Source organism: Macaca fascicularis, chromosome 2 (genome assembly GCF_037993035.2).
Source record: "Macaca fascicularis isolate 582-1 chromosome 2, T2T-MFA8v1.1".
NCBI lineage: Eukaryota > Metazoa > Chordata > Mammalia > Primates > Cercopithecidae > Macaca > Macaca fascicularis.
In genome coordinates, this window is record NC_088376.1 from 154,738,642 (window position 1) to 154,880,799 (window position 142,158).

At 48.8% G+C, this 142,158-nt stretch overlaps 1 protein-coding gene, 2 long non-coding RNA genes and 1 pseudogene across 4 annotated transcripts; 3 read left to right on the forward strand and 1 right to left on the reverse strand.

The window, feature by feature from the left end:
• Positions 1-10,106: 10,106 nt before the first annotated feature.
• On the forward strand, positions 10,107-74,321 carry RPN1 (ribophorin I). 2 transcript variants are annotated; one of them, XM_074033172.1, is made up of 10 exons: positions 10,107-10,163; positions 52,812-52,876; positions 54,063-54,369; positions 61,070-61,279; positions 63,453-63,645; positions 67,093-67,192; positions 67,913-68,051; positions 68,270-68,389; positions 71,597-71,842; positions 73,701-74,321. In XM_074033172.1, the coding sequence occupies exons 3-10, from the start codon at positions 54,253-54,255 to the stop codon at positions 73,881-73,883; spliced, it is 1,308 nt and encodes a 435-aa protein (XP_073889273.1). In that variant the 5' UTR covers positions 10,107-10,163; positions 52,812-52,876; positions 54,063-54,252; the 3' UTR covers positions 73,884-74,321. The 2 variants fall into 2 exon arrangements, with proteins under 2 accessions (XP_073889273.1, XP_005571821.1); XM_005571764.5 differs by lacking the exon at positions 10,107-10,163 and adding an exon at positions 47,706-47,987.
• On the reverse strand, positions 16,756-17,683 carry LOC102144279 (elongation factor 1-delta-like; annotated as a pseudogene).
• Positions 74,322-101,438: 27,117 nt separating the features above from the next.
• On the forward strand, positions 101,439-104,608 carry LOC135969384 (uncharacterized). The gene is made up of 2 exons (XR_010584613.2): positions 101,439-101,655; positions 102,955-104,608. It is a non-coding gene; the product is annotated as an uncharacterized lncRNA (long non-coding RNA).
• Positions 104,609-117,913: 13,305 nt separating this feature from the next.
• LOC141409713 (uncharacterized) lies at positions 117,914-119,761 on the forward strand. The gene is made up of 2 exons (XR_012431571.1): positions 117,914-118,048; positions 119,565-119,761. It is a non-coding gene; the product is annotated as an uncharacterized lncRNA (long non-coding RNA).
• The last annotated feature ends 22,397 nt before the right edge of the window (positions 119,762-142,158 follow it).

Here is a 142,158-nt window from a genome sequence, read left to right on the forward strand (position 1 = left end):
ACAGACCACAACACCTGGCTATTTTTTTTTCAGTAGAGACAGAGTTTCACTATGTTGGCCAGGCTGGTCTCGAACTCCTGACCTCAGGTGATCCACCGGCCTCGGTCTCCCAAAGTGTTGGGATTACAGGTGTGAACCACCACGCCCAGCCAGCTCTTACTTTTATGTCTTTGAGAGTATATTGTGTAGCACAAACGCCCTGTAAACCACATCTTTCTCTACTGTCACATGACAACAATCATCTGGCTGGGCGCGGTGGCTCAAGCCTGTAATCCCAGCACTTTGGGAGGCTGAGACGGGCGGATCACGAGGTCAGAAGATCGAGACCATCCTGGCTAACACGATGAAACACCGTCTCTACTAAAAAAATACAAAAAGCTAGCCGGGCGAGGTGGCGGGCGCCTGTAGTCCCAGCTACTCGGGAGGCTGAGGCAGGAGAATGGCGGGAACCCGGCAGGCGGAGCTTGCAGTGAGCTGAGATCCGGCCACTGCACTCCAGCCTGGGTGACAGAGCGAGACTCCGTCTCAAAAAAAACAAAACAAAAAAAAAAAAAAAAAAAAAAATCATCAAGACTTCTGTGAGCAAATGTGTGGGGGAGTTTTCCCCACACACCAAGCAGTGGACACGAGGTAGGTGTCCTCTAATTCAGTTCTGACACTATCTGATAGTGTGAGATCTCACAGGTTAATTGCTCATTCTCCAAGACCACCTTCTCCCCCAACACCAGTGGCAAGTCCAGACCTCCAGAACCTTTTTTTTTTTTTTTTTTGAGATGGAGTCTCGCTCTGTCACCCAGGCTGGAGTGCAGTGGCATGAGCTTGGCTCACTGCAAGCTCCGCCTCCCGGGTTCACGCCATTCTCCTGCCTCAGCCTCCCAAGTAGCTGAGATTACAGGCGCCTGCCACCATGCCTGGCTAATTTTTGTATTTTTAGTAGAGATGGGGTTTCGCCATGTTGACCAGGCTGGTCTTGATCTCCTGACCTTGTGATCCACCCGCCTCAGCCTCCCAAAGTGCTGGGATTACAGGCATGAGCCACCGTGCCCGGCCTCTCTTGGATTTTTATGGAAGCTTCTCGCCATCAGCATTCCTTCCTCCTACAGAGTATAAGATGGGATCTTCTCATGGGAGGGTCTGACGACCCACAATCAGAGAGGTGGGGAATACTGGAGAACATTAAAGTGGAAGGAGGGCAGGGCAGGAGGTCAGAGGCCTGCTGTGAGGCCTAACATACCCAGCATTGTAACAAAAGACTGTAGCAAAGGCTATAGAGTATGGGCCAGGAACCGTGGACCAGTGTATATCAAAACATCACATATGTAGATTTTATAACTTATTAGAATGGTCTTTAAGAAACCTAAATCCAGATATGTCACTCTCTGCTCAGAAGTCTGAAGTTTCTCATCTTCTAAAAAATCACTATCCAGGCCAGGCGCAGTGGCTCATGCCTGTAATTCCAGTGATTTAGGAGGCTGAGGTGGGAAGACTGCGTGAGCCCAGGAGTTGGAGACCAGCCTGGGCAACATAGTATGATGTCATCTCTAAAAAAAATTAAAACTAAATTTAAAAAAATCACTATCTTGGCCAGGCCCAGTGGCTCATGCCTGTAATCCCAGCACTCTGGGAGGCCGAGTGGGGCAGATTGCTTAAGCTGAGTTTGAGACCAGCCTGGGCAACATGGTGAAACCCCATCTCTTACTAAAAATACAGGCCGGGCGCGGTGGCTCATGCCTGTAATCCCAGCACTTTGGGAGGCCGAGGCGGGCGGATCACAAGGTCAGGAGTTCGAGACCAGCCTGGCCAACATGGTGAAACTGTATCTACTAAAAAATACAAAAATTAGCTCGGTGTGGTGGTGTGCACCTCTAGTCCCAGCTACTTGGGAGGCTGAGGCAGAAGAATCATTTGAACTCGGGAGGCGGAGGCTGCAGTGAGCCGAGATCGTGCCATGGCATTCCAGCCTGGGTGACAGAGCGAGAATCTGTCTCAAACAACAACAATAAAAGAGAATTATCTGGGTATGGTGGCACACGACTTCCTAGGCTCAAGCAATCCTTCCACCACAGCCTCCTGAGTAGCTGGGACTACATGCATGCACCACTGCACCCAGCTAATTTTTTTTCTCTTGTTTTTTGAGACGGCTCGCTGTGTCCCCAGGCTGGAGTGCAGTGGCGCTATCTTGGCTCACTGCTACCTCCACCTCCTGGGCTCCCCTGCCTCAGGCTACCAAGTAGCTGGGACTATAGGTGCGCACCACCACGCCCAGCTAATTTTTGTATTTTGTTGTTGTTGTTGTTGAGACAGAGTCTCGCTCTGTCGCCTAGACTGGAGTGCAGTAGCACAATCTCTGCTCACTGCAAGCTCTGCCTCCCGGGTTCACGCCCTTCTCCTGCCTCAGTCTCCTGAGTAGCTGGGACTACAGGTGCCCACCACCATGCCCGGCTAATTTTTTTTTTTTTTTGTATTTTTAGTAGAGACAGCGTTTCACCGTGTTAGCCAGGATGGTCTTGATCTCCTGACCTCGTGATTCGCCCATCTCGGCCTCCCAAGTGCTGGGATTACAGGCGTGAGCCACCGTGCCTGGCCTAACTTTTGTATTTTTAGGAGAGACGGGGTTTCGCCATGTTGGCCAGGATGGCCTCAATCTCTTGACCTCGTGATCCGCCCGCCTCAGCCTCCCAAAGTGCAAGGATTACAGGCTTGAGCCACCATGCCCAGCAATTTTTTTTCTTTGTAAAAAAATATGATAGAGATGGGGTCTCACTCTGTTTCCCAGGCTAAAGTGCAGTGATGCAATCATAGCTTACTGCAGGCTCAAACTCCTGGTCTCAAGGATCCACCTGGCTCAGCCAGTAGCAGGGTAGCAGGGACCACAGGTATGTGCCACCATGCCTGGATTTTTTTTTTTTCTTTTTTTTGGTAGAGATGCATCTTGCCATGTTGTCCAGGCAGGTCTCTAACTCCTGGACTCAAAAAAATCCTCCCACCTCCCAAAGTTCTGGGATTACAGGTGTGAGCCACCATAGCTGCTAAGGCAAAGGTTTTGACCTCTCTTACTGTAGTAAGACCTTCAATTTATATCTGAATATATGAATGCATAGAATAAAGCCTTACATGCTGGCCAGTGGACCAGTAACTTCTTGGTTATACTTTTAAAAATGAGGCAGATGTGGCCGGGCACGGTGCCTCACGCCTGTAATCCCAGCACTTTGGGAGGCCGAGGCAGGCAGATCCCCTGAGGTTGGGAATTCAAGATCAGCCTGATCAATTTGGAGAAACCCCAGTCCCTACTAAAATACAAAATCAGCCAGGTGTGGTGGCACATGCCTGTAATCCCAGCTACTCGGGAGGCTGAGGCAGGAGAATCGCTTGAACCTAGGAGGCAGAGATTGCAGTGAGCTGAGATCTCACCATTGCACTCCAGCCTGGGCAACAAGAGTGAAACTCCGGGGCCAGGCGTGGTGGCTCACGCCTGTAATCCCAGCACTGTGGGAGGCTGAGGCAGGAGGATCATGAGGTCAAAAGTTCAAGACCAGCCTGACCACGATGGTGAAACCCCCTGTCTCTACTAAAAGTACAAAAATTAGCCAGGCATAGTGGTGGGTGCCTGGAAGCCCAGCTACTTAGTAGGGTGAGGCAGAGAACTGCTTGAACCCGGGAGGTGGAGGCTGCAGTGAGCTGAGATCACACCACTGCACTCCAGCCTGGGCAACAGAGCAAGACTCCATCTCAAAAAAAAAAAAAAAAAAAGAGGGGCATGCCTTTTTTCTTCTCTTCCAGTTTCGCACTGGCTGGGATTGGATGTGGTGGTAACCAAATTTTAGACTATTTAGGTGATGGCAACTCCTTAGAGGTTACAAAGCAAAAGACAGATGGAACCTGGGTGCCCCATGATTTCTCAGAACAGAGCTGTCAAGAAAGCTTGCGGCAGTGTGCGGTGGGTCACGCCTGTAATACCAGCACTTTGGAAGGCCGAGGCAGGCAAATCACCCGCAGTTAGGAAACATGAATAATGTTGCTTAATGAAGTTTTACTGTATGCTCACCTATCTACTCTACAATTTGTTCTTCTAACAGAACCCTGATTTGTTCAGGACAACAATGTGCCCAGATAAAGAACTTCATTTCTCAGTGTTCCTTGGAAGGAGAAGTGGCCAAGTAATACAATATGGTTCTAAGTAATGAAGTGTAGGTGGAAGTTGCTGGGTGGGGCTTCCTGAAAAGTTCATAAAAACCAGGGCTGACTGAGCTGGCAAATATGGTTTGCTATTTTTTCTTCCCTTCTACCCTGTCTGAAATGCGGATGTGATAGAGGAGGTAGCAGCCATTAATGACCCTGAGGTGACAAAAATGAGGATGATATCCACAGGGTAAGGATGACTGAGCAAAAGTACAGAAGTAACATTGGCCCAATGGCTCCATGATGTGATTTTACCACTCTGGACTTCTCGATCATGAGAAAATTGAACTGTATGCTTGGCTAAGGCATTTTATGTTGAATTTTAATTTTTTAAATTTTCATTTATTTGCTTTTTTGAGACAGTCTTGCTCTGTCGCCCAGGCTGGAGTGCAGTGTTGTGATCTCGGCTCACTGCAACCTCCACCTCCTGGGTTCACGCCATTCTCCTGCCTCAGCTTCCCAAGTAACTGGCACTACAGGCGCCCGCCATGGCACCCAGCTAATTTTTTGTATTTTTAGTAGAGACGGGGTTTCTTTTTTTTCTTTTTTTTTTTTTTTGAGACGGAGTCATGCTCTGTCGCCCAGGCTGGAGTGCAGTGGCCGGATCTCAGCTCACTGCAAGCTCCGCCTCCCGGATTTACGCCATTCTCCTGCCTCAGCCTCCCAAATAGCTGGGACTACAGGCGCCCGCCACTTTGCCCGGCTAGGTTTTTGTATTTTTTAGTAGAGACGGGGTTTCACCGTGTTAGCCAGGATGGTCTCGATCTCCTGACCTCGTGATCCGCCCGTCTCAGCCTCCCAAAGTGCTGGAATTACAGGCGTGAGCCACCGTGCCCGGTCTTATGTTGAATTTTCTATCAAAAGACAGAAGGGCTGACCGAGTGCAGTGGCTCGTGCATATAATCCAAGCACTCCGGGAGGCCGAAGTGGGCCCAGGAGTTTGAGACCAGCCTAGCCAACATGGCGAAACCCCAACTCTACCAAAAATACAAAATTGGCTGGGTGTAGGGGGACATGCCTGTAGTCCCAGCTACTTGAGAGGCTGAGACTAGGGAGGGTGGCTTGAGCCCAGGAGGCCAAGGCTGCAGTGAGCCATGATTGTTCCACTGTACTCCAGCCTAGGTGACAGAGCAAGACCTTGTCTTAAAAAAAAAATGCAGTAGCCACTTCACATTAAAGTATGAAGATGAGCCTCAGAAACAGTGGTTTATAGGCAACTGTGAAATGAAACAGTGCAGGTGGCTGTTGGCAAAGAGGCATCTCTGCAATAGCCTGCAGACCATATCCGCCTCCTGTGGAGGCCTTGCCTTTTCCCCAACAGAGACAGGAAGCCTGAGGCCCGAGGCTCTGAGGCCCATGGACCTGCCATCCCTTCAACTTCTCACTGTAGGCTTCCTGTGTTAACTGTCACCCTGCAGCAACCCACTCCTGCCTCTTTTTTTTTTTTTTTTTTTTGAGACGGAGTCTCGCTCTGCCACCCAGGCTGGAGTGCAGTGGCGCGATCTCAGCTCACTGCAAGCTCCACCTCCTGGGTTCACGCCATTCTCCTGCCTCAGCCTCCCGGGTAGCTGGGACTACAGGCACCCGCCACCTCGCCCGGCTAGTTTTTGTATTTTTTTTTAGTAGAGACGGGGTTTCACCGTGTTAGCCAGGATGGTCTCGATCTCCTGACCTCATGATCCGCCCGTTTCGGCCTCCCAAAGTGCTGGGATTACAGGCTTGAGCCACCGCGCCCGGCCTATACTCCTGCCTCTTGACCAGGGAAACTCTTCTGCCTGAGAGCAGTATTAATTAGTTCTTTACCTCTGAGGTTGAGATATTACAGAATTAAACACCACTTATTGAGTGCCTACTGTATACCTTGCACAAAGTGCTTTACATATATTATTTATAATTATTCTCACAGTGACCCTATAAAACAGGTTTTGTGATTCTCACCTTAGTTATATGGAGACTGAAACCAAGAAAGGTTAAGTATGACCAGGTGCGGTGGCTTACACCTGTAATCCCAGCACTCTGGGAGGCCAAGGCAGGTGGATCACCTGAGGTCAGGAGCTGAAGACCAGCCTGGCTAACATGGTGAAACTTCATCTCTACTAAACATACAAAAATCAGCTGGGCGTGGTGGCACACACCTGTAATCCCAGCTATTCGGGAGGCTGAGGCAGGAGAATTGCTCCAACCCAGGAGGCAGTTGAGCCAAGGTTGCAGTGAGCCAAGATTGAGCCACTGCACTCCAGCCTGGGCAACAGAGTGAGACTCCGTCTCATTTAAAAAAAAAAAAAGTTAATTAACTTACTGTAGGTTCCACAATAAGAATCTAAATTCTTTCCACGTGGCCTCTAAAATTATGAAAATAGTAAGAGCTCTACACAACTAGCATACTTTCAAGTCCCCATAAAGTCTCAGAGGCAAAAATGTACTTTATCAAGCAACTGAGGGATTCCCCAAAACAATTATAGCTAATATTTACTGAACATTTAGTACAGGTAAGTAACTTGGCTAAACTCTTATTAGCATATTTAATGCCTTCAACAACCCACAGTGCTATGTGTAATTATCCCATGTAAGAATGTCCTCCTGGCCGGGTGCGGTGGCTCAAGCCTGTAATCCCAGCACTTTGGGAGGCCGAGACGGGTGGATCACGAGGTCAGGAGATCGAGACCATCCTGGATAACACGGTGAAACCCCGTCTCTACTAAGAAATACAAAAAAAAAAAACTAGCCGGGTGAGGTGGCGGGCGCCTGTAGTCCCAGCTACTCGGGAGGCTGAGGCCGGAGAATGGCGTGAACCCGGGAGGCGGAGCTTGCAGTGAGCTGAGATCCGGCCACTGCACTCCAGCCTGGGCTACAGAGCGAGACTCTGTCTCAAAAAAAAAAAAAAAAAAAAAAAAGAATGCCCTCTTGGCCTGGCGCAGTGGCTCACACCTGTAATCCCAGCACTTTGGGAGGCTGAGGAGGGCAGATCACCTGAGGTCAGGAATTCCAGACCAGCCTGGCCAACATGGCAAAACCCCGTCTCCACTAAAAATACAAAAATGAAGCTGGTGCGGTGGTTCACGCCTGTAATCTAGTACTTTGGGAAGCTGAGGCAGGCAGATCACCTGAGGTCAGGAGTTCGAGACCAGCCTGACCAACACGGAGAAACTCCTGTCTCTACTAAAAATACAAAATTAGCCAGCCGTGGTGGAGCATGCCTGTAATCCCAGCTACTCGGGAAGGTGTGGCAAGAGAATCGCTTGAACCTGGGAGGTGGAGGTTGTGGTGAGCCAAGATCGTGACATTGCACCCCAGTCTGAGCAACAAGAGCGAAACTCCATCTAAAAAAGAAAAAATTAGCTGGGCGTGGCAGGCGGATCACGAGGTCGGGAGTTCGAGACCAGGCTGGCCAATATGATGAGACCCCGTCTCTATTAAAAATACAAAAATTTAGGCCGGGCGCGGTGGCTCAAGCCTGTAATCCCAGCACTTTGGGAGGCCAAGACGGATGGATCACGAGGTCAGGAGATCGAGACCATCCTGGATAACACGGTGAAACCCCATCTCTACTAAGAAATACAAAAAACTAGCCGGGCGAGGTGGCGGGCGCCTGTAGTCCCAGCTATTCAGGAGGCTGAGGCCGGAGAATGGCGTGAACCCGGGAGGCGGAGCTTGCAGTGAGCTGAGATCCGGCCACTGCACTCCAGCCTGGGCTACAGAGCGAGACTCCATCTCAAAAAAAAAAAAAAACAAAAACAAAAATTTGCTGGGCATGGTGGCGCGCACCTGTAGTCCTAGCTACTAGGGAGGCTGAGGCAGAAGAATCGCTTGAATCTGGGAGGTGGAGGTTGCAGGGAGCCATGATCATGCCACTACACTCCAGCCTGGGCAACGGCGAGATTCCATCTCAAAAAAAAAAAAAAAGAAAGAAAGAAAGAAAGAAATTAGCTGGGTGTGGTGGCACGCACCTGTAATCCCAGATACTCGGGAGACTGAGGCAGGAGAATCACTTGAAGCCAGGAGACGGAGGCTGCAGTGAGCCAAGATCACACCACTGCACCCCAGCCTGGGCAACAAGAGTGAAGCTCTGTTTCACGAAAAAAAAAAAAAAAAAAAAAAAAAAAAGGGCCGGGCGCGGTGGCTCAAGCCTGTAATCCCAGCATTTTGGGAGGCCGAGACGGGCGGATCACTAGGTCAGGAGATCGAGACCATCCTGGCTAACATGGTGAAACCCCGTCTCTACTAAAAATACAAAAAACTAGCCGAGCGAGGTGGCGGGCGCCTGTAGTCCCAGCTGCTCGGGAGGCTGAGGCAGGAGAATGGCGGGAACTCGGGAGGCGGAGCTTGCAGTGAGCTGAGATCCGGCCACTGCACTCCAGCCTGGGTGACAAAGCGAGACTCCGTCTCAAAAAAAAAAGAAAAAAAAAAAAAAGAATACCCTCTTCTCCAGTGCCTGGCACACTAGTAAAGGGTCAGTATGGTTGTTGCTTTAGGATGGAGGACTAAAACTTCTTTCAAGTTCAAATAGGTGATTTCCAAAATCAATGCCAATTCTGAAACTGCTACTACTTATTTTTCAGGCAGTGAAAACCCCTTTCTGGATGATTCTAAGGCAGAACTTGGCTCACACTCTCAATGTTGCCACTGATATTAACCCGAAAAGCCTAAGATACAACAAAATCAGAAGCCACTGAGTCTATGTATGCTCATAGTAGAAAGGCATTCATTCGTTCTATCAGCAAACAGGTCGAGTGCCTCCTGCTTCCAGGTCAAATTTTCTGACCCTCCTCCAACAAAAACTAGCTTTCAAGAGGGCTCAGGCTGTCACAGGGATTGACATTCTTTGCAGTAAGTACTATAGTATCGACCCTGAAATTTTTATCCTTGCAAGTTGAGTTTCATGAATGTTTATCAAATGTCTTGGTTCTAGGTGAAAAGTGTCTATTTTTTTTCTATGTGCTAGTCTGCCCTTATGATACCCTTATAAAAGAACTTGTCTTTAAGTCATAATTTAAATGTTTACCAAAAATTTAAAATTAACACCTGTCCATAGTACAATACTCAGAAGACTCAATGGTCTCAGATGAAAACTGTCTCCCCCCATCCCCGTTCCCTCTCTCTCCATTCCCTTCCTTAGGCTGGGTGATCGCTATTACGATTACCACTATACTATGCTTACACATTCATATCTTCATTTATGTGGGTCTTCTTGTTTAAAAACACAAAGGCATGTCTATACACATTTTCCTGGGCTTTGCTTTATTTCACTTATCTCAGAGCTGGTACATAAATTGCAGCTTTGCTCTTTTTAACGGTGGCAGGCCATTCCTCTGAAAGATGGCCTCTAATTTATTTCACCAGCCCCTGGTTTTGCGGCTCAGGATAGGAAAAAGGAAGTCTGAGTGAGTCACATTGATGTTACTAGGAATTCCCACGCTGCCCATCTCCCGAAGTGTTAGGCGGTAACGTCGCCTCATCGCGCTTCAATGGATTGTCGCGAAGTTGCAACTCGGCCCCAAGGCGACCCGCACTTCCACCCGCACACAAAGGCGGGTCGCAGCCCCGCAGGCGGGGACAGGGCCAGCAAGGGGCGTGGACCCTCGGTGCCACCGCCTCTGGCAGCCCCGCGTGTGGGAGCCTCGGGTCGGGCCGCCATCTTGTGCTACGGCCACCGCCCCCGCCAGGAGACACCTGGCAACTCCGCCCGGCCATCTTTTACGATAAACCTTCGCTGCAACCGCTGCGTCACATCACTGCGTCTCCGAGGGACAGGAAAGCCTCTCCGCGTTTGGTGAAGCTTTAGGGGAAGCAGTCATCCTGTCGTCTAGTACGGCAAAATCCTCCATTGCCGTAGCCGTTCGGCTGACGTGACGAGGGAGGCGCAGGCCAACACGGCGACTCCGCGCCCTCTGGCGGCAGTGCCGGAGCAGCGGCGCTGTCTTTGACCTATTGGTGATTCGGCTTCCGGGACCGCTCGGCGGGTGTGAAAGCAGACCTGGGGCGAGGTGGGGTCGCTTCCTAGGACTGGGTCTGAGCTTGCGCAGTGAGCGATGTGGGGGGTCCTGGCCTGGCGTGGGTGCGTGGACGGGTGGGGCTGCTGGATTTGGTGCTGGAAAGCTGGGGAAATAAGCATGCATTTAAGAAGGGTGGGCTGGGTTCGCTGCCTAAAGCCGGTAATTCCAGCACTTTAGGAGGCCGAGGCAGGCAGATCACGAGGTCAGGGGTTCGAGACTAGCCTGGCCAACATGGCGAAACCCCGTCTCTAGTAAAAATACAAAAATTAGCCAGCGTGGTGGCATATGTAATCCCAGCTACATGGGAGGCTGAGGCAAGAGAATTGCTTGAACCCAGGAGGCAGAGGTTGCAGTGAGCCGAGATTGTGCCACTGCACTCCAGCCTGTGCGACAACGCGACATTCCGCCCCCTGCCCAAAAAAAAAAAAGCCAGGCTCGGTGACTTACTCCCGTAATCCCAGTACTTTGGGAGGCCGAGGCAAGGCGGATCACCTGAGGTCGGGAGTTTGAGAACAGCTTCACCAACGTGGAGAACCCCCACCCCATCTCTACTAAAAATACAAAATTAGCCGGGCATGGTGGCGCATGCCTGTAATCCCAGCTACTCAGGAGGCTGAGGCAGGAGAATTGCTTGAACCCAGGAGGTGGAGGTTGCAGTGAGCCGAGATCGCGCCATTGCACTCCAGCCTGGGCAACAAGAGTGAAACTTTGTCTCTCTCTCTCTCTGACACACACACACACACACACACACACGCCTCCTGTGGTCTCACTTGGTCCTTTTTGTGACAGTGCCATTGTTACCGTTTACAGGGGAGGAATGGAAGCTCACCGTTGAGCCTCTCACTTGCCCACTTTGCCAAACCCTGGTACGGATGGGATTAGAGCCCCTTGTCTTTCGTGAAATGAGACAAAAACGCTTACTCTGGGGGATTGTTGGAAGGATTAAAATGAGTATTCAAATTACAATGCTGGATTCTTAATAGTGTCCTCTGTTAATAATAATAATAATAATATAGTAGCAACAGTCACGTAGTCTTTACAGTCACAGGCGCGTATGTGTAGATGGGTTCTCTGTATTAGTCAGGCTGGTCTCCAACTCCTGGCCTCAGGCTATCCTCGCATCTCTTCTTCCCTTAGTGCTGGGATTACAGATGTGAACCACTGCACCCGCCTGCAGTTTTTACTGCAACTCTGTGAGGTGGTTGGTACTAGCATTCCCTTTTGACAAATAAGGACACTGAGGAAAGCAGAAGTAACTTGGTTTGGCTGAGGTCACAGAACAGCTGTAGCAATTCCTGGGTGATGTGGAGTGGAAGGCTCTGGCCTTAACTGCTACACATTGTCTTTGGTAACAAGGCCCTGCCTGAAGTATATTCCGGCTTCTAGAGGTTGCAAGGAAATGGACCACTCGTCAGTTCTTGCAGCCTCCTTATAATCTACAGTGGGACGTCGCAAAGGAAGGCCTAGTAGGAAAACAAAGAGAAGAGGGTTGGAAGAAGAGAAGGATTGGGACTCAGAAGTTATGAGGGAATGGACTAGAAAGGATAGAAACAAAGCTCTTGGCCAGGTGCAGTGGCTCACACCTGTAATCCCAGCAGTTTGAGAGGGCGAGATGGGTGAATCAACTGAGGTCAGAAGTTCTAGGCCAGCCTGGCCAAAATGGCGAAACCCCATCTCTACTAAAAATACAAAAAAAAAAAAAAAAAAAGAGAGAGAGAGAGAGAAAAAATGGGCAGGGAGCAGTGGCTCACGCCTGTAATCCCAGCATTTTGGGAGGCTGAGGTGGGCAGATCACCTGAGGTCAGGAGTTTGAGACCAGCCTGGCCAACATGGAGAAACCCCATCTCTACTAAAAATACAAAATTAGCCGGACATGGTGGTGCATGCCCGTAATCCCAGCTACTTGGGAGGCTGCGTCAGGAGAATCACCTGAACCCAGGAGGCAGAGGTCGCAATGAGCTGAGATTGCGCCGTTGCACTCTAGCCTGGACAACAAAAGTGAAAGTCCATCTTAAAAAAAAAAAAAATTATTTGTACTTAGTGGCACACTCCTGTAATCCCAGTTACTCAGGAGGCTGAGACAGGAGAATCGCTTGAACTTGGGGGGTGGGGTTGCAGTGAGCTGAGATTGTGCTACCGCACTCCAGCCTGGGTGACAGAGTCAGACTCTGTGTCAAAAAACAAAACAAAACAGAACAAAACTTAACCAGGGATTCACTGTGTTGCCCAGGCTGGTCTTGAACTCCTGACCTCAGGTGATTGGCCCGCCTCAGCCTCCCAAAGTGCTGGGATTACTGGCGTGAGCCAACGCGCCAGGCTCAATGGAAAACATTTTTCTAAAAAGAAGTGTTCTTATTTTATAAAGAAAAATAATTTTTGTGTAATTCAAAGTTTATTTAAAGATTATTTATGAAATGAAGTAAAAGAAATGAGTAAATAAGGGACATATAAAGTATGAATCAAAAAGTATTTGAGTCAAGTATCAATCAGTTTGGAAGTTTATTTTGCCAAGGTTAAGGACACACCTGGGAGACAGGTCTGTGTATTTCTCCAAAGATGAGTTTGGATTCCAAGTCTGGCATACTTTAAGTGTTATATCAGGAGCGTCTAACAACAAAGCCTGATATTTCAATAAGTGTCCTCCTGTCATCCACTGGTGTCCTTTAGCTTCTAAGGACTCCTTGTACTTGATGTGGGGTTAAAACCTCCAGATATTGTCCTAAAGCCAGTTTATTGGCTTCATCTACTAAAAGAGCAGTTGCTGCAACTGTCCTGAAGCATAAGAAAGTTGTGTGAGGAAACCAAAGTCCCTGAAGAACACCTTAGAGGATAGGTAAAATGCCCTCTGTGGGCTTGTCCATCTACCCTGTGACCATACAGTTTTGGGGTGACAGAGGCCCATTATAATGGGCCAAAACAGAATAAGCAGCCCAGAAGGAAGTTTGACCTGCCACAGTCAAGGGTTACCTGAGGCTCCTCCAGAGATATGGGTAGTTGTCAGATGGGAGCTGTGGCGGAAGGTCTTGGCCCTGTCACTCTTGGGCTTGCCTGGCTATTTCGTGGTTCTTTTTCTTTTTCTTTTTCTTTTTTTTGAGCCAGATTCTCACTCTGTTGCCCAGGCTGGAGTGCAGTGGCGTGATCTCAGCTCACTGCAACCTCCGCCTCCTGGGTTCAAGTGATTCTACTGCCTCGGCCCCTGGAGTAGCTGGGATTACAGATGCGTGCCACCACGCTGGGCTAATTTTTGTGTTTTTAGTAGAGACGGGGTTTTGCCATGTTGGCCAGGCTGGTCTCGAACTCTTGACCTCAGGTGATCCACCCACCTTGGCCTCCCAAAGTGGTGGGATTGCAGGCATGAGCCACCATGACTGGCCTTGCCTGGCTATTTCAGCCATCACTGGTTCGAGTGCGGATGGCTCCATCTGGTGCACTGGGCAGTCCCTCTTCCAATGGCCAGTTTTCTTACGATGTGCACACTGATTCATGCCCAAGGCACGGTGACTGGAACACCCAGCTTTGGGCTTCCTGCCTTTCCACTTCCCTTGTTCAGTTCAAGAGCAAGGAGGGCAACCCCATATGGGAGGTGAGCTTAAGCCTGCAGCCAAGAGCTGCACCTTGTGGGAGGTCCTTCTTGCTCTTTCTGCTTCCTCTGCTTTGTCCCTATTATTAAAAACTAAAAATGCCGTATCCAAAGCTGTTCCATAGGAGTTTGGGGACCCATAACTGCTTTTTGTAGTTTCCTACGGGTATCAGGGGCAGACTGGGTTATAAAATGTACTCCCAAAAGGGTTTGTCCTTCCCTTGAGGCAGGATCAGTGTTACTGTAGTTTCTGATAGCCTCAACGAAACACTCTTGAAACAAAACTGGATTCTCATCTTTACCCTGAGAAACTTCCTTAACCTTTTCAGAGTTAACAGGCTTTTTCATCCCTTCCAACAAACAAGTGACCATATGATCTCTCCTCCCCAAGTCCTCACTGCCCCTTTGATAGTTCCACTCTGGGTCTTGATCTGGAACTGCTATACCTCCTGCCTGATATATATAATGGTTTGGGTTGTGAGCCAATACCTCGTCTGCATGGGTCCTAGCTGTCCCCAAAATGTGTTCTTTCTCTTCCACTGTACAAAGCAGAGACAACAAGACATGCAGATCCTGCCAAGTTAAACTATAGGTTGGAGTTAATTTCTCCAACTCATCTATGAATTTTCCTGGATCTTCAGAGAAAAGACCAAACTTCTCTTTATATAGAGCCACATTAGGCAGAAAAGGGAACATGTACTCTCACAGTGCCTTCTTCCCCATTTGCCACCTCTTTAAGTGGACAAAGGTTTCCTGTTGGAGGTTGATAGGAGGCTCCACTATGAGTGGTACTTGCTGGGCTAAGTTCCTCAGGGAGTGGTGGGTACAGAGTGGGACTAGACGGGTAAGAAGGAGGGAATGAAGGGTTCTCAGTACAGCTTTCGGGTGGACTAGAAAGAGAAATGACCAATGCATTGAACCTTCATAGCTGACAGAAGGAAGTTCTGCTCCACCCAGAAATGCCTGCTGTCCTTCGTGGTCACCAGAAATATGTTACAGGACAGGAGTCCCCATCCAGGCCCCAAGAGAGGGTTCTTGGATCTTGTGAAAGAAAGAATTCAGGGCGAGTCCGTAGTGCAAAGTAAAAGCAAGTTTATTAAGAAAGTAGTGAGCCCAGTGGCCGTGGCTCACACCTGTAATCCCAGCACTTTGGGAGGCTAAGGTGGGTAGATCACATGAGGTTGGGAGTTTGAGACCAGCCTGACCAACATGGAGAAACCCCGTCTCTACTAAAAATAAAAAATTAGCCGGGCATGGTGGTGCATGCCTGCAATCCCAGCTACTAGGGAGGCTGAAGCAGGAGAATCGCTTGAACCCAGGAAGTGGAGGTTGTGGTGAGCTGAGATCGTGCCATTGCACTCCAGCCTGGGCAACAGGAGTGAAACTGTGCCTTAAATTAAAAAAAAAGGAGTCACTCTGGTTCGAACGCCTCTGACACTATCACTAAGTAAAGGAGAATTTATAATAAAGGAAAATTTACATCCTGTCTTTAAAGTGGCAAAGGAAGGAGGAGGATAGAAAGACCTTTTTTCTTTGTCCTGCTCTAGGCCAAGAGGGAAGGCAAAGAGCTCCCCTACATGTTCCTTATCTTTAATTCAAAATCCTTTATGTTTCGGGGAAAAATATTCTAGCTTCCTTCAATGACCATGCTAATAATGTCTATTTTGTAGCCTTTTTCTGATAAATTCAACTTCTGTCACTCTCCCAGGCAATTTCCTCCTCGTTTGTTTTCTTCCAGTGGATCATGAATACATTCCTGTTTCTTTGTATACCTTGTATTTCCTCAGAAATTGGACATTTTGGATAATATGTTGTAGGAATTCTGGGTCTTGACCTGCCTCCCCTTTAGGGTTTAATTATTTGCTTTTGTATTTGTTTAGTGACTTACTGGATTTTTTTTTTTTTTTGTCTGAGACAGAGTCTTGCTTTGTCCCCCAGGCTGGAGTGCAGTTATGCAATCTCAGTTTACTGCAACGTCCGCCTCCTGGTTTCTCCTGCCTCAGGCTCCCAAGTTGCTGGGATTACAGGCGCCTGCCATTACACCTGGCTAATTTTTGTAGTTTTAATGTAGCAGGACTAGCTGCAGACAAAACCTCTCAGACACTGAGTTGTAGAAGGAAGGGCTTTATTCAGCTGGGAGCATCGGCAAGCTACTGTCTTAAAATCCGAGCTCCTGGAGTGCACAATTTCTGTCCCTTTCAAGGGCTCACAACACTAAAGATTTCACATGAAAGGATTGTGATTGATTTGAGTGAGCAGCAGTACGTGACGGGGGCTGCATGCGCCGGTGGTCAGAGTGAAACAGAACAGAGCAGGGAATTTCACAGTGTTCTTTTATACAATGCTGGGAATCTATGGATAACATTGGTTTCAACCCAGTCATGAGTTGGTTTTTAACTACTAGGTTTAGGCCAGGTTTTGGGTCTGGCACCAGGCTGCCTATCTTTGGTTTCACTTCCTTGTTTTTTCTTAAAACAGGTACTGAGTATCAAACAGTATAAAACAATATGAGAGGATCTCTCTCTTCCCCATTTCCCCCCTTTGAGACTCTCACTTTTTGTTAGTGGGAGTTCTCACTCTTATTTTTGCTACTTGTGTCTTTTTGTGCAATAGATTGATAGTGATTCATATAGTACACTTGCGCTGAAGCATTTTGGTAAACTAAGGTAGCGATGAAGCTTTTTTTTTAAAATCATTTGAAGAAGTACAGGTAGCAAACAAGGGAACAGTAAGCAGGTTCTTATTACTATTATAACTTTTATTATAAGAGTTTTGAATCCTCCTGGTGCTGGGAACTAATTTTTAAACATGGCTTCAGGGTGGAATTCGTGCTACACTTGTACGGGCACATGCATCAGTTTTGCCATATTTTTAACTCTGTCTTTAACTACTTGCCTTTGATTATCTATGTGTAGACAGTAATTAGTAAGGTTAAATTTCTTATAGATCTCTCTTTCAGCTGCTAGCAAGTAGTCGAGAGCCAATCTATTTTGATAGATAGCATTTCTTTTTTTTTTTTTTTTTTGCCGGTCTCAGTCTTTAATCGTGGCAGGGCCTCAGGCATGCGCGCGCACACACTCAGGCTTCAGATCTTGTTGAAAGCTGCGATATCGACACTCTGCACGTGCTTCTCAAACTTGGTGATCTCCTCCTCCAGCAAGTCTGTCCCCACCTTGTCGTCCTCCACCACACACTGAATCTGTAGCTTCCGGATACCGTAGCCCACGGGCACCAGCTTGGAGGCCCCCCAGACCAGCCCGTCCAGCTGGATAGATCGCACACAGGCCTCCAGCTGGGCCATGTCCGTCTCATTGTCCCAAGGCTTGACATCCAGCAGGATGGAGGACTTGGCCACCAGTGCAGGCTTCTTGGCCTTCTTCTCCGTGTACTGCTGCAGCCGCTCCTCCCGCAGCTGTGCCGCCTCCTTGTCCTCCTCCTCATTGTCGCTGCCAAACAGGTCAATGTCATCATCCTCGTCATCCTCTGCTGGTGTGGCTGGCTTCTTGGCCAGGGGCTCCACTTGGCGCATGGGAGACACGTGCTGGGTCGGCGGGGGCCGTGGCCCGGTGGCCAGGCGAGCTCTTCTCCAGCACGTTCAGCCGGGCCTCCAGCTTGGAGATGGCCTGCTGCAGCTCCTGTACCACGCCACGCAGGCTCTGGTTCTCTACTTCCAAACTGGCGATCCGGACGACAAGCTCGCTGTGGTCTCCGCTGGGGCCGCTGGAGGCCCCAGGGCCTGAGGTCTGGCGGGAGGCGCCGGCCACAGGCCCGTTCATCTGCTCGTAGAATCTCCTTTCTGCATCGTCATATTTGAACTTGTCAAACCAGATCTTCTCATGTACTAGGAAGTTTGTAGCCATTTTTACGCCAGCCAAGGACGCGGCGACCAGGGAGGAGGAATCGGCGGACACGGGATGCCTGAGGAAAGGGCGATAGATAGCATTTCTTATCTGAGTTTCTTGCCGGGCCAGAATAGTCAAGGCTTGACCAGTTTTATTAGTGATGATTTTTAAACCAGTTTGTAACCATATGATTTGGTTGAGCATGTAAATGGGGGTCCAGTATCCCCATGAGCCATCTTATGTCTAAGTGGCAGGCCTATAGTACTGTATAATTTTTTAGGAGGTCATTTATCATCTTTTTAATTACCTATGGCTATGCTTCGTTTTCCACAGGAAGCATAGACTGGGAAGCCCAGGAGTTTGCCTGTTTTTTACGGGCAGTAGGAATAAAGATGGTTTAATAGTGCCAATAACATAACTACCTGTGCACTGGTCAGGCAGCTTAGCGTAGGCTCTATGTCTACATATCCAGTATAACCTGGTGGGGGCAGTCCAGTCCCAGTGGAATTCTGGGCCCAGACAGTCTGCAACCTTGGAAATTTACTGAATGGATCTCTTTCTGTGTAATTGGAACTCCACCATGTAACTGTTTTCTTTGGTACCATTGTACAGTTTTTGCCCCAGATAACTAAGTCATCTTACAGAATGAGTGAATTTTTTCCTTTTTCTAGCTATGCGATATTGTCCAATAATTGAGAGTTTTAGAACCTGGAGATGATTAGGGTGATTCTTTTGGGCCAGGAATTAATCAGGAACTGGGTTTGTAGGCACTAATTCTCGGGCTTCTTATGGCCATTGATCTCTGATTATAGTTTCTCCACAAACATAACATGAAGTGACATTTAGAGACTGGGCTACATGCTCGGCTAATTGCAAAAACAAATTTCTGGTTTTTCCTGGAGTCTCTGGTACTGGCACATTTAGTTTATCATAGAAAGTCTGAAATACTGGTTCCGGAGAGAGTTTATGAACCTCCTCTTTTACTAAGATGTTTGTTCTAGGACCTAGTCCTTTCCTATTGATGCCCAGAGATACGTGTTCTCCTTTTTTTACCTTGGATTTAAGGGATTTGTAATTGTTAATTTTAAGGGGTTGCAGCTTCCACTCGTACAGGAGGGGCTGTCTTCCCCTTTTTGGAGCTAAACAGGATCTTTTTCATCCTTTTTCTAAGTAGTCTACATGACACAAGACCAGTAATTACACACATTTGTACATTAGCTTAATTCATGGCAGATATACTTATTTCCTGCTGTGTAAACTTTTGTTTTTTTATTTAAAGAACTGCATTTTATTCTATGCTGATTGCTATTGATAGTGCTACAAGCATTATATTTTAGGGTTATGTGCTTGGAGACCCTTCTTTCTTTTGTCCTAGCTATTACTTTACTTGTGTCGCCTAGAAAAGGACCAGTCCTTGATTTTATTTTAAAAACTTTGATCATGGGCAGCTTAAAATGGGTCATAACACGCATCAGGTTGCTTATTTCCTGGGCTACGTACCTTGGATAGAATAGCATTATACAAACATGTTTCTTTTAGAGTCCTGGTACACTTATAATAACCATAAAAATAATAGGACTGTAGCAATCTTTTGTCCTACCTCAGTGACCTGATATATACACTGGGAACAGCCCTCAGTCTGAGGAAGGTCAGTTGAAGTACTTAGTGTACAAGTCCAAATTTTAAGGAAAATGAGTCCTGCAATGAGTTCCTCACGTTTCAGCCATGCGTGGACCAGTCAGCTTCCGGGTGTGACTGGCTCAGGGCTTGTCGTCTTCTTCAGAGGCACTTTGCAGGGGCTGGCGAAGCTGCTCCCATCCACGTACAGCGCTCAGTCTACTGATGTTTAAGGATGGTCTTGGAGGTTGGGCCCACTAGAATAAACTGAATCCAATACTTTTACACAGTTATGTTTAACTGGGCTCTCTGATACCAGGAGCAAGGTGGTGGGGTTTAGGGTGTTGCAAACTTCAGTGGTTATGTGGGGATTTTCACGGAGCAAGCTTTGGTATCCAGTTAGTCTAGCATTCATTAGCTAATGGTGTCCTTTGGTATTTATTAAAATTACCACAGCATGGGGGGACTTTATGTTTAGGTTTTGCCTAAGAGTTAGCTTATCTACTTCTTGTGCTAATAGGGCTGTTGCTGCCAGGGCTCTTGGACATGAGGGCCAGCCTTTGGAAACCCTGTCTAGTTGTTGTGAGAGATAGGTCACTGGCCTTGGCCAGGGACCTACAGTCTGGGTTAGAACTCCAACTGCTATTTTTTCGCTTTCTGACACATAGAGTGTAAAGAGTTTTGTCAGGTCAGGTAGCCTCAGGGCTGGGGCAGACATGAGTTTTTCTTTTTAACTCATGAAAAGCTTGTTGCTGTTGGTTGTAATAGATGTAGTTTAATCTACATTTTTATTGACTGTCATCTACCAAAATATTGACTTAAATCCTGTAACTATTTGATTTCAAGCTTTAAATTGATCTGGTATTCCTTGCAGGGCTCCAATTGCATCTAAATAGATGTGAGAGTTGAAAGACCTATAAGGGGCTTCTCTCGCTTTACGATGTCTTATTATTTTATTTTATTTTTTCCTGTGGTTGATGAAATGCCAGGGTGAAAGGGATAGCCAAATGGACTAAAGCACAAGTGCCACTGTAGTTATTCGGCAGAGTGCCAAGTAAAGGTCCACCGCAATACCACCACACATCCTCTCGGGGATGAACAAGGGCTGACTGATTGAAAAGCTCTTGAAAATTCTTAAGCTCACTTCATCCCTTCAGGTCTCCAAGGAATGCTAAGTTTCCTCTCTGCTGTGAGAGACACAAAATGAACTTAGTGTTGGGAGATGGAAGCTGGATGGCCCTCGGGGGCTGACCCGCAGGGACTTTGGGATATAGCAGAGAGAGCCTGGCATGACTTATTACTCCAGGCTGTAGAATCCTAGAAAAAAGCTACCATGCAGCCTACGCCTGGTTAACTGGAGGACCACCTTAGTGGAAGGGGGACAATCAGGGCCTCTGGCCTGCCATGGGCACAAACATAACAATTGCTTTTGTTTAACATGCAGATGGAATATTTGATCCATTTTAACCAGGCATTTGCATCTGGTATGCTTTTTTTTTTTTTTTTTAAGATGGAGTCTCGCTCTGTCCCCCTGGCTGGAGTGCAGTGGCGCGATCTCGGCTCACTGCAAGCTCCGCCTCCTGGGTTCCCGCCATTCTCCTGCCTCAGCCTCCCGAGTAGCTGGGACTACAGGCACCTGCAACCGCGCCCAGCTAATTTTTTGTATTTTTAGTAGAGATGGGGTTTCACTGTGGTCTTGATCTCCTGACCTTGTGATCCGCCTGCCTCGGCCTCCCAAAGTACTGGGATTACAGGTGTGAGCCACCGCGCCCAGCCTGGTATGCTGTCTTAATTGCCAAAGTTTGTTTTAAGTTCTTAACTTCTATGATCCTCTAGTAAAATAAATGTTTCCTTTAGCACCTATCTTTATTAGTTTTTAGACCAAAGAAAGCTAAACACCATTTTATATTTAATAATGCTTCTTGTATGATTTTTTTTACCAGATAAGCTAAATTTTACCTTTATATTGGTGTGTTATTAATGTTAAACTTAATTTTAATAAAACCTTGTAGACATATTTATCCAATTTTTCATGTTTGACTATAAGATTTTATAGACTCTTTTTAACCTTTTATAATTTTTATTAAAGAGCAGGTTGATGCTTTAAGAAAAATCTGCTGCATTTTTTTTTTGTTTTTGTTTTTGTTTTTTTGTTTTGTTTTGATTTTTGTTTTTGAGATGGAGTCTCGCTCTGTCGCCCAGGCTGGAGTGCAGTGGCCGGATCTCAGCTCACTGCAAGCTCCGCCTCCCGGGTCTACGCCATTCTCCTGCCTCAGCCTCCCGAGTAGTTGGGATTACAGGTGCCCGCCACCTCGCCTGGCTAGTTTTTTGTATTTTTTTTAGTAGAGACGGGGTTTCACCGTGTTAGCCAGGCTGGTCTCGATCTCCTGACCTCGTGATCCGCCCGTCTCGGCCTCCCAAAGTGCTGGGATTACAGGCTTGAGCCACCACGCCCGGCCCTGCATTTTTACTTTACTGTCCAGTTCACAGAAAAACTGGATGATACCTTTTTAACTTTAGCAAATATGTTTACACAGAGAATTTTCTTTACAATTAACGTTTTAAAACTTGCTTAAACTTTCAAAACAATAATTTTTTTAACCTTTTTATGTAGGTAAAAATCCACATTCTTATGCCTCCTTATAATCTTTTTACCAAAGGTATATTTCACTTTTCTTATACACCTTGCACATAAACTGTTCCTTCAATAGTACTCAGGAGGCCTTATTACTTTTAAATTATACATTTTTTGCATAAAATTTTTTTATAACTTTTTTTTCTTTCATGACTTTCACAGACAAGTTTTCGACATGTCTTAACTTTCTGACTTATACAAACATGTTTTTCTTTAAACAACCAGTTAATTTATTTCAGGGCAAGAATTTACCATATAACATTCTTTTTATATAAATTCTGCCTCCCCACTTTTTTTCGGTTCTTGAATTTTTTTTTTTGAGATGGAGTCTCACTCTGTCACCCAGGCTGGAGTGCAGTGGTGTGATCTTGGCTGACTGCAAGCTCCGCCTCCCGGGTTTGCGCCATTCTCCTGCCTCAGCCTCCCGAGTAGCTGGGACTATAGGCGCTCGCCACCTTGCCCAGCTATTTTTTTGTATTTTTAGTAGAGACGGGGTTTCACCGTGTTAGCCAGGATGGTCTCGATCTCCTGACCTCATGATCCGCCCGTCTCGGCCTCCCAAAGTGCTGGGATTACAGGCTTGAGCCACCGCACCCGGCCCACAATGTTCTTTTATACAATGCTGGGAATCTATGGATAACATCGGTTTCTAAGTCATGAGTTGATTTTTAACTACTAGATTTAGGCCAGGTTTTGGGCCTGGCGCCGGGCTGCCTGTCTTTGGTTTCACTTCCTTGTTTTTTCTTAAAACAAGTACTGAATATAAAACAATATGAGAGGGTCTCTCTTTTCCCTCATTAGTAGAGACAGGGTTTCACCATGTTGGCCAGGCTGGTCTCAAACTGACCTCAGGTGATCCACCCGCCTCGGTCTCCCAAAGTGCTGGGATTACAGGCGTGAGCACCACGCCTGGCTGATTTACTGGATTATTTAAGTGAAGCCTGTCTTTTTTTTTTTTTTTTTTTTTTTGAGACAGGGTCTCGCTCTGTCACCCAGGCTGGAGTGCAGTGGTGCTATCTCAGCTCACTGCAAGCTCCACCTCCCAGGTTCATGCCATTCTCCTGCCTCAGCCTCCCAAGTAGCTGGGACTACAGGCGTCCGCCACCTCGCCCGGCTAGTTTTTTGTATTTTTTAGTAGAGACGGGGTTTCACCGGGTTAGCCAGGATGGTCTCGATCTCCTGACCTTGTGATCCACCCGTCTCGGCCTCCCAAAGTGCTGGGATTACAGGCTTGAGCCACCGCGCCCGGCCTGCCTGTCTTTCCTCTCGAAGTGTAAATCTCCCTTCCCTTCCCTTCCCTTCCCTTCCCTTCCCTTCCCTTCCCTCCCCTCCCCTCCCCTCCCCTTCCCTCCCCTTCCCTTCCCTCCCCTCCCCTCCCCTCCCCTCCCCTTCCGTTCCCTCCTTTCTTTTTTGCTTGCTTGCCTTCCTTTCTTTCTTTCTCTCTCTCTCTTTTTCTTTCTTTCTTTCTTTTTCTTTTTTTTCTTTCTTTCTTTCTCCTTCCTTCCTTCCTTCCTTCCTTCCTTCCTTCCTTCCTTCCTTCCTTCCTTCCTTCCTTCCTTTCCTTTCCTTTCCTTTCTTTCTTTCCTTTCTTTCTTTTCTTCTCTTTTTCTTTTTTGACAGTCTTGCTCTGTCGCCCAGGCTATAGTGTAATGGTGTGATGTCGGTTCACTGCAATCTCTGACTCCTGGGTTCAAGCAATTCTCATGCCTCAGCCTCCTGAGTAGCTGGAATTATAGGCGACCGCCACCATGTCCACTAATTTTTGTATTTTTGGTAGAGACAGGGTTTTGCCATGTTGGCCAGGCTGGTCTCAAACTCCTGACCTCAAGTTGTAGCAGGACGGGCCGCAGACAAAACCTCACAGACACCAAGTTGTAGAAGGAAGGGCTTTATTCAGCTGGGAGCATCGGCAAGCTACCGTCTCAAAATCTGAGCTTCCCGAGTGCACAATTTCTGTCCTTTTTAAGTGCTCATAACACTAAAGATATCACATGAAAGGGTCATGATTGATTTGAACAAGCAAGGGGTACATGACAGGGGCTGCATGCACCGGTGGTCAGAGAGAAACAGAACAGGGCCAGGAGTTTCACAATGTTCTTCTATACAATGTTAGGAACATTGGTTTCTAAGTCATGAGTTGATTTTTGACTACTGGGTTTAGGCCAGGCAGATCCGGGCCTGGTTCCGGGCCTGGTGCTCGGCTGCCTGTCTTTGGTTTTGCTTCATTGTTCTTCTTCTTCTTATTATTATTTTCTAAGAACAGGTACTGAGGATAAAACAATATAAAACAATGTGAGAGGGTCTTTCTTTTTCCTCATTTCTCCTCTTTGAGACTTTCACTCATTTTGTTAGTGGGAGCCCTCACTCTCATTTTCATTATTTATGTTTTCTTGTGCAATAGATTGATAGTGACTTACGTAGTGTGCTTGTGCTGAAGCATTTTGGTGAACTAAAGTAGCGACAAATCTTTTTATCATCTGGAGAAGTACAGGTATCAGACAAGGGAGCAGTAAGCAGGTTCTTATTATTATTATTACTCCTATTATAAGAGTTTTAAATCATCTTATTGCAGGGAACTAATTTCTAAACATGGCTCTTGGATTAAGTCCGTGCCACACTTGCATGGGTACATGTGCCAGTTGTGTTATATCTTGATCACCTATGTGTAGACAACAATTAGTAAGGTTGAATTTTCTACAAACTCTTCCTTCAGCTGCTAGCAAGTAGTCAAGAGCTAGTCTATTTTGATAGATAGCATTTCTTTTTTTTTTTTTTGAGAGGGAGTCTCGCTCTGTCACCCGGGCTGGAGTGCAGTGGCGCGATCTCGGCTCACTGCAAGCTCCGCCTCCCGCGTTCCCGCCATTCTCCTGCCTCAGCCTCCCGAGTAGCTGGGACTACAGGCGCCCGCCACCTCGCCCGACTAATTTTTTTGTATTTTTTTAGTAGAGATGGGGTTTCACCATGTTAGCCAGGATGGTCTCGATCTCCTGACCTCGTGATCCACCCGTCTCGGCCTCCCAAAGTGCTGGGATTACAGGCTTGAGCCACCGCGCCCGGCCTGATAGATAGCATTTCTCATCAGAGTTTCTCGCCGGGCAAGAACAGTCAGGGCTTGACCAGTTTTATTAGTAGTAATTTCTAAAACAGCTTGCAACCGTATGATTCGGTTGAGCATGTAGATGGGGGTCCCATATCCTCATGAGCCATCTTGTGCCTAAGTGGCGGGTCTATAGTATTGTATGATTCTTTCTGGGGGCCATTCATCATCTTTCTAATCACCTATGGCTATGCTTCATTTTTCGCAGGAAGCATAAAATGGGAAGCCTAGAAATTCACTTGTTTTTATGGCAGTAAGAAGAAAGATGGCTTAACGGTGCCAATTACACAGCTACCTGTCCACTGAGCAGGCAGCTTAGCATAAGCTCTGTGTCCACATATCCAATATAACCTGGTGGGGGCCGTCCAGTCCTGGTGGAATTCTGGGTGGGCCTAAACAGTCTGCAACTTTCGAAATTTACTGAATGGATTTCTTTCTGTGTAATTGGAACTCTACCATGTAACTGTTTTTGCGGTACCATTATACAGCTTTTGCCTAAGACAACTAAGCTGCCTTACAGGATGAGTGAATCCTTTTCCTTCTCTAACTATGCAATACTGTCTAATAATTGAGGTTTTTAGAAGTTAAAAGTTGTCAGGGTGGTTGTTTTGGGCTGGGAACTTGTCAGGAACTGGGTCTGTAGGAACTAATTCTCAGGCTTCCTATGGCCAGTGCTCTTCTGTTATGGTTCCTCCACAAACATAACATGAAGTGACTTTTAGAGACTGGGCTACATGATCAGCTAATTGCAAAAACAAATTTTTAGTTTTTCCTGGAATCTCAGGTACTGGCACATTTAGTTCATCATAGAAAGTCTGAAATACTGGTCTGGGGAGCGTCTTTGAGCATCTCTTTCTATTAGGAGGCTTACGCTAGGATCTAGTCCTTTTCTATCAATGCCTAATGTTACATATTTTCCTTTATTCTATTTTGGGTCTGTGGGGTTTGTGATTACCAATTCTGAAGGGTTGCAGCTCCTACTCATGCAAGAGGGACTGGCTTCTCTTTTTTGGAGCCAAACAGGATCTTTTTCATCTTCTTTCCAGGTAGCCTAAATGACACAAGACCAATACTGACATATGTCACATGAATAGGATTCTTGACAGATATACTTATTTTCTGCTGTGTAACTTTTTTCTTAATCTAGAGAACTGCATCCTATCCTATGCCGCTTACTATTAATAGTGGCACAGGCATCAAATTTTAAGGTTACATTTTTGGGACCCCCCTTTCTTCTGTTTTAGCTATTACTTTACTTGTGTCTTTTAGGAAAGGACCAGTCTTTAGTCTTATTTCAAAGACTGTGATCTTTGATGGAAGGTTCAGAGGAGTCATAGCTGGTCATCGGGCTGGTCACTTCCTGGATCACATACCTTGTACTGGGTGTTATTATACAGACAGGTTCCTTTTGGAGTTTTTAGGCATTCATAATAGCTATAAAATAAAAAGATTGTCTTAACTTGTCCTACCTCAGTGACCTGATGTATACACTGAAGGCAGTCCTCTGTGTGGGAAGAAGCAGTGGAAGCTTTTACTACACAAGTCCATGTTATAAGGAAAATAAGTCCTACGATGATTTTCCTCATGCTTCGGCCATACATAGACCAGTCAGCTTCCGGGTGTGACTGGAGCAGGGCTTGTCGTTTTTCTCAGGGTTGTCCAGGCTTTGCAGGGATTATCCAGGCTTGGTTTGGCCTCCTAGGTCTCAGCAGCTGCAGGCTTCACGTGGCTATGGTGAATCCAGGCTGGGATTCCTCCCACCTTTACCGCTGTGGGACTGGTCAGGATAATGGTCTGAAGTCCCCTCCACTGTGGCCACAATGAAGCCACGTTCCAGTCCTTGATCCACACACGGTCACCTGGATCAAAAGGGTGAACTGGGGAGAAGAAGCTAACTGGGTACCTCTTATTAAGTTGAGATAGTCTGGGCAATTTTCTCTAAGGCCCGTAGCTGCCGCTGTAATTCAATGTCACCTAACTCTTGGGGAGTACCTGGAAGTCTTCACAGTATAGGAGGAGGCCTATGATACAGAATTTCATAGGGGGAGTATCCTGTTTTCTTAGAGGGGGTACACTTAATTTTAAACAATACTATAGGAAAGGCTTGCACCTATTTAAATCTTGTTTCCTGGCATACTTTCTTTAGACTATTTTTGATAGTTCAATTCATTCACTCCACCTTTCCGAAATTCTGAGGTCGATAAGCGGCATGTAACTTTCATGTGATTCTTAATACTTTTGCTGTCTTCTGTGCCGAGTCAGCCACAAATGCCGGCCTATTATCTGAGCTAACTCGTAGGGGCAGTCTAAACCTAGGGATGAGATCTTGAAGAAGCACACGGGTTACTTCACGAGCTTTTTCAGTTCGTGTTGGATAAGCCTCCACCCACCTAGAGTAAGTACACACTAGAACCAGTAAATACTTGTTACCTCCGCATTTAGGCATCTCTGTGAAGTCCACCTGAAGATCTTCAAAGGAGCTGCTCCATAGGCTTGTATGCCAGGAGGCACAGAGGGTCCTTGCTTTGCATTGTGCTGTTGACAGGTAACGCATCTCGCTGCGCTACTGTTTTAGCAAGTAGCTAACAGCTTTTCGAGTGATTCTTGGCCTAAATGGGTAGTTTCATGTACAGCCAGCACGACTGTGGCTCCTAGCAGCTGTGGCACAACTATTCTTCCATCTGATAACTTTATCTATCTTTCCTTTATTGTTTGTCCTCCCTCTGTTTGAAGAAAATCTTTTTCCTCTTTAGAATAAGTTGGCACCAGATCAAGCGTTTGAGGGAGTAGTGGGGCTGTGACTGATGCCCGGTAGGGAATGGATGCTGCTTTTCGTGCCTCGGTGTCCGCTCGGGAGTTTCCTTGGCTACCGAGGTGGAAACTCGCTGGTGTCCCCAGCAATGCATGACTGCCACCCTTTGTGGTTTCTACACTGCTTCTAATAATTGTAGAATTTCTTGTTGATATTTTATGTCTTTTCCTTCAGAATTTAACAGGTCTTTTTCTTTATACAATGTTCTATGTACTTGAAGGATTAGAAAGGCATATCGATGGCCGGGCGCGGTGGCTCAAGCCTGTAATCCCAGCACTTTGGGAGGCCGAGATGGGCGGATCACGAGGTCAGGAGATCGAGAGACGATCCCGGCTAACATGGTGAAACCCCGTCTCTACTAAAAAATACAAAAAAATAGCCGGGCGAGGTGGCGGGCGCCTGTAGTCCCAGCTACTCGGGAGGCTGAGGCAGGAGAATGGCGTAAACCCGGGAGGCGGAGCTTGCAGTGAGCTGAGATCCGGCCACTGCACTCCAGCCTGGGTGACAGAGCAAGACTCTGTCTCAAAAAAAAAAAAAAAAAAAAAAAAAAAAAGAAAGGCATATCGATAATCAGTATAGATGTTTACAGTATTACCTTCACTGAGTTCCAGAGCCCGAGTTAGAGCAATGAGTTCTGCTTTTTGGGCCGAAGTGCCCTGGGGCAATGGCTTAGGTTCAACAACATCATCTAAAGTTACTACCGCATATCCTGCACACCTTTCCCCTTGCGAGTTGATGAAGCTGCTCCTGTCCACGTATAACTCCTAATCTACCGATGCCCATGGCTGGTCCCGAAGATCTGGTCGGCTAGAATAGACAGAGTCTAACACCTCTACACAGTTATGTTCAACAGGGCTGTCAGATACTGGGAGCAAGGTGGCAGGGTTTAAAGGGTTACAGACTTCAGTGGTTATGCGGGGGTTTTCACATAACAAGCCTTGGTATTTAGTTAATCTGACATTTGTTAGCCAATGGTGTCCTTTGGTATTCATCAGAGTTACCACCGCATGGGAGGCTTTTATATTTAAATTCTGTCCAAGGGTTAGCTTATCTTCTTCTTGTGCTGAGAAGGCCGTTGCCGCCAAGGCTCTCAGACATGGAGGCCAGCCTTTAGAAACTCTATCTAGTTGTTTTGAGAGGTAGGCCACTGGTCTTGGCCAGAGCCTTACAGTTTGAGTTAAAACTCCTACTGCCATTTTTTCCTTTTCTGACACATAGAGTGTGAAAGGCTTTGTCAAATCTGGTAACCTTAAAGCTGGGGCCAACATAAGTTTTTCTTTTAACTTATAAAAGGCTTGCTGTTGTAGAGTCCCCTATTCAAAGGGCTCTTTGTCGCCCCCTTTTGTAACCCTGTGAAATGGTTTGGCTAGCACCACAAAGTTTGGAATCCATAATCTGCAAAACTTCACACCTAGAAAAAAATTCTCTTACTTGCTTCCTGGTTTTAGGTTCCGGTAGGCTGCAGATGACCTGCTTTCTTTCTGACCTTAGGCTGTGCTCCCCTTTTCGAATAGTGAATCCTAGGTAACGTACCTGCTGTCTGCAGATCTGAGCTTTCTTCTTGGACACTTTATACTCACAGTCCTCCAGGTGCCGAAGCAGGGCATCCATCCTTTTTGCACACTCGACTGCCGTGGAGTGTCCTAGCAGAAGGTCGTCTACATACTGGAGCAGGATGCAGCCTAGGTCTTTAGCAGGAAACTTCTGGAGGGCTCCAGCCAAGGCCTCCTTGAAGATGATGGGGGAATTTTTGAACCCCTGGGGAAGCCGAGTCCAAGTGCACTGAGTGGTGACACCTGACCTCGGATCTTCTCACTGAAAGGCAAACAGCTTTTGACTCTCAGGAGCTAGCCTGATGCTAAAGAAGGCATCTTTCAAGTCCAGGCAAGTAAACCAGCCGTCCTCAGCTGGCAACAATCCTAACAACATGTAAGGGTTAGGAACTATTGGGTGCAGAGTCACTGTAGCTTGGTTTACCAAGCGTAAGTCTTGTACAAGTTGATAGTCTTTGGTCGCTGGTTTAGGGACAGGTAGAAGGAGGGTGTTCCATGGAGACTGGCAAGGAACTATAATTCCAAAGACTTTTAAGCTTTTAAGATGAGTCTGTATTCTTTTAAGGGCTTCCCTGGGAACTGGATACTGCTTTTGTCTGATTGGCTGGGCCCCAGGCTTAACTTCTCTGTGTATGGGGGCTTGATTGATTGCCAGCCCTGGAGGATTGTCTTCCGCCTATACTCGGGGCCATTGCTTAGCTAGAGCCGGTGTTACTTCCTGACCTGGCTCAGTTAGGAAAAGTCTCCACTCTTCTTCCCAGGGGACTGTAAGGGCCATGATGACTCCCGTTTCAGGTAACTCTAGCTGTAAAGAGCCTTGTGTTGTAAAGGAAATAGTGGCTGTCAGCTTGCTAAGCAAGTCTCTTCCTAACAAAGGCAAAGGGCAGTCAGAAATATACAGAAATTGATGAGTCACTTTATGTCCTCCTACCGAGCAGGTCCACGGTAGGCAGAAAGCCTGCTTGGTGGAGACTCTTGTTGCTCTAATTATATCAATGGTCTTTTTAGATAAGGGGGCCACTGGAGTGGTTACTACCGAGTGTTCAGCTCTGGTATCGACCAAAAACTTGATGTCCTTGCCCCCTATTATTATCCTGACCATGGGCTCTTTGGGAGCATTTGAGCCCGGTCCTCTTCAGTCTAGCAGCCTTTCAGCTAGATTGAACAAAGTTCCTTCATCTTTCTTTGAGGTCTTTTGTTCTGCATCACTCTGTTTTTCTCTTAGTTGGGGACATTCGCCTTTCTAATGATGTCCTATTTCTTTACAATAGGTACATTGGTCATGTTGCAGACGTGAGTGATTGGACTGAGCATTCTTTCCGGAACCCCCTTTTCCTTCCCTTTCTGGGGGATTCTTTTAATTGCCGCAGCCAGCAAATCTTTTAATTCTTTTAATTGCCGCAGCCAGCAAATCAGCGTTTTGCCTGGCCTGGCGTTCGCCCTCCTTACGGCTTTCTCGGCGGCTTGTTGCATCTTTATTTACAAATACTTGATTAGCTATTTCCAGTAACTGCGAGGTATTCATTCCTGCAAACCTAGCCTGTTTTTGCAATTTTCTCCAGATATCTTCTGCGCTCTGACTAACTAAAGCCATATTAATCATACTCTGATTTTCAGGACTATCCAGATCAAAAGGAGTGTACATACGATAAGCTTCACACAGTCTTTCATAGAACTGGGCTGGGCTTTCTTCCTTTCCTTGGATGACTTCAGAAACATTATTTACATTGGTAACCTTTTGAGCCTCTTTTTTAAACTTTTCAATTAATGCCTCTCAGTACCATCTTAGCCTCTCCATATCTGGTCCTTCATTTGGGTCCTATTGAGGGTCCGTTCGTGGCAGCTGAATTTTTATATATTCCCGGGGATTTTGATAATCGGCTGGGATGTGCTCCTCTAGCCTTTAGCTGCCACCTGCAGCACCCTTCGCCTTTCATCTGTGTTAAAGAGGTACATGAGTAGCTGGTGGCAATCAGCCTAAGTGGCATTATGAGTCTGGATAATTGTTTGGAGCAAGTCAATTAGAGCTTGAGGCTATTCAGTGCAAGATGGAGTGTTATTTTTCCAATTGAGGAGGTCAGCAGAGGTGAAAGGGTGATACACAAAGGCACGCCTTTCCACCATGTGTCCGTCCTTATCTACCCTAGTATATCACTGCTCTCTTAGGGGCATTTGGATTCCAGTCTTGGGCCGTAAGCGGGCTGCCAAGGGAGGAGTTTTTCCTGCAGCTTCACTTTCTTTCTTGTCTACTCTGGGTGGTCTAGGGGCTTCAGGCTCAGGAGAAGGGGGCCTCCCTGCTTGATAAGGGGTGGGGGGTACTGTTGGTGCCATCTCCTGCCATGAGTCCTTGGGCTCTGGGTCAGATAGAACTTTAGGTGCCGGCTTCCCTTGTCTGGTGGAGCGAGAACTTTCCTTAACTAACTGTCCTTTTGCTACTAGTACTTCTGCTGCCTGTCCCCTTCACCGCTGTGGGGGATCTAAAACTAGCTGTAACCAGGAATCTGTATATGAAATTGATCTGGGTGTCCGGGCTTGCCTGTTACTTTGTGCCATACCTTTGAAACTACAGACCTGTCTAAGCTTCCTTCTGATGGCCAACCTACATCTAATGCTGGCCAGTCTATTTCACATAAAGTTCTAAGTTTTCCTGGAGTCATAGTGACTCCATAGTCTCTATTAAGTCTTTTCTTGAAATTTTTTAGCATAGTTCCTAAGGGGGTGGGCTTACTTTGCGCCTGACCTATGTTTTCCTAAGACAAAATACCACGCTTTCACCACACACACTCACTACAAAAACAAAGAACGGGTAAAGAGGGCACACACACACTTTTATCATTTATACTAAACTAAAATCAGAATACCACAAAATCCAAAATCCAAGTACCAAGAACTTTAAGCCAAGTCAAAACCAAAACCAAAGTATCCAGCAATTCAAGTCAAGTCAAAACCAGAACAAAAGTGCCAATACAGGCACACCATGGGTGATCAGGCCACACTTCCACTCAGATGGAGTGGGCAAGTTCTAAAGACTAGTCTTACCGAGTCAAGTCAAAACCAGAACAAAAGTGCCAATACAGGCACACCGTGGGTGAGCAGGCCACGCTTCCACTCAGATGGAGTGGGGCAAGTTCTAAAGACTAGTCTTACCAAGTTTCAGATTTCCAGACTTCAAGTGCCAGTTCCTTCCCTGTGTTCAGCCACTGGGTTAATCCTCCGCCCGGGCCTGCTACGCGCTGCTCTGGTGAGGCGTTCCACCCGGGCAATTGCCTACCCTGGAGCGCTCTTTGGATCGCATCACTCAGGCTGGCCGGAGTACCCGGCAGGGGGACTTAAGCCGCCTAAGCGGCCGCCTTGGCCATCCGTCAATTACCTCGCTTCCCGGTCAGGGAACCAAGAAATGTAGCAGGATGGGCCGCAGACAAAACCTCTCAGACACTGAGTTGTAGAAGGAAGGGCTTTATTCAGCTGGGAGCATCGGCAAGCTACCGTCTCAAAATCCGAGCTTCCCGAGTGCACAATTTCTGTCCCTTTTAAGGGCTCACAACACTAAAGATTTCACATGAAAGGGTCGTGATTGATTTGAGCAAGCAAGGGGTACATGACAGGGGCTGCATGCACCAGTGGTCAGAGAGAAACAGAACAGGGCCAGGAGTTTCACAATGTTCTTCTATACAATGTTAGGAACATTGGTTTCTAAGTCATGAGTTGATTTTTAACTACTGGGTTTAGGCCAGGCAGATCTGGGCCTGGTTCCGGGCCTGGCACTGGGCTGCCTATCTTTGGTTTTACTTCATTGTTCTTCTTCTTCTTTTTTTTTCTTCTAAGAACAGGTACTGAGGATAAAACAATATAAAACAATGTGAGAGGGTCTTTCTCTTTCCTCAAAGTGATGCACCTGCCTTGGCCTCTCAAAGTGCTGGTGAGAAAGGAGACCACCTCTCATATTGTCTTATGCCCAATTTCTGCCTCCAAAAAAAGAAGAAGTAAAAACTAAAAGGCAGAAATGAAATCCACATGCAGACAGCCAGGTGCCACACCCTGGGCCTGGTAGTTAAAGATCGACCCCTGACCTAATCGGTTATTTGCATATGAAAAGCACTGTGAAGATCCCTGTCCTATTGTTCTAATTACCGTTGTATGCAACCCCCAGTGAGGTACCGCTGCTTGCTCAATCGATCACTACCCTCTCACGTGGACCCCCTTAGAGTTGTGAGCCCTTAAAAGGGACAGGAATTGCTCACTCGGGAGCTCGGCTCTTGAGACAGGAGTCTTGCTGATGCTCCCGGCCGAATAAAGCCCTTCCTTCTTTAACTCGGTGTCTGAGGGGTTTTGTCTGCGGCTCTTCCTGCTACACTGGGATTGCAGGCGTGAGCCACCATGCTTGGCCAATCCTCCCTTTTTCTTTTTTTTTTTTTTGAGACAGAGTCTCGCTGTGTCACCCAGGCTGGAGTGTAGTGGTCAGATCTCAGCTCACTGTAAGCTCCGCCTCCCGGGTTTACGCCATTCTCCTGCCTCAGCCTCCCAAGTAGCTGGGACTACAGGCGCCCGCCACCTCGCCCGGCTAGTTTTTTTGTATTTTTTAGTAGAGACGGGGTTTCACTGTGTTAGCCAGGATGGTCTCGATCTCCTGACCTCGCGATCCGCCTGTCTCGGCCTCCCAAAGTGCTGGGATTACAGGCTTGAACCACCGCTCCCGGCCTAATCCTCCCTTTTTCTTAAGGAGGTGCAGCTGTGGGTAAATCCATAGTTGTCTTGAGATGACAGTTGCCTTGAGAGAGGTATTGTCCTGTCTTTCCCTGACAACACCCTGCAGTTTAATTTAATTAAATTAAGCAGCTGACTGCTCAAGAGTTTTCAACAAGGCCAGGCGCGGTGACTCACGCCTGTAATCCCAGCACTTTGGGAGGCCAAGGCAGGCGGATCATGAGGTCAAGAGATGGAGACCAGCCTGGCCCAACATGGCAAAACCCTCTCTCTACTAAAAATACAAAAATTAGCCAGGCGTGGTTGCGGGCACCTGTAGTCCCAGCTACTCGGGAGGCTGAGGCAGGAGAATCACTTGAACCCAGGAGGCGGAGGTTGCGGTGAGCAACCTGCATTCCAGCCTGGTGACAGAGCAAGACTCTGTCTCAAAAAAAAAAAAAAAGAGTTTTCAACAATGCCGGGGGCAGGGTGGGGGGGTGCATAAATTGCTCTTCAAAGTAATCCAATCAAATGTGCTCCTTTGAAGGAATAGTTTCTGATCTCAGTGTTTTGCATTTGTGCTAACCCTAGGAGGCCTCTTCGCACCTGTCTTAGTCACCATTCCCTCTTATAAACTAGCGGTCTTCCGGTTCTGCCTTCCACTTTAATTTTCATTGTTTGCACTCTATTGAGAGCACCCATGATCTTGCAAATGGGAGGAGATTAGAAGCTACCTATTTTACTGCCTGCTTCTCTTCCCAGGCAAAATCTCGGAGAACAGGGTAAAGACAATGGCAAGTTCTTGCTGAGTGACACCTGGACTCTAAGACCTAATCTCTCAGTGGGTGGGGAAGTATGGGAGGAGCCAAATATCTCTCCACTGGCCTCTCTTGAAATGCAAAGTGCTGGGACAAGGGTGACCAGGGCTCCAGTCTCCTCAGTGCACTATGCCTAAGGTAGCACCTTCATCCTGCAAGTTGGGACTGAATAGCAGAAGAGAAACTCCTACTCTCAGCTGTGCTTGCCTACTATCTTAGATTAAACAACAGGTAGCTGGGGGTAGGATGAGAAACGCTGACCTTTCCCTCATCCCGAAGATAGAGCCTTCTTTTTTATTTTTATTTTTTAATTTTGAGACGGAGTCTTACTCTGTCACCCAGGCTGGAGTGCAGTGGCACGATCTCGGCTCACTGCAACCTCCACCTTCCGGGTTCAAGCGATTCTTCTGCCTCAGCCTCCCGAGTAGCTGGGACTACAGGTGCGCACAACCATGCCCGGCTAATTTTTGTGTTTTTAGAGATGGGGTTTCACCATATTGCCCAGGCTGGTCTCAAGCTCCTGACCTCGTGATCTGCCCGCCTTGGCCTCCCAAAGTGTTGGGATTACAGGCGTGAGCCACCACACCTGGCCAGATAAAGCCTTCTGACTAGGAGCTGCAGGGAGAGGGAGCGCTGTCTGGCAGCAGCAATCTGAGGCAGATTCTCTGCCTTGTTGATCTGATAGGGAGGAGAGTGGTGGCAGTTTTGGTTCACATACCTGAGACGCTTGCTTTTCCTGCAGAATATTCGTAGATTTTGTTGAATATGTTTCTGCATTTTCCTGAGGCCCTTATGACCATTTCTAGAGTTTTTGTTTGTTTTTGAGACAGGCTCTGCAGCCTTGACCTCCCAGGCTCAGGCAATCCTCTTGCCTCAGCCTCTTGAGTAGCTGGGACCACAGGTGCATGCTACCATGCCCAGTTATTTTTTAAATTATCTGTAGAGACAGGGTCTCCCTATATTGTCCTGGCTGGTCTCAAACTCCTCAGCTCAAGCAATTCTTCCACCTAAGCCTCCCAAAGTGGTGGGATTACAGGTATGAGCCACTGTGACCAGCCCATTTCTACAGGTTTTAAATAGTTGGGTCTTTAGAGTTTTCACAAATCTCACTGGAGAATGGGTCATGGAGCTCCTCATGCTTTCATGCTGGAATTTGGTATTCTATTCGTCTGCTTTTTTTTTTTTTTTTTTTTTGAGATGGAGTCTCACTCTGTTGCCCAGACTAGAGTGTAGTGGTACAATCTCAGCTCACTACAGTCTCTGCCTCCCAGGTTCAAGCGATTCTCTTGCTTCAGTCTCCCAAGTAGCTGGAATTACAGGCATGTGCCACCATCCCCGGCTAATTTTTTGTATTTGTAGTAGAAATGGGGTTTCACCATGTTGCCCAGTCTGTTCTTCAATTCCTGACCTCAGGTGATCTACCTGCCTTGGCCTCCCAAAGTGCTGGGATTACAGGTGTGAGCCAACGCCTAGCATGTCATAGTCTTTTTCTTAAAGTTCTGAAAACATGCATTTTTACCCTTTCTGCCAGTATTCTTAATGGCAGCATTACATCCAGCATTAAGCCCCCCAGCCACCTGGATGGATTCCTCCTCTTGACCAAGGGCATTCAAAAATAAACCTGAAACATTATTTCAGACCATCATGGGAATGGGTGGTGGGACAGGCAGCATTATACCTTCCTCCTGTTGAAATTCAGGCACAGCTGACCAGCATTAACATTAAAACAGAGACTTTGAGACGGAGAGAGCAGACTCTGTAGCAATAAGATACCAACATGACAGATTGCAGTTGCAAAATAAATACAAATATTTTATCCCAAAATATATTGCTTTGACATATTTTGAAATGGGCCTGCAAAACTATCTCTTTAAGTCTGATAAAACTGTCTCTTTAAGTCTGATAAAAACATTTATAATCTATTCTCTTTGAAGCCTGCATAATAGAACCTCAATTTCATCTGCACAATAAGAACCCCTTATTTTAACCCCAGACACTCCCTTCTATTGATTCCAAGGCTTTAGATAAACTCTCAACCAATAACCAATCAGAAAATCTTTGAATCCACCGATAACCTGGAAGCGCCCCCTCCTGTTTTGAGTCGTCCCAGCTTTCCAGATGGAACCAATGTACATCTTTTTTTTTTTTTTTGAGACGGAGTCTCGCCCTGTTGCCCAGGCTGAAGTGCAATGGTGCGCTCTTGGCTCACTGCAACCTCCGCCTCCTGGGTTCAAATGATTCTCCTGCCTCAGCCTCCCAAGTAGCTGGGATTACAAGTGCCCACCACGACGCTCAGCTAATTTTTGTATTCTTAGTAGAGACAGGGTTTCACCGTGTTGGCCAGGCTGGTCTCGAACTCCTGACCTCGTGATCCACCAGCCGCAACCTCCCAAAGTGTTGGGATTACAGGCATGAGCCACCACGCCTGGCGGAACCAATGTACATCTTACATATATTGACTGATGTCTAAAATGTGTAAAACTGAGCTGTAGCCCTACCACCTTGGGCACAGGATCTCCTGTGACAGTGTCACAGGCCATGGCCAATCACATTTGACTCATATTTCAAATATTTTACAAAGTTTCGCACTTTTTGTTGACTTGGAGGAAATGATTTTTTTTTTTTTTTTTTTGAGACAGAGTCTCGCTCTGTTGCCCAGGCTGGAGTGCGGTGGCCAGATCACAGCTCACTGCAAGCTCCGTGTCCCGGGTTTACGCCATTGTCCTGCCTCAGCCTCCCAAGTAGCTGGGACTACAGGCGCCGGCCACCTCGCCCGGCTAGTTTTTTGTATTTTTTAGTAGAGACGGGGTTTCACCGTGTTAGCCAGGATGGTCTCGATCTCCTGACCTTGTGATCCGCCCGTCTCGGCCTCCCAAAGTGCTGGGATTACAGGCTTGAGCCACCGCGCCTGGCCCGGAAATGATTTTTTAGAGGTCCTTACTTTCCCATTCCTACTGATATTGTCTTACCCATATAATATTTACAGAAATCTTTACCTTTCTTTTCATCTAGGATGTTTTCACTTTTTGGTATTATAGGCAACGCTTCTGCGAATATTTTTGTCTATGTAGCTGGGGGTACATGTGCTCACATTTCTCTAGGGTCTATGTTTAGGAATGACATTGGTAGGCCATTGGGTTTGTATATCTTTAGCAGACTATTCCAAACTGTTCCTGAGTGATGATACCTATTTATTTCAGGGAATGAGAGTCCCTTTGATCAGCACCCTCAGCAACAGTTGGTATTGCGAAACTAAAATGTTTGCCCATTGTGCAGAGATATTAACTTGTAAAAGGTTTGGCCAGGTGCGGTGGCTCACGCCTCTAATCCTGAAATTTTGGGAAGCTGGGGCAGATAGATCACCCGAGGTCAGGAGTTTGAGACCAGCCTGGCCAACATGGAGAAACCCCGTCTCTACTAAAAATACAAAAATTAGCCGGGTGTGGTGGCAGGGGCCTGTATTCCCAGCTACTTGGGAGGCTGAGGCAGAAGAATTGCTTGAACTTGGGAGGTGGAGGCTGCTGTGAGCCGAGATCACACCACTGCACTCCAGGCTGGAAGATAGAGTGAGACTCTGCCTCCAAAAAAAAAGAAAAAGAAAAAGAAAAAGTTTTGCTAGCTGATGAGCATATACTGGTATCTTATTATGGTTTTAATATGCATTTCCCTAATTATTATTATTATTACTTTTGAGATAGTCTTGCTTTGTCGCCCAGGTTGGAGTGCAGTGGCACCATCTCAGCTTACCACAACCTCTGCCTCCTGGGTTCAAGCAATTCTCGTGCCTCAGCCTCCCGAGTAGCTGGGATTACAGGCTCATGCCACCACACCTGGCTAATTTTTGTATTTTTTGTAGAGACAGGGTTTTAACCATGTTGGCCAGGCTGGTCTCAAACTCCTGACCTCGGGTGATCTACCTGCCTCAGCCTCCCAAGGTGTTGGAATTACAGACGTGAACCATCGCGCCTGGCATGCATTTCCCTAATTACTAATGACATTATATGTACTGTAACCCTGCTGGCCATTTGTATACACTTCTTTTTTTATTTTTTTTATTTTTTGAGATGGAGTCTCACTCTGTCACCCAGGCTGGGGTGCAGTGGCGCAATCTTGGCTCACTGCAACATTGGCCACCCGGGTTCAAGCAATTCTCTGCCTCAGCATCCCAAGTAGCTGGGATTACAGGTGCCTGCCACTATGCCCGGCTAATTTTTTTTGTATTTTGGCCGGGTTGATCTTGAACTCCTGACCTTGTGATCCACCCGCCTCGGCCTCCTGGAGTGCTGGGATTACAGGCATGAGCCACCGCACCCCGCTGTATATTCTTCTTTTGGAAGTACAGCATCAATTCTTCTGCTCATTTTTCTATTATGTTATCTTTTTCTTAATAAGTTGTCTTTTTGTGTATATTTTGGGCATGAGTCTTCTGTCTGTTAGATGTATTTCAATTATCTTCTCCCACTCTGAAGCTTTATTTCTACTCTGTTAATGGTATCTTTTTCTCTAATTTTGAATTTCTGATATATAGGAGTTGAAAAAATAATAGAATTCTTGTCTGATCTAGGAGTGTCTGCACAGCTGCCAATTTGCATCTGGCATCCTTCACACAGCATTCCCTTATGTGAACATCTTACAGAATAATAAAGAATTGGGTGGGCATCCTTTTTTTTTTTTTTTTTTTTGAGATGGAGTTGCCACCTCTTCCTACCGGGTTCAAGCGATTCCCCTGCCTCAGCCTCCCGAGTAGCTGGGATTACAGGCACGCGCTGCCACCCCCGGCTAATTTTGAATTTTTTTTTTTTTTTTGAGACGGAGTCTCGCTCTGTCGCCCAGGCTGGAGTGCAGTGGCCGGATCTCAGCTCACTGCAAGCTCCGCCTCCCGGGTTCATGCCATTCTCCTGCCTCAGCCTCCCAAGTAGCTGGGACAACAGGCGCCCGCCACTGCGCCCGTCTAGTTTTTTGTATTTTTTAGTAGAGATGGGGTTTCACTGTGTTAGCCAGGATGGTCTCGATCTCCTGACCTCGTGATCCGCCCGTCTCGGCCTCCCAAAGTGCTGGGATTACAGGCTTGAGCCACCGCGCCCGGCCTAATTTTGTATTTTTAGTAGAGACAAGCTTTCTCCATGTTGGTCAGGCTGGTCTGTAACTCCCGACCTCAGGTGATCCGCCTGCCTTGGGCCTCCCAAAATGTTGGGATTAGAGGCATAAGCGACAGCAACTGGCCCCCTTGGTTTTTTTTTTTTTTTTTTTTTTTTTTTTTAGATGGAATCTTGCTCTTGTTGCCCAGGCTGGAATACAATGGCAACTAATGCCTTACGTTATCAGTGTCTGTGAAGGAGAAAGCAGGGAGAAGCAACAGGGAACTGATGGGCTTGAGAATAGCAGAACCCCAAAACACACAACCAGGATTCCCTAGAGAGCACGGCCAATGTGAGGAGTGGCTGAAACTCGGAGCACTCGTGCCCTGCCTAATGGTGAGTGAAATGGGCCTATAGAAGGTCACGAGTCTGCAGCAGTCTGGCCCCTGAGAGCAGAACTCCCCTTCTGCCCTACAATGAGGAGAAACTGCTCAACACAATCAAAATTGAGCATGATAGGGACAATGGAGCTCAAAAACCGAGCAGGGGGAAGTTCAGAAAGCAAGCCACATGTTTTCGCAGTATACTACGTGAAAACAGCAGAGATCTGGGAAGGTACAAAGGCCATCCTAAACCATCCCTCCTTCCGAAAGATCACATTAAAAATGATCAACAGACAGTGGTTCATGCCTGTAATCTCAGCACTTTGGGAGGCAGAGGCGGGCAGATCACCTGAGGTCAGGAGTTCAAGACCAGCCTGACCAACATGGTGAAACCCCGTCTCTACAATAATACAAACATTAGCTGGGCATGGTGGCATATGGCTGTAATCCCAGCTACTTGGGAGGCTGAGGTAGGAGAATTGCTGGAACCCGTGAAGCAGAGGTTGCAGTGAGCCAAGACCATGCCATTGCACTCCAGCCTGGGCAACAAGAGCGAAGCTCCGTCTCAAAAAAAAAAAAAAGGATCAACAGAAAAGAGTAAGGGTGTCCCTCACTGTTAGAATAAGTTATATAAGAAAAATGGGATGAAAACGAGAACATCTTTATAAGAAAATGAAAACATGCCAGCAAGATGCCCATAAAAACGAACCAGGAGACTGTTCCTGCTATTCCAAAACAAGCTAAAGTATTAAGAAAATGACACAAGTCATGCAAGACAACATAAACAATAATTAGAAAAATTCAGAAAAAAGATAGAAATCAGGAAGAAATTTAGAAATAAAAGAAGCATTTTAGGAATTAAGGCTAAGCTAGATGGATTAGAGTGAATAACAACAAACAATAATGCTTTAAGATAAATAGAAGGTAAAACGAAGAAAAGCAACTTTAATTATTTTTCAGAGACAGGGTCTTGCTTTGTCACCCAGGCTAGAGGGCAGTAGCACAATCAGGTCTCTGCAGCCAGGAACCCAACTTCCAGGGCTCCTGTTACTCCTGCTTCAGCCTCCTGAGTAGCTGAGACTACAGGTGAGAGTCAGATCATTTTTCACTTAAAAAAATTTTTTTGTAGAGACTTGTTTTCACCATACTGCCCAGGCTGGTCTCAAACTCCTGAGCTCAAGCAATCCTCCTGATTCAGCCTCCTAGAAAATTTTTTTTTTTATCCTTTTGAGATGGAGTCTCGCTGTGTCGCCAGGCCAGAGTACAGTGGCGCGATCTCGGCAAACTGCAACCTCTGCCTCCTGGGTTCAAGCGATTCTCCTGCCTCAGCCTCCGGAGTAGCTGGGATTACAGGCATGTGGCACCACGTCCAGCTAATTTTTGTACTTTTAGTAGAGATGGGGTTTCACCATGTTGGCCAGGATGGTCTCGAGCTCCTGACCTCGTGATCTGCTTGCCTCGGCCTCCCAAACTGCTGGGATTACAGGCGTGAGCCACCACGCCCAGCCCAGAAAAGTTTTAAATGAAAAAATGGGCCTGGCACAGTGGCTTACACCTATAATCCCAGCACTTTGGGCGGCTAAGGTGAGTGGATCACTTGAGGTCAGGAATTCAAAACCAGCCTGACCAATGTAGTAAAACCCCATCTCTACTAAAAATACAAAAATTAGCCAGGCATGTTGGAGGGTGCCTTTAGTCTTAGCTACTCAGGAGGCTGAGGCAGGAGAATTGCTTGAACCTGGGAGGCAAATGTTGCAGTGAGCCGAGATCATACCACTGTACTCTAGCCTGGGCAATAAAGCAAGGCTCTGTCTTACTAAAAAAATAAAAATAAATAAAAAAGAGGGCAGGCTTAGTGGCTCGCTCCTGTAATTCCAGCATTTTGGGAGGCTGCAGCGGGTGGATCACCTGAGATCAGGAGTTCAAGACCAGCCTAGCCAATATGGTGAAACCCTGTCTCTACTAAAAATACAAAAATAGCCGGGCGTGGTGGTGAGCACCTGTAATCCCAGGTACTTGGCAGGCTGAGGCAGGAGAATCCCTTGAACCCGGGAGGCAGAGGTTGCAGTGAGTAGGGATCACGCCACTGCACTCCAGCCTGGCGACAGAGCGAGACTCCATCTAAAAAAAATAAAAAAATAAAGAAAGAAAGAAAAGAGAAGGGGCTGGGTGCTGTGGCTCACCCCTGTAATTCCAGCACTTTGGGAGGCTGAGGCAGGTGGATCACGAGGTCAGTAGTTCGAGACCAGCCTGGCCAACATGGTAAAACCCCGTCTCTACTAAAAATACAAAAATTAGCTGGGTGTGGTGGCATGTGCCTGTAATCTCAGTTACTCAGGATGCTGAGGCAGGGGAATCGCTTCAACCTGGGAGGTGGAGGTTGCAGTGAACTGAGATCTCGCCACTGCACTCCAGCCTAGGCGACAGAGTGAGACATGGTGTCAAAAAAAAAAAAAAAAAAAAAAAAAAGATTCAAGACAAAGTCCAAAATATTGAAGATGGGCAAAACCCAACAGTAAAATAAGAGGAATCCCCAAAAAAGACGATTTTCAAAAAGGTTTGAAACTACAAGCTGAAAGAACATAATGCATGCCCAGAACTATCACTGCTAAGATATATTCTAATAAAACGTTAAGACTTTAGGCCGGGTGAGGTGGCTCACACCTTTAATCCCAGCACTTTGGGAGGCTGAGGCCGGTGGATCACCTGAGGTCAGGAATTCGAGACCAGCTTGGCCAACATGGTGAAACTCCATCTCTACTAAAAATACAAAAATTAGCTGGGTGTGGTGGCGCATGCCTATAATCCCAGCTGCTCAGGAGGCTGAGGCAGAACTGCTTGAACCCAGGAGGTGGATGTTGCAGTGAGCCAAGATTGCAACTCTGCACTCCAGCCTGGGCAACAGAGCGAGATGCCATCTCAAAAAAACAAAACAAAAAAAACACACAAGGCCGGGCGCGGTGGCTCACGCCTGTAATCCCAGCACTTTGGGAGGCCGAGGCGGGCGGATCACAAGGTCAGGAGATCGAGACCACGGTGAAACCCCGTCTCTACTAAAAATACAAAAAATTAGCCGGGCGCGGTGGCGGGCGCCTGTAGTCCCAGCTACTCAGGAGGCTGAGGCAGGAGAATGGCGTAAACCCAGGAGGCGGAGCTTGCAGTGAGCCGAGATCGCGCCACTGCACTCCAGCCTGGGCGACAGAGCGAGACTCCGTCTCAAAAAACAAAAACAAAAACAAACAAACAAAAAAACCACACACAAAAAAAGTTATTTACAGAAATTTGTGGCTTGCCTGCACGTGGTAATTTGCAGACTCCTGCTCTGTAGGGAAGGAACATGACCTCCTGCTTCCCTACTTCTCTTCTCATTAGATGGTGCTCTGATTTGCATGTTTTTGTACCCTCCAAAAATTCATATTGGAATTTATTCCCTAATGCCACAGAATTGGAAGGAGTGACCTTTGGGAGATGATTGAGTAATGAGGGCTTTGCCTTTGTGAATTGCGTTAAGTTCCCTTATAAAATGGCTTGATGGGAGGGAGTTCACTGCTTTTTTGCCCTTCTGCCATATGAACACCCAGCATTCCTTTCCCTGGAAGATGCAGCATCCAGCCACCCTCTTTTTTTTTTTTTTTTTTTTTTTGAGACAGAGTCTTGCTCTGTCGCCCAGGCTGGAGTGCAGTGGTGCAAGCTCAGCTCACTGCAACCTCTGCCTCCCGGGTTCCAGCGATTTCCTGCCTCAGCCTCCCGAGTACTGGGATTACAGTCACCTACCACCACACCCTGCTAATTTTTTGTATTTTTAGTAGAGACAGGGTTTCACTATGTTGGCCAGGCTGGTCTCGAACTCCTGACCTCAAGTAATCCACCAGTCTTGGCCTCCCAAAGTGCTGGGATTACAGGCGTGAGCCCAAGCCACCCTCTTAAAAGCAGAGAGCAGCCCTCACCAGACAGCCAGTCCTGCTGGTGTCTTTTTTTTTTTTTTTTTTGAGACAGAGTTTCGCTCTGTCACCCAGGCTGGAGTGCAGTGGCACAATCTCGGCTCACTACAACCTCTGCCTCCAGGGTTCAGGCGTTTCTCTTGCCTCAGCCTCCTGAGTAGCTGGGATTAGAGATGTACACCACTATGCCCAGCTAATTTTTTGTATTTTTAGTAGAGACTGGGTTTCACCATATTATTCAGGATGGTCTCGATTTCTTGACCTTGTGATCCACCTGCCTCAGCCTCCCAAGGTGCTGGGATTACAGGCGTGAGCCACTGTACCTGGCCGAGTTTTGACTAATACAGATAATAACAGGAATTTGGAGTGTGAAGGAACTGTTCTGAACATTCTTCCATGTGCATTTGGTGGGCTCAGTGTTTTTGTTTCCTGTGATATCTGGTTAGTTCTATCTTTCCAAAATTAGAGAATAAGGAGGTTTCGCTAATCTGCTGATGTGCAGTGTGGTACTTCTCATGTTTACTTGACTATGTGGAAACACTTTTCTACAACTTTTTATTGAGACTTGCAACACCCCAGTCACTCTGGAAGTCATCAATGGGGAAGAAATGGATGGAGCCTCGGTGTTCTCCTTTCCCACAAAGAAAATCAGGTGCACATACAACCTATGAAGAGACATAGAGATAAGAAGGATTAATACTTGAAGAGTCAGTTATTTTGTAGAATTTTCTTCAATTTTGGTTTGTCTGATTTTATCTATTTTTTTTAAAATTATTACTATTTTTTGAGATGGAGTCTTGCTCTGTCACCCAGGCTAGAGTGCAGTGGCATGATCTTGGCTCACTGCAACCTTGCCACCACACCTGGCTAATTTTTTGTATTTTTAGTAGACACGGGGTTTCACCATGTTGGCCGGGCTGGTCTCGAACTCCTGACCTCAGGTGATCTGCCTGCCACAGCCTCCCAAAGTTTTGGGATTACAGGTGTGAGCCACTGCACCCGACCTCCTCCTTCTTCTTTTTTTTTTTTTTGAGACAAAGTCTCACTTTGTCATCCAGGGTGGAGTGCAGTGTCATGATCACAGCTCACTGTAGCTACGACCTCCCAGGCCCAAGTGATCCTCCCACTTCAGCCTCTTGAGTAGCTGGGACTACAGGTGCATGCCACCACACTAGGCTAACTTAAAATATTTTTTGTAAAGATGGAATGTCGCTATGTTGTCTAGACTGGTCTCAAACTCCTGGGGTCAAGCAATCCTCTTGCCTCGGCCTTCCAAAGTGCTGTGGTTACAAGCATGAGCCACCATGCCCAGCCTTGTTGGTTTTGTTTTTTTGGTTTTTGAGACAGGGTCTTGCTCTGTCACCCAGGCTGGAGTGACACGAACATGGCTTACTGAAGCCAAGATCTGTTGCGCTCAAGTGATCCTCCTGCTTCAGCCTCTCAAGTAGTTGAGACTACAGGTGTTGGAGGCATGTGAACCACAACAACTCCATCCTGAATAGGAGCTGGGTAAAATGAGGCTGAAACCTATGAGCTGCATTCCCATACAGTTAAGGCATACTAAGTCACAGCATAAGATAGGAGGTTGGCACAAAATACTGGTCATAAAGACCTTGCTGATAAAACAGGTTGTAGTAAAGGAATTGGCCAAAACCCACCAAAACCAAAATGGCAATGAGTCCTCACTACTACACTCCCACCAGCGCTATGACAGTTTACAAATGCCATGGCAACGTCATGAAGTTACGCTATATGGTCTAAAAAGGGGAGGCATGAGTAATCCACCCCTTGTTCAGCATATCATCAAGAAATAACCATAAAGATGGGCAACCAGCAGTCCTTGGGTTGTTCTGTCTATGGAGTAGCCATTCTTTTATGCTTTTACTTTCTTAATAAACTTGCTGGCTGGGGGCGGTGGCTCTTGCCTGTAATCCCAGCACTTTGGGAGGCTGAGGCAGGTGGATCACGAGGTCAGGAGTTCAAGACCAGCCTGGCCAAGATGTTTAAACCCCATCTCTACTAAAAATACAAAAATTAGCCAGGTGTGGTGGTGGGCGCCAGTAATCCCAGCTACTGGGGAGGCTAAGGCAGAGAATTGCTTGAACCAGGGAGGCACAGGTTGCCGTGAGCCAAGATTGCGCCACTGCACTCCACCCTGGGCAACACAGTGAGACTCCATCTCAAAAAAAAAAAAAAAAGAATAAATAAAATAAAAAATAGTAAACTTGCTTTCACTTTGCATTGCAGACTCACCCTGAATTCTTTCTTGTGTGAGATCCAGGAACCCTCTCTTGGGGTCAGGATCCAGACCTGGGATTGGTGGTATGAGCCACTGTGCCTGGCCTTGTCTATATTTATGACTAGATTGAAGTGATGGATTTTCTGTAATTTTGTGGCAATACCACAGAAGTGATGTGCCTTTCTCAAAGGATCCTATCAGTAGATACCTAATGTTACTATATTTTACACGTGGTGATGTTAACTTTGATCACGTGTTTAAAGTGGTGCCTGCCAGGATTCTCCACTGTAGACTATTTTTTCCTTTGTAATTACTAAACATTTTATTTTTATTTTATTTCTTTTTGAGAGGGAGTCTCGCTTAGTCGCCTAGGCTGCAGTGCAGTGGTATGATCTTGGCTCACTGCAACTTCCGCCTCCCGGGTTCAAACGATTCTCGTGCCTCAGCCTCCAGAGTAGCTGGGATTACAGGCGTGCGCCACCACGCCCGTCTAATTTTTTTTTTTTTTTTTTTTTTGAGACGGAGTCTTACCTGTCACCTAGGCTGGAGTGCAATGGCGCTATCTTGGCTCACTGCAACCTACGCCTCCGGGGTTCAAGCGATTCTCCTGCCTCAGCCTCCCGAGTAGCTGGGATTACAGGCGCCCGCCACCACGCCCGGCTAATTTTTTGTATCTTCAGTATAGATGGGGTTTCACCATGTTGGCCAGGCTGGTCTTCAACTCATGACCTCAGGTGATCCGCCCGCCTTGGCCTCCTAAAGTACAGGAATTACAGGCGTGAGCCATAGTGCCCGGCCTAATTACTAAACATTTTAGTAGAGATGTTTTGAAACTTTGCATATGTTTCGGCTTCAAGTTCTGCCTACTAATTTTAGCATCCATCGGTGGATGAAGAAGGCCGACTTTTACTTTCTCAGTCTGAGCAAAATTTCACTGCTTTAAGGAGCAAAACGAGCAGAATTATTGGACAGGAAGAATGGTAGGAGAGAGTAGAGACCTAGGCAAGTGCCGCTCCTGTAAAAATTAGGTAAGTGAAATCTAATAATAATAAGTGCACTCGCACTACAAACAGTAGGATAGCCCGGGCAGCTCTGAGAGGGGTTTGCAATCAGGCGCCGGGTCGACTTCCCGGTTGCCCTGGAGACAGGGTCCTTCCTTGTTGGGCGCCTCCATCTTGTGTCACCAGCCCTTGCCCAATGAGCGGCTGCTCAGTGGCGGGAGGGCGGGCTACCGCGGCTGGGCTCTGCCCGCCTTGGCCCTCTGCTCTTCTCGGTCATGGAGGCGCCAGTCGCCCGCTTGTTTCTGCTCCTGTTGCTCGGGTCCTGGACCCCGGCGCCAGGCAGTGCCTCCTCCGAGGCACCGCCGCTGATCAACGAGGACGTGAAGCGCACAGTGGACCTAAGCAGCCACCTGGCTAAGGTGACGGCCGAGGTGGTCCTGGCGCACCTGGGCGGCAGCTCTACGTCCCGAGCTACCTCTTTCCTTCTGGCTTTGGAGCCTGAGCTCGAGGCTCGGCTGGCGCACCTGGGCGTGCAGGTGAGTGTGGGCGACCCCTCGCCGCCGCTCCCGGGGCCCTTCCCGCCTCCCTTCCTGCCGGTCCCCCGACTCCGCCCGCGCCCCTCTAGGCCTCAGGAAATGCGGAGACCTGGGCGGCGGGCGAGGCGCAGGGGTCGGTGGGATTGCCTCGGGGCCCCGGCGCCTCCGCGGCCGGTGCACGCGCACCCTCATGCCTGGGCCACGTCAGCACTGGCCTGCCCCCGCGCGGGTCGCTGCTCGCGTGGGCAGCTGCTGGGATTCGCAGCGGACCCGCCTCGGAGCTTGCCCTTGCGGGGGCCGTTCTCAGCACCGCTCGGGCGACCTCTGGCCGATAGAACGCATCTCCCTTCCGTAAGGCGAGCGCGGCAGCCGCTCGGCCCGGTGCCAGCGGGCGCCGGACTTCATTTCCCACGGCCTGACGCCGTGGCCCAAGTGGAGGACAAATAAATGAATTAAAATGAATTTCATTCTCTTAATTCAGTATCTGGTCCGTTGTAGGTGCTTCTTTCTAGACAGAGAACCATCAGAAATGTAACAGGTTTGGCATCTTTTTTTTTTTTTTTTTTTTTTTTGAGACGGAGTCTCGCTCTGTCGCCCAGGCTGGAGTGCAGTGGCCGGATCTCAGCTCACTGCAAGCTCCGCCCCCCGGGTTCACGCCATTCTCCTGCCTCAGCCTCCCGAGTAGCTGGGACTATAGACGCCCGCCACCTCGCCCGGCTAGTTTTTTGTATTTTTTAGTAGAGACGGGGTTTCACCGTGTTAGCCAGGATGGTCTCGATCTCCTGACCTCGTGATCCGCCCGTCTCGGCCTCCCAAAGTGCTGGGATTACAGGCGTGAGCCACCGCGCCCGGCCAATGTGACGCATTTCTTAAGGTTGCTAATGAACACTTTCTAAATGTTAAAATTCTTCTTAAAGTTAATTTTGAAATTCCTGCACGTAATATAAGTTTTCTTATGCCGTACAGAAAAGGAAAGTCCAGTTTTCTCCCGTCCCCCTACTGCTTCTCATTCTTAACCTCGGCAATAAATGGCTGTGTTTGGCTTAAGTGTTTCCAGGTATTTCAGTGATCACCAAAGAAAATGTTGGGTTTGGGAGTAGAGAGAATATACTTACACAGAGGTTTGTTTTTTATTACTATTGTTGTTAAACAATTTCATTAAATGATTACCTAATTATTTGTTGAGAGAATAGTCATTACAGTGTCACATTTCCCTCTAAGCAAACTTCATTCTCTGACTGAATATGGAGCTATAAAGCTGGGTTTATAGAGATTACGTTTCTGAAATGACTCCTATTTTCTTTCATGCCTTGTCCGTGATGAAATAAAGTTTTACTCAAAGGCTTGTGGAAAGATAGATCAAAACTTCATGTAAATTTGCCTTGCCACCTTTGAATGTCTTGAATGTTAAATCCTATTCTTTATAGAAGCCAGTTGTGATTTAATGAGCTTGTTACAGTATAAGTGAACCACAGCAGGAGCTCGGCTATCCTGCCATCATGCCTGCGAGCTAGGTTAATGTGCTTATTTTATGTTGTTTTTATTTTTTCTCCCAACTTTATTGAGGTATAATTGGTATACAAAAAACTGCCTATTGTTAATATATTCAAAATACATATACACTGGTGTTACCATTACCACAATCCGGGTAATAAACATATCTATCACCTCCAGAAGTTTCCTTTTGTTCTTTGTTTTTGTGGTAAGATACTTTCTTACTGGGACTCTACTTTGTGTCAGATATTATGGTGGGTATTTTAAATATATTTTAATTTAGCCCTCATAGCAACCATTTAAGGGATAAGTCCTCATATAGCAGGCAAGGAGGCTGTAGTCTGGCAGATTAAGTTATTTAGCCCCCTACATGTGGTCTTACAGTGCAGAGTAAGTCAGGGCTCCAACTTATTCCATAATTTGTGTATTCTCACACTGTATAATGTTGCCTCTTCTGGCTTTGATGGCTGTGAGGTAGGGTTGTATTGGGTATAAGACCTGCAGTCACATCAACAGATTTATTTAAAATCATTTTAAATTTTGTAGTCCAAGACACTAGTTAAATGGATATATGTGCTATTTTGTACTCTTATCCCAGTGGGAAACAACTGGATGATGAACTTAACAAGGAGGTGCATATTTTCCAACAGTTGTGTTGGAAACTGATGAGGTTGTTGAAATGTTTTTCAGTGGGTTCTTTTCTTTCTTTCTTCTTTTTTTTGTTTTGAGACGGAGTTTCACTCTTGTTGCCCAAGCTGGAGTGCAATGGCCCTATCTTGGCTCACTGCAACCTCTGCCTCCTGGGTTCAAGCGATTCTCCTGTCTCAGCCTCTGGAGTAACTGGCCCATGCCACCATGCCCGGCTAATTTTTGTTATTTTTTTTTTTTTTTGAGATGGAGTCTCGCTCTGTCGCCAGGCTGGAGTGCAGTGGTGCGGTCTCAGCTCAGTGCAACCTCTGCCTCCCGGGTTCAAGTGATTCTCCTGCCTCAGCCTCCTGAGTAGCTGGGACTAAAGACGCGTGCCACCATGGCCAGATAATTTTTGTGTTTTTTTCATAGAGACAAGGTTTCACCATGTTGGCCAGGATGGTTTTGATCTCTTGACTTCGTGATCCGCCTGACTTGGCCTCCCAAAGTGCTGGGATTACAGGGGTGAGCCACTGCACTTGGCCTGGCTGGTTCCCATTGTGATAAGATTCTAGTCAAAGTCATGAAACTTGTTGTTTGTGTTAGACTGTACAGCTTTATTGAGGATGATTGTATGATTGTTTTAGACTTTTTGATATAATATTTTAAAAGTTCACCATTACAGCTTTTTGTATCCTACTGGGAATCACTACTTAAGTCCTAAAAGATAGCCTAATTTTTGTTTTTTTCAGTTGAGGGTGGGTTGGCAGAGAGATCAGTGGGGTATGTATACACTTCTCCCTTGCAGCCTGCTCCAGAGCCTTATGATTGGAGATAACTCCTCTTTCTCAGAAAACCCCTGCAGCCTGCTGGAGTGAACGTCCTTTTCCTGGTTACATAGCTTGTTGCTGTGAGGTACCCCAAACAGTGGTCATTGGCTCCTCCCCAAGGGATTTTTGCCAGTGTTAACTTTTTTTTTTTTTTTTTTGAGAGGGAGTCTCACTCTGTCGCCCAGGCTGGAGTGAGTGCAGTGGCACGATCTCGGCTCACTGCAACCTCTGCCTTCCAGATTCAAGTGATTCTCCTGCTTTAGCCTCCCAAGTAGCTGGGCTTACAGGTGCCCGCCACCACGCCTGGCTAATTTTTGTATTTTTAGTAGAGATGGGGTTTCACCATGTTGGCCAGGATGGTCTCGATCTCCTGATCTCACGTGATCTGCCTGCCTCGGCCTCTCAAAATGTGAATCACCGCGCCCGACCAAATTTTTTTTTTTTTTTTGAGATGGAGTTTCACTCTTGTTGCCCAGGCTGGAGTACAGTGGCATGGTCACAGCTCACTGCAACCTCCGCCTCCTGGGTTCAAGCAATTCTCCTGCCTCAGCCTCCTAAGTAACTGGGATTACAGGCGCCCACCACCACGTCCAGCTAATTTGTATTTTTAGTAGAGACGAAGTTTCACCATGTTGGCCAGGTTGGTCTCGAACTCCTGACCTCAGGTGATCCACCCCCCCTCTGCCTCCCAAAGTGCTGGGATTACAGGCGTGAGCCACTGTGCCTGGCCAGTTTTAACTCTTATATTAGTGAAAAAACAGTTTTAAGCTGGGCATTGTATCTCATGCCTGTAATCTGTGGGAGGATTGCTTGAGCCCAAGAATTCAAAACCAGTCTGGGCAATATAGGGAGACCCTGTCTGTACAAAAATAAAAATCCCTGAGACTTTTTTTTTTTTTGAGACGGAGTCTTGCACTGTCGCCTGGGCTGGAGTGCAATGGCATGATTTCAGCTCACTGCAGCCTCTGCCTCCCAGGTTCACGAAATTCTCCTGCCTCAGCCTCCCGAGTAGCTGGGATTACAGGCACACACCACCATACCCAGCTAATTTTTTGTATTTTTAGTAGAGACGGGGTTTCACTATATTGGCCAGGCTGGTCTTGAACTCCTGACCTGGTGATCCACCCGCCTTGGCCTCCCAAAGTGCTGGGATTACAGGCGTGAGCCACCACGCCCGGCCCCGAGACTTTTCTGTTACATCACTAAATACATTTCTTTGAGTATGCTTATTTGAATATAAATGAGGAAGAAAAGCATCAAGAAAGAGGCCTTTGAGAAGTATATTTGGAAGTGTAATCTTTCTGTGTATATGTGTATTTCATCATTCAGGAAAATATGCATTTATAGAAGTTTTATGCCACTTTTATTTATTTATTTATTTATTTTGAGGCGAAGTTTTGCTCTTGTTGCCCAGGCTGGAGTGTGATGGTGCCATCTCAGCTCACTGCAATCTCCACCTCCCGGGTTCAAGCGATTCTCTTGCCTCAGCCTCCTGAGCAGCTGGGATTACAGGCATGTGCCACCATGCCTCGCTAATTTTGTATTTTTAGTAGAGATGGGGTTTTTCCATGTTGGTCAGGCTGGTCTCGAACTCCTGACCTCAGGTGATCCGCCTGCCTCAGCCTCCCAAAGTGCTGGGATTACAGGTGTGAGCCACTGCGTCTGGCCATATGCCACTTTGTAAAAGTAAGTCTTTGACAATATTCTTGTGTTTCAGAGAAAAAAAATTGTTACTGAAAAGAAAATTCAATCTCTAAAAAGTTCTGGTAGTTTGACTACTTTAATGGGGATGTACTGAAGCACTTGGTTAATTATTGACTCAAAATTTAGAAGCCAAAAGACGTGAAGAACAAACTATCTTTTTCTGTTCTAGGTGAAGGGAGAAGATGAGGAAGACAACAATTTGGAAGTACGTGAAACCAAAATTAAGGGTAAAAGGTAAGCTGACAAACAATATACCTTGTCTCTTGTTCAAGGTTATGTCAGGGTTGGGCTCATACGGGATCATAAACTAGGCAAGTTGCTCAGGAAGTGCCTGCTGTATTACACATTTTTTTCTTTTCTTTTTTTCTTTTCTTTTTTTTTGTAGAGAGGAGGTCTAGCTATGTTGCCCAGGCTGATCTTGACCTCCTGAGCTCAAGCCATCCTCCTGCCTTGGCCTCTCAAAGTGCTGGGATTACAGGTGTGAACCACTGCATCTGTCCTAGAGGATTTTTTTTTTTTTTTTCTTGAGACAGGGTCTGGCTTTGTTGCCCAGGCTGCATTACTGTGGTGCCATGTTGACTCACTGCAACCTCCACCTCCAGGGCTCAAACCATCCTTCCACCTCAGCCTCCTGAGTAGCTGGGACTAGAGGTGTGTACCACCACACACAGCTAGTGTGTGTGTGTGTGTGTGTGTGTGTGTGTGTGTGTATGCATTTTTAGTAGACACAGGGTTTTGCCATGTTACCTAGGCTGGTCTTGAACTCCTGGCCTCAGGTGATCTGCCTGACTCGGCCTCCCAAAGTGCTGGGATTACAGGCGTGAGCCCCCACACCTGGCCAAGAGATCACCTTTAATGTAATAATTTAAGTCTTTTATTAACCGGACACGGTGGCGGGTGCCTGTAGTCCCAGCCACTCGGGAGGCTGAGGCAAGAGAATCGTTTGAACCTGGGAGGTGGAAGTTGCAGTGAGCTGAGATCGCATAACTGCACTCCAGCCTGGGTGACAGAGCAAGACTCCATCTCAGAAAAAGAAAAAAAATAATTTAAGTCTTTTAAGACAAATATCTAGCTGTTTCTTTCAGGGCTGTTTATAAATAGCAAGAGTGTAAAACAACATAAATGTTCAACAATGGAACAAAAGTTAAAAACATTCTAATAGGTAATCCCCAGCTACTTGGGAGGTTGAGGCAGTAGAATCTCTTGAACCCAGTAGGTAGAGGTTGCAGTGAGCCGAGATCGCACCATTGCACTGCAACCTGAGTGATAGAGCCAGACTCCATCTCAAAAAGAAAAAGGTGATCTCTTAAAGATAATTGCTTTTGTTTTGGGTTCAAAATTTTATTCTGAGTTTGAACTGCTACTAGTGTTTTCAGTATCCTCAGTCTCTCTTATTTCTCTTGCCTTGTTCTTCCTTTAGTGGGAGATTCTTCATAGTCAAGCTCCCAGTTGCTCTTGATCCTGGGGCCAAGATTTCAGTCATTGTGGAAACAGTCTACACCCATGTGCTTCAGCCGTATCCAACCCAGATCACCCAGTCAGAGAAACAGTTTGTGGTGTTTGAGGGGAACCATTATTTCTACTCTCCCTATCCAACGAAGACACAAACCATGCGTGTGAAGCTTGCCTCTCGAAATGTGGAGAGCTACACCAAACTGGGGAACCCCACGCGCTCCGAGGACCTACTGGATTATGGGCCTTTCAGAGATGTCCCTGCCTATAGTCAGGTAGGCTCAGGTGGAGTCCAGCCCATCCCTGTCTGCTTCAGAGAATGTCTTGCAGAGTGACTACTGGTTGATAGGCTTGGGTGGTGTGGGGTGGATGGAATCTGCAGTCATTTCTAAGGTCATTCCAAAAGTGTTTAACCTGCAGTGAAATGATTCCATGGGGGTCTTCTTTCTCCTTTGGGGATCACAGGTAGAGGCTGGGGGTAGCATTCGGAGAGGTGGAATGGGTGTTGGGGGAGATGGAAGCAAGACATTCCATGCAGAGGCAGTAAGGACTTGAGATAGTGTGGCTGGGCAGATACTGGGGTAGCAAAGCTGTCCGAGTGGTTGAAGGCCTTCCTTGAATGTTGGGCCTCGGTTGGAACTTGAAGGGAGAGGGCGAAATTAAGGCTTACAAAGATTTTGTTACTATGGCAAATTGCAAACATGCCAAAGTACAAAGACTAGTATAAACTCCCACACACATCACTTAGATTCAGTGGTTATCAGGTTGCCATAATTAACCCACCTCTTTTTTTCTTTGGTGGAGTACTTTAAAAAAATTTTTTTTTTTTTAAGAGACAGGATCCAGCTCTGTTGCCCAGCCTGGAGTACAGTGGCATAATCATAGCTCACTGTAACCTCAAACTCCTGGGCTCAGTCCATCTTCCCAGCTCAGCCTCCCATGTAGCTGGAATGACAGGCGTGTGTCACCATGCCCATTTAATTTTTTATTTTTGTTGTAGAGACATGATCTTGCTTTGTTGCTCAGGCTAGTCTCAAACTCCTGGGCCCAAGTGATTTTCCTGCCTTGACCTCCCAAAGTGCTGGGATTATAGGCATGAGCCGTGGTCCCTGGCCTCTTTGCTAGAGGAATTTTTTTTTTTTTTTTTGAGGCAGAGTCTCACTCTGTCGCCCAGGCTGGAGTGCAGTGGCACAATCTTGGCTCACTGCAAGCCCTGCATCCTGGATTCATGCTATTCTCCTGCCTCAGCCTCCTGAGTAGCTGGGACTACAGGCACCCGCCACCACACCAGGCTAATTTTTTGTATTTTTAGTAGAGACAGGGTTTCACCGTGTTAGCCAGGATGGTCTCGATCTCCTGACCTCGTGATCTGCCCGCCTTGGCCTCCCAAAGTGCTGGGATTACAGGTGTGAGCCACTGTGCCCGGCTGCTAGAGGATTTTAAAGGAAATCTCAGGAGTCATGTCTTTTTACTCTACCTACTTCCTTACCATTTCTAAAAAATGTGGATATTTTAGACGTTTAACATTTCCTTGCACTGGGTGCAGTGGCTCATGCCTATAATCCTAGCACTTTGGGAGGCCGATACAGGAGGATCATTTGTGACCAGGAATTCAAGACCAGTCTGGGCAACATAGTGAGACCTCATTTTTACAAAAAACATTAAGCTGGGCGTGGTGACACACTCCTGTCGTCCCATCTACTTGGGAGGCAGTGGGAGGATTACTTGAGCCCAGGAGGTTAAGGCTAGAGTTATCTATGATTGCACCACCCCACTCTAAAAAAAAAAGATTGCTTTGCATCTCTCTGTGTGTTTAGAACATGTGTCACTAAGGATGTGCAACCAAAATACTTTGTTCTAATGCTACATGAAATAATTGTTTGTTTTTTTTGTCTTTTTGTCTTTTTTTTTTTTTTTTTTTTGAGACTGAGTCTGGCTCTGTCGCCCAGGCTGGAGTGCAGTGGCCGGATCTCAGCTCACTGCAAGCTCCGCCTCCCGGGTTTACGCCATTCTCCTGCCTCAGCCTCCCGAGTAGCTGGGACCACAGGCGCCCGCCACTTCGCCCGGCTAGTTTTTTGTATTTTTTAGTAGAGATGGGGTTTCACCGTGTTAGCCAGGATGGTCTCGATCTCCTGACCTCGTGATCCGCCCGTCTCGGCCTCCCAAAGTGCTGGGATTACAGGCTTGAGCCACCGCGCCCGGCCTTTTTTGTCTTTTTTTGTTCTTTCTTTTTTTCTTTTTCTTTTCTTTTTTTTTTTTTTTTTGAGGAGTCTTGATCTGTCACTCAGGCTGGAATGCAGTGGGGCGATCTTGGCTCACTGCAACCTCTGCCTCCTGGGTTCAAGCAGTTCTCCTGCCTCAGCCTCCCGAGTAGCTGGGATTACAGGTGCCCGCTACCACGCCTGGCTAATTTTTGTATTTTTAGTAGAGACGGGGTTTCTCCATGTTGGCCAGGCTGGTCTCGAACTCTTGACCTCAGGTAATCTGCCTGCCTCGGCCTCCCAAAGTGCTGGGATTACAGTTGTGAGTCACTGCGCCTGGTCTGTTTTTTTATGTTTCAAATGTCAGTTTGATACATAGTTAGGGCTGTTCATTTTGGGTTGTTTTAAACTTTTAAGAACTTTTTATTAACTTAATTTTTTGAATGTGAAAACAACATGATTTCATAGTCAAAATTATATAAAACAAGTTATACATAACAAAATTATATATAACAAGTTATATATAACAAGTTAAAAGGCCAGGTGCATATATATATATATATATGGCCTTATATATATAAGTGCACTTACATAAGGTGCATATATATACACACACACATATATACATACATACATAAGGCCAAGTGTACCATTTTAAGTTATATATATATATCTCTCTCACAACTTATAAAGCCAGGTGCACTGGCTCATGCCTGTAATCCCAGCACTTTGGGAGACTGAGGTGGGGCAGATCACTTGAAGCTAGGAGTTCAAGACCAGCCTGGCCAACATGGTGGCCCATCTCTACTAAAAATACAAAAATTAGCTGGGTGTAGTTGCACTCAACTGTAGTCCCACCTACTAGGGAGGTTGAGGCACGAGAACTGCTTGAACCCAGGAGGTAGGGGTTGCAGTAGCCAAGATCATGTCACTGCACTCCAGCCTGGGCAACAGAGCAAGAGTCTGTCTCCAAAAAAACAGGCAAGTTATAGTCAGAGAATTCTTGCTTCCAATTTTCCCGTTCATTTGTTCTCCTTGGTAACCATTTATGTTAGCTTTTGGTTTATTCTTCTAGTGTTTCTTTCTAAATATATGCAGATTTGTAGTAAACATACTCATATTCCTCCATGTCTCAAAACATAGCTCCCTATGTATATTGTTGCTCTGTGGGGTTGTTTTTGGGGAGGGGGAGGGTCTCTGTGCCTCCTGTTGTGGTTGTAGAGTGCCCAGGGCCCATGTGCCCACTGTGAAGATGACAGCCTTGCCACTCTGAGCTGTGCTTTCTCTAACTGCATGATTTCTTTTACTTACTTAAAACTGAATGAGAGTTCATATTGGGACACTGATTTGATTTTCCTCTATGCAGGCTTTTAAAAATATAAAGGTTTTGGGTTTTCAAACTTGCCTCCATTTTAAGTTAATAGAACGTACTTGAGAGGCTGGGCGCGGTGGCTCACGCCTGTAATCCTGGTACTTTGGGAGACCGAGGTTGGCAGATCACAAGGTCAGGAGTTTGAGACCAGCCTGGCCAGCATGGTGAAACCCCATCTCTACTAAAGATACAAAAAATTAGCCAGGCATGGTGGCATGCGCCTGTAATTCCAACTACTCGAGAGGCTGAGGCAGGAGAATCACTTGAACCTGGGAGGTGGAGGTTGCAGTGAACTGAGATCACGCCATTGCATTCCAGTCTGGGCAACAGGGTGACACTTTGTCTCAAAAAAAAAAAAAATTAAAAAAAACGTTCATGAGAGACCATTTGGCAAATATAAAGGAAGATTTGAAGTCAGTTCACCACCACTATTGACACTATTGACATTTTAGTACCTGAGTCATTTCTAAGCATAGGGCTTTTTAATATATGTATTATGTTTAATGTCATATTATGTAAAAGTATTGTGTAATACCTTTGACACTTAGAATATTCTCTAAACATTTTACATATTACTACATTACCTTTGTCAACCTTTTTTTTGTTTTTTGAGACAGGGTCTTACTCTTGTCGCCCAGGCTAGAGTGCAGTGGTGCAATCTCAGTTCACTGCAACCTCTGCCTCTTGAGTTTAAGTGATTCTCCCACCTCAACCTTCCCAGTAGCTGGGACTTACAGGCATGTGCCACCACGCCTGGCTAAGTTTTGTATTTTTCGGTAGAGACAGGGTTTCACTGTGTTGGCCAGGCTAGTCTCAAACTCCTGACCTCAAATGATCTACCCACTCTGGCCTCCCAAAGTGCTGGGATTACAAGTGTGAGCCACTGTGCCCGGACAGCCTGTAAACCGTGTTTTTTTTTTTTTTTTTTTTGAGACAGAGTCTTGCTCCGTCACCCAAGCTGGAGTGCAGTGGCTCAATCTCAGCTCACTGCAACCTCCACCTCCTGGGTTCAAGCAATTCTCCTGCCTCAGCCTCCCGAGTAGCTGGGACTACAGGCGCCCGCCAACCTGCCCGGCTAGTTTTTTTTGCATTTTTTTAGTAGAGACGGGGTTTCACTGTGTTAGCCAGGATGGTCTCGATCTCCTGACCTTGTGATCCGCCTGTCTCGGCCTCCCAAAGTGCTGGGATTACAGGCTTGAGCCACCGTGCCCGGCCTTTTTTATGTTTTTTTAAATTTTTTTAAATTTTTTTATTTTTGAGACAGAGTCTCGCTCTGTCGCCCAGGCTGTAGTGCAGTGGTGTGATCTTGGCTGACTGCAAGCTCCGCCTCTCAGGTTCACGCCATTCTCCTGCCTCAGCCTCCCGAGTAGCTGGGACTATAGGCGCCCACCACCAGGCCGGCTAATTTTTTTGTATTTTTAGTAGAGACGGGGTTTCACTGTGTTAGCCAGGATGGTCTCAATCTCCTGACCTCGTGATCCGCCTCCCGGGTTCACGCCATTCTCCTGCCTCAGCCTCCCGAGTAGCTGGGACTACAGGCACCCGCCACCAGGCCGGCTAATTTTTTTGTATTTTTAGTAGAGACGGGGTTTCACTGTGTTAGCCAGGATAGTCTCAATCTCCTGACCTCGTGATCCATCTGTCTCGGCCTCCCAAAGTGCTGGGATTACAGGCATGAGCCACCGCGCCCGGCCACGCCTGGCTAATTTTTCTATTTTTAGTAGAGATGAGGTTTCACCATATTGGCCAGGCTGGTCTCAAACTTCTGACCTTGTGATCTGCCCGCCTTGGCCTCCCAAAGTTTACAGGCGTGAGCCACCGTGCCCAGCTGCTACACCGTTTTTAAGTGCCTAACTCACTGATTTGATGTCCTAGAGCTCATTTGCCAAGTTTCTATAGTTAAACAGTTAGTTTTTTTTTTCTATTTAATATTATAATATACATCTCTGCACATAACTTTGTATTCTCAGAATTTTCTGAAGTAATGTTTTTCAAATTGAAGGATATGAACATTTAAAAATCTCTTGCTGGTTGGGCACAGTGGCTCATGCTTGTAATCCCAGCACTTTGGGAGGACAAGGTAGGTAGATTGCTTGAGACCACCTTGGGCAACGTGGTGAAATTCTGTCTCTACAAAAAATACAACAAATTAGCTGGGCATGGTGGCATGCACCTGGAATCCCAGCTACTCATAGGGCTTGAGGTGGGAGGATTGCTTGAGCCCAGGAAGTTGAGACTGCATTGAGCCAAGATTGTGCCACTGCACTCCAGCCTGGGTGACAGAATGAAACCCTGTTCATTACAAAAAAAAAAAAAAAAAAAGGGAGAAAAACCTCTTGCTGTAGTTTGCCAAGTAGTTTTTCAAAAGATTTAATCAATTTTTTAGGATTCCAGCTGTGTGAAACTGCTGGTTTCCCTATGCCCTTGCTTGTACTGGCATTAAATGCTATCAAATATGATTATGAGTGAATTGTACTTTTAAAAATCTAGTCATAGAATGAGTAAATAAACTAGTGAATAAACTAGCTGTAAGAGCTAACAAAATAGATTGTCTTTTTCATGGACTTTTCGGAAGCAAGGTGTGTTGGGCCTTATTGAGAGGTGATGTTTAACATATAGAAGAGTGAAATCAGGCTGGGCATGATAGCTGGCTGGGCGGCGTGGTACCTCACGCCTGTAATCCCAGCACTTTGGTAGGTCAAGGTGGGCGGATCACCTGAGGTCAGGAGTTCGAGACCAGCTTGGCCAACATGGTGAAACCCCGTCTCTGCTAAAAATACAAAAATTAGCCAGATGTGGTGGTGCATTCCTGTAATCCCAGTTACTTGGGAGGCTGAGGCAAGAGAATCGCTTGAACCCAGGAGGCAGAGGTTGCAGTGAGCTGAGGTTGTACCACTGTACTGCAGCCTGGGTGACAGAGCAAGACTGTCTCGTCTCAAAAAGAAAAAAAAAAAAAAAAAAAAAGCGAAGTCAGAATTTAGCAGACCTTGTATTGCTACTTAGGTTTATGACCTTGAACAAGGTAATGGAAACTGCTAGGCCTTGAGATTTTTATTTGTCAAATGGGGATAAGTAGTTCTTACTTCATCATATTGTCTTGAGAATGAAATGAGATAATGCACTTATTTAGAACTTATATAACTGCCTGATACATACAGTCAGCTCCAAACACATTAGTTGTTGTTTTGTGTCCTATTTTTTGAATAATATATCATGAACATTTTTTCCCATATGTTAGCAAGAAGTCCTAGTAAACATCATTTTAAAATGTTGCATACGTTGGATACATCATAATTTACCCATTCTGTTGCTGATACATAGGTTGTCTCCAATCAATTTGATTTAAACTAATGGTGATTTCTCTGTTGCCAAAATTTGGACTATTTGTTTCCTTCCTTCCAGGATACTTTTAAAGTACATTATGAGAACAACAGCCCTTTCCTGACCATCACCAGCATGACCCGAGTCATTGAAGTCTCTCACTGGGGTAATATTGCTGTGGAAGAAAATGTGGACTTGAAGCACACAGGAGCTGTGCTTAAGGGGCCTTTCTCACGTTATGATTACCAGAGACAGCCAGATAGTGGAATATCCTCCATCCGTTCTTTTAAGGTATGGAATGTTCAACTTGGACATGTGAGAAACGAGGACTTCATCATAGCTACTTACTCTTTGCTTTTTGAAACTAGCTAAATATATAGGCAGTTGTTTAGGGTTGACTGATGTTCATGTTGTTGATTGGGAGTGTTAGAAACCAACAGAATCTTTAAAAATACCCCCCCCATGACCAGGTGCGGTGGCTCACGCCTGTAATCCCAGCACTTTGGGAGGCCGAGGCGGGTGGATCTCGATCAGATCGAGACCATCCTGGCTAACACGGTGAAACCCCGTCTCTACTAAAAGTACAAAAAATTAGTCGGGCGTGGTGGCGGGTGCCTGTAGTCCCAGCTACTCGGGAGGCTGAGGCAGGAGAAATGACCTGAACCCAGGAGGTGTTTTTTATTTATTTATTTATTTATTTATTTATTTATTTATTTATTTATTTTTGAGACGGAGTCTCGCTCTGTCGCCCAGGCTAGAGTGCAGTGGAGCGATCTCGGCTCACTGCCAGCGCCGCCTCCCTGGTTCATGCCATTCTCCTGCCTCAGCCTCCTGAGTAGCTGGGACTACAGGCACCCGCCACCACGCCCGACTAATTTTTGTACTTTTAGTAGAGACGGGGTTTCACCGTGTTAGCCAGGATGGTCTTGATCTCCTGACCTCGTGATCTGCCTGCCTCAGCCTCCCAAAGTGCCGGGATTACAGGCGAGAGCCACTGTGCCCAGACTAATTTTTGTATTTTTAGTAGAGACGGGGTTTCACCATGTTGGCCAGGCTAGTCTTGAACTCCTGGCCTCAAGTGACCTGCCTGCCTTGCCCTCCCAAAGTGCTGTGATTACAGGCGTGAGCCACTATGTCCGGCCTAAACCATATTTTTTTTTTTTTTTTTTTTTTTGAGACGGAGTCTTGCTCTGTCACCCAGGCTGGAGTGCAGTGGCCGGATCTCAGCTCACTGCAAGCTCCGCCTCCCGGGTTTACGCCATTCTCCTGCCTCAGCCTCCCGAGTAGCTGGGACTACAGGCGCCCGCCACCTCGCCCGGCTATTTTTTTGTATTTTTTAGTAGAGACGGGGTTTCACCGTGTTAGCCGGGATCGTCTCTCGATCTCCTGACCTCGTGATCCGCCCGTCTCGGCCTCCCAAAGTGCTGGGATTACAGGCTTGAGCCACCGCGCCCGGCCTAAACCATATTTTTTAAATGAAAATTTGAATAGAAAAAGGAAAAGCATACTCAGTACCACGCCACCCAAACACAGCTGACATTTTGACCTATTTCTTTGTTCTTTTCTTTTTTTTTTGAGATGGAGTTTTCACTATTGTTGTCCAGGGCTAGAGTGCAATGGCCCGATCTTGGCTCATTGCAACTTCTGCCTCCCGGGTTCAAGCAATTCTCCTGTCTCAGCCTCCTGAGTAACTGGGATTACAGGCGCATGCCCCCATGCCCGGCTAATTTTTGTGTTTATAGTAGAGGTGAGGTTTCATCACATTGTTCAGGCTGGTCTTGAACTGCTGACCTCAGGTGATTCACCCGCCTCGGCCTCCCAAAGTGCTGGGATTACAGGCTGCTGGGATTACATGCGTGAGCCACTGTGCCCGGCCCTTTTGTAATGTTTTAAAAAACATTTTATCATATTGCATATAGTTTCTAAATCTTTTTTGTCTTATAAATGAAATCTGATAAACTTTTTTTTTTAACTTAGGTATGATAGAAGGGGTCAGTATGTGAAGAAAGGTGTTATCCCTTCCTCCCATGATCAAAATACACTGACAGATTTAGAAGATACAATGAAGAATATCAAGTAGAAAAACCCTTTCTGTAACCCTACCACCTAGTAATTTGATGAAATTTCTTCCATATTCCATCTTTATTTGCAAAATAACTTGAAAGATTATTTTTACCTTTGTATCAAGTCTTCAGTGTTCACAAAGGTATTTGCAATTCCCTTAATTATTTACTGTTTAGAAGAATTTGGGTAGTTAGCACCCTTGATTGAGAGGTTGACGCAATTTCTAGAAATTCTGAAACCTTTGTGGGAAAGTTAGACTTTTTTAGGTTGTGTTTGGGGACTGTTTTAATTAAGTAGTACCATGTGAGGATCTTGGTGCAGAAAGTCTTCTGTGTTTAGGATCATTTCCTCTTTGAGCTGACTCCTGGAGTTACAGAAGGGCATATCTACTCTCTTGCAGACCATCCTCCCTGCTGCTGCCCAGGATGTTTATTACAGGGATGAGATTGGCAATGTTTCCACCAGCCACCTCCTTATTTTGGATGACTCTGTAGAGATGGAAATCCGGCCTCGCTTCCCTCTCTTTGGCGGGTGGAAGACTCATTACATCGTTGGCTACAACCTCCCAAGCTATGAGTACCTCTATAATTTGGGTCAGTCTTCAATAGCAAGGGAGGAACTAACCTTTTCTTTAATTTTGTGCATTTTTTTTCTTTCAATTACCAGTCTTTATAGATAGGGAGTGTTCATTTGTCATTCTTAGGAAGACTGGTTTATCAGGAACTTTTATTAAGTGGGTACAAGTTACTATTGTAAAAGTAATACATGCATTTGATAGTCAATTCGAACAGCATGTAAAAGTCCTCTCCTTGTAGTTCTGTCATCAGATGGAACTGCTTAAATTCCTTTAAATAGTTTTTGAGTTATTTAAAAAATAAAATTCAGAGAATAATAAAACACACTTTTATATGAGCACCCAGAACTAACGATTGTAAACATTTTGTCGTATTTTCTTCAAGTCTTTCTTTTTTTTGAGACAGAGTCTCACTCTTGCCACCCATGCTGGAGTGGAATGGTGCGGTCTTGGCTCACTGCAACCTCAACCTCCCGGTTGAAGTGATTCTCTTGCTTCACTCTCCCGAGTAGATGGGATTATAGGCGCCCACCACCACGCTCAGCTAATTTTTTGTATTTTTAGTAGAAACACGGTTTCACCATGTTGGCTAGGCTGGTCTTGAACTCCTGACCTCAGGTGATCCACCTGCCTTGGACTCCCAAAGTGCTGGGATTATAGGTGAGAGCCACCATGCCCAGCCAAGTCTTTTTTTTTAAACCTTTTTATTGAAAAATAAGATATAGAAAACCACACAAAAATACATATAGTTCAGTGAATTATTATAAGAGGAACACCTTGTGCCTCTCTCCACCCCTTCCCGTCAATAAACCAAAATTTGCTAGCTACTCAAAAAGTGTTCCATGCACCTCTTCCTTCTCCATAAAGTAATCACTTCCCTGACTTTGAGTAATCACTTTCTTGAATTTCTTTGTAGTTTTAACACCCAAGTATATGTCTCTATATACTATACCTTAGTTTTGCCCTTTTCAATCTCTTCAATTTGTCTTATCTATTAATCTTTTTTTTTTTTTTTTTGTTTTGAGACGGAGTCTCGTTCTGTTGCTCAGGCTGGAGTGCAGTGGCGCCATCTCGGCTCACTACAAGCTCCGTCTCGCGGATTCACGCCATTCTCCTGCCTCAGCCTCCCGAGCAGCTGGGACTACAGGCGCCCACCACCACACCCAGCTAATTTTTTTTGTATTTTTTAGTAGAGACAGGGTTTCACCATATTAGCCAGGATGGTCTCGATCTCCTGACCTTGTGGTCCACCTGCCTCAGCCTCCCAAAGTGCTGGGATTACAGACGTGAGCCACCGCGCCTGGCCTGTCTTATCTATTAATCTGCAGTTAACTCCTACATCTATTTTTCTTGGCGCGATCTCCGCTCACTGCAACCTCCGCTTCCTAGGTTCAGGCGATTCTCCTGCCTCAGCCTCCCGAGTAGCTGAGACTACAGGCACCTGCCATCATGCCTGGCTATTTTTTGTATTTTTAGTAGAGATGGGGTTTCACTACGTTGGTCAGGCAGGTTTTGAACTGACCTCAAGTGATCCACTTGCCTTGGCCTCCCAAAGTGCTGGGATTATAGGTTGAAGCTACTGTGCCAGGCCCGTTTTTTCATTTAAAACTTTTCTGGGAGGCTGAGGCAGGAGAATTGCTTAAGCTCAGGAGTTTGAGACCAGCCAGGGCAACATTGTTAAAACGGGTTTCTACAAAAAAATTTTTTTAAGTGAAAAATTATCTGGCTCACACCTGTAGTTTTAGCTACTCGGGAGGCTGAGGCCAGAGTAACACTTGAGCCCAGGAAGTTGCCCTCTATCCTGGGTGACAGAGCAAGACTCTGTCTCTAAAAAATAATTAAAGTAGCTTTTCTTCGCATTTATCTTAAAGCATTATTGTTTGTTGTTATTCACTTTAATCCATCTATATTCACTCTAATCTATCTAGCTTAGCCTTAATTCCTAAAATGCTTTTTATTTCTAATTTATTTACTTATTTACTTATTTTTTTGAGATGGAGTCTCACTCTGTCACCCAGGCTGGAGTGCAGTGGTGCAGTCTCAGCTGACTGTAACCTCCCAGGCTAGAGTGCAGTGGCGCGATCTCAGCTCACTGCAACCTCCACCTGCCAGGTTCAAGAGAGTCCCCTGCCTCAGTTTCCCGAGTAGCTGGGACTACAGGCGCGTGCCACCATGCCCAGCTAATTTTTTATTCTTAGTAGAGATGGGATTTCACTGTGTTGGCCAGGCTGGTCTCGAACTCCCGACCTCAGGTGATCCACCTACCTCGGCCTCCTAAAGTGCTTGGGATTACAGACGTGAACCAGCACGCCCAGCCTGAATTTTTCTAATTGTTTACATTGTTCTTGCATCACTTGTGTCATTTTTTAAATACCTTTAGCTTGTTTTGGAATAGCAGGAGCAGTCTCCTGGTTCATTTTTATGGACGTCTTTCTGGCATGTTTTCATTTTTCTTATAGGGATGTTCTCATTTCCATCCCATTTTTCTTATATAACTTATTGTTTTCTTCTTCCTTTTTTTTTTTTTTGAGATGGAGTCTCGCACTGTCGCCCAGGCTGGAGTACAGTGGCACAATCTCAGCTTACTACAACCTCCACCTCCTGGGTTCAAGCAATTTTCTTACCTCAGCTTCCCAAGTTGCTGGAATTACAGGCATGTGCCACCACACCTGGCTAATTTTTGTAGTAGAGACAGGGTTTCACCATGTTGGCCAGGCTGGTCTTGAACTCCTGACCTCAGGTGATCTGCCAGCCTCTGCCTCCCAAAGTGCTGGGATTACAGGCATGAGCCACTGTCTGTTGATCATTTTTAATGTGACCTTTCCAAAGGAGGGATGGTGTAGGGTGGCTTTTGTACCTTCCCAGATCTCTGCTATTTTAGTGTGGTATACTGCAAAAACACGTGACTTGATTTCTGAGCTTTCACCTGCGCGGTTTTTGAGTTCCATTGTCCCTGTCATGCTCAATTTTGATTGTGTTGAGCGGTTTCTTATTGTAGGGCACTGTCCCAGAAGGGGAGTTCTGCTCTCAGGGACTAGACTGCTGCAGACTCGTGACCTTCTGCAGGCCTGTTTCACTCACCATTAGGCAGGGCATGAGTGCTCCGAGTTTCAGCCACTCCTCACATTGGCCTTCTGTGCTCTCTAGGGAATCCCGGTTGTGTGTTTTGGGGTTCTGCTGTTCTCAAGCACACCAGTTGCCCTGTTGCTTCTCTCTGCTTTCTCCTTTACAGACACTGATAACGTGAAGGTCTTGTGGCTGTCGGTGTTTTGACCCCCATCCCTGTCTCTGTGTTGTGTGGTTCAGTAGAGATACTTTGTTGCCTGGTTTTGTTGTAAACATGGTCCGTGGGTTTTTGGTTTTGCTGTCTAGTTGCTTTGTCTTTATGTGAGCCCCTGTACTTCTTTCTCTCCTGCCCATTTGATCTGTTTTCCACATCATTGCTTATGCTTGCTTGATCCTTCAGGTGACCAGTATGCACTGAAGATGAGGTTTGTAGACCATGTGTTTGATGAACAAGTGATAGATTCTCTGACTGTGAAGATCATCCTGCCTGAAGGAGCCAAGTGAGTGTGACTGTTCCTTTCCTTTGCACCTGATTTTTCTGGTTGTACCCTTGTGGTACTCTAATGGGAGCGTATGTTCTAGGGGCACAGTCTTTGTGTCACTTTGCTCTAGATTTACTTTATCAGGGAACATCTACTTGGCCTCTCTTGAGTGACATGTCCACTCTGACTGACAGAATGAGAGACCCCTTGATTTTCTTCCTGTGGAGAACATTCCATAGGGGAAGGATAGTTCCTCACGTAAATCCAGGTTGTGCTGTTTACCAGGAGAAGGGACAGTGGGCCTGGGCAGACAAAAGCAGGACATGTCCCCTGCCCCGTAAGAAGCTCTTATTCATGTGAAGAGAAAGAACATTCAGAACAGCCCGTGAGGCATCTGTTCAAGCCCCCGAGGGACTCACTGGGTCGGATGTACAGGAGAGCTGTGTCAACTTTGTGACTCAAAGGAGTGGGGCCAGTATCTGTGAGAACTTGGGAGTGGAAGATTCAGAGGGACAGTTGTTGTCCCAGCAGACAAGGGCTTTAAAACAGAGGGCTCTGTGGCACTGGCTCCCCTGTCTCAAGAGAGTGGGTGTTCTCCATAGCTGGGAAGGGAGCAGAGTGGAGGAGTGTAAACTTAGTGACCTTGAAAGGCCCCTTAGCCTTGGAATTCTCTGATTCTAAACCTGGTTTATTGGAGTAGTTAGTTGGAGGCTATGTTTTATTCCCATCTTCTTCCAGGAACATTGAAATTGATAGTCCCTATGAAATCAGCCGTGCCCCAGATGAGCTGCACTACACCTATCTGGACACATTCGGCCGCCCTGTGATTGTTGCCTACAAGAAAAATCTGGTGGAACAGCACATTCAGGACATTGTGGTGAGTGGCTCCACTGTTTGCCTTCCATGTCATCTTCCCCAGACAGTGAGCTCTGGGGCCAGGAACTCACTCCCCATCCTTCCTTGGGCTGGAGTCATTTGAGCTCACAGCGTCTTCTGGTCTTAGGGTGGGGCAGCAGGTCAAGTGGGCCAGCCTGGGTGAGTCTAGGCTCCCGTGTCCCTGCAGCTCCAATGAAGCTGTCCTCTTGCTTCTCCCAGGTCCACTACACGTTCAACAAGGTGCTCATGCTGCAGGAGCCCCTGCTGGTGGTGGCGGCCTTCTACATCCTGTTCTTCACCGTCATCATCTATGTTCGGCTGGACTTCTCCATCACTAAGGTACCCTCTCAGCCTTCTTCCTACTTGTCATTTGTGTCCTTGGTAATATTTTGCCAGCTTGAGCACTGATCCTCACAGTGAGCCCAGGGCAAGACGCCATGGCCAGAAGACCTCTGCCTGTGCTCATCCTTGCCAGAAGGGTACTTTGTTTTTGTTGCTTGTGGTCACCAGCACAGGAGGTTAAGTCCCTGCTTCTGTCTTGTTTTGTCTCTGGAGACAGAGTAACTTGGATGCTCAGGTGAGGTAGGAAAAACGAAAAGATTGGTGCTTGTTGTTTAGCTGTTTTGCTTCTTGTTATTCAGTGGAACTTGGGAGGTGGAACTCCCCTCTTAGTCCCCTTGCCAGTGTCCCCTCTCCCTTCCCCTGTGGTGATCCCTTGTTGGGAGCAGAAACCACTAACCTGGCCCCATCAGCACCCTTCTCCCCACCCCCACTCTCTGCTCCCTGACAGACAGGCTCCGTGACTCCTTGGTCCTCCCCAGGCTGCACTGCCATTATCCTCAGGTCATCCTCTTGGTCTTTTCTTCCTTCTTTCCTCCATTTCTCATTCTCTCATTGTTCCTTAGGGCTCTTGGCACCATGCCCCAGGGTAGGTGCTAGTACCAGGCACTTATTGTAGTCAGGTGGGTGAGGCCTGGGGGAGGAGATGAGCATAGCTGGTGCTTGAGGACTGTGGGAATGTGATGACAGGCACAGGGTGTGCTTTTTTCTATTTTTTTTTTTTTTTGAGATGGAGTCTCGCTCTGTCTCCAGGCTGGAGTGCAGTGGCGCTATCTCCGCTGACTGCAACCTCTGCCTCCTGGGTTTGAGCGATTCTTCTGCCTCAGCCTCCTGAGTAGCTGGGACTACAGGTGTGCACCAAGGGTGTGCTTTGAATGGGGCAACCTGGCAGGCCCCAAGGCTACCCTGAGGAGGTGACAGGCAAAGAAGGTGGGGAAGGGCATTCAGCTGGAGGGGCTGATGTTTTTGAGACAGCAGGGAGGGGTTTTGGTAGGACCTGTGAGCAAAGATGTTGATCCAGCTGAACTGTGTGGGTCCACTTATATGTAGATGTTTTTATGTTTTTCTTTTCTTTTTTTTTTGAGACGGAGTCTTGCTCTGTTGCCCAGGCTGGAGTGCAGTGGTGTGCTCTCGGCTTGCTGCAACCTCTGCCTCCTGGGTTCAAGCAATTCTCCTGCCTCAGCCTCCTGAGTAGCTGGGACTACAGGTATGTGCCACCACACCCGGCTAATTTTTTGTATTTTTAGTAGAGACGGGGGTTTCACAGTGTTAGCCAGGATGGTCTCAAATCTCGTGACCTTGTGATCCGTCCGCCTCGGCCTCCCAAAGTGCTGGGATTGCAGGTGTGAGCCACTGCGCCTGGCCAGATTTTTTTCAATCAAATGCAGATAGGAAATACAATACCCAATACAGTGTTTGAGGGATCTGAAACCAAATATGTGGAGGGCTGACTTTTTGTATGCTTGGGTTTTGCAGGGCTGACTACAGGACTTGAGTATGTGCAGATAGTCAGAGAGTGGGGGACCTGGAGGAATAACTGTGTGTGTGTGTGTGTGTGTGTGTGCGCGTGTGTGCGTGCGTGCATGCATGCGTGTGGGTGTGTGTTTAATTATTTTTGCTGAATCATTGGAGGTTAAGTTGTAGACATTGTGCCCCTTTACCCTTGAATAGTTGAGCATGTGTGTAGCCTGAGAGCAAGGGTATTCTCTTACATAATCACAATATAATGATCAAATTCAGGAAATGTAATGTTGCTAAAAATCTGGTAGAACAGCACGTTCAGAACTTTGTGGTAAGTGGCTCCACTGTTCTGCCTTCTGTGCCTTCTTCCTCAAAGAATGGATAGTGTAATTAATTAGTTAATTAATACTATTAATTGGCCAGTTAATTAGTACTGTTGACCAACATGGAGTCCATAATTTTGCTGACTGTCCCCTGATCAATCACAGCTCACTGCAGCCTGGAACTCCTGGGTTCAAGCCATCCTCCTACCTCATCCTCCCAGGTAGTTTGGGAGCATGCCATCATGCCCAGCTAATTAAAAAAAAGTTGTTGTCTTTTTTTTTTTTCGAGACAGAGTCTCACTCGGTTACCCAGGCTGGAGTGCAGTGGCACGATCAGGGCTCACTGCAGCCTTGACCTCCTGGGATACAGTGATCCTCCCATCTCAGCTCCCTGAGTAGCTGGGACTACAAGCATGTACCACCATGCCTAGCTAATTTTTTGTATTTTTATTAGAGACAGGGTTTCGTCATGCTGGCTAGGCTGGTCTCGAACTCGTGGACTCAAGCAATCTGCCTGCCTTGGCCTCCCAAAATGTTGGGATTACAGGTGTGAGCCACTGTACCTGGCCAACATTTTTTTTTGTAGAGATGGAGTCTCCTTATGTTACCCAGGCTGGTCTTGAACCCCTGACCTCAAGTGATCCTCCTGCCTCAGCTGCCCAAAGTGTGGGGATTATAGGTGTGACCCACCATTCCTGGTTCTTTCTTTGTGTTTAATAACCTTGACATTTGTAGTGTAGAGACCAGTTTTATAGAATGTCCCTTAATTTTGGTTTATCTAATATTTCCTGCTGATTAAATGGGCAAGACTGCTGTAATGTATATGCAGGGCACACTGACATTATCATCCTTGTTCACATCTATCTGCCTGCCTTACTGGACTGTGAAGTAAAAAGTCTGCTTCATCTTTTTTTTTTTTTTTTTTTTTTTTTTGAGATAGAGTTCACTCAGTCGCCCAGGCTGGAGTGTAGTGGCACAATCTTGGCTCACTACAACCTCCACCTCCCGGGTTCAGGTGATTCTCCTGCCTCAGTCCCCTGAGTAGCTGAGATTATAGGCGCCTGCCACCATGCCCGGCTAATTTTTTTTTTTTTTTTTTTTAGTAGAGATGGGGTTTCACCATATTGGTCAGGCTGGTCTTGAACTCCTGACCTCGTGATCCGCTTGCCTTGGCCTCCCAAAGTACTGGGATTACAGGCATGAGCCACCAGGCCCGGCCGGTCGGCTTCATCTTTATGGCCCTAGTTTTGCCCATTGCTGAACCTGGTCCAGATTAGGTGTCAGTAGGGGTTTGACTCTGACTTTCCAAGAAGGTGGCATTTCTTTTTTGGATGGCTGGTGGTGGCAGATGTTCTTTGGGAGATAAGATCGGAGTGGACCCAAGCCTGGATGTTGTCACACATGGTGCCTCTCCTTCCTTCAGGATCCGGCTGCTGAAGCCAGGATGAAGGTAGCCTGCATCACAGAGCAGGTCTTGACCTTGGTCAACAAGAGAATAGGCCTTTACCGTCACTTTGACGAGACTGTCAATAGGTACAAGCAATCCCGGGACATCTCCACCCTCAACAGTGGCAAGAAGAGCCTGGAGACCGAACACAAGGCCTTGACCAGTGAGATTGCACTGCTACAGTCCAGGCTGAAGACAGAGGGCTCTGATCTGTGTGACAGAGTAAGTGTCGGGCATCACTGAGTTGCTTGGCTTGGGGCTCTCCATGCCTCACTGCTCTGTCTAGGGCAGACACTAGGCAACTCTCTTGCTTACCTGCATGCTTGTGGGATGAGACTGCATCTGGCCATAGCTTTTCATGTGGTGCCAATCCTTGTGGAGGAACAAGGGATTTTGGGGTCCTGGTTGTGAGCTGGGTGTGGAGGAAGCTCTGCCAGCCTCCTCAGCACTGTGTGCCCATTTGGCCAGTATTGAGAGTAGCTGCATCCTCTCCTGGAGGCCAGACTGTTGTAGGTCCCAGGCCGCTTATGTCATGGTAAAATGAACCTAGACTTTAGAATCAATAGGTTCGAATCCAGGCTCTGATTCAGAGTTCGTAAACCTGGCCAAGTCACCTAACTTCTGTGCCTCAGTTTCCTCATCTGTAAAATGGGAATGCTGTTAGCCCCTCATAGGGGTTGTGAGTGTAAAATGAGTTAATGCATGCAAAATATTCAGAACCCTGCCTGATACAAGCTATGTAAAGGAGTTATCTGTAAATGAGGATAGTAACCTTTTCGCAGAGGTGCCCCTCAGAGTCACTGACTCCCTGTCCACTTCCTGGCATTCCCTCTCCTCACCCTATGTGAATTTCCTCATAGTGCCTACCACTTTTTTCTATCACCCAGGCTGGAGTGCAGTGGTGCGATCTCGGCTCACTGCAAACTCCGCCTCCTGGGTTCATGCCATTCTCCTGCCTTAGCCTCCCCAGCAGCTGGGACTATAGGCGCCTGCCACCACGCCCGGCTAATTTTTTTGTATTTTTAGTAGAGACAGGGTTTCACCGTGTTAGCCAGGATGGTCTCGATCTCCTGACCTCGTGATCTGCCCGCCTTGGCCTCCCAAAGTGCTGGGATTACAGGCGTGAGCCACTGCGCCCGGCCTCACTTTTTTTGTTGTTGTTTTTGAGACAGGGTTTCACTCTGTTGCCCATGCTGGAGTGTAGTGGCGCAATCTCAGCTCACTGCAAGCCCCACCTCTAGGCTCAAGCAATCCTTCTACCTCAGCCTCCCAAGTAGCTGGGCTCACAGGTGCACACCACCATGCCCAGCTAATTTTTTGTATTTTTTGTAGAGATGGGGTTTTGCTATGTTGCCCAGGCTGGTCTTGAACTCCTGAGCTCAAGTGTTCTGCCTGCCGTGGCCTTCAAAGTGCTGGAATTACAGATGTGAGCCACCATGCCTGGCCCACACCTACCACTTTCTGAAACAATTTATTCTTCTACTTAAGTGTGAATTATATGTCAGCATCTAAGGGCAAGATCCCTTATCTGTCCTTAGTGCTGTTTTCTGGAACCTAGAATTGTGCCTTGCGCCATGGCTTACTAATTTGTTGAATGTTGAATGAATGTGACTATACCAGTCCTCAATGTGACATACAGTAGGTGACAATGGCTGTCACCCCCCCTTCCCTTGCCATTGATCTTTTGCCTAATTGAATCCCTGGACCTAATTTGGCAAGCTGCAGGGAGAGAAGTGACGTTCATAGAGGAGCTGCTATGTGCCAGGGCGCGTGCCAGGTGCTGCCAAGTACTTTCACACTCAGTCCTCAGAGTCCTGGAACATAGATGAGGCCCAGGGATGGTGCAGGGCTTGTTCACAAGGGCGTAAGAACAGGGCTTGTGGGTGGTGAAGTTGGCATTTGAAGCCAGGCCTATCTTCCTCCATAGCCAGCCCTGCTGCCCTGGGACACTGTGCTGTTGGCTGCATTTGTGGCTGATCCCTGTGGAGCTCTGGGGTCTATAAGCCTGGGAGATGGTGGGGCCTGCCGACTGGGGTGGGAGGATCGCTCACAAGTCCTGCCCTGCTCTTACCTCGGCCAGGTGAGTGAAATGCAGAAGCTGGATGCACAGGTCAAGGAGCTGGTGCTGAAGTCGGCGGTGGAGGCTGAGCGCCTGGTGGCTGGCAAGCTCAAGAAAGACACGTACATTGAGAATGAGAAGCTCATCTCAGGAAAGCGCCAGGAGCTGGTCACCAAGATCGACCACATCCTGGATGCCCTGTAGCCCCTGCCCGCATCCTCAGGGAGGCCCAGGGTGCCTGCACTTTGCAGTGGCAGGCAGAATGGGTGGTAGTGGGAGGTTGTGCATGGAGGCCAGTGAAGGCTGACATCTGTAAAAGGCCTTCAAGGAAGAGAAACCAGGCCCTGCCTCAGGCAGTGTGAGAAGCTTGCTGTTTGTCCTTAAATCTTTCCTTTTTTTTAAAAAAAAGAAAAAAAAACTCCAATTAAAAACAAAACATCTTTGTGTTTTGAACAAAGGAATTTTCAATATTTGATTGGTATTCTGTTCTGAAGCTAGGGTATTTTTTCAGCCTATAAAGCCCCCTGTTTTATGCCCTTCTAATTCCTGATGTTTGGGTATTTTGTGAGTGCATGTGTTTTTTTTTTTTTTTTTTTAAAGTGTGTGTGAACAAATGGAAATAAAGCAGGGACTGTGAACATTTGTTTTTGGTCTGTTGAAGATCTCTCATAATTCTTAATTTTGGGAATAGTGCTTTTATCAAGTGCTTTTTATTTACTAAATAATGGATTTGCTTCTCAGCAGGTTTGTAAGGCAAGTATTTACATTTTACTTATTAGAACACTGAGGTATTCTAGTACCAGAGTGTTGAAAGAGGTGAAGTGGCTTAGGTCACAGAATGGAGTAGTGGAGTAAGGCCTCCGTTTTTGTAGTTTTTGCATCCTTCCTGTGAGTCCTGTTTTACTCAGCATCAAGGCAACAGTGATGAGCAAAGCAGAGAGAGTTCCTCTCAAGGGGCAAGGGATTGAAAGGTCAGGTGGAGAATCAACAGTGCCAGTGAGTGCCAGGCTTTCTGCCCCTCTTTCCTCTCTGCAGGGGTTCACTCCCTGTCTCCACCTAATGAATTCCTGCTCAGCCTCATGCAACATCTTAAGGTTACTGTGTCAGGAAGCCATCCACAGCCTGCCACACTCAGTCGACTCCTGTGGTACCCTCTTGTTTTCCTTTGTACCTCTTCTCCACCTCATATACCACAGTTGGAATGTGTGTGATTACTGAACTAGCTTCAATAGGGCAGGAGTTTTATCTGATGTGCTCATCTTTATGTTAACAGCTAGGTGTTCAGACCAATCTATGACACGTAGTTGGGTTACTGAATGTTTGCATGAGTGGCTTACAAACAGCCTAAATATTGACAGGTGGGTTGAGGGATTACTGGGGAAGTCTGTAGAAGACCAGTTGTGAGGAACTGATACTGAATTCTGTTTCAGACATGGCAAAATGGAGGTGCTTGGGACATCCAAGTGGGAATGTCCCTGGGGAGGTGGATACTCAGGCCTGGAACTCTAAGGTCTGGTGTGACAGTGGTAAATGTGGGGCTGCTGGGCCTAGACAAGGTTATGGAAAAGGTGAGAAAGAGGCTGTGGCAGGGGACAGTGCCTAGGAAGGGTGTAGAATAAGAAGAGATCCAGAACTGAACATTAGGATGATGAAGTAATAGTGGCCACTTGGGTTGACAAAGACCAGGACTGTCCTCACCTGGGACGAGAAAGACCAGGACTACGTAGTGTCATGAAGCCAATTGGAAAAATGTTTCCAGGAGTGAACCATCAGCAAATGCTGAAGAGACCGAGCAGTGCCTTTTGGCTATAGGAGTGCATCACTGAAGCTTTTTATTTACGCATTGGTGACTTGAGAACTGTGTTGGTGTGGGGATGGGAATTGGACCGATGTGAGGCTTTCTTTGAATCCTGACAATGCATTTCGCAAACAGGCTGGGAATGGGATGAGTGAGGGCCTACAGAAGGATGTGCAGCTTGAATGTTCTATTCTAAGGTGGGAGACACCAAGTGTGTTGAATGCCACTGGGAAGGATCCAGTTGAAAATGAGAAGCTGAACATAGGGATTAAGAGATTGTGCAGGGGAAAATGGGGGATCCAAGGACAGTGGAAGAATGGGAGGAGCAAGAAAGAAGAACCTCCAGAATGGGGCTCTGCAGTAGGATCCCTGGATGGAAATCCCAGGCCTGCCATTCCCTGTGACCTTAGGCAAGCCTTTCCGTGCAAAATGAAGCAGGGCTGTTACCTGCCTCCTAGGATGGCTGTATGCGTCACGTGCAGTCATAATGCAAGGTGGCCTATAGCAAATGCTTGTTTAACAGTGACGGTCTCACCGAGCTCTGGCCCGAAAGCTGGGGGCAGAGGGTTGGTTCTGTCCTGGGGGTTGGAAGCCGTGGAGGCCACGTTTAACCCGTGTTCACAATAGTGTGCCCATGGACCTGGCCGCACGCACGCCCGGCCTCGGGAGCCCCTGCTGGAAGGTGCATACCCTGACCTGCCCGAGAGGCGTCCGCCGCAGCCCCTGCTTCCCTAGGGAACCCCTGGGCGGCTGCGCCTCACGGAGGGGGCCCTGTTTTACTGCGACTGCATACCACCTCGGGCCATTTGGCCAGCTGCTTCACCAGCTCTCTTCATCCTCTTACTCTCTCTGAAACTTTCTCTCCGTTTTTAGGAGCAGTCAGAAAGCTTGGCCGAAACCAAGAGAACTCGCTGGGCCCGCGTGCAGATTGGTGGGCGCCCTCTGCTGGGCCGGCGGGCCTCTCGCAGGCCTGAGGAGCCAGCTGCGCCTGCGCCCTGGTGTCCCTTCGTAACACTGCAGCGCGTCACTAGGGGTCGCCAGGGAGTATGGGCGAGCACGCAGGCGCAGACGGCGGGCTCTGGCTAGAAAAGTCGCGCATGCGTGGGGCTGCTCCTAATTTAAAGGCAGCGCGGCTCCAACATAACCAAAGCCAATTCTCCGGCTGTGGCGCCACCTACGGGTGTGGGCTCGTAAACGGCCGCCTCTGCCTGGACTAAGACTGGGTCTGGGGTCGGTGGGCTCAGGACCACTGGGCTGCTGAGGGGCTTAGCCATGGGGATCTGGGCTCTCAGCTGCCCTGGAAGGCCGCAGGGCTAGCTGGGTTGGCCAAGGCCGGTGGCTCCCCCAGCATCCTGTGCTGGGTGCATCCCTGGGCCCAGTGGGGCATCCAGCGCTGCCCTCCCCGCCTATGGCCTCACATCCGTTGCTTGCTGGGACGGAGCGCCCTAGGCCACGCGCAGCCCTGCGCTTCCCTGATCCTCGGTTTCCCCAGTTGTAAACAGGGCCTCAGTTTCCCCCTTGTAAATCTCAGAGAGGAGGTCAAGTGGGGCCCTAGGTGTAAAGCCAGGTTCAGGATGGGCATCCCTTGGCTCAAGGTGACATGCCCCAGACACCTGACACCTCTCACTTAGTCTCAGACCCAGCGTACCTTCTCTGTGGCCCTCATGTGGCCGTATAGGAGTGACCCACCCACTGCCACTCCCATTCAGATCCCCAGGCCACAGTGCCTGTTGTCCAGCATTGGCCAAGATGCCTGACCCTAGTGGCCTGGTCCTGGCAGCCTCCATGGCTGCAGCTTTGGGATGTCCCTGTAGCCATAGGTGGCCGCATGGCAGGCCCCCAGCCTTGAACCTGAACCCTGGCTCAGGGAGGGGAAAACACGGCTGAAGAAGGGCTGGGTGTCACTTTCTCTCTTCCATTTGTCTTGGAGGCTGTCATGGGAGAAAACCCCAAAGGACTCAGCGCGCCCTCACAGTTTCACCACAAGTATCCTGACCGGGCGTCTGGTGCCGAGCTGATAGTGCAGGCCCCGGCCGCAGCCCCGCCGGAAGCCCATGCTGCCAGCGGTTGGGGGCCGCAGGCTCAGACAGGAAATGCCCCCAAGTGTACCCCAGGGCCCTCTGCAAAGGCCTGATGCTTTGGATGAGGCCCGGCGCCATTTTGAAGCTGGGCCTGACTCTGGGACCCTGGCCTGGTTCTGGGGCTGGTGACCTGAGATCTGGGGACTGCTTTGTCACCTGCCTGGACAGGTATGGGAGATGACAGGGAAGGAAGAGAGAATATTCAAACTCGGCTAGCCCTGAAGCGAAAGCTGAATGATGCAGCCTGTCGCCTACCATGGCCAAACCCTTCATGGTGCCCCCAGCCCAGCCCTTTATAGTCTCAGCTTCCGTCAGGCCCTTGGTTCCATATGTGGTGTGACAGGTCCAGGACTAAATGCAGGGGACACAAAAGGGAGCAGACAGCAGAAGTGCTGGGCATCAGGAAAGGCAGGCCGGAGGGGAGGGTCATCAGGAGGGGCCATCACCACATCTGAAGGATTTGCCTGTGGGGGATGGTGGGGAGGGAGGAGCCCAGACTCCTTTTTTGACTTCCACTCAAGAGATAGCATCCGGAAAGACTTAAGACGAGTGTCTCAGTCTGTTAGGGCTGCTGTAACAAAATACCATATTCTGGGTAGCTATAAATAGAAATTTGCTTCTTACAATTCTGGAGGCTGGGAAGTCCAAGATCAAGGCACTGGCAGATTTGGTGTTGAGAGGTCCTGCTGCTTGGTTCAAAGATGGCACCTTCTTGTGTCCTCACATGGTGGCAGAGATGAGGGAACTCTTGAAGGTATCTTATAAGGGCACTAATGTCCATTCATGAAGGCTCTACCCTCATGGCCTAATCACCTCACAAAGGTGCCACCCTCTAATGCTTCACATTGGGGGTTAGGTTTCAACATAAGAATTTTGGGGGGATGCAGACATTCAGTCTGTAGCAGTGGGAAGGACAGGAGCCTGTTCAAATGCTGATGGGAAGGAGGGAGGTAACAGGGACATAAAGGCAGAAGATCCAGGATACAAGGGGCCAGTGAATAGGTCCCAGTAGAGCAGGATTGGGTGGGACTGAGGACTTAAGGGAGAGATCTCATAGGAGAGCCCTGAGAGATCGTGCCTTTGTTAGTACTGAGGAGGAGATCAGCAAAGACCTGTTTAAGCTTCGCCTCCTGGGCGGCCTTCCCTATTCCCCAGGTGGGCTGAGATGTCCCTACCTTACACTACTGGACACCGCTCTCTGAAGTGGAATGGACTGTTTGCCTCCCTAGACTGGGTGCTGTATTCCAGCAGAGTTTAAACAGAGGCAGTGCATCAATTCATTCAACAAATATCTTCAACTGAGTGCAGTGGACTTCATAAATGTCCTCCAAACACTTTGGGAGGCTGAGTTGGGAGGATCATTTGAACCCAGGAGGTTGAGGCTTCAGTGAGCTATGATTACACCACTGTGCTCCAGCCTGGGTGACAGAGTGAGACCCTGTCTTGAAAACAAAAACAATTTTTGTATTTTTTGTAGAGACATGGTTTTGCCACGTTGCTCAGGCTTGTCTCGAACTCCTAGGCTCAAGTGATCCTCCTGCCTTTGCCTCCTGAAGTGCTGAGATTACAGGCATGAGCCACCGTGCCTGGCCTATTTGCCATTTTTAAATAATGGATGAGGTTGGTCATTTTCCTTTGTGAATTTGCCCTCTTATGTGCGGTTTATGTATTGTTGAGGTTTTTGCCCTTTTCAAAGTTGAGTAGGAAAGCTAGTAACAGAAAAATGGGTGCTCTTTGTGATTTCTTTTTCTTTTCTTTTCTTTCTTTTTTTTTTTTTCTGAGACAGTCCCGCTCAGCCACCCAGGCTGGAGTGCAGTGGCGTGATCTCGGCTCACTGCAACCACCGTCTCCCAGATTCAAGGAATTCTCTCATCTCAGCCTCCCAAGTAGCTAGGATTACAGGCACCCGCCATCATGCCCGGCTAATTTTTGTATTTTTAGTAGAGACGGGGTTTTACCATGTTGGCCAGGCTGGTCTTGAACTCCTGACCTCAGGTGATCCACTCACCTTGGCCTCCCAAAGTGCTGGGATTGCAGGCATGAGCCACCGCACCCGGCCTCTTTGTGATTTCTAAAAGTCGGCAACTCAGAGGGTAGACAGGAGTATTCTAGAAAGGGCCCTGCCCTGGAAGGGACAGGAACTGGAAGACCAGAGGGAGGGCTGCTTCGTATTTTTACAAATAATGCAATTTGAATGGCTAAAAACAAACCAACCGACCATACAAACATCCACCAAAGAGAAATCCACTTTGTAGTGGGCACTGTTTTGGGCACCAGCAATATAATAGTGATCAATGCTATGAAGGAAATAAAATGAGTGATGTGATAAATGGATGTAGTCTGAGGGGTCAGGAGGCCATTCCTTGGAGGAGACTCCTGAGCTGAGATCCAGGACAGCTGAGAGCTGGGCAGGGTGATGTAGCAGGGTGTGGGCTGGCGGCCATAAATCCTGCAGCCTCTTCTCCTGGCCTCTTCCTCACCCCATCTGGGCCTCTGGTGGCTGCAGGACTTCTTGCCTCCAAATCAGGTCTCGTGCATACCTGCCCTCTAGAGCGCTCCGGCTTCTCAGCTTCCAGCTTCCTCTCCCCTAGACCTGGGTCCTAGTGCCTGCAATGGCCCCAGCACTCACGCCCCCTAGACTTTGCATCAAGGAGCAGTCATACCCATGCCAGGCTCCTGATGGGTGTCTGACCCACTCAAGGCTCCCAGCTTTCTGTTTATCTTCTCTGAGCCTCACATTGCTCACCTGGAGAGTGGGGACCATAACGATATCAGGACTGGAAGGAGCTCAGAGCTATGCTGCCCGGGAAAGCCCCTGGCGCAGCACCGGCTCAAGGAGCAGGAGTCTATTCCTTTGACAGATACCAGGATGACAAGTATAACACTTTGATTTGAACTGAGCGTAGCTGTTTACAAAGTGCTTTCTTTATAAATGTCCCTTTATTCATTGGTTCAGACTGCAGATCGAGGTCTCAGCACACATTGGGTTGGAGCCCTAGGTGTGGAGGGAGAAGCCAGCCCTTGCCGAGACAGACAGACCTGGGACAGGTCCCTCTCTGCAGCCAGCACCTGTGTGAGCTTGGGCAAGTCCCTGACCTCTCTGGCCCTCAAGTCTTACTGCACAATGACAGATGTCCGAGGGCCTTCTAGCATTGATGAGTTGGGATTCTGGGGCCAGTTAGTGCAGGCGGAGTCCCAGAAGCAGCCTCAGTGGAGCGGGGGAGGAGGCACAGGTTTTTGTTTTTATTTTATTTTTCCAAATTCCTGTTTCTCCACAGTGCTGGGATGAGGCAGGTGTGAGGTTCCCATGGCGGGTCTCCTGGTTGTCTTGTCAGTGAATGCTGGGGGTGCTGTGATGCAATGTGGATCCTGATCCCTGTGACCTGTGCTAGCATGGTGGGCCTTTCTCTCTGTCTCCCTCTCATGTTTACCCTCATGGGGAGTGCGCAGAAGGCACATGGGCATGCACATGCAGCCCTTCCAATGCTCAGGTGTGCACCTGCCACTCTCACACCTGTGACTGTCACCGAGGCTCACAGACATGCACACACGAGTGAACACACGCAGGTGCACACCTGGCGCTAGGCAGATTCACACATGCCAGATATGTGCACTCGCCATGTCCCTGGCCCTGGGGATACAGTAGGGAGTGGGCAGAGTCCCCGCCACAGGGACCTTGTGCAGCCCATGGACATGCCTGCAGAGTGGAAATGATAAGGAGCTCACTCACGCTCTGCCAGGTACTGCTCTGGCCACCACCCTTGTCACTGAAGGAACTTGCACAGCATGTGAGCGTGGCGTGCCGGTCTCAGAGCCTGTGTTCTCACCCTCTGTCCTTTCCCACAGACTCTCCCCTTCATGCACACGTGCACAGACTCCCAGAGGCACGCAGAGGCACACAGGCTGCTCTGGGGCACATGTATGTGCAGAAACACTTCGCATGGTTTGCTCACACGGTGAGTGCACCCTGCCGTTGTGTGCTACCACGCGCCTGTCTCTGGAGAGCACCTGTCTCTTCTTTAAAAAAATTTTAAATATAGGCTAGGCGCGGTGGCTCATGCCTGTAATCCCAGCACTTTGGGAGGCCAGGGCGGGCGGATCACGAGGTCAGGGGATCGAAACCATCCTGGCTAACATGGTGAAACACCCTCTCTACTAAAAATACAAAAATTAGCTGGGTGTGGTGGCATGCGCCCATAGTCCCAGCTACTTGGGAGGCTGAGACAGGAGAATTGCTTGAACCTGGGAGGCAGAGGTTGCAGTGAACTGACATTGTGCCACTGCACTCCAGCCTGGGTGACAGAGCAAGACTCTGTCTCGAAAAAAAAGACAAAAAAAATTATATACATATTTTTAAAATTGTAGAAATGGGGTCTTGCTATGTTGTCCAGGCTGGTCTTGAACTCCTGGTCTCAAGCGATCTGCCCACCTCAGCCTCTCAAAGTGCTGGAATTACAGCCATGAGCCATCATGCTGGCCACCTGTCACATTCCTAAGTCTCAGCCCCAGGTCCTGTCACTGTCCCCTCTGCCCCTTGAAGCCCTGAGGCCTGCCCACTTTCCTGACCACTTCTCTCCATCAGGATGGGGCCCTGGGCCTGGAGCTTGTGCATGGCACAAAGGCCTGGAGGAGAGGGGGTGGGGTCCAGGCACACAGGGAGTACGTGTTGGATGGACATGGATGAAGGCACAGCCTCCCATCACCAACACCCACAGCTCTACCCGAGAGCCCAGGGTTTCCCTCTCCACCAGCAGAGAGGTGTGGTCTGTAGCCGAGCCACTGGGCCAGGTACTGGGAACCCTGGGGGAGCAGGACCAGAGGATGGGGTGGGGGGGATTTGTCAGAGATGGAGGCTGGCCTGAGGAGGAGACACTTCTAAACCTGACAGTACTAGAGAGGGGTGATTTGGGGAGGGAGGCTTGGGCTGGGGGAATCCATACACACTCGGGGTGAGGGGGAAGGAGAGGCGTTAGCTCCAGGAAGGTGTTATTTTGGGCTATGGCCCTTGTGTGTGTATCCGTACGTCTCTGTGTGTGCATGTGTGTGTCTGTGTATATATATGTGTGTGTCCTTGTGCATGTTCATGTGGCTGTGCATGTGCACGTATGTGTGCATATGTGTGTGGGTTGTGTGTGGTGGGAGATAGCCTGGGGCTGTCAGAAGAGGGCAGGAGGTGGGATCAGGCCTAGCTGGACCTGGACCCTGCTTGTGCCAGCTGGGTGACTTTGAGGCAAGTCACTTAAGTTCTTTCTGCCTGTTTTCCCATTCAAAAAATGGACCAAATATTACCTGTGTTGTGAGGATGACAAATATGTGTGTAAAATCCGGGCACACACGATGTGCTTAGGACACAGCAGTTGTGATTGATTTGTGTGTTGTGTTTGTGGGGTGGGGGGAGGATTTGGAGCCTTTTAAGGACTTGGGAATTTCAGGTCTTGACAGAGCCAGTCTGGAAGGCCCATCTGGTGTGGCTGCTCTGAGGGACTGGGGACACTGTCCCCGTGTTTACAGAGACCCATAGTCAAACATCCATGGGCCAGGCACAGAGGCAACACAGCAGTCCTGCCCGCAGGGCCCCCAGCTGACCAACAGAGGCACAGATAACACAGTGACTGTCCTAGGGTCCACAGCTAGGTGTGGGGGCCCTGAGGGTTAGAACTGGCCAGGCCCTGTGTGGGGCATTTGATTTTAGTCCATTCTATTTTTATCTTTTTCATCAGATCAGGGCACTCTGCCCTCTAGGCTCACTGCTTCTTCCTGCTTCCCAGTCCCAACTTCCCTCCCCTTTCCCACCGCCAGCGCATCTTGTGTGAGATGCATGGGGACAGGTATGTGTACACCCTCGGGAACATGTGTGGGTTTTCATGTACTTGTGTCCATGTGGATCAAGAGCACACACTTATGCTGGTGTCTTAGTCTGTTCAGGTTGTGATAACAAATAACAACAATCGGGGTACTTAGACCAACACACATTCCTTTCTCACAGTTCAGGAGGGTGGCAACTCCAAGATGAGGGTGGCAGCAGGGGCGAGCTCTGCAGAGGGCTGTCTTCCGGGATGCAGCCTGCCGGTGTCCTCACTGTGTCCTCGCAGGCAGAAGTTGGCACACCAAGCGAGGGCTCTGCTCTCAGGGTCTGGAGCCCAATTATGAGCACTCCTCCTTTATGGCCTAGTCGCCCCAAAAGGCCCCACATCCTGATACCATCACTATGGAATTAGGACATCAACAAGTACATTTTGGGGGGATAACAGCATTCAGACCATGGCACCAGTTTCAGTTGTCATCTAAGTCACCACTCATATATTAAGGCTAACCCATGACCCTAGTTCTACGTGGGGTCTGCCCTCTACCTCACAGCAGAGATGGACACCCACACCACCATCTTCCCCGTGTCTCACCACCTGCACCCCAATGATGGACACCCATGCCTCTGTCTTCCCTGCATCTCTCAGCACTCTCCAGTGAGTGACACACACACCTTCATCTTTCTTCCTTGCTTCGTGTTGCACTGGAGAGGCTGGGGGTTGGGAGGAGGTGCTGCTGGGGTGTGGGGAGTGAGATCTGTGCCGCAGTGGGGTGGGATTCAGGAGAAAACCAGGTAGTGCCTCACCAGTTCACTTGCTTGTAACACAGAAACCTCTTCAATGGAAATGGAGCCCTGTCTAGGATGCCAGGCTGTCTGCTGACCGTTCTCTATCTAGCCAAAACTGGATCACTTTATTTGATGTACATTGTATTTGATTGATTTTTTTGTTTGTTTGTTTGTTTTTGAGACGGAGTCTCGCTCTGTCGCCCGGGCTGGAGTGCGGTGGCGCGATCTCCACTCACTGCAAGCTCCGTCTCCCAGGTTCACGCCATTCTCCTGCCTCAGCCTCCCGTGTGGCTGGGACTACAGGCGCCCGCCACCGCGCCCGGCTAATTTTTGTATTTTTAGTAGAGACGGCGTTTCACCGTGTTAGTCAGGATGGTCTCGATCTCCTGACCTCGTGATCCGCCTGTCTCGGCCTCCCAAAGTGCTGGGATTACAGGCGTGAGCCACCACGCCCAGCCGATTTTTTTTCTTTTTTTAAGAGATGAAGTCTCACTATGTTGCCCAGGCTGGTCTCAAACTCCTGGGCTCGAGTGGTCCTCCTGCCTCAGCCTCCCAAAGTGCTGGGATTACAGGTGTGAGCCACCGCACTGGCCATAAATTGTATTTGATTTTTACAGCTACCTGTATTTAGCCATGTGAAAGTGATTTTCCACTTACGTCAGAGATACAAAGTTTCATTTAAGGATAAATTGTAAAAAAGAATATAGGCCTGGGTGGTGGCTCATGCTTTTAATTCCCGTACTCTGCTTGAGTACGGAACCAAGACTAGTCCAGGCAACATACTGAACCCCATTTCTTAAAAAAAAAAAAAAAAAAAAAAAGAATGGCTTGAGCAGAGTAGAGCTGGGTTAGCTGGAAGCTCCACCTCGCAGATGCCGGGAGCTGGTGGCCTGAGTTGGGTTGCTGGATTTGATGCTGCCTGGCTGTGTGACTGTGGAAAGGTGCTCAGCTGCTCTGAGCCTCCATTTTCCATTCATAAAACGGGGTCATATTAATTTCTAACAAGAGTGTGGTTGTTGGTGTGATCCTCAGATGAGCTGACAGCGGTCAGGTGGTGCCCATGGTCAGCACTGCGTAGGCCTGGCGTTAGGATGTGAATATGAACATGGGTGATAGGTGCGTCCTGCACACACTGCAAGGTGGACTTGAACGCTGGCAAAACACTGATCTAGTTCAGCTCAGGTTTCAGAGGGAAAATGGTCCCGTTTGCCTCATGCCACACTCTGCTGGCTCTAGTGGAACCCAGTGGCTGTTAAGGGGCTGTCTGGGGTCAGTCGAAATGGGTGGCTTTAGAGTCAGATGGGTCTCTGAGCCTCAGGGTCTCATCTATAGAATGAGATAACCCCTGTGGGAGGCTGAGGCAGGTGGATCATGAGGTTAGGAGTTCGAGACCAGCCTGACCAACATGGTGGAACCCCGTCTCTACTAAAAATACAAAAATTAGCTGGGCACGGTGGTGCATGCCTGTAATTCCAGCTACTCAGGAGGCTGAGGCAGGAGAATCGCTTGAACCTGGGAGGCGGGGAGTTGCAGTTAGCCGAGATCGCGCTACTGCACTCCAGCCTGGGCGACAAAGCAAGATTCCATCTCAAAAAAAAAAAAAAAAAAAAAAAAAAAAAAAAAAAGGGATAACCCTATGCTGGCGGTAGGAGGGGTCGTGGGACCATACCTGCAGAGCACACTGCAGGCGCTCCATAAATGCTGGAGTCACACCCCATGTCCGATGTGCCATCTACCTAGCAGCAAGTCTGGTCTCCTCCTCCAGTTCTCCCGTGGACGTGTTCCATAGTCCTGAACAAAGTCACCGCTCTAGGGACAGCCTTGGTTTCTCCATGGCAAAGTGGGGCTCTGGGTCCTGGCTAGAGCGCGGCTGTCCTGCCCCACGCCTGCGAGGCCGGCGGGGATCGGAGCCCGTGGCCGCCAGAGGGCGCCCCCGCCTAGGCCACGCGCGCATCCCGGCGGGCAGAGGGGCCGGTCCCCAGCGCGGTGGCAGTCTGAGCGCCCGCCCGCCACTCCCAGACTGTGGCACCTTGCCTGCCTCAGTTTCCTCAGCTGTGGCATGGGATTCTCCCCGGGATCGCCTCGCAGGGCTGCTGAGAGGCTCGATGAACGCCAGCGGTTGTTGCGGCGTTGCTGTTCCAAGCCTGGGGTGACGGGAACCCACGTCCTCGCGCCCTGGCTCCTCCCGGCTGCCCCGCGCGCCGGCAACTTCCCGTTCAGGAAACCGAACCTCGGGAAGGGCAGCGAAAGGTCCCGCGGCTGCGAGGAGCCCAGCGGGGCCTGGCGCCTGATGACCGGCTCCGGAACGGGCTGTCACCCTGCATATCTCGGCCTCTGCAGCGGCCAAAGCCGCCCGCTGACCTGGAGCACCTGCAGGCCCTGGGCAGAGGAGCCGGGGCTGTTCCCGCAGCTCTGGCCTGGGAGCTCCGGGCTTCTAGTGGTGGCTCCGGGTCAGGTCCTGTGGGGTCCCAGGGACATTTCCAGGCCGAGGTTCCTGCTCAGAGCCATCCTTTGGTACCAGAACCATCCAGCGTGGCCTGCGATTCAGGGCCAGACGAGACAGCAGATACTGAGAGGCTGTCTGGCCCCAGCTTTGCAGAGCCTTTGCTTAGGGGGGAGAATGGATGCCCATTGGAGAGCCATGGCTCTTCCCAGCCTGTGTGGCAGTGGTGGGTGGGGCGGCCCCTCTCCTGGGCTGACTCTGCGCCAGGCAGTGAGGATCGGTGCCAACTCCTCACAGCCTGTGGGCAGTTCATTAGCTGTGGTTCTCAGGTGCTTCTCATACACTCTTTCAGTAGGGCACAAGTTCCATGCTCCCATTTATTTATTTAGAGATGTGGTTTGGCTATGTTGCTCAGTGTGGCCTCAAACTCCTGGGCTCAAGCCTTCCTCCTGCCTCAGCCTCCTGAGTAGCTGGGACTACAGGCACACGCCATTGCGCCCTACTACACATCCCCGATTTAACAGGCACGCGAACGGGGCATGGAAAGGGCAAATTCAAGGCTTCACGCCAAGTAAGTGGCAGAACCTGGACTTGAACCCCAGTCCTCACCCCTCCCTGCCATCAGGGAGATAGCCTTCCTGGAGCCACAGCCAGATCCCACTGTCCCTGGCATTGTTCTGTGTCCATGCCTGTGCTACACTCCCCATCCTAACCCCCATCTCACTCCGATTCTCCCCTCCTTCAAGGCTTAACACCTCCACAAATGCCACAAAACATTCCCCGGTGATCCCCACAGCTACTGATGTCCTGGGTCTTTGAAGTGTTCCTTCTTGTCTGCCTGGAAAAATTCCTATTCATTCTCTAAAGCCTACCTCCAGTGTTACCCCCGGGAAAGCTTAAGTGCTACTTTCCTTCTCCCTCTCATAGACATGGTTACCGCCTTGCTGGGCTCTCTGTGCACTGGGGTTACAATGTTGTGATGGTATCACCACATCTGTTTATATCCAGATTCATTAAAAAATGTTTCTGTGTTTTAAAAATTGTAAAAGTGGTGTGGGCCTATAGTCCTAGCTACTTGGGAGGCTGAGGAGGGAGGATCGCTCTAGCTCAGGAGTCTGAGGCAAGCCTGGGTGACATAGCAAGACCCTGTTTGTAACAACAAAAAGAGATTTTAAACATTGTAAAAGGCCAGGCATGCTGGCTCATGCCTGTAATCCCAGCACTTTGGGAAGCTGAGGTGGGCAGATCGCTCAAGTTCAGGAGTTCGAGATCAGCCTGCCCAACATGATGAAACCCCATCTCTACTAAAAATGCAAAATTTAGCCGGGCATGGAGTTGAGTACTTGTAGTCCCAGCTACTCAGGGGGCTGAAGTGGGAGGATTACTTGAGCCTATGAGGTTGAGGTTGCAGTGAGCTGAGATCACACCACTGCACTCTAGCCTGGGTGACAGAGTGAGATCTTATCTCAGAAAACAAAACAAAACAAAAACAAAAAACAAAAAAAACCCAACCAAATTGTAAGAGTTAACACATGCTCATAGTAAGGATCCAGACAGATCAGAAGGGTATACAGAGGCAAGCAGAATCTCCGGCTTCCTACCAGCTTCCCTTCCAGAGAAACACGGTGTTAGCAATTTCTTGTGAATTCCTCTGGAAAGTCTCCATTCATGTACGGGATGTCATACTATCTCTTTGCTTTAATTATCCTTCTCTGTCCACTGCTCCATGCCTAGTTCCCCGAGGACCGGCTAGGATCTGACTTAGGTAGGTGCTGGGAAGCAGTCCTGGGCTGGGCTGGAAAAGATGATCAGAAAACTTTGCATAGGATAGTTTTATTCCCACCTGACACCAACTGACTAATAGCATGGGATCTGGTGAACCTCCTTGCTCCTGATTGGAGGCTGCATCTCCTAGCTGGCAGATGTATTTTCTTTTCCTTATAGAATATTATTATTATTATCATTCCTAAAGGGTGAATTCATTTTCAACGTTTAAAACCCGAGAGATATTACTTAAAAAAATATAATTTTCCCATCTGGCACAGTGGTTCATGCCTATAATCCCAGAACTTTCAGAGGCCGAGGTGGGAGGATCGCTTGAGCCCAGGAGTTCAAGACTAGCCTGGCCAACAGACTAGCTTGAGCCCAGGAGTTCAAGACTAGCCTGGCCAACAGAGGGAGACCTCATCTCTACAAAAAATGTTAATAATTAGCCAGATGTGTGGTGTGTGCCTGTAGTTCCAGCTATTCGTCAGGCCAAGGCCAAGGTGCGATCGCTTGAGCCCAGGAGGTCGAGGTTACAGTGAGCTGATTGTACCACTGCTCTGTAGCCTGGGCAACAGAGCAAAACCACTTAATAAAAAAAAAAAAAAGCACAATCGAATTTTCCAGATCTGTTGAAAAGGTTCAGAGGGTTCACCTGAGCACTCAGGTCTGTGTAGCCTCATGTGCGTCCACCCTCACTCCTGGTCCATAAGCCCCGGGGCCCCTAAGCCTCTGTCCCCTGTCCTTGGCAACCTAATGAGGAAGATGGACTTGCATGAAAATAGTCCATGAGATTTGTGATTGCAGCAGTTGAGTGACCCAGCAGAGGTGGGAGAATGATTGAGACGGACCCCAGGCCAGGGACCCTGCAGAAGCGTGAACCCCAGTGCTGTCCTGTGTGACACATACTCCTCCCGATCTGTGGGGTTCACACTGTGGATCCTGACTGTTCTGTTCACTACAGAGAGGAGCAGGGGCGGGAAGTGGGTGGGCCTGTTTCAGGGTGGCCCCTGCTCAGCTCCAGGCATGGGGCTGTGAAGGAATGTTGGCTCAGAGTGGCCAGAGCTTCCAAAGCAAAGCAGAAAATACAACCTGAAAGAATGGACTTAAAGAAAATAAAAACCTGGTAACCCATGCAGCAAGCTCAGTATGCTAGTGGCCCTCAGTTTGTGTCTCTGATTTGCTGGTACCTTCATTGCTTTAGAGAAAAGTTTCCCCCACCTAAGAAATAGGAAGTTCCTAATGGCAGAGCCCAGGACAGCCCTTTCAATGGCTGCATTTTGCTTTATAGAAAACCCAGCTTCTGGTTGTCCCATGAGGAGAGGGAGCTTCATCGGCTTGAGCCTGTCGACCATGTGTGGTCCTGCATGTGATGACCCCAGAGCAACCCCCAGCCTCCTCCTGCAGTCCTACTGTGCTCTGCCAAGTCTAGTCCTGGAGTCCCTGCCTGGCTGCGGAAACACAGGGACACTCCGCAGCACTGAGAGAGGTGCCTGCCAAGGAGAAACACATGTCTCCCTCGAGGGCAGCCACCCTGGGGGCTGGCAGGACCAGGGACTGGAGTGCAGGGTCCTGGGCTGGGAGGTTTGGAGTCAGCCCCGGCTTTGGGGAGCTTCCAGGCTGTGGGGGCTCAGCAAGCAGCAGCTCCCTCCCACCCTCCTGCACAGCCAGGGCCTTCTTGGGCATCAGACTGGCCCATGATACCAGCCTGGCCTCACACCTTGGCCTCTTCCCGCCCCAGGTGCCCAGAGCCTGGCCGGTGCAGGTGGGGCAGCCAGGCTGAGGCTGCAGGGCAGGGCTGTGCTGTCCTCTTGCCTGTCTCGGGGTGAGGCCTCCTCTGTCCTTCCTTTCCCAGTGCCCACCCCACCCTGCTCCTCTGTGGGGGTGCAGCATGGGGAGGTTGTTGACAATTTGTGCATTAATCTCTCTGCCGGGGGCCTCCTGGTCAGGTGGTGCTTATCAGGGCCCTGCTCCTGTCAGATGGGCCTTCCGGAGCCCGTGGGCGAGGGGGGGTGGCAGAAGCCCCTGCTGCAGGGCCTGGAGGCTGCCTCACCATCCCTGGGCCTTCACATCCCCTTGCGCCCCCGCGGGCAGCCTGCTTTACCACATCAGGATACAGAACATTGCATGAATTCCGGTCTCAATGGAATTATTTCAGAATTCTGGTCAACCGCAAGCTCAGGGTATTTCACAAACTATCTATCACTGCTGTGCGGTGGGCAGAGTCTGGGCGGGGGGCAAGTAACGGATGCAGGGAGGCCCCGTCCACTGCCTGTGGGGGTGGCGTGTCCCCCCCAGTGGCACCCCTGCCTCTGCAGACAGATGGCGTGTCCCCTGCCCCCCATCAGCAGGGGAGCTCAGGCCCGGGGTGGGGGCTCAGGAGAGGCAGCGGGAGGCCAGGCTCTGGCTTTGAGGGTGCCTTCGAGAGAGCACCTAGGTTTGGGGCCCACTCCTACCAGCGTGGGGCCTTGGCAGGTGCTTGGAGTCTCAGTTGCCTCAGCTGTAAAATGGGATAATGATGCCCAGCCCCCATTTAGTAAATGTTCAGAGATCAGCAAGATCTGTGTGCCCTTGCTGATTCTCTCAGCATTTCAGGATTGCTACAGGGCAGCATCTATGAAGTGCCTGGCTAACAGTGGGTGCTCCATGACTGGGAGCTGTACCGTAATGAATCATTCCCCTGATAACACCTCCCCACCCCTCTCTACTTGGGATCATGCATAGAACTTGGGGGAAAGAAAGGCCCTACCTCCAGGGTGGCAGACATCTGCACACTGCCCGTCCTCCACTGTGGCGAACGTGGCAACATCTCCGAGGAGCTTCTTCCTTCAAGCGTGGATGGTGCCTCAGAATCCTCCTCATCACATTACCGACCCCTCAGAGTAGGCGCCAGAGGAAGCCGCTTAGTTATTCTGGCCCCAACTTGTGAGAGTGGTCTGAATTGGCAGGGCAAGGGGTCCCCCTCTGCTTCCTAAACTTTCCTGGAAGCTCCAGGTCCTTCCTCCAGAACCTGGCACCAGCCAGCTTTCCCAGAGGCAGGGATTGGAGGGCCAATCTCGTCTCTCCCTCTGCAGGCCTCCTGCTGGCCACGAGTGATTAGGCCCCGCACTGGGAGGAAGGAGATTGGGGCACACAGGCTGGCACAGGCTCCACTTCCCACAAGGGTCTAGGCCTCCAGGCCGTCTGTTCAGCAAGACGCTCTCAGGCAGCATGGCCAAAGTGGGGCTGGAGCACCTGGGGGCTCTGCTGGCCCAAGCCAAGCTCAGACTGCCCAGCCAGTGGTGATGGGCTCTAGGGCCTGAGTCTGGGATAGCAGCCCTGTCCCTCTTGGGCAGAGGGTTGGGGAGGACAAGGCCCTCACCCAAACATTTTTCAAGCCCACTTTGGGATCCCCAGCTGGCTGAGGGTATCAACAAGGGTAGGGGAGGGAACTTTTGAAATCAGGAGTCCTGAGAAACCCAGGGCTCCTGTCCTTGTGGTAAGACTGTGAGGGATACAGAGCTTGCGGGGGTTCCCCAGGGCCACTTAAATCGTTCTCCACCCCAATGATGGCTTTTTCTTGTCCCTTTAATGAGATGCACCCCCTGCCCCCATGGCCATTTTGCAAGCTTTCCTGGGGTCTTCCGCACCTGTGGGCTGAGATCCACGGCTGTGTGAATTCTTCCATAGATAGGACCAGAGTGCACAGCCATTCAGCCTGCGGTACCTGGGCTTCATCTGTTGTTTTGGAGATTGCGTATATTGGTTATGTTTTTCTGCCTCATTCTTTTTTTTACTTTTAAACTTTTGGCCAGGCAGGGTAGCTCACATCCACAGTCCCAGCACTTTGGGAGGCTGAGGCGTGGGCAGATCACTTGAGCTCAGGAGTTTGAGACCGGCCTGGGAAGCATGGCGAAACCCCGTCTATACAAAAATCAACCAGGCGTGGTGACTTGTGCCTGCAATCCCAGCTACTTGGGAGGCTGAGGCAGGAGAATTGCTTGAACCTGGGAATTGGAAGTTGTAGCGAGCCAAGATCGCGCCATTGCACTCCAGCCTGGGTAACAAGAGTGAAAATCCATCTTAAAAAAAAAAAAAAAAGCACTTTGGGAGGCTGAGGTGGGCAGACCACGACGTCAGGTGATCGAGACCATCCTGGCTAACATGGGGAAACCCCGTCTCTACTAAAACTATAAAAAATTAGCCGGGTGTGGTGGCAGGCGCCTGTAGTCCAAGCTACTTGGAAGGCTGAGGCAGGAGAATGGCGTGAACCAGGGAGGTGGAGCTTGCAGTGAGCAGAGATCGCGCCACTGGACTCCAGCCTGGGCGATAGAGCGAGACTCCGTCTCAAAAAAAAAGAAAAAACAAAAAAAACCAGGCTGAGTGCAGTGGCTCACGCCTGTAATCTCAGCACTTTGGGAGGCTGAGGCAGGTGGATCATCTGAGGTCAGAAGTTCAAGACCAGCCTGGCCAACATGGTGAAACCCTGTCTCTACTGAAAATACAAAAATTAGCCGGGTGGCAGTGGCACGTGTCTATAATCCCAGCTATCGAGGAGGCTGAGGCAGGAGAATGGCTTGAGCCTGGGAGGCGGAGGTTGTGGTGAGCTGAGATCATGCCACTGGGCTCACTCTAGTCTGGGTGACAGAATGAGACCCAGTCTCAAAAAAAAAAAATTACAATTTTTAAATGTTGCCTGTCAGTTTGCCTGTGAACCAGCTATTAGACAGAATTGATTAATTATTTTGTCAGCGATGATAATGTGTTTTGACTATATAGAAAAAGTATTTTTTTAAACTTGTGCACTGGAGTATATAAAGGTGCATGAAGACATGATGACTGTGATCTACTGAGAAATATGTCAACATTAAACATAAAATGAATTAATATTTTCTTCTGCATAAAATGAATTAAGTTTAACTTCAGATCGGAGCTTCACATCAGCGTTCCAGAGATAAAGGTCATAAAGTTGAGGACTGGCTGAGAAAGAGGGTGGCTCTAGGGCAGGCCTGGGGAAGCTGAGGAGGTGAGGGGCTCGGGGAGGGAGGGGCCCAGGTGCTGGCAGGGGGCAGCAGGTGGAGGAGGGTGACTGGGGCTTCAGAAGGACTTGTAAACTGGGTGCTGTTCTAAGCACTTCTGCATGAACTAACTCATTTGATCCAAGCAATGGCCCGACGTGGTCGGAACTTTTATTATGCCCATTTTAAAAATAAGGAAACTGGCCAGGTGTGGTGGCTCACGCCTGTGATCCCAGCACTTTAGGAGGCTGAGGTGGTCAGATCATCTGAGGTTGGGAGTTGGAGACCAGCCTGGCCAACATAGTGAAACCCTATCTCTACTAAGAAGACAAAAACATTCAGCTGAATGTGGTGGTGGGCACTTGTAATCCCAGCTACTCGGGAGGCTGAGGCAGGAGAATCACTTGAACCCTGGAGGCAGAGGTTGCAGTGAGCTGAGATTGCACCACTGCACTCCAGCCTGGGTAATAGAGTGAGACTTTGTCTCAAAAAAAAAAAAAAGGAAACTGAGCCAAAAAGAGGGGATAGGACCCTGCCACAGACACTGGCAGGGGACTGCAGGAGTTGGGACAGGAGCCCAGGAAGCCTGTCTTTGCTGTTAACCACCACCTTCACGTGGAGTGACCACAGGTGGCCCGAAAGTTTTAAAGTTGCATTTATTTATTTATTTTCAAGGAGTTTTGCTCTCGTTGCCCAGACTGGTGGCGTGATCTCGGCTCACTGCAACCTCTGCCTCAAAATGATTCTCCTGCCTCAGCCTCCCTAGTAACTGGGATTACAGGCCCCCACCACCACGCCCACCAATTTTTTTTTTTTTTTTGTATTTTTAGTAGAGATGCGGTTTCACTATGTTGGCCAGGCTGGTCTCAAACTCCTGACCTCAGGTGATCCACCCGCCTCGGCCTCCCAAAGTGCTGGGATTACAGACATGAACCACCACGCCCAGCTCGCATTTATTTATTATTTTATTTTCTGAGTTAAAATCTCGCTCTGTTGCCCAAGTTGGAGTGCAGTGGCATGATAACACCTCACTGCAGCCCCAACCTCCTGGGCTCAAGCAATCCTCCCATCTCAGCCCCCGCCCCTCTGCCCCAGTAGCTGGGACTACAGGTGTGTGCCACCATGCCCAGCTAAGTTTTTTTTAAGAGATGGGTTCTCACTATGTTGCCCAGGCTGGTCTTGAACTCCTGGACTCAAGTGATCCTCCTGCCTTGACTTCCCAAAGTGTCGGGATTATAGGCATGAGTCACTGCTCCCGTCCTGTATCTATTTATTCTGAGAAGTGATATATCATTGCAGAAGTTTTAAAAATAACAAAACCAAAGTGAACAAACAAAACATTTCCTCACAAAACCGCATTCCCACCATGATCATTTGGGTGTGTCCTTGCCCGCTGGACATTTTCACGAACATAACTTTTTCTTTTTTCTTCCCCTCCCTTTATCTGTTTTTTTTGTTTTGTTTTGTTTTGTTTTTTTAACGACTTTCTAAGACTAGATTTCCAGAAATAAATGAACAGGGCAAGGGGGATAGGTTAAAAACTATATTTTAATGGTTCCTGGCAGCGATTATGTGAGGCCCAAACTGAAACTAGGGGACTCTCATTCGTGGACGTTCACAGATCAGAAGATGCATCTCAGATCACTTTCGGGAAGCTTCTGGGCAGTGCCGTTTGTCGGCGTCATCATTGTCCTTATCGCTGACGGCCATCTTTGCCGCATTATCTGCAGCCCTTTCGGGAAGTGCCGGGGGCTTGGTAGAGAGGACCCAGCCCCAGGCCTGGTCTGCCTTGGGGCAGATGCACACCACAATCGTGGAGCCCACGGAAGGGCACCCTCAAACCCAGGCAGTCCTATGTGCACGGCATGGGGAGCAGGGCTGAGGGCCTTGAGATCTGAGATCGCAGATGCCAAGCCTCCTAGGGCCCCTGCTTTGTAGGGGGTGGACGGCGGAGGTGCCATTCTCAAAGACCTGGCTGAACATTGTCCCCTGGAGAGGAGCAGTATGCAGCCGTTACCACGTTGAGAGGGGCCTCTGGCCCAGCGGCGCCGCGCATAGTAAACAGGACAGGTGTCTGCAGATGGACTGCACCTGAACATTCTGCATGTCCACAGAGGAAAACTTGAGGCCCTTCCATTTATTTTCTATTTTCCAATTTTTGATGGAGACATGGGTACCAAGAACTATGCCTCCACCATGAGCAGACCAACAGCATAAGGGCCCTTGAAAATGAAAACAGTAGGGTTGGTGTGGTGACTCACACCTGTAATCCTAGTACCTTGGGAGGCCTGAGCTCAGAAGTTCGAGACCAGCCTGGGCAACATGGTGAAACCCCATCTCTTCTTTTTTTTTTTTTTTTTTTTTGAGACGGAGTCTCGCTCTGTCGCCCAGGCTGGAGTGCAGTGGCCAGATCTCAGCTCACTGCAAGCTCCGCCTCCCGGGTTTACGCCATTCTCCTGCCTCAGCCTCCCGAGTAGCTGGGACTACAGGCGCCCGCCATCTCGCCCGGCTAGTTTTTTGTATTTTTAGTAGAGACGGGGTTTCACCATGTTAGCCAGGATGGTCTCGATCTCTTGACCTTGTGATCCGCCCGTCTCAGCCTCCCAAAGTGCTGGGATTACAGGCTTGAGCCACCGCGCCCGGCCCCATCTCTTCTAAAATACAAAAAATTAGCTGGGCGTGGTGGCACGTACCTGTAATCCCAGCTACTTGGGAGGCTGAGGCAGAAGAATTGCTTGAACCCGGGAGGCGGAGGTTGCAGTGAGCTGAGATCGCACTGCTGCACTCCAGCTTGGGTGATAGAGCAAGACTCTGCCTCCAAAAAAGAAAGAAAACAGTAGTTCGGCTTCAGGTGGTGGGGACTGGGGCAAACTGATGCTCACATGTTTCACGCAAAGAGGTAGCTGCTGCTCAGCACCAGCTGACTGGGGCTCTGTGAGGGTATAGGCCTAGGGCTGGTCGATCTACTTTTTTTCCTAGAGAAATTTGAAATTTGGATTTAAAAAGTGCAATCCTTTGATATTTACATGTTGACTTAGATGTGTTTGAATTACCACATGGGCCTGACAAAACTTGCTGGAGGGCTGCACCAGGCGTGGAGAAGCAGCTGGGATAGCAACATCTGTCCCTGTTGGTAGGGCAAGGGCTGGGCACTCACAGGGGCCTGAGAAACAGCAGTGTCCACCCTGCCCACTTTGGTTGTGGGGGCTGGAAGAAGCAGCAGAGCCCTGCCCTCACCCATGAGTCTCAAACACGGCCCTTGTTTTGGAGCAGGGGACCTAGTGAACTGCTGGCTTTTCTAGAATGTCCGCCCAGGGCCAAGGCCGCCACCCCCTGCTGGGCATCAGGCACCAGTGCCCAGGGCATGGAGGGGGCTGAGAGGACAGCACCAGCAGGGTGATGTTGTCTTCTCTCTCCAGGGCTTAGGCCCTGCAGCCAGGCAGACCGGCTCTTGCCTTAGCCCTGCACTCAATCCTGTGCGTGGGTCTCTGTAAACACTAGTCTCCCCCTTGTCACTCCTCAGTCCCAACTCGGTGAGCAGAGCTCTCCCTGGCCAACCTCCTGGCTCAATGATCTTTGGCAGGTGACTTACCCTCTGTGTGCCTCAGCTTTTCCGTCTGTGGAGTGGGAGGACTCATAGCAACTACCTTGTCAGGAGTAACGGGACAGTAGACCTAAGACCCTGCAAGCAGGACCACTGCCTCTGCTCCTCAGTGCTTCCTTTGATTTGCCATCTCAGTGAAGCCACTTATATGTAGGGATTAGGTGTTAGACTTCAGCTTTCTCTTTCTTTTCTCCTTTCCTTTCCTTTCCTTTCCTTTCCTTTCCTTTCCTTTCCCTTCCTTTCCTTTCTTTCTCTCTCTCTCTCTCTTTCTTTCTCTCTTTCTCTCTTTCCCTCTCTCTCTTTCTCTGTCTCTCTCTTTCTTTCTCTTTGTCTCTCTCTCTCTCTCTTTCTTGATAGAGTTTCACTCTGTCACCCAGGCTGGAGTGCAGTGGTGCGATCTTGGCTCACTGCAATCTCTGCCTCCTGGACTCAAGCGTTTCTCCTGCCTCAGCCTCCTGAGTAGCTGGGGTTACAGGCACCTGCCACCATGGCTGGCTAATTTTTGTATTTTTAGTAGAGATGGGGTTTCACCTTGTTGGCCAGGCTGGTCTCGAACTCCCGATCTCAGATGATCTTCCCACCTCGGGATTCCAGACATGAGCTACTGTGCCCGGCCTTATTTTCTTTTTAGATAAGATATCTGTCACCCAGGCTGGAGTGCAGTGGCACAATCTTGGCTCACTGCAACCTCCGCCTCCCAGGCTCAAGCAATCCTCCCACCTCAGCCTTCCAAGTAGCTGGGACCACAGGTACACACCAGCACACTGGCTAATTTTTGTATTTTTTGTAGAGACAGTGTTTTGCTATGCTGGCCAGGCTGTTCTCGAACTCCTGGGCTCAAGGTATCTGCCCACCTCGGCCTCCCAAAATTTTGGGATTACAGGCATGAGCCACTGTGCCCGGCCCAGCTTTTCTTTTCTGTTTTTCTTTTCGTCTTCTGTGACTTGGGGACCAAATATTTCAGCTTTTCTGAATTGATTTTTTGTTTAGACAGAGTTTCACTCTGTGGCCCAGGTTGGAGTGCAGTGGTGCAATCTTGGCTCACTGCAAACTCCACCTCCCGGGTTCAAGCGATTCTCCTGCCTCAGCCTCCCGAGTAGCTGGGGTTTCAGGGACAGGTCACCATGCCTGGCTAATTTTTATATTTTTTAGTAAAGAAGAGGTGTCTCCATGTTGACCAGGCTGGTCTCCAACTCCTGACCTCAAGTGATCCTCCCGCCTCGGCCTCCTAAAGTGCTGGAGTTACAGGTGTGAGCCACAGCACCCGGGCAGCTTTTCTGAGTTTTGAAAGAGGAGAGGGCACTCCTGGGCACAGATAAATAACTCTTAAAAAAAAGGAATTGAGGTGAGTGTGCACGGTCAGAGGGCTGTCATCCACCACATCATGTTGACACTGGCCTCCGCCTTCCCAGTGGTCCCGCTAAGGCCCCAGAAGTGCGAACCTGGCACCAGATCAAGCTGCCACACTGCACAACTCAGGAATGCCAGGCCTGTTTGCGTCTTCATGAAAGGCGCCGCCCTGGCCTGTGTGTTCACAGTAATCTCCTTAAACCAGACAGTGTGAATTTGGAACAAGAAACGGTGCCTCCACCACATGAAGAGCAACAGCGTAAGGGCCTTTAAGAAGGAAAACAGTATCTCAGCTTCCATGTCAGGTGGCAATAGGAAGTGGTGGGGACTTGGGCGAACTGGTGCACATGTGTTCCACGCAGGAAGGTGGCTGCTGCTTGTGCCTGCTGACTGGGGCTATGTGGAAAGTTTTTTTTTTTTTTTTTTTTTTTTGAGATGGAGTCTCACTCTGTCACCCAGGCTGGAGTGCAATGGCACGATCTTGGCTCACTGCAACCTCCGCCTCCCGGGTTCAAGCAATTCTCCTGCCTCAGCCTCCTGAGAAGCTGGGACTACAGGCGCTCATGACCACGCCCAGCTAATTTTTGGTAGAGATGGAGTTTCACCGTATTGGCTGGTCTGGTTTCGAACTCCTGACCTTGTGATCCGCCCACCTCGCTCTCCCAAAGTGCTGGGATTACAGGCATGAGCCACCACGCCCGGCTGGGAAGTTTAAACCATGTCAGTGACTTGATCTCTCTGTGCTTCATTTTCCTCACCTGAAAGTGGGGATCACCCCAGTAACCGCACAGTTGTTGTGAGAATCAGTTAAGCCCAGCACTTGAAGCTGTGCCCTGCTATGTAAATGTTACTATGACCATTTAATCTTCCCTCCACTGGAATATCGGTCTGTGCCCATAGGCGACAGTGGAGGGGAGATGTGTCCTGTAACCAAATGGATCGATAATAATACTATAATAGCAAGTAACTTGCTGTGTGCAAGGCCCTTTCATCTATATTATCTCATTTAATCTTCACACTCATCCTGGGAGTTCTCGACCCTAGGTTACAAAGAGGAAACAGGCCCAGGGGGGTTGCAGAGGCCTGCCTGGAGGTGGCAGAGGCCGAGTCAGAGACTTGGAGCCAAGGCCCCCTGCCCAAAGGCATGCTGGGCTTTGAGCCAGGCCTGCCTCACAAATGGGAGACCCTGATATTTCTGCCGCACTTCACGGGGGTGGAGAGAGACCTCCTTGGCCAGTGCGCTTCTCCTGTGTGCTCCTGTTCCATGGGACTCGCCTCCCCGGATGAAGTCTTCCTTCTCAGGCCCAACTCCCCGTGCGCTGCAGGGAGGGCCCTGTGATGGTTCCCTTTGGGGGACCCAGGAAGCAGCACCCAAGGACACATGTGGATCCTGAGTCGACCTCACCCTCTTGCAGGGGCTCATCTCCTTTCCCCCGTCTCTGCTGTGGCCTCAACTCTTGAAACGCCTCATCTGATCGTGGCAAAGTTCATGAGGCTGCAAGTTGCTTCTATATTTTTAAAAACTGAAATCTTGATTGAGATGGTTGTAGATTCACATGCAGTTGTAAGAAATAATACTGAGAAATCCCATGTACCCTTCACCCAGTTTCCCCTGACAGTAACATCTCATAAAACTGCAGTGCAACACACAGCCAGGATATTGACATTAATGCAATCCTCCTATCTTCTGCAGGTTTCGCTAGCTGTGTCTGCACACCCATGGTGCACCCGTGTGTGCGTGTGTATGTGCTGTGTATTTAGTTCTCTGCAATTCTATCGTCTGTGCCGCTGTGCATATCCCACTGCAGTGAGATTACGAGCACTTCCCACACCACAGCCTCCCTCCTGTTACCCTTGCCCATGAGACCTCAGTGCTGGGCTCCATGCTGGAGCTGCTCACACCAACCTCTTTATATGAGATTTATGGCAGCCCTGGAGGTTGGCACAGCTGCCCCATTGAGGGTTACTTTGCCCACCATTGTGCTGTCTATCAGGGTTGGCTGGGGCAGCAAGAGCCAGTATCATCTCAGGACCATGTGACAGCCACCAGGTCTTTCCTTTTAACTGCACCATTTCTGTATTACTATTATTAGAACAGTAATACATGCTTCTTAAAAAAAATGAAATATGACAGAAGAGGTTAAAAAAGTAAAAGATCTGTATTTTTCCATCTTCCCCAGCAGGGTCCTCTGTTTCTTAGTGTAATCTTCAAGTCTTTTTCTATATATTTACAAGTATATATGTGAATATCCTATTATCTCTTTCTGTGTTTTTTTAAACACATCGAAGTGTACTAGACACACTGTTATTCAACTCACTTTTCGTTGAATCACAAATCCTGTACATCTTTCCATGTCTCTACGTAGAGATCTTTTTCATCCCTTTCCTTTTAAAATTTAAATCTATGTTAAAAGATTTATGTTAAATTCACGGGATTTAATATTCACAAGGCACAAAAGAGCATGTAATGCAAGCCGCCTCATCCCATGGCCTGACCCCGCCCCCAGTTATGTTCTGTAGAGAAAAGCATAGTCAGTTCCTCGTGGATTCTTACAGAGAGAGGTTTTGTATACACAAGCAGATATGTAGATACATCCTCCCCTTCCTTCTCATGCCCAGGGTTCTGCACCTTGATTTATTTTCATGGAACAGTGTTTCTTGGAGACCCATTGGTAAGAGTTTCTTCCCTCTTTTTAATTTAATTTTTTTTGAGACGGAGTCTCGCTCTGTCGCCTAGGATGGAGTGCAGTAGGGCAATCTCGGCTTGTTGAAATCTCCTCCCAGGTTCAAGCGATTCTCCTGCCTCAGCCTCCTGAGTAGCTGGGACTATGGCGTGCGCCACTGCACTGGTTCATTTTTGTATTTTTAGTAGAGATGGGGTTTTACCGTGGCTGCCAGGCTGGTCTCGAACTCCTGACCTCAAGTAATCCACCTGTCTCAGCCTCCCAAAGTGCTGGGATTACAGGCATGAGCCACCATGCCCAGCTTCCTCCGTCTTTTTCTTTTTTTTTTCACAGCTGTGTATGTTCCATTGTAAGTGTGTATCATAGATTATTTAAGCAGTCCTTCATTTATGCACATTTGGGCTGATTCCAGTTTTTTTTTTTTTTTTTAATTGTGTGTGCTCCAGGAGACAGACTCTTTCATGGTGGAATTCCAGACACGGACGAAGTATTTGGGATCAGGGGCTTCTGGGTGCTCTTAGGAGCACCTGTGTCCACCTCGAGGTCAGGAGTCCTTAAGACAGAAGGAGCCCTTGCCGGGTTGTCACGGGGCAGACCCCGTGCATGTGTGTGTCAGCGTGCTTCCTTCCCGTGGCGCCACAGGCCTCCTTGTGACATTTGCAGGTTGGTGACTCAGAATGCTGTTCAACATTGATCTCTGCCCTCACTTTTTCCTCTTCTCTTCTCCCTACACCCCTCCACCTGACCAATGGTGCCCAGTTGGACCTCCAGTGAGAATCTCTTGGCTTTAATGAGCTAAAAAGGTGGTCTTGAGCCAGGACAGTTAAAGCTTAGGTTCCTTATTTGGTTTATTTGTAGATAGACGGGGAGCTGAGAAGTCTGGCTAAGGTTTTCACTTTGCGATCTTACAGTCAGGGCACAGTGACAGCTCCTGTTCTTCCAGAACTGCAGTTCTGCTTTGACAGTTGACAAATTTTTGTGAAATTGGCAACATCTCAGGCCGAAAGAGACATTTGTAGGTTGGGCTCCTGCCTGATTTTATGTTTACCTCCTTGATTATTTTTGGTGTGTGGGGTTTGAAAAGGGAAATCAAATGCAAACAATCTCATGGATGTATCCTTAAAACGACTTCTTTTGTCAAGTCAGGAATTTTTTTATTTTTTGAGACGGAGTCTCACTCTGTCGCCCAGGCTGGAGTGCAGTGGCGCTATCTCAGCTCACTGCAACCTCTGTCACCTGGGTTCAAGTGATTCGCCTGCCTCAGCCTCCCCGAGTAGCTGGGATTACAGGCACCTGCCACCACTCCTGGCTAATTTTTGTAGTTTTAGTGGAGATGGGCTTTCACCATATTGGCCAGGCTGGTCTTGAACTCCTGCCCTCGTGATCCACCCGCCTTGGCCTCCCAAAGTGCTGGGTTTACAGGCGTGAGCCACTGTGCCTGGCCAAGTCATGAAATGTTTAAGTGAAGGTTCTCTCTGGAATGTGACTTCCACAGGCTGGGCCCGAGGAATGGCTTAAAGTTGGATTGTAGATTTGAAAGGTCTTGATTTTCCAGCATGTGTGGCACAGGTGAGCACAGTGAAACCCGACATTCCCATTTGACCACTGGCCCTCTTAGGGCCTGACTGTCCCAAGTGTCAGGAACAACGGCATGTCCCACTTAGTGTTCCTTTGAGGGCTGGGCTGTAGGAGCAGCTCAAGAGGGACCCCTAGTGACCGCATGGAGCGCTGTCGCCTCTGCACCCTAGGCCAGGCTGGCTCTAGCATCTGCCTGTCCTGGCAAAGGAAGGTCCTCGGGGCTTGGGCCCACAGGACTTGCCAGCAGTGTCACCCCTGCCTCGGGGACAATGGCTTCACATGGCCTCCTCTTCCTAACGGGGCTCCTTTTCCCAGACAAGCTTTCTGCAACAGCCTCAGCTTCCTACACCCCTAAACGCCCCTTCCTCACACTTTTTTCCTCAGGGGGCCCGACTTTCCCCTCCGCAACTTCTCCGCAGAGGGAGGAGCCTCCACACAGGTTCTGGCCTGGCCTCCTTCCTGAGGCGGTCCGCCTCTTTCCTTCACAGGCCCCGTCTCTCTCCTTGGGGCACAGGACAGTGGAGGCCTGATCCATATTGCATGTGGTGAGTCTCAACTCAAGCCTTCAACATCCTCCTTGAAAGAGGGGGATATCAAGAGAATGAAAACATGGGCCGCAGAATGAGAGGAAATATTTGCAAAAGACATAGCTGATAAAGAACTGTTATCCAAAATATAAAAGAATGCTTAAGACAACAATAAGAAAACAGGTAGGTGCTGTAGCTCACACCTGTAATCCCAGCACTTTGGGAGGCCGAGATGGGAGGAATGCTTGAGCCATGAGTTCAAGACCAGCCTAGGCAACATGGTGAGAACTTGTCTCTACAGAAAATACAGGAATTAACTGGCATAGTAGTGCACACCTGTAGTTCCAGCTACTCAGGAGGCTGAGGTGAGAGGATTGCTTGAGCCTGAGAGATTGAGGCTGCAGTGAGCCATAAGTATACTGCTGCACTCTAGCCTGAGTGACAGAGTGAGACACTGTCTCAAAAAGAAAAAAAGAAAAGAAAAGAAAAAATCCCCAAATATCCAAATTTAAAAATGGGCAAAAGATCTGAACAGACACATCAACAAAGAAGATACACAGATGATGGCTAAGTGCATGTAAAAACATGTTCAACATCATATACCATCAGGGAAATGCAAATTAAGACAACAATTAAATACTACCACACACCTACAAGAATGGCCCAAATCCAGAACATTGACAACACCAAATGCTGGCAAGGATGTGGAGCAACAGGAACTCTCATTCATTGCTGTGGGAATGCAAAATGGCACAGCCACTTCAGAAGACAGTTTGGCAGTTTCTTACAAAACTAAACATACCCTTACCATACAATCCGGCAATCCCACTCTTTGGTATTTACCCAAATGAATTGAAAATTTATGTTCACACACAAACCTGCACACATATGTTTAGAGCAGTTTTATTCATAATGCCAAAACTTGAAAGCAACTAAAATGTCCTTCAGTAGGTGAATGGATAAACTGGAGGTCATCCAGACAATGAAATATCATTCAGTGCTAAAGAGAAATGAGCTCTCTCAACCATGACAAGTCGTAGAGGAAGAATGCCTGTTACTAAGTGAATCTGAAAAGGTTACATACTAGATGATTCCTATTCTGTGACATTCTGGAAAAGGCAAAACTATGGAGACAGGAAAAGGATTAGTGGCTGCCAGGGACTGGAAGGGGATGGTGGGGATAATGGATGAATAGTCAGAACATGGGGGAATTTTTAGGGCAGTGATAACATTCTATGTGATTCTAACAATGGTGGTTATGTGCCATTATACATTTGCCCAACCCCATAGAATGCACAATACCAAGAGTGAGCCCTCATGGGAATGAGGGACACTGGATGGTGATGATGGGTCCAGGCAGGTTCACTGATTGCGCTAAATGTACCACGCCGGTGGGGATGGTGATAGTGTGTGTGTGGGGAGGCTGGGCATGTGTGGGGCAGGGGGCACACAGGAACTCTGTACTTTCTGCTCCATTTTACTACGAAAATAAAACTGCTCTAAAAAATAAAGTTTATTTTAAAAACTGAAAATGAAAATGAAACAAAAGAAACAAAAGGTTGTATTTTGAACATACAAAGAGATTCACTAACAGAGCTGAAAGAAGAGGACATTTCTTATTCAGTGTAAATTCATGCTTCACTACTGTTCTCACTCCTTACAGTGACTCCAGATTAATATATGCACATGTTTATAGATCTTCTAATGATCTGGGTGAGTATAACTACATTGCAGTATTTTTTTTTCTTATAACAGCTTTAAGGTGTTAAACAGAAACACTTAAAACATCCTGTAATTTGGGATTTAAAAAATTTTTAAATATTCTGCTGGGCATGGTGGCTCAAGCCTGTAATCCCAGTACTTTGGGAGGCCGAGGCGGGCAGATCACCTGAGGTTAGGAGTTTGAGACCAGCCTGGCCAACCTGGCGAAACCGCATCTCTACTAAAAATACAAAAATTAACTGGATGCGGTGGTAGGCACCTGTAGTCACAGCTACTTGGGAGGCTGAGGCAGGAGAATCACTTGAACCCTGGAGGTGGAGGTTGCAGTTTGAGTCGAGATTGCGCCATTGCACCCCAGCGTGGGTGACAAGAGCAAAACTTTGTCTCAAAAATTTTTATTTTTTTATTTTTTTTTATTTTTAATATTCTGGTGGCCCCACAAATGGAAGTAGTTATGGCCCCTCTCCAGTGTGAAGAGCCCCACCCTTAATCCCTTTCACAGGCCAGAGATGTCTCACCCCTCAGGCCCTTCTTTACCCTCCAGGCCCTTCTTCACCCCTCACATGGTCTCCTACTCAATCCCAAGGTGGGACTCCTCCTGTTGTTCCCCTTGGTGACACTTCACGTTGCTTCATCTCAACTCAGCTGGCTCTGTTGGCCCTGAGGCCCCCGGCAGAGCTGCAGCCAGTGTGCAGAGCTTCCTCCTCAGGCACTCCAGGAAGCCCTGGAGTTTCTTTCGTGCAGCTTCTCTGTCACACCCTACGACAGCTCACAGGTCTGAGCTCACCAAGCCGGGAAAGACAAATGAGCAGATCTGGGCTATTGCAACTCGAGCACTCCTGATGTCATTGTGAACCTAGGTTTGTGGCATGAGAGAAAGGGGATACACCATGTGAGATGCAAAAGGTTAAATTAAAAATCCCAGGGTAGTGAATGTGATTTTTTTGTTTTTTTTTGACAGTCTCACTCTGTCACCCAGGCTGGAATGCAGTGGCACAATCTCGGCTCACTGTGGCCTCTGCCTCCTGGGTTCAAGCAGTTCTCCTGTCTCAGCCTCCCAAGTAGCTGGGACTACAAGCGTGTGCCACCACACCTGGCTAATTTTTGTATTTTTAGCAGAGACGGGGTTTCGCCATGTTGGCCAGGCTGGTCTCGAATTCCTGACCTCAGGTGGTCTACCCACCTCAGACTCCCAAAGTGCTGGGATTACAGGTGTGAGCCACTGTGCCTGGCTGAACTTGTGTATTTTGTGTTAAGACATTATGCGTATTTTTTCCTGGCTGTTCAATGAGAGGCCTGAAAACAAGGCCAAAGGTAAGCACCCTTATGTTTTGATTATGTTCTCTAAACACCATTCCTCACTGAAAGAAACCAGGGTTGGCAGAGAAATGGCTGACTCCAGGTCTGGGGCAGAAGAGGAACAAGATGAGGACATCTAGTAGTACTAGAAAGCAAGGACAGTATCCAGGTGATATAGGTTGGATGTCTGTCCCTGCCCAAATCTCATGTTGCAATGTAATTCCCAGTGTTGGAGGGGGGGCCTGGAGGGAGGTGTCTGAATCATGAGGCTGGATCCCTCATGAATGGCTTGGGCCATCCTCTTCGTAATAAGTGAGCTCTTCCCCTGAGTTTATACATGATCTGGTTGTTTAAAAGTGTGTAGTACCTCCTCCCCCATTCTCTCTCTTTCTCTCTCTCTTGCTCTCGCTCTTGCTCTCTCTCTTGCCTGCTTTCCTTCTCCTTCCACTATGACTGGAAGGATCCTGAGGCCTCCCGAGAAGCCAAGCAGATGTTGGCACCATGCTTCTTGTATAGAATTGTGAGCCAGTTAAAAACCCTTTTCTTTTCTTTCAATGTATTTGTTGAATACATTTTCTTTTCTTTTCTTTTATTATTATTATTTTTTTGAGACGGAGTTTTACTCTGTCGCCCAGGCTGGAGTGCAGTGGTGAGATCTTGGCTCACTGCAACCTCTACCTTCCAGGTTCAAGCGATTCTCCTGCCTCAGCCTCCCAAGTAGCTGGGATTATAGGCACCCGCCACCATGCCGGGCTGGTTTTTGTATTTTTAGTAGAGACAAGGTTTCACCATGTTGGCCAGGCTGGTCTCGAACTCCTGACTTCAGGTGATCCACCTGGCTCAGCCTCCCAAAGTGCTGAGATTACAGGTGTGAGCCACCATGCCCGGCAAAACCCTTTTCTTAATAAACTACCCAGTCTCAGGTAATTCTTTTTTTTTTTTTTTTTTTGAGATGGATTCTCTCTCTTTTGCCCAGGCTAAAGTGCAGTGGTGTAATCTCGGCTCACTGCAATTTCTGCCTCCCAGGTTCAAATGATTCTCCCTGCCTTGGCCTCCTGAGTAGCTGAGATTACAGGCATGCACCACCATACCCAGTTAATTTTTTGTATTTTTAGTAGACCTGGGGTTTCGCCATGCTGGCTAGGCTGCTCTTGAACTCCTGACCTCAGGTGATCCACCTGCCTCGGCCTCCCAAAGTGCTGCGATTACAGGTGTGAGCCACGGCGTCCAGCCAATTGCTGCTAATATTATAAAAAGAGAGACAGGCAGCCATGGTATGCCTTCCGATGAAAGAATGATTGCCACCTAGACAGAATCTTGCCACAAAAAAAATCAGATCTGACTCTAATCAAGCATCTATAGATCTAACTACCGATTTCAGGAAATACGAAGGAGAAGGAATGTGGGGCCCTGTTACTCTCAGATTTCTGTGTGGGTATGAGTCCCTGGTGGGCTTGCCGGGTGAAGAGTCTGGTCCAGCAGGTCTGGGTGGGGCTTGAGACATTCTGCATTGCTGGCAGGCTCCCTGGGGAGACCATGCTGCTGGCCCACAGACCTACTCGCCCTGAATCATGAGTTGTTAGATGATGCCATCATGGTGCAAATGGCAAAACCACACCAGGATAGACTCTAGGGGATGAACAACATGGTTTTCTTCAAAAAATACATTGAAAGAAAGGAAGGAGACTGGGCACAGTGGCTCATGCCTGTCATCCCATCACTTGTGAGGCTGAGACAGGCAGATCACTTGAGCTCAGTAAGTAGTTCACGACCAGCCTAGGCAACATGGCAAAACCGTGCCTGTTATCTAAGCTACTGGGGAGCCTGAGGCATGAGAATCACTTGAACCTGGGAGGTGGAGGTTGCAGTGAGCCGAGGTCACATCATTGCACTCCAGCCTGGATGACAGAGTGAGACTTTGTCTCAAAAAAAAAAAAAAAAAAAAGAATGAAGGAAAGAAAGGAAGGAGATTAAAACAGTCTTAAGATACTTTAACCAGTTGCAGTGGGGGTCCTTGTTTGAATCATGATTCCAAAAAAAGTGACACAAAAAGTGACCAAAAAAAGTGAGATAATTGGAAATTTGAATACTGACCAGGTTAGTTAGCTAGGGCAAGGTACCATGAACTGCGTGGCTTGGAATAACAAAAATTTATTTTCTCCCTGTTCTGGGGGCCAGAAGTTAGATATCAGCTGTTGGCAGGGCCACACTTCCTCAGAAGACGCTTGGGAAGGTCCCTCCTTGCCTCCCCAGCTTCTGGTGGCCGCAGACGTCCCCTAGCATGTGGCAGCATCGCTTCTCATGTCACTTTGCTAGTCTTCCCTCTGTGCGTGTCTGTTTCTGTCTAAATTTCTCTTTTTGATAAGGACATTAATCATATTGCATCAGGGCCCACCCTAATGACCTCATTTAAACTTGATTACCTCTGTACAGACCCTTTCTCCAAATAAGGTCACATTCTGAGGTCCGGGGAGTGGGACTGCAGCATCGCTTTCTGGTGGGGGGTGGGGGGTGGGGAGTGTGGGGGACACAATTTAACCCATTACACCAGATTTCTGAGACTGTCAAGGAGATAGCACTAATTTTCTAAGGTGTCATAATGGCATTATGGTTATGTTTAAAAAGTGTCTTTTTTCTTTTAGATAAACATCCAAAAAACTTACAAATGAAATGTTATGATATATGCAGTTTGCTGTAGAATGATACGGGGGCGGCAAATGTGCAGCAGTAATAGATGAAGTGACCCTGCCTCGTGCCCGTAATTGTTGAACCCAGGGGAACCTGGTATATGGGGTCAGTATATTATTCTGTTTACTTTTATAAAAGTTTGATGTTTTTTCTAAAGAAGGTTAAAAAAAAAAAGAAAAAATGAACAGCAAACAACAAAAATAAGAAACTTTCCACATAACTGACTTGGCCTCTCCCTTGACCCCCTTGTACCCCTGGAGAGGGTCCCCACGGGCCTCCCCTTTGCACAGCAGCCTGGCTGGGGCTTCCCTCCTAAGTCCCCCACCCCAGGCTTCCTTGTGCCCAGAAACTTCCCCTGCGCCCCGTTGCCACCAGAACTCCCTCCACGTGGTGTCCCCGCTCCCAGCCCACTCTCTCCTGCACAGGAAGAGCCAGCGCAGTCTTTGCCCTCATGGGGGCAGCCACCGCTCAGGGAAGAGATGCCCAGCCCCAGCACAGCAGCAGGCTGGAGCTCTGCCCCGGTGGGTACTGCCGTGAGCCACTCTGCTATGTCCTTGGCCAGCCTCATGGCCTTTGAAGGGACAGTGACTGGGATGTGCTTCTCTTGAGAGGGAAAATTCAGCCTGACTCCACTTTGGTCAGCTCTCCTCTCCTGGCTCTTCGAGGGGCTCTGGGCCAGGCCTCTGAGGCACGGCATTAAGGCCCAGAGATCCCCTGGGAGGAAGGCCCCATCAGCAGAGGGAAGGAGACTACCAGCCGAGTGCCCCCTAAGAACCCCTGTGATCTCTGTCCAAGGGCTCTTCCCCCCAGGGGGAGAGAGCCTTCTAGAACCATACACAATGAGGACAAGACAAACAGCCTTGTGACCAATGATGGGAGCTTGCAAGCGTTTACACTGCATAGATCAACACCTTTAAGAGAAAAACTTAACAATGAAGCAAGTCTTTGGTAAAATGTTCCCCTGACCTCTTTCGGGCCACACACGGCATCTCCTAGGCCTTTCTCCAAGGGCATCCTCCAAGGCTGACCCCTTCCCCACCATGATCCTACAGGGCTGGAAGGGTGGAGGGGAAGAAGTGTGGGGAAAAAGGATATAGCAAGGGTCTCATGCACTCCATCCATCGATGTGAATACCCCCACCTCCCTGTCCTCCATAAATAGGAAACCGTCCAGGCAGATGTTTTTTCTGCAAGTGTAGACTGCGAACTGCATGCTGCGGCCTGAAGAATCCCACCAGCTAGTGACGCCCCGAGCACACCCTGTTCTCTCACCAGGGGTTACCACTCTGTCTACACCCTGGAATCACCTCAGAGAGTTTCCAAATGCCCCTCCCCAGCCAGAGGAGATCAGAATCACTTTCTAGTTTCCCCAGGTGACAGCAAGTTGCGGCCAGGGTGGGCAATCAGGAAGGTCTCTGCCCAGCGTGAGATGAGGTGCCAGAAAGTGATGGAAGGCAGGTGCCAAGGCACGTTTCCGGTGGATGGAGACTAGTAATAAAATGACAGGGCCAACGTTGGGGTAAAGGATCTTGGATTGGGGGAGGATGAAACCAGGGTGGAGAACTTGAATAATGGATGACATTCAAAAAGCACCCACTCTGCAGGGGCCTCTTTCAGGCCGCTCTTTGTTGGTGTGACTTCGGCTCCAAAATGGCCCAGGTGAGAGACACAGGGATGCGGAGGCCACTGCAACCTGCAAGGTGGGCGTTTCCAGGCAGAGGAAGCAAGAACAGTTAGTGGGTGGGCCAACAAGGACCTTGCATCCTGTCTCAGCGTCTGTGGACTTTGCCTCATTTATGAATTTTAAGCAGGATCAGACTTGTGCTTTAAAAAAATTGCTGCCATCTGAAGCGGGGATGGGTTGGGGAGAGACTGGAGTCAGGAAAACCATGTGAGGAGGCTGTTGCCTTGTCAGGAAATAACACCAGCATGCACTGCAGCAGGGGCTGGAGGTTTGGCACGGAGTGGCTAAGGTGGGGAGTGTGGATGGGATGCAGAGATGGGGAGATCCCCCTTCCCGGGAAGGCATCTGGATGTCCCCACAGCTCTACAGCTCTGGCAAGGAAGGTCAGCCCCTTTTTCTGAGATGGTCCTCGCTCCCAGCCTCTTTCTTCAAGGCTCGGTGCCGCCATGCTGCTTGCCACCATTCATGCTGGTGGAGGAGGCTGCTTGTGGGTTGCTCTGAATATGTCAGCTCTTCCTAGGGGAGGTGAGAAACCTCCCGCACACAGGCTATGTTGCCGCCACTTTGTGTCACCAGAAACCACATCAGAAAATTCCCAAGATTTGATCAACATCAAATTGATAACACTTTGACCTGCAATCTGCCTTGGTATGTAAATATATCTGTTCTTTCAGATCAGATCGACAGGCTTCTATTTCTCCTGCACAATCACATTGGTTTGATTTGCTGTTTCAGAAACCATGTTCTTTACACCTGAGCCCCACACATCTAGTAATCCCTGTGCTTAAGAGAGAAAGCAAGAGTCCGGAGACATGAGTAAAGCCCAGATGGCCAAAGCCAGGATTCCTCTTAGGCAGGGAACCCCCATTACTCAAGAAACCACCTTCCTGAAGTATGCTGGAAGGGGATGAGTTGTGGTTTGGAAGGAGACGGGAAAACAGAGCTGAGCTGTCACGTGAAGAAATAAGCTGTGATTTGATGGCAGGGCGCCGTGGCTCACACTTGTAATCCCAGCTGCTTGGGAGGCTGAGGCAGGCGGATCGCTTGAGCCCAGGAGTTCAAGACCAGCCTGGGCAACAGGGCAAAACCCCATCTCTACAAAAAACACAAAAATTAGCCAGGTGTGGTGGTGCGCGCCTGTAATCCCATCTGCTCAGGACGCTGAAGCAGGAGTATTGCTTGAGCCCGGGAGGCGGAGGTTGCAGTGAACTGAGATCGTGCCACTGAACTCCAGCCTGGGCAACAGAGTAAGTCTCTGTCTTTAAAAAAAAAATAGTAAAAAACAAAGAAGCTGTGATTTGGTAAGGCAGAGAGCTGAAGAGAGGGGGAGACGAGGGAGGAAGGGGGCGCCAGGCCATGGAAAAGGGAGCCACGAAGGAATCTTGGTGATGGGGTTATTGCTGGGCTCCTAATTACTTTTGTGAAAAGAAAATAAAAACTTGGAATCCCAATTCTCTCCGCCAAAAGAAAAAAAATTAAGCTGAAAGCTGAGTTATGCAAGAAGCTGCCTTTCCTTTTGTTCCTAAGCAGATAGTGACAGATAAAAAGTTGAAGATCTCCACAGGTAGCTCCTCTCCATTCACCTTATCTTATAGTGAGCACCAGGCCAATTCGTTATTGACTATGTCCCTAAATGCTTCTTTTCTCTTGCAACATTTGGACCCAGTAAAGAGACCACACCTTCCCTCTGTCCCCTCCAGCCGGCTTTTCCTCTTTAAATATTGAAGCCCTCAAAATCATCTTTGGAAAAAGGCACAGATTTGTCTCCCTGGCACACATCCTTAACCCTGGCAAAATAAACTTCTAAACTGATTGAGACCTGACCCGGATCCTTTCTGGTTTACACTTTATAAATCCTTGTGAGTTAGGGTGTTCCTATTTGATGAAGGTTTACACTGCTGTCATTAAAGTGCCCCAAATCAGCAGTAAAATCCACTCAGGTGTCTTAGGTGAACCATCTTGGGAGCACAGGGTGGATTAAGGAGAAGTGGTGCAGTTCTACCTTCACGTTGGTGCAGAGACGAAGGACATGGTGGATGAGCAAGAACGTGGGTCCAGACGGAGTCACAGGTGATCAGAAGAGCAGCCACCAGGGCACCAGGAGAAATCTTGGAGAGAACCCTGGACAGGATGAAGGCTCGGTGGCATGGCCCAATATTGAGCTTCCAAGGTCAGGGCGATCCCAAGGAACACCTGGGTTTTATGTAGATATATGCAGAAGCCACCACATACACCTGCTGACCAGGATAAAACTACCCTGTTTCAAGGTACATATTAAATAAACTCAGCTCAAAGATAATTTCTGTAGTAGGACTCAGGACTTTCTTTTTGGTTTTAAGAGACTGACTCAACCCAAACTGACATAAGGAGGGAAAAATAATTTATTGGTTCTTTCATTTAGAAAGTCAGGGGTAGGCCGGGCGCGGTGGCTCAAGCCTGTAATCCCAGCACTTTGGGAGGCCGAGACGGGCGGATCACGAGGTCAGGAGATCGAGACCATCCTGGCTAACATGGTGAAACCCCGTCTCTACTAAAAAATACAAAAAAACTAGCCAGGCGAGGTGGCGGGCGCCTGTAGTCCCAGCTACTCGGGAGGCTGAGGCAGGAGAATGGCGTAAACCCAGGAGGTGGAGCTTGCAGTGAGCTGACATCCGGCCACTGCACTCCAGCCTGGGAGACAGAGCGAAACTCCACCTCAAAAAAAAAAAAAAAAAAAAAAAGAAAGTCAGGGGTAGTTGCAGGTATGGCAGACTTAGGGGCTCATTGGGTCAGCAGGACTCCATGTTTCTCAGATCTGGGCTTCCTTCTGAATTCTTTCCTGTTGGCTCCATTTTTAGGCAGCCTGTCCCCTCCTAGTGGCAGGTAGTGATAATGAAATGCAGAATTTTGATGTGTCCAGAGGAAATTAAGCCACACATATGCACACACTTGCATGTGCATGCGTGCCCACACACACACACACACACACATACAGAAATATTGCTGAATAATGCCAACAGAAACTTGTTCACAGGGTGTAACTGGAGAGAGTTTCCAGGAACAGAAATGGGGCCTGCCTTTGGAGAGAGTTCTCTTGTTTTAAGAGAAGACAAAAACTGGCAGTAGACTCGAAACAAGAGGAAATGTAAGCAGGTGGGAGGTCCTTTGGGTCAGAGTCTTCCTGGTCTAAGTCTGGCAGGACAACCTGCTTGCTTCCCAGCCTCCCTTGCAGCTAGGTTGGTCATGTGACCCTGTTCTGGCCAATGAGGCACAAGCAGAAGCCAACTTGGACGAATCCAGGCAGACTTTTTGCTGTCCTTGGAAAGGAGGACAGTAGCTGAGGCCTGGGCCGAACCTTCCCCTCTTGTCCTTGAGCACTTGGGCTAGGTTCACCAATGCTGCTTCTCTCCTCCTGGACCAAAGCCATGCCACAGAGTCCCAGCTTAGGAAAAGGTTTAGTTCTTGCTAAACCATGCCTATCTATCATCTATCTATCTATCTATCTATCTATCTATCTATCTATCTATCTATCGAGTTAGAGATGTAGATATATAATAGATATACACAACATATACATATATACACACATATATTCATGTATTCTTAATTCTTAATTGATGTGGTTTAGCAAGAACTAAACCTATATATGCAACTCTCTCTCTCATATGTATATATATGCAACACACACACACACACACACACACACACATATATATATATATATGCAGAGAGAGAAAGTCTTGCTCTGTTGCTCAGGCTGGAGGGCAGTGGTGCCATCATAGCTCACTGCAGCCTCAAACTCCTGGGCTTAAGCAATCCTCTTTTTTTTTTTGAGATGGAGTTTTGCCCTTGTTGCCCAGGCTGGAGTCCAATGGCATGATCTCGGCTCACTGCAACCTCCACCTCCTGGGTTCAAGCGATTCTCCTGCCTCAGACTCTCGAGTAGCTGGGATTACAGGCACCCGCCACCATGCCCAGCTAATTTTTGTATTTCTAGTAGAGACGGGATTTTACCATGTTGGCCAGGCTGATCTCAAACTCCTGACTTCAGGTGATTCACCTGCCTTGGCCTCCCAAAGTGTTGGAATTACAGGCGTAAGCCACCGTGCCTGGCGTCAAGCAATCCTCTTGCTCAGCCTCCCAAAGCACTGAGATTAGAGGTGTGATCCACCACAGCCAGCCAAGAATATATATATATTCTTCAATTACAAAAGCAATATGTACTCAATGTAAAAAGTTAAAATAATACCAAAGTATGTATAATAAGTGCAGTTCCCTCACCTCCCCTTGTCTCCCTAAATCCTGACATAGCCACAGTTCATGCAGAGGTAGCCACTCTTCATGGTTTTGGGAGAATCCTCCAGACCTTTCCCTGTGCTATATACAAACATATATATATATATATATATATATCCACATATGTATATATGCATATGTACGTGCCATCCTGCAGCTTTCCCCACTGAAGTCCGTGATGTCCACCCACATGAACGTATCTAGATCGGCCTCATTCTTTTGTGTGGCTCCAGATGGCCCCATGCTGGGTAGGTATTCCTCTGTGAGTGGACACTGAGGTCATAATTTCTTACACGAGAATACTAGTATTTGTAACTTCATTGTCTGATTTTTCCAAGAAAAAAGAAGCCACTGTGATTGTTCTCATCAATGACATGTAGTGCATGGCCGCTGTGTACAGGACACTGTAGTTTACTTAGGGGTGTGGGACAGAACGGGATGGGATGCCCACTCCTGAGGGCCTGGCTGAGTGGTGGGGAGAAGTATGTCAAAAGGTAAGGTCACTGCCTGAGGACTGAGTGAGGTTGCCTGGGAGGAGAGGTGTTTGCTGGGGTGGGCCTCACGGCAGGAGAGGCCTTCAGTGTTGGCTCTGGAACCCTGGGGAGGAGTCCGTGGAGGGAGGGGTGGTGGGGTGGGGGTGCCCTGGGCCGGGGAACAGGGTGGCCAGAGATGCCCAGGCAGGAAGAATGAGCAGACCTGCTCTTCAGGTGTACCTAGGAAGCACCGTTTTTTCTGACAACGGTGAAATTAAGGTGCCAGAATTCATTATCTGGCCTTTCTCCGTGCTGCGAGGCCCATGCTTGCTTGTGTGATGGCATTCTCTCTCTCTCTCTCTCTCTCTCTCTCTCTCTTTTTTTAAATAAAAATAACTATGAAGGGTTCAAGGCGCCTTTCTTTCACGACATCCCAGCTCTTAGGTCCCAGCGGTGCATCGGTGGCAAAGAATGTCCCCTGTCACCACGGCTGCTTGCCTTTATTTGAAGTGTCTGGCAGAGCTATCTCCCTGTGACATGCTTCTTTCAGAGCGAATTATTCATCCCCCTGCGGCCCCCACCTCTCCCGGCCTTGGGCTCTGTTCATCCCCGCAGGTGTGAAGACAGGCCCGGCCTTTGTGTGTGAGGAGCTTGCCCCCTCCTTGGCTCCCCTCTTGGATCCCCTCCAGGCCTGTCAAGGCTTTCCTCGCTTGCTCCGGGCCCTGCGGTGTGTGCGGGGCTGATGTCTCCTGTCATCCAGGGAGGGCTGCGCAGCCTCCAGCCCTCCTCTAATCTCCCCCTCTACAAAGGGCAGCCCTGTCACTCAGGGGGACAGCGGGGAACCTGGATCCGGGGCCACACAGTGAAGCATCCACCCTGCCTGAGTAGGAGGAAGCAGCCTAGCAGAGGTGGCTGTTGAGGCAGAGGGCAGGTGGGCAAGGGCCTGGGTAGAGAGAGTGAGAGCTCAGCTATCTTAAGCCACTGAAGTCAGGTAGCCAAGCTTATTTTAGTGGAGTACGCAAGTGGCAAGGGCCAGGCACAGTGGCTCACATCTGTAATCCCAGCACTTTGGGAAGCTGAGGCGGGAGGATGGCTTGAGGCCAGAATTTCAAGACTAGCCTGGGGAACATGGCGAGACTCTGTCTCTACAAAAAATAAAAAAAACAAGCCAGATGTGGTGGCGCCCACCTATAGCCCCAGCTGCTCAGGAGGCTGAGGTGGGAGGATCACTTGAGGCCAGGAGGTGGAAGCTGCAGTGAGCTATGATTGCACCTCTGCACTCCAGTCTGGGTGACAGAGTGAGACCCTGTCTCCAGCAAACAAATAAATAAAACAAATGGCACAGAGCAAGCTGGCCAATCCTGGTAGTGCTGGCTAATGGTTAGTGCAGAGGGGGCAGTCTCAGTGGCTGTCTTGGGGCCATCCTACGAAAATGAAGGAGGCACCTACAGAAATAGGGTCAGCTTCCCCATCCTCCACCAGACTCCAGAATTCTTCCTCGGCCTCCTGCATCAGTAGTGATGAAAAACTGATGCAGTGAGGTGGGGTGGAGTGAGCAAGCCAAGACCAGCCTGGTGCCCAGGGCCAGAAGCCTGCTCTTTTGAGCCTCTGTCCCCTGTGTGTCCACAGGAAGCACAGTGCCTGCTGCCCGGGGGTGCTAAAGACACAGGATGGGTCCCGGTGGTGGAGGTGCCCGGGCAGCACCTGCATACAGCAGGTGTTCACTGTTGGTGTTGGCATGGTGGCACAGAGCAGAGGCAAAGCAATGTGCTGCCTGCAGACAGGCTTTTGTGACCTACCCCGTGTCTAGAAATGTATCTTCTGAGTTACTAACAAGGAAAAATGTGGCCACGCAGGGCCCACCTTACTTCAAGGCAATAGCAGGCTGGGTAGAGCAGCGCTGCCCCTGGAGATGGCACAGGGTCCCCTCTGCCTGCACCCCAGGGTTCTCCTCCACCTCCCACCGCTCCCCCTCTGTACACCGGCTGGTGGCACTCGGTCACATGCTTTTGCTGGCTTCTGAGACATTGGAGGTTGAGAGCTCTGGGACCTGGAGCAGACTTGGGTTTGCATCCCACTACTTCATTCGCGACCTGTGTAGCCAGCCTTGCTGAGCCTCAGTGACTTCTTCTGTAAAATGGGACTCACGATCCTCACCAAATGAAAAGAGCAAGCATACATCACCTGCCCTTGAACCTGAAACAGAGAGCGGATTCCCAACCACAGAGAAGACACTGTGGCTGCCTTGCCATGGCTCACCGCTGATAGCACAGTGTGCACCCCACAGGGCTCAGCTTCCCACGGGTGGGCAGTGTGACCCAGGCAAGCAGGCAGGGCTGCCAGGGCCTCGGCCAGCAGGGAGCTGGCCCAGCAGGGAGCAGGCAGGAGCTGTGGCCAAGGGTCTCTGGAGGAGGCTGCGTCTCTGCAGAGGGGACCCCTCCTGAAACACCCTCCAAGCTGGAAGCTGGCCCCTCAGAGGGGAAAACAGGTGCTGCGGGCGACTCTGAGCTCCCCACTGTAAATTAATCCACCCGAGCAATTGGGAACAGAAAGTGCTTCCTGTCCCGGCCTGAGACAATGGACAATAAACGCAGCCAGCCTGCTGGGCCCCGGCCCCTGACCCCAAGGCTTCAGGAAGAGGCTCCCACACACACACACCTGCGGTGTGCGAAGCTCGCATTGTTCTGGGCTCACAGCCCGAGCAGGGGCCCTTGCTCTCAGGAGCCTCCAGCTCTTTCTGGACCTGAGCCCCGGGAGCCTTCCCTACGCCCAGATGTGCTTCCTGTGGAAGGAGACCCACAGATGACACAGGTGAGCAAGCGTCCTTGGGTTCGGGTTCGTTTAATGCATATTCTTGAAGCCCCTACCACGCACGGAGCCTGCACACCAGCGGCACATTACAAAGCCTTTCCAGAAAGGCTGTGGTCTCACACCGAGCACCAGACAGTGCCCGGACCTGCCCCTCTCCACCGAGCACACAGACAGGGCCACATACATCCTGCTGGGGAAGGCCCAGTTGAGGCGGCTCCTTGGAGTGAAAGGCCCTGAGATACCAGAGGCTCCTGGGACGTGAGGCTCCTTCTGAATTTCTGAGGCTGATAACCGAATACTCTTGACTTGAGTAGATGATGAGCTTGTGGAACATGGTATGCATGTGCACTCCACCATGAAGTTAGTAATCATTCTTGCTTGCTGGGGCCATGTGTGTGTCCACATTTTGTCTTTTAATTTTTTTTTTTTGAGACGGAGTCTTACTCTGTTGCCCAGGCTGGGGTGCAGTGGCGTGATCTTGGCTCACTGCAACCTCTGCCTTCCGGGTTCAAGCAATTCTCCTGCCTCAGCCTCCTGAGTAGCTGGGATTACAGGCATGCGCCTCCACGCCTGGCTAATTTTTGTATTTTTAGTAGAGACGGGGTTTCACCATGTTGGCCAGGCTGGTGTCGAACTACTGACCTCATGATTAGCTCGCCTCGGCCTCCTAAAGTGCTGGGATTACAGGTGTGAGCCACTGCACCTAGCCTCTCGTCTTTTAATTAATTTTTTGAGTTGGGGTCTCACTCTGCCACTCCGGTTGGAGTGCAGTGGTGCTGTCATAGCTCACTGCAGCCTCAACCTCCTGGGCTAAAGCAATCCTCCCACCTCAGCCTCCCAAGTAACTGGGACTACAGGCATGCACCGCTATTCCTGGCTAGGTTTTAAAAACTTTTGTAGAGATGGGGTCTTGGTATATTGCCCAGGCTGGTCTGAAACTCCTGGGCTCAAGCGATCCTCGTACCTCAGCCTCCCAAAGTGCTGGGATTACAGGCATGAGCCACCATACCCGCCTCAATGTCTTTTAATGTCATTAAAAGACACTCATTTTGTCTTTTTTTTTGAGATGGAGTCTTGCTCTGTTGCCCAGGCTGGAGTGCAGTGGCGTGATCTTGGTTCACTGCAAGCTCTGCCTCCCGGGTTCACGCCATTCTCCTGCCTCAGCCTCCTGAGTAGCTGGGACTACAGGCACCCCCCACCATGCCCATCTAATTTTGTTTTTGTATTTTTTAGTAGAGACAGGGTTTCACCGTGTGAGCTAGGATGGTCTCGATCTCCTGACCTCATGATCTTCCCGCCTCGGCCTCCCAAAGTGCTGGGATTACAGGCGTGAGCCACCGCCCCCAGCCTCATTTTGTCTTTTAATGATTAATGGACTAGCACAGTCTTAGAGAAGGAAAGAGCAGAGGTTCTATGTCCAGTCAGTGGGGAACTGGGAGATTCATTCAGAAAGGCTTTGGGCAGGAACCGGGTCCGGGTCACTCTTTAAAAGGGTGGATCTCCCATTTTCCTGCAGAAAATCTGAGCAGCAGGTGAATCCGAAGGACTGCCCGGAACCCCAGAGCATGGCAGTGGGTGAGCAGACCTCCCTGTCCTGGGCATCCCTGTGGCCATGGAGCTCCTGGGTGAGCAGCTGCTCTGAAACAAGTCTGGTGAAGAACACAGCAGGACTCCTGAACATCCTTCATTAAAATAAACATTTATCTATGGAAACCAGAACTGTCCTTGGCGCGTGGCTCGTGGACGTGCTGGGCAGCTGGGTGGGGAGGGTGCACGGGTGGAGCTTCAGCTCGGTTTCTTTCTCTGGGTGGTGTCCCCACTGCCGGGCTTCTCCCGCTCTCAGCTCTCTGGGGAGGTCCCCTGTGAAGGGCCTGTCTTTCCTGTCCCCTCCCTCGGATCATTAATGAACCACTCTCTCTCTCTTTTTCCTTTTCAGCGATTGGGCTGTTGGAATCAAAGAGGCCCTCCGGTGACTCAGGCGTTTCCCATTGCCCTATTCTAGCATCCTCTACTCTTAGCACTGAGAGTTTTTCACGTCCTATTTGGAACTGATAGGAAACCCTTTCATTGTTTCGCTACATGGATATTAGCACTGATGAAGGAAGCGCTCCATCAGATAGTCGTCCGCTGCAGTGAGCTGGTTTCCAGCACGAGCCTGCCTAGACTCAGCGTCTCCCGCCTCCAGGGACCCCCAGAATCTCAGCCCCTAGGAACCCTGGGCCAGGGTGGACGGAGGCTTCTAGGTATTGTGGGGTCTCTGGCACCAGAGACACTCAGGGGTCTGGGGACCGAGTTTGGCCCCTGTACCCACCCACTACCATTTGACATGGTGAGACAGAGATGACGAGCTCAGGCAGGGATGGCTTCTACAGTGCCCATAATGTGCCAGGACTCTGCTCTGCCACTGTGGACCTTTCCTCACCCCTCGCTCCCAGGCATCAAGCTGTGGTTTCCAGTTGTGCTCCTTGAAGCCCTCGGGCTCCCTGGTGACAGTCACAGAGCCTCTGAGCAACTTCCCTTTCAGCTATTTTCCATGACCTATTCCTGGGTAAGGCTTCATTTGAACGAAGGGTTCTGCTGCTAAAAAAAAAAAAAAAAAAAAAAAAAAAGTTGGAAAAGCCATCACCTGATCACAACTTTCTAAGGTAGATATTTTGTTTTGCAATGAGATATTTGCAGTGGTTTCACTAAAGCCTGATCTTCCCACCCGACTGTTTGCCTGTGAGGATGAGGACGTGTCTATCACAATCAGTATGCCCTGAATGAACCAGCGTCACCCTCCTCCCCCTAGTGAGAGATAAGGACCTCAGGCTCAGAGAGGTTATGTGATTTTTCTCAAAGCCACACAGCAAAATTTGGAACCGCAGGTGAGCCTTACTTCTCTTCCTGGGCGAGCCTGCGGTCAGGGGCAAGGCTTTTTGATGATAAGAGTGAGGTGGAGCCAGCTCTAGATTGGGGGTGGCAGAGGGAAAAGGAGGAGGGGGGTTCCCGAAGCACCATTCTGCTTTCTGTGAGAAGGGGTTTCCCCTCAACAACTTCTGTCCCATTTTTCAGAGCTAAAGTGACAAGCCACATCCACGTCCCTGGGTAAAGGTGCTCCCCTTGCAGGAAACACATGTGCACTTGGGATGGAGCCCTCTGTGCGGGAGCGGCTTGCTCACCTCTCATCAGGCGCCAGCTGGGTGGGTCTCTCCCAGCTCTCGAATCCTAACTGCAACCACCATTTATTCAGCACCTGTTATGCACCAGGCACTCTATGTATGTTGTTGCTAACCCTCAAAACAAGCCCTTCCCAACATAACCGTTTTTGTGCCCAACAAAATGGTCTGAAACTGACACCCAGAGAGACTGAATGACTTGCTCATAGTCACACAGCAGGCAGTAGCAGGCAGTGGGGAAGTCGGCTCTATGGATTATACACCTGGGCTCCTCCAGGCCTCTGTGCTGCCAGGCCTGACACCCTAGCATGTTGGGTGTTCAGAGGTGCCTGGGAAGCTTGTTAGAAGTATAGATTCCAGGCCTCCTTACCCTTAAAGATTGTGACTCAGTAGCCCGGGGCAGGGCCCAGGCATCTTCATTTTGACAGGCCGTCCTGGTGGCTGCCATGCACAGGCAGGTTTTGGGAACATCATGGGTCGATGATTCCTGGTCTCCACAGCCCTCTTGGCCTGGCCACAGAGAGCTGCCTTTCCAGCGAGGTCAGCCGAGATGATGCTGCTGGGAGAGCAGTCTCCTCTGCCGTCTCAGGACGGGACTCCTTGGAAGAAGGATGAGTCTGAGGGCTCCGGTTGTCTTGGCCTGAGACAACCCAAGGTCTTTTAACAGGAAAAAACCTCACCTATTCCCAGTGTTGATTTCATATCTTTATTTTATATATCTATTTTTATTGTGGTGAAATACCTATAACAATAAAATTGCCGGGTGCGGTGGCTCATGCCTGTAATCCCAGCACTTTGGGAGGCCAAGGTGGGTGGATCATGAGGTCAGGAGATCCAGACCATCCTGGCCAACATGGTGAAACCCCGTCTCTACTAAAAATACAAAAAATTAGCCGGATGTGGTGGCGCACACCTGTAGTCCCAGCTACTCAGGAGGCAGGAGAATCGGTTGAACCTGGGAGGTGGAGGCTGCAGTGAGCCGGTATTGCACCACTGCACTCCAGCCTGGGCGACAGAGTGAGACTCTGTCTCAAACAAAACAAAACAGAACAACAAAACAAAACAAAACAAAACAATACCATTTACCACCATAACCATTTAAGGTGTAGAGTTCATTGGCATGAAATATAATCACATTGCTGTGCAACACTCACCACTATTCATCTCCAGAATGTTTTTCATTGTCCCAAACTGAAATTCTGTACCCATTGTACACTGACTCCCCATTATCCCTCTTCCAGCCCCCTTCTACTTCTCTGTGTCTGTGAATGTGACTGCTGGGGATTTCATATGAATAGAATCGCATAGGACTTGACTTTGTGTGCCTGGCTTATTTCACTCAGCATCATGTCCTCCGAGGTCACCGATGTGGCAGCACAGTTCAGAACCTCCTTCCTTTTTAAGGCTGAGTCCATTGTGGGACAGGCCGCATTCATTTGTCTATTCATCTGTAGATAGACACTTGAGTTCTCCCGCCTTTTGGCTATTATGACTTTGGCTTATTTTAACATTATATAAATATGAGGCCAGGCACGGTAGCTCACACCTGTAATTCCAGCACTTTGGGAGGCTGAGGTGGGAGGATCGTTTGAGCCTAGGAGGTTGAGGCCACAGTAAGCTGAGATCAAGTCACTGCACTCCAGCCTGGGCCACAGAGAAAGACCCTGTCTCTAAAAAGTCAATCAACCAATCAATCAATCATTCAATCAATCTGTGCTCACCTAAAACTAAACATTGGTACTTTCTACTTCTTCAACAAGATGAAAATGAAAGATAAGTTAAATCCAATCAAAATTACAAGACGAATAAAATTCAAGTGAATGGTATTAGTTTGTGCCAATGTTGTCTTGCTTGAAACAGGAATGTGGTGCTGATGGCCTCAGTGCAGCTTCCGTGGAATCTGGCACATTCTCTAACTACTGTGACAACTCAATTTCCTCCTCCTTGTCTCTATTTGAACTACTGCAAAGCCTCAGTGTTTTAAAACACATCCAAGTGCCATTGCCCTTCTCTTGTCATGAACATGTCATTTCCATCTGACATCCACCTTTCTTTCCTTAGTATCCTGTGGACATTAAAGTTTGATCAGGCCATGATCAAACTGAACATTGGGACTGGAATTTTGCAGATGTCCTTGGTTAAAAGGTCACTATGCAAATAATCATGGGAAATGACGTCCTAAAGTTAAAAACTCTTGGTGAACTAGCAGTCTGAAGACCATGACCACTGGCCCCAGCTTCAAAGGCGGTGGTCCAACCTCCTCTTCAGGTCGCTTCCACCTGCCTGTGGAGTTCTCTGTTGTCTGAAGTTACTCTATGGGCGCCCAGGGTATCAGGAGGCTTCAAGGCTGTGCTGACTGACTGCAGATAGCCTCTCAACCTATTTCCAAATCCGAGTCCCCACAAGGCACCTGTTGGTTTCTTCTCCACTTTTATTTATTTATTTAAAGACAGGGTCTTGATCTGCCCCTAGGCTGGAGTGTAGTGGTGCAATCACGGCTTGCTGCAGCCTCAACTTCCTGGGCTCAAGCCATCCTCCCGCCTCAGCCTTCTGAGTCGCTGGAGGCCACAGGTGTGCACCACCATGCCTGACTATTTATTTATTTATTTTTGTAGAGATGGGGTCTCACTTTATTGTCTAGGCTGGCCAACTCGTGCCCTCAATCGATCCTGTCACCTCAGCTCCCCAAAGTGTTGGGATGACAAGCATGAGTCACCGCACTCTGTGGCTTTTTCACTTTTAATTCCCAATGCATTGCCATGCAGAGAGGCTGGGCAAGATCTGAGATCGGAAAAAGGAAAAATCCCCTCCCCAGATTATGGACCCTGCACCATGCCTTTGGCATTTGGGACCTCTCTTTCCCCATTTCTTTCTTCTTTTCTCCCCCAGGCATGGGCCTTGCAGAACTTTTATTATTATTTATTTATTTACTTTGAGATGGAGTCTCGCTCTGTTGTCCAGGCCGGAGTGCAATGTCATGATCTTGGCTCACTGCAACCTCTGTCTCCCGGGTTGAAGCGATTCTCCTGCCTCAGTCTCCCAAGTAGCTGGGATTATAGGCGCCCGCCACCACGCCCAGATAATTTTTTGTATTTTTAGTAGAGATGGGGTTTCACTATGTTGGCCAGGTTAGTCTCAAACTCCTGACCTCATGATCTGCCCACTTCGGCCTCCCAAAGTGCTAGGACTACAGACGTGAACCACCGTGCTGGCTTGAACTTTTATTATTTTTAACAATACGAGTCACCATTATTGAGCACCAACTATATGCCAGAGACTGTGCTAAGTTGTTAGAACAATTTTTTTAGAGATGGGGTCTTGCTATGTTGTCCAGGCTGGTCTCAAACTCCTAGCCTCAAGTGATCCCTCTGCCTCAGCCTCCCACAGTATTGGGATTACAGGCGTGAGCCACGCTTCTGGCCTATACTAAGTTCTCGACGCCCACTATCTCTGTGTCCTCAGTGGGCCCCAGGAAGGACCGCAGTGCTTCTGCTCCCCACATGGGGACCTTCAGAGAAGTCCAGTAGCTCTCCTGGGACCAGACATGCAGGAAGCGGCAAGTCCAGGTCTGGCTCACCCCTCTGAGGCTCCACACCGTCCCAACATAGGGTTCATTCTTTGGGTAAAATCTTGGGTCGGGTGCTGTCTGGTTCTATCAGTGGGAGAGACTGGCTTTGAAGCTGTTCCCAGGCTGCCCCTGCCCCAGCGCGGGAAGTTGGCCATTCTCTTCTGGGCTGGCGCTTCCTGAGGCAGCCAGCGCTGGAGACAACAAACATCTTTCTCCCAACATCAGTTTTTCCCTTCATTGTTTAATGACTGTGGTTCTAACCTGACTCTGTTCTGTTCTCTTTCATTGTAAATGTGTGGGGGCCCTTCAGGTGGGATGGGCAAACCAGGCTTCGGGGGGCTAGTGGGGACACCCACAGCCATTTATAACATTGTTTATGTGGGAAAGCGGTTTAGTCATCCAAACAACAGCCTTACAAAAGAATGTTAGGAACACAATTAGTTTGTAAATTGGCCACTTCCTGTCTTTGTTGGGGTGGAGTGAGGATGGGCACAGTAGTTAGTTTTAAATACTAAATGAGATAGTACATGAACAAAAAAGCCCAAAACACAGTGATTAGGGCACTGGACCCTCTCAAAAAATATGTAGTTGCCATGGCATTCTTATTATTGTTATCATCGTTTCACATGAGGGTAAAATCTGTGTGGCTCAGGAAGGCAGAGCAGAGACCAGTGAGTTGCAGGTGGTGAACTTCTCCTCGAGTAAAGGGCTTCCTAATCCATCAAGTCCATTCACAGTGGAGCAGACTGGCAGTGAGCACCCCCATCCCTGAGGGTGTTTAAGCAGAGGCTTGGCCTGGGCAACAGCACCCTTGAAACTTCTATCCAAATGTCGAGTTCTAGCTTCTCTCCCTCCCTCAGCAAGCCCTCAGCTGGGGCCATGCTGCCCCCCGACCCCCACAGCCAGCACACATCGCTGCTTTGGTTCTGCAAAATGGACCAAGCACCTGCAGTGGACTTGCCGGACAGCAGAGTACAATTGCCAAGGGCAAGGACTCTGGAGCCTGGAGGTCCTGGGTTCAAATTTTGACTTTGCCGCTGCCCAGGAGTTTAAACATAGGCAGGGGGCTAACAGTTTCTGGGCCTGTCAAATGGAGCGAGTAGCACTGATCAGCTGGGTTCTCAGGAGGATTAAATTAGGTAAAATATGTAAAGTGCGTAGTTTGGAACAAGACTCTAGTTCCATCACTTGCCAGCAGGGCAAGTCACTCAGTTTCTCTGAGTGTCACTAACTCCAGCTCTGAAGCCGGGTGGTGACATCTTCTGAGCACAAGGTAATGGTCATCGTGACGCTGGCAGCCACTCTGGGAAATACCAGGCACGGGGTGGACCCTTAGCAGGTGGCGATTATCCCAGCCTTAGCTAAATCCATCCCATGTGCCATGAAGCCTTCCTCAGTTTTTCTTTCTGGTAACAGCTAACACTGAGCATGTGCCATGGGCCAGGCATGGTGCTAAGCAATTTGAATACAGTAACTCACATCATTCTCAGTACAGCCTTGTGGAATGGGCAGTGTCACCACAGCCACAGCACAGAACAGGCAGGGGAGGAGTGCAGAAGTGTGCGAAGGGACTCACTCAGATTCACACAACCTGAGGTGAGAGGATCGATTGAGGCCAGGAGTTGGCCAGCCTAGGCAACAAAGTGAGACCCCATCTCTACAAAAATAAATAAATAAATAGTCAGGCATGGTGGTGCACACCTGTGGCCTCCAGCGACTGGGGAGGCTGAGGCTGGAGGATGACAGGGCCAGGGTCTGACTGCAAAAGTCTTACTCAGGACAGGATCAATCTGCAGACCCACCAGGCTGGCCAGCTAAGTGCCCTGTGTCCAGCTGTGTCCCCTTGCCGCATTGGAGGCGGCCCCAGCATGCCCTACTATAGTCTGGTTGGGAATGTAAGGTGCTCACGGGCTCAGGGAGGGCTTGGAACCTCCCTTTGTACTCACCAGCACCACACTCTGAGCCTCCGCAGATCCCATGTAGATAGTCTCTGGGAATTCAGTTCCTCAATGTCGACACCCCTGGCCCCGACACAGCTCAGGCTGCAAAAGCCCTGGCCTGGGACAAGATGGTGTGGCCAAGAGGCAATGTGGAGAGGGTCAGTAAGTCAGGAGGTGGCTGCTGTACCCAGGCCCTACAACCAAAGTTGTGACTTTGTGCGATTTAGCCGAGGTTCTCTGAATTTCCTTTCCTCTTCTTTCTTATTGAATATATATATTTAATACAGAATATATGTATTTAATACAATCTTGCCATGTTGCCAAGGCTGTTCTTGAACTCCTAAGCTTAAATGATCCTCCCACCTTGGCCTCCCAAAGTGCTAAGATGACAGGTGTGAGCCAGCATGCCCAGCCCCTTCCTCCTCTTTTAACATGAAGAGTCACTAGAGATTTCCCAATAGCAATTCCAACACAAAATTTCTCTCAGTTAGGACACGAGCTAGAAATACTATTTATGTTGGTGGGAAAGTAGGTTAGGACAATACAATCAAGAAGAGAGACCTTGAGCAAGGCTGAATGTAGGAAGTGGCTAAAATATTGACCAAAATTCCTCCTGAGACCTTAGAGTTCCCCTTGTAAATAAGCTGTTCCCTAGTGTGAGAACTAGGGGTGGGGAAAATGAGCAGATGGGCTGAGCTGGGGCCTAGGGCAGAAGGAAGAAAGGACCAGGGGCTGTACTGTACTCAGTCTCTCTTTTCCAGAATGTCTCCAGAATCTGTCTTCTAGACTGTACCTTCCCTGTCAGATTTTGAGGCAGAGGCTTGGCTCTCAAACCTCTGGTGGTGATGCTGTTTTAATCAGTGACTTGCTTTCGGGCCTTTGTTTCCCATTCCCTACAATTAAAGCACACTGTCACCAAGCGGCAGTGGTGTTTCTATCTTGTCTATGTGCTCGGAAGATTTAATGGTAGCTGTGAATTCAACCAAAACTGAAGACATTGGCTTAAATTTTATTTTATTTTATTTTTTTGCGACAAGGCTTGGTGTGTTACCCAGGCTGGAGTGCAGTGGTGTCATCATGGCTCACTGCAGCCTTGACCTCCCAGGCTCAAGCAACCCTCCTGTCTCAGCCTCCCAAGTAGCTGGGACTACAGGTGTGTACCACTATACTCAGTTAATTGTTAATTTTTTTAATAGAGATGAGGTCTCACTATATTGCCCGTGTTAGTCTCGAATTCCTGAGCTCAAGAGATCCTCCTGCCTCAGCCCCCTAATATATTGGGATTACAGGCGTGAATCACCATGTCTGGCTTTTTTTTTTTTTGGTGGAAACAGAATTCTGTATTAGCATTTTGGCTGCTGTGAGTTGCCAGCTCTGTTCTTAATACTGCCTACCTTTAGGAGTCCACAGTCACACCCTTTCCCTCAGATTCTCATCACATTCCTGATGTAATATCATGGTAGAGATCTCTTTAGGAATTGAAAGGGGAGACTCCTGTGGAGTGAAAAGTTTGTCTTTTTCCTTTGAAAAACGAGGTGAGAGTTTTGATTTTTGCAAAGGTGCTAGGTGGTTTGTAGCAATCCCTCCACTGAGGACGCCCAGAGGAGCTGCACAAAACACATGCAATGGAAACGCGGGGAAAGGTGAACTCAGCATTTGGGATAACTTTTTCCTTGAGGGCGCTTGCCAGCATCAGAAGAAGTGGCTGAGGGCTGAGCGGGGCTTTCGCAGATTGTGAGGGTAATGGAGAGAAGGTGGTGGGAGCTGGTTCCTAGCTTGCATTTTTGGTTGGGACCATGCAGCAGGACACCTGGGCATATGGGTGGACTGGAGGAGACCTACATCAGTCCTGGCGAGACCTGCTTGCTCAGTTTCAGATAATATCAAACTCTACAGCTGGATTTAGGATTGCTCGTGCCCTCGGCACCTGGAAGAAGCCATTTGAATACCTTTCTGGAGGAAGATAGCAGCATTCTAGGTCTCATTATTTCTATTAACAATGTTTAAAATTTTAATGTCGGCCGGGCGCGGTGGCTCAAGCCTGTAATCCCAGCACTTTGGGAGGCCGAGACGGGCGGATCACGAGGTCAGGAGATCGAGACCATCCTGGCTAACACGGTGAAACCCCGTCTCTACTAAAAAATACAAAAAACTAGCCGGGCGAGGTGGCGGGCGCCTGTAGTCCCAGCTACTCGGGAGGCTGAGGCAGGAGAATGGAGTAGACCCGGGAGGCGGAGCTTGCAGTGAGCTGAGATCCGGCCACTGCACTCCAGCCTGGGCGACAGAGCGAGACTCCGTCTCCAAAAAAAAAAAAAAAAAAAAATTTTAATGTCAAGCACACAATAATAGTAGCTAGGCACAAGCAGAAACAAGAGTACACAAATGAACGCCAGGAGAGACAACAGATAATAGAAAACAGAAAAGAAGAAACGGATGCTTCTCATTTTGGAAAACTGAAAAAGAAAAAAAAAGAGTGAGAAATGGACAAATCCACAATTATAGTAGGAGGTTTTTATATACTTCTTGCCTCTCTCACTAACTCATAGAACAAGCAGAAATACATCAGTAGGATATACAGATTTAAATAACATGATCAGCCAACTTCAGACAGATACAACAACTACTTAGGTTACACATTTTTTTTCAAGCCCACATTCGAAATTTACCAAAATGGATTCATACTGGGAAACAAGTCTCAAAAATGTTTCAAAGAATTGAAATTATACAAAATATATTCTCTGGCCATGATATAATTAAGTTAGAAATACTCATTAAAAAGATAACCAAGTCTTCAAATGTTTGGAAAGTAAACAGTATTCTTTTTTTCTTTCTTTTTTTTTTTTTTTTTGATATGTAGTTTCACTCTCGTTACCCAGACTGGAGCGCAATGGTGCAATCTCGGCTCACTGCAACCTCTGCCTCCTGGGTTCAAGTGATTTTCCTGCCTCAGCCTCCTGAGTAGCTGGGATTACAGGCATGTGCCACCATGCCCGGCTAATTTTGTATTTTTAGTAGAGACGGGTTTTCTCCATGTTGGTCAGGCTGGTCTCGAACTCCCAACCTCAGGTGATCTGCCTGCCTCGACCTCCCAAAGTGCTGGGATTACACGCATGAGCCACCACGCCCGGCCAAACAGTATTCTTAAAAAAACTCTCAGGCCTGAGAAAAAGCATGATGGCAATTAAAATTATGTTTTGAACAAACAATAACTAAAATATTAAATGTACAAATGTTGGAATGCAGTTAAAGCCATGCTTAGAGGGACAGTTAGAGCCTGAATGCATATGTTAGAATTGAGGAGAGATGAAAAATAAATGAGCCAGGCAGTTGTTTCTCTCTTTATTGCTCTGGTTTGAAAGTTGTACTCGGGATCTTGACTTTACAGAGTGTGAAGTTATGCTATTTTTTGCATCTTGCCTGATCTACGTTTAACATTTTTGTGTGGCAAAATGTTACATCCATCACTGCAGAAGTCCTCAGCTAATTTGACATGTCAACAGCATTTAACATGGTTGGTCACTCTTCATGCTTGTAATTCTTTTTTTGTAACTCACTGTTTGCTTGGTTTCCAGGCAGTGGGGAGCAGGACAAACTCATAATAGTTTGCAAGAGTTGACTATGTGCAAAGCTCCTGACTCCCTGTTCAGTGACGTCATGTTGGTAGCCTGAAATGGACCACAGTGAGAGTATTTACACCATGGAAATTGGCAAACTCGACAAATCAGTGCGTTTATTTCTTTATTTTCAGAGGGCAGGTTTACCAGCACACTCTGTATCTCCTCTCCTTTGCTGGTGTCTCTGAATCTGCCTTCAGTGTTGGTTCTTTCTCATCTCTGGGCTGCTGGAGTTTGGAGGGCCCTGGGACTCAGTCCTCCAACCTTTTCTATCTGCCCACTCCCTTGGTGACCTCACTCAGTCTCATGTCTTTAAGCACCGTCTTCACACTGATGACTTCCAAATGGATTATCTTCAGCCCCAATTTCTCCCTTGACTCCAGGCTCATAAATCCAACTGTCGACTCCAGCATTGTCAGGTTAGATTTGCAGTGCCTGTTAGAAACCCAGGTGGACATGGGATGTGAAAGAGAACGCTCAGGGTGACTCTGAGGCTTTGGCCTGAATGATGTGAAGGATGGAGTTCCTGTCAACCAAGGTAGGAGATCTGAGGGAGGAGCAGGTTGGGAAGGTTGGGGAGAGAAGCAGCTGTCTCCCCAAGAGATGTCAAAATACACAGAAGCAGTGAGGTTTAAGTATATGATTTGAAGTTGAAAGTGTGGGAGGGGTGCTTACAAGGGTTTCAGGTGGGATACCAGTGGTCAGGGATACTAGTTTAAATGTGTCTTAGCATAAGATTTAAAGAATGATAGTGAAGTAAATGCTTTCTTTTAAAGTACTTTCATTTAAAAAAGCAAATCAATTAAAAGAATAAGTAGTAAGTAAACGGTAATACAGGTAGGCACTAGATGGATGAAGCAAAAATTGCAAAGGTGGCACGAGAAAGACTGAGGTTTGATGACTCTGAAATGGAGGAACTAAATACATTAAATAAAACTGAAGGAGGTGCAGGTACAGCAGCTAGGTTTTAGCTGACTGTCCAGCTCGGCTGTCCTGGTAGGCAGTCAACAGAGCATGATTTAAGTTGATACATGAAATAATGGTAGTTTTAGGCTTAGTATTTAAATGTATGGAGATGACTATAATAAAAAACTAAAATCAGAACTAATTAAGGTTGTCGGCTCCCAGGGAGAGGGATCGGGGCCAATGCTTTTTATTATAAACCCTGTGCTACTTGGTACTTTAAAAATTATTATTAATATACTTTATTGTTTAGAACAGTTTTAGATTGATGGAAAAATTGAGCACTTGGTACAGGGAGTTACCTTATACCTCCTCCCCTTCCCCTACTATCAACCAGGTAACTCTGAGAAACTGTCACAGCCCAGAGGAGCCTCAAGCACGACTAATCGTAATGTGTATCCTGGAGGCAGTCCCAGGACAGAAGAAGGACATTAGGTGAAAACTAAGGAAAACTAAATAAAGTATGGATTTTAGTTAATAGCTCATTAATAGTAACAAATGCACCATGCTAACATAAAATATTAATAACAGAGGGCGCTGGCTGTATATCTCCTGGCTGTGGGATATACAGGAGCTCTGTGTACGAGCTTTGCAGTTTTTCTGTAAGATGTTAATAAGTGCTGGGGAGGAAGCCCACAGAGGTAAGCGTCCTTCTCATCACATCGTATCCGAGGTGGGCACTGGCACATGACTTACCACTGTGATGCTGGCCTTGACCGCCTGGCATAGGTCGTATCTGTCAGGTTGCTGTCCTGAAAGATTACCCCTTCCCCCTTTCCGTCCTGAACACTTTCAAGGATGTCACTCTGGGTAGCCCACACTCAAGGGGTGGGGTTCTATCCTTGCTTTAGAATGGAGTAGCTTCATAATTTATTTGAAATTCTTCCCTATAAGAGATTTTTTCTTATTTATGAATGTATTCAATCATTTATTGATATCAGTGTGGACTCAGACTCTCACCTGGGCTGGAGTGCAGTGATGCAATCATAGGTCGCTTCGTCCTTGAACTCCTGGGCTCAAGTGAGCCTCCCACCTCAGTCTCCTGAGTGGCTGGGACTACAGGTGCCTGCCACAATGCCCGGCTAGATATTTATTTTATACTTTGGGCTACTTGACAGTTTTTTATTGTGGTAAAATGTATGGAACACATTTATGATTTTAACCATTTATTATTTCATTTTAATTAATAAATTAGTTTTTTAATAGACATGGGGTCTTGCTATGTTGCCCAGGCTGATCTCAAACTCCTGGGCTCAAGTGATCCTACTGCCTCAGCCTCCAAAAGTGCTAGGATTACAAGCATGAGCTGCCATGCCCGGCCTGATTTTAACCAGTTCAGAGGCATTTAGTGAACTCACAGTGTTGCATTACCATGCCCACCATCTACCCACAGAACTGTTTCATCTTCCCAAACTGAAACTCTGTCCCCAGTCAACTCTAACTCCCCATTCCCTCCCCAACTCCTAGCGACCACTTGTCTACTTTCTAGGCTTCTGGACTTTTGAATCATGTAACTACATTAATGAAGATCTTGATGTCGGTTGAATTTTCCAGAAAACAAACTCTAGGGTGTGTCCTGGGGTGTCTTCTTGGGGACAGTGCCTCTGAGGAAGCAAAGGTAGCAGCATGGGCACAGACCTCAGTGGATCCTGGGGGAACTCTGGAGCTGGGCTTTTGGGTCCCCACTGGGACCAGTCATTCCATGCCAGCTGCACCCACAGGGAAGGGGGGAGAGGCAGCTGCATTCAGCTGACAGCAGTTCCTGGAGAGGGACACAGCCGAGAGTCAGGCCACCAGCCCTGCTGCCGCTGGGGACCAGGCCTCCGTCCTGGGGGGCTCCGGGTGCCGCAGTGTGTGCCACACTTCTCTCTGTGTGTGGTGTTCTGCAGTTTCGCTGCGACGCATCCAGGTGTTGCTTTAGTTTTATTTATCGGGTTTGAGATTTTTGCTTCTCCATTTGGAGAATTTATATTTTCAATAGAGTCTGACTGGACAGTCTTAGCCATCGTTTTTTCAAACATATACTCTCCCCCGGCCTCTCAGTTCCCCCAAACGGGAATCCTGGTCACTGCGGGGAGAGCATTTTCCTTTTGCTGTCTGACGTGGGGTCTCTTTTCCATAGTTTCCATCTCCTCATCACGCTGGGCCTGTTTCTGTGTGCTGCACTTGGAGTTTTCAGCTGCCCTTCACTTATGTTTAGATAAACTTCTTATTTTAGAGCAATTCTAGATTTACAGAAAAGTTGCCGACATGGTACAGAGAGTTCCCATAGGTGCCACACTCAGTTTCCCCTGGTGTTAACGTCTTTTCTTACTGTGGTGCGGTTGTCACCGTTAGCCAGCCAAGGCTGATGCAGTGTAACTGAAGCCCATGCCTCATTCAGGCTTCTCCATTTTACTCAGTGGCCCCAGGATCCTGTGCAGGACTCCCCATCACATTTAGTCTTCCTCTTAGGCTCCTCTCTTGGCTGTGACAGTTTCTCAGACTTTCCATGTTTTGGATGGCCTTGACAGTTTGGGGCAGTGCAGTCAGGCATTCTGTAGTATGTCCCTCTGTCGGGATTTGGTGTTTTTCTCCTGGTTAGACCCGGATTGTTTGTTGGGGGAGGATGCCCACAGAGGTAAGTGCACTGCCCATCACATCCTAGCAAGGGCACCTGCTGTCAACATGACTCAGCGGCACGGGTGAGCCCGCCTTGGTCAGGTTTCTTGTTTACAAAGTTGCTCTTTTCTCTGTTTCCGTGCTGTGCTCCCTGGAAGGAAGTCTCCATGTGCAGATCACACTGAGGGGAGGTGGGGAGACGGAGGATGGGGTTGGGCTCCACCTTCTTGATGCCTCTGCCACTTTTGGCTCTAATGAATTTTTGTTTCTTTTCTTCTTTTTTTTTTTGCAAGCCCTGCTGTATATTTAAAAAGATACTTAATATACTTTAACTATTTCTAGAAAATACAAGGCCACTCATGACTGTGTGACCTGGGCAGGCTACTTAACCTCTGTGTCTCAGTTTCATTATCTGGGAAATAGGGAGGCTGATATTCCCACCACACAGGGCTATCGCTGGCAGGCACATAGAATGTTCAGAACGGTGTCTGGTTGTAGTAAGTGCTATGTAAATGGCAGCTGTCATTAGAACGATGACTGCATATTGCCCACTATCCTTTTGCCGGAAATGGAATTCCCATATACTTTTTTGATTTAACATTATTTATTTATTTATTTGAGACGGAGTCTCACTCTGTCACCTGGGCTAGAGTGCAGTGGCACGATCTCGGCTCACTGCAACTTCCGCCTCCCGGGTTCAAGTGATTGTCCTGCCTCAGCCTCCTAAGTAACTGGGATTATAGGTGCCTGCCACTACGCCCAACTAATTTTAAAAATATTTTTAGTAGAGACAGGATTTCACCATGTTGGCCAGGTTGGTCTCGGACTCCTGACCTCATGATTCGCCCACCTCGGCCTCCCAATGTGCTGGGATTATAGGCGTGAGCCATGGGGCCTGGTCAATTTAACATTATTTTTAAAAGGATGGTGACGGCTGGTGCGGTGGCTCATTCCTGTAATCCGAGCACTTTGGGAGGCTGAAGCAGGTGGATCACGAGGTCAGGAGGTCAAGACCATCCTGGCTAACATGGCGAAACCCTGTCTTTACTAAAAATACAAAAAATTAGCTGGGCATGGTGGCGGGCACCTGTAGTCCCAGCTACTAGGGAGGCTGAGGCAGGAGAATGGTGTGAACCTGGGCGGGGGGAGTTTGCAGTGAGCCGAGATTGCGCCACCGCACTCCAGCCTGGGTGACAGAGCGAGACTCCATCTCAAAAAAAAAAAAAAAAAAAAAGGATGGTGACACCCCAGGGTTGTGTGCCTACACACAGAAGCCTGTGGCAACAGCAACACGGCAGCAGCCATGGTGAGGCAGAGGAGTCAACGCCAGCCCAGGAAGCATCAGGAAGTCCACCCATATCAGGGGAGTGAGATGGACAGGTTGGGCAGGTGGTCAAACAGCAGCCCGTTAGCCAGGTGCAGCCCAGATGGGCATGCTAGACAGGATCCCATGCCAGGAGGGGGCCAGCGGGAACCAGTGGGTCTCTTGAACACCGGACTGGACTTCTTTTGGGTGCCAGAGATCAAGGCAGGTGGAACATTCTAGAGGCCTGAGACCTAGTTGGCTGCCCTCACACTGGACAGACAAGGAAGTTGCCCTGTAACCCTCACCAGAAACCTGGAGATAATTTTTGAGGCCTGCCTGGAGTTTGAAGAACGCTCCTGGTATTGTGGGCTGAGCTCTCATTGGTTCTAGCACTGAGCACAGCTGTGTGCGGGCGGCTGGGGGCTCATTGCGCAGTGGAGCCAGGTGGGGCAGGGCCTTGGGTGACCCACAGCATCAATGCCAGATAGCTGCTATGTAGGTTGTCCCAGCATCTCTCCCCAGCCTTCTGCTCCCTTGCTGCCTTTCACTGTACAGGCTGACAGCCAAATACTTCCCAGACTTCACTATAGCTGGGGGTAGCATGTGACTCATTTTTGGCCCATGATATATTAGCAGATATCTTCTGGGCATAACTTTTAAAAAGCCTTTCTTTCCTGACAGAAAGAGAGGGACTCAGCTGGTGCAACTCCTCCCCTTTCCTCTTTCTCTTTGCTTTGAACATGGATCTAATGGTGGGAGCTAAGGCAGTCATCTTGTGACCATGAGGAAAGAGACTGACAGCAATTTCAGTCGGGCATGCCTCAGCCATTGAACAGCACCTTAGATTTTTCACGTGAGAAAAATAAATTCCTGTTTGTTTAAATCACTAAAGTAGTTTTTTGGTTATTTTTTTTGACTGAAAACTATCTTAACTGTACCCTAGTCTGTAGTCAACCTGGCCACCATGATGACCCTCCTAACATACAGATAGGCATGATGTGCTCCCTCTTCTGCTCAAAATCCTTCCTTTGGAAGATGTCATTGTCCTCCATCAGACTGGCAAGGATACTCCCTGCTTGTAGAAGGTATAGAGAAGCAATTCCTAGCATTCACAGCTGGTGGTGCAACCCTTTGGGGAAGTAACTGGCAATAGCTTTGCAAATTAAGGATGCTCATAACCTTCTTGCCACTAACCCCATGGAATTGGCAGAGCAAAGGCTTCCTCACATGGGGCCCCAGCCCAGGGCTGCACCTCACATCGACTGGGGAAGCTGTGGGCCTGTCCCCACCAAGGTCTGCACTGTTGTGACCGGTGGCCATGGGTTTCCACCCAGCTGGACGGGGCTGCAGCTGGGCCCTCCTGACGGTAATAAAGAGCCTGGCGACCTGCTCACTGCCACAGCCCCGCGGCAGGAAGCATTCCAGGAGCACCTGTTTCCTGAGGACCCTGTCAGGGGCTCCCGGGCACCATCTGGGCCCTGCCCCACATGTTGTTTGCATTAGGACTTTAGAAAAACAATTCAACTTTGACTAATGGCGCTTTAAGTTTTTCAGGCGCATCCCAGTCTCACCCCTGCCCCACTCTCTAGTTCCTCGCCAGCTTTTCTCAGGAGGTTTCTAGACTGTCACACACACAAGACACACTCTCATACACACACACACAATCTACACACCGACACAGTCTTATAACTCACACACCACATGCACACACACTCAGTACACACTCAGATGCACATTCACACAGACACACTCTCATACTCTAACACACATGCACACCACACCGGCACGCAGTTTTGGGGAACAATCTACTTTCCTCTAAAAAGTGGGTCTTAAGAATGTGTGTGGTTCAGTGTCTGTGATCGTCGGCCCTGGGCCAAGATGCCAGGGTCTCACCCGGTTGTCAGTGACCTGGCTCTGGGCACCGTGTCCACCTCTCCCTGCTGCCTTCGCCCTCTTGTTGGAGAGGGCAAGGCGGCTGCTGCTGGCACTTGCATGTAGGTGAGGAGTTAGAGCAGTGCCCAGTGCAGATTAAGTGCTGGATGTGGTTGTTTTCAAAAATTCCAACCAAAGTAATAGCACAAGGCAGTACTGAAATTAACGTGCTTTCCCTTCAGATTGTTCTGGTTCCATCATTCCGCTTGGAGACAAAGATGAAAGGCTCTTTTCTCAGGGATGTTTTACTTTACTGCACTGAAGTGGGAGTCTCTGGCCTTCTTTAGAGCTGGCAGCTGAAGCCCAGAGAGGTTAAGCGGCTCTCCTGATGTCGCATGGTCTGCCAGGGCTGGGGCAGGGGCTGGGGTAGGGGCAGGTCTTCAGAGTGTCCATTGGGGGCCATCCAGGGACCACTCCCGCTCAGTGTCCAGTAGGTTGCCATTGAGGGCTGGGTGGGAGGGAGAGCGGGACTTGGTGGGGTGGTCTCTGCCGCAGACACAGCCTGCACGGCTGCAGGAAATGGGTGGCTTCCGCGAAGCCCCCCAGTTGGAGTTGACACAGCCTGTCCAGCTGGACCTGGCCCAGTTTCCAGGCGGCTCCAGGGGCGGGGGGCGCTGGGGGGGCTGTGGCGCCGGTGGGTGGGGGGTGCCCGGGGGAGGGTGGCGGGCATGTGGGGCAATGCCCAGCGCCGCAGCCGCTGCGAGCTTCCTGAGGCCTGGCTCTGGCCTGCCCCTGGGCCCCCCGCCCCGCCACCCGCACAGGTCCGATGGCTCTAGCAGCGCTGCCATCTGAGAACAAAGCGTCCTGCAGGAATTCCGGCCGGGTAAGGCGATGCATTGTGGAGCCGGGCGCCCTGCCCGGCCACTCCCCACCCCCACCCGGGGGCTTGGAGTCACCCCTAGCGCTGAGGATGGCAAGAAACCCCGTCCTCAGCCCGTCCCCGAATGCCACAGCTGCGTGGATGATCAGGTCACCTCTCCCCTTCCTGTCCTCAAAAGTGCCTGCCGCGGACGCGCCCCAAGGGGGCGGACGGGGCGCTTCCTGGTGGGGCGGCCGCGGGCCAGGCCGAGCCCCAGCCTGTTACAGGAGCGAAGGCTTCCTTCCTGAAAAACACGCCGGGTGCCCCAGCCTGCGCCGGTCTCTCCGCAGAGCCCGCGGCCGCCGCTCTCACTCCCTGCCGTCCGAGGCAGGGCGCACAGGATCGAGGTGGGGTACCGCCCGGCCCGCGTCCTGGGACGGCAGCCCCGCCTCGGCTCTAGACCCCCAGCTCTTTCCCATGCCCCTTCTGAGGCTGGCTCTGCGCTGAAAGCATCCTGAATCCGGCCCCTGAGCCCAATACCCTGACCTCCGGGTCCCCGTCCCCGCTGCCCGTCCGGGGTCTTCTGTCTTCCGCCCAGGCCACAGCCTCCCCTCCACACGCAGCCGACAGGGTCCCGTTCACACCACGCCTCCCCTCTACGCGAGCCCTCCCAAGGGTGCCAGCCCTCCCCTCCCGTGACCGCACTCCCTCACCGGCCACGGTGCCCCTAACCCCGAGGCTCCTCAAACCCGCAGGCCCTCTAGCTGTGCAAGGCTGCGTCCCCAGGAGTGATTCCTGGGTCCTTAAGTGCTGCCTCTAATTAAACCTTCCCCTGTCCTCCGCGGTCTCGGGCTCTTGGGAGGCACTCTCTGCCTTCACACCGTGGCTTATTTTGCCTGCTTCACTGGGGACGCCGGGACACTTAGAACAAGGGCCAGCGCTCAGAAGGTGCTTGATACACAGTCGTTGCCCGCATGGATGAGGAGTGCCCGTCCTGCAGTTGTCGGTATGGGCTGAGGGGCCACGAGTAAAGTGCTCAGTCCGACAGGAGCTCGGGGCCTCCGTGGCTGCTAATTCTTAGCAGCAGTGGCGCTGTGGTGTAGATGCCCCTTTGCTGTAAGTCTCTGGTGGACCAGCATCCACTCCCTCTTCTTTTGACATTCACCTTCATTCGCTCACCCACTCTTAGCCTGTGTGATTTGACTGCGGCTGACCCCATCATGCCCTAGTGTGGGTGACCTCAGCCACATCTAGTCAATCCTTGCATTCCTTTGCCCACAGCAGCTGACTTGGAGATGGGTATGACCATAGTCAACCAGAGGCATTCCCTGTTTCTCCATGGCCTCAGGGCTGAGCAGAGGTAAGGCCTGAACTGCTGCAGCCATCCTGCCACCAGGAGGAGAGTGCGGTCGTCTGAGGAGGTGGGCTGAGCTCCAAGACAGAAACCAGTGCTGGTTGACCAGTTGTGTTTAGGCCCCAGTGACTTGGGGCCTACCCGTGTCTGGGTTTTTCGGCTACCTATGTCAATAATGCTAATTTCAGTTAAGACAGTTCTGTTAGGTCACTGCCGCCTGCCACCAGAAATGTCCTGTTTGACCTAGAATCTGACCTAGAATCCTTACCTTCTCTCCGTCTTATCTGGGTGGACCTGCTTGGTCTCCTCTGGTCTGGTGTTTGGAAACCAGTGGTTCCCTCTGGTTCCCTCTCCTGTGACTCGCTTTTCATGCTTTTTGCCTGGTCCCTGGTGGTTGGTGTGTATAGTTCCTTCCTTTTTGGAAAACCAGAACTTAGGACATCTGAGTTTTAACACATTATTTACTCGTTTGCCAAATTAGAGGCAAGGCCTTGTTAGTGGACACAAGGTGTTCCACTGGAGTGCTCTGGCTGAACAGAGGCTCTGGTCATCAGGGAGCTTCTGTGACCTCTCCAGCTCCTCTGGGAGCCTGTTCCTCCCTTCCTCTCTTGTTTACTCAGCTTCAAGCCACACAGCCACACTGGGGCATGTAGCTGTGTCTGCTCCCTGGACAAAGCGAGTTCCTTACCACACCAATGGCTTTGCCCTCTGTTCCCTCTGCCTAGACTGTGCTCTCAGTTGCCCACAGTGGTCTTCTTTTGCTCTTCATTCACTTCTTTTTTTTTTTTTTTTTGAGACAGAGTTTCACCCTTGTCACCCAATCTGGAGTGCAGTGTCTCGATCTCTGCTCCCTGCAACCTCTGCCTCCCGGTTCAAGCGATTCTCCTGCCTCAGCCTCCTGAGTAGCTGGGATTACAGGTGCCTATCACCACGCCCTGCTAATTTTTTAAATTTATTTTCTATTTTTAGTAGAGACGGGGTTTCGCCATGTTGGCCAGGCTGGTCTTGAACTCCTGACCTTAGGTGACCCCCCCGCCTTGGCCTCCCAAAGTGGTGGGATTACAGGCGTGAACCACTGTGCCCAACCTCTTCATTCACTTCTGAACTTCGTTGTCCCTTCTTCTGAGAGGCCTTCTCTGACCATTCATCCCTTTCTATTCCACTCTTCCTCGGATCTTTCTGCAGTAGTTGTTCCAAATAATTTTGGAAATTATTTTATCCGCTGGGTCATCCGTCTCCCTTGCTGGAATAGAAGTCCTATGAGGCCTGGGGGTGTGTCTGTCTTCCCCTTGCATGCCTGATGCCCAGGTCCCCCTACATACTCACATGCATGGCCTTATTTACCTCCTTAGATACATGGAATCTCCTTGGTCCCATCCACCTGGGTTGAGACCTCAAGGTCATTCTTCATGGCCTCAGGCAGGCAGTGGCCGAGTCTGGCTTATTCCTCAACCCCATCCTTCCTGCTGCTCCATCCAGTGTCCTTGCCCTAGTTCCTGCTCTCGTCACATCATGCAGTAACTCTGAACTAGGCCCTCACCCCTGCCTCTACCCCGCCCTCCTCCATCTTCGTTTAGGTGATTACACTCATGCCAGTGGCTTCATCTGGAACATTCTTTGGTGCCCTCTTTGTCTGATGTATTGGTTGTAGGAAACAGAAGTCACTCTAGGTGTTTTAAGTGGGAGGAGATTTAATACAGGGACTTGGGTGCTTCAATACCTGTGGAGAGGCTGGTGGACTGTGTCGAGGCTGAAGATGGTCCTAGAAAAACACTGCGGAACTGGCTTGTCAGGGGAGCTGCCGCCAGACCTCTGCTGTAGTTGGGGAGTAAGGAGTCTTGAGATCATTGTGGGAACTGCTGGTTTGAGGACGTAGCATCTGAGGCTATGCAGTGGCTCAGGCCTGTAATCCCAGCACTTTGGGAGGCTGAGGTGGGAAGATCCCTTGAGCCCAGGAGTTTGAGACCTGTGTGGGCAATGTAGTGAAACCCTGTTTCTACAGAAAATTAAAAAAAGAAAAAAATTAGCCAGGTGTGGTGACACATACACCTGTGGTCCCAGCTACTTGGGAGGCTGAGGCAGGAGGATTTCTTGAGCCTGAGAGGTCAAAGCTGCTGTGAGCTGTGATTGCACCACTGCACTCCAGCCTGGGTGACAGAGCAAGATACTATCTCGAAAAAGAAAAGAAAAAAAAGAATGTAGCATCTCAGCTGTGATCCAGGGATTAGAAGCCACTTCAACTGCTGCAGCTGCTGTTGGACACCCAAGAAGCTGAAGCCAGGATCCTGGATTGTCTTTGCAGAGAGACCCACCAACTCCATGCCTCACTTACCAGCAGAAAATCCCCCAAAGTCACGTGGAGATGGTGTCTTTGTTCTGTTTGCCTTCCAAATCACACAAGGGCACGTTATTGGCAGAACCTAACTTGAACTCAGTTGTGAAGGAGGCTGGGGAATGTAGTTTGTTAGTTTCCCAGCCTCTGCATTAGGGTCTGGGACACAGAAGGAGGTGGGGGCGGATGCTGAGGGCCGGCCACGTGGCTGAGCCCTGACCCTCGTCCTGCAGGTCCAGCCAGGGGACCTTTCCTGGCCCCAGTGGAGGGATTGCCCGATGAGCTCCGTCTTCTCCATAGACTGCTTGCTCTGTGAAGAAGGGACCACACCATGTCTTCTTGCTCCCCTGTGCTGGGAAGGACCCACAGGGGAACAGTCTTCAAGCCCACACTGCTGCAGCAGCCCTCCCCTCCGTCCTGGGGCGTTTGCTGCCTGCCTTGCCTTCCAACAGCTCCCACAGGCTATCCTGGAGTCTTCCTGCCTCAGCAACAGTTGTCCTTTCTCCTGGGGCTCTTGTGGTCTCGACTTTTATCCCTGGTCTC

What these genes read in the sequence shown, in the direction of transcription:
- RPN1 (XM_005571764.5), top strand. Translation starts at nt 47,727, where the DNA reads ATGGAGGCGCCAGTCGCCCGCTTGTTTCTGCTCCTGTTGCTCGGGTCC. An exon ending in ATGTCCCTGCCTATAGTCAG is followed by an intron (nt 54,370 to 61,069) that starts GTAGGCTCAGGT and finishes CCTTCCTTCCAG; the next exon opens with GATACTTTTAAAGTACATTA. An exon ending in TGGACTTCTCCATCACTAAG is followed by an intron (nt 68,390 to 71,596) that starts GTACCCTCTCAG and finishes TCCTTCCTTCAG; the next exon opens with GATCCGGCTGCTGAAGCCAG.